The following is a 140,219-nucleotide window of genomic DNA, read 5'->3' on the forward strand; positions in this document are numbered from 1 at the left end:
TCCTCATTGAGGGAGCAGAATTCCCCCTGAGCTCGGGCCCTGCTGCCAGCACTGCTGGCTGCAAGGTCTCCTTCCTCTAACATCTGCTGCAAGCAGAGAAAACAACCTACATTTGGGATTGCCTGGAGACACAAACTCCAAGAGGAAACAAAACTTCGGAATTTTGCACCTCTTTCTGCAGTGAACAGCAAAACCCCTGTCAGATTCAGGGCACAGAAAAATTCCAAAGGAATGGGGGTTCCAGTCACTTTCAGAGCTCTCTCTTTCCTGACAGGAAAGTGATCTGAAGCAAGTGCACACTGCAGTGCAGATCCCATTGGTGTATCCCAGCCCCATATTCCCACAGCAGTGGAAATCCTCAATAGATGTGATTTCTGAACACTTATGAGCAATTCCTCTGCCACAAAAGGCTTTTGCTTTTGTCTCTGTAATACAAGACAAAAAAGTAAAGCCCCTCTCACGCAAGCAGCTGCTGGACAGGTTTAGGGTGGTGCTGGGGTCAGAAGCACAGAAAATGAGCCTTCATCTGTGGTGCCTGGCTCTGACAGCCAAGAGAGCTCTGAGTTTCACATAACACCATGGAGACAGCTTTTAAAGTAGAGAAACTGGGAATGTGGGTGTGTAGGTTAAATAGAGTTTTCTTAAGTCACTGGGTGAGAAAGTTAGAGTTTAAGGTTTAAGGTGTTTTAGAAAGTAAGAGACAAGATGGAGGATTTAGGGCATTGTCCCTTTCTCCTTCCTTCTTCATCTTCTTCTGAGGGTTTTTAGGTAATAATGAGTGATTGGACAAAGAAATCTGCAGTGCAGCACACAGGAGTCATTGGGTCACTAAGAAAAATAACTTACTTGGCATTTGTTAATTGGACAAAGAGACACATAAAGGAATTTGAAGTTCTTCGTTAGCCACTTTGCACCTCTCTATCTTAGTCTATGCAGCTCCCTGTACTCTGTATATATGTAATATAGATAAGGAAAGAATAAACAACCAAGCTTGAACAGGAGAAAACAGCCTCTGTCTCGTAACTCAGTCCTGGGAAAAAGAACCCAGCCACCAGTTTCACACCCCGACAGGGTGCCTCATCCTGCCCAGCCTCAGAGGTTGTGCCTGGGCCCGGAGGGAGGGCAGGGGCTGAGCTGCACCAACAGCAGCAAGCTCTGCCCCTGGGCAGTGCTGGGGCTGCAAAAAGGGCCAGTCAGCACATCACAGAATCCCCAGATTGTTTGGTTTTGGAGGAACCTTAAAGCTCCTCTTACTGCACCCCTGGCCATGGGCAGGGACACCTTCCACTGTCCCAGTCTGCCCCAAGGCCTGTCCAGCCTGGCCTGGAACACTTCCAAGGATGGAAGAGGAATGTCAGTGGAGGATGAAGCATCTGATACAGCCCTGCACACCCTGCCTGCTCCTCAGTGAGGAGGCCCCGGCACCCTGAGCCACTGTGACACAGCCTTGGGCCATCTGCTTGCTGAAGTTCTGTGCTGAACGTGTTCATCTCTGATGTGTTAATGAGAGGAGCAGGAATTTGTATCCCTGGTTTTAAACCCTGCTAATTTAGCAAACATTATCCTAAGCATTATCCCAGGTGGGATCAGCCAGCGCGGTGCTGCAGCCTCTGGGAAGCAGGGGAAGGTGATTTGGCAAAGAGCAGTTTGCTCAGCCTTAAAGTACTTTGTTCTGCTCAATCTGCTCCAGCAGCACTGAGCAAAGGACACAGGAACAGTCAGGAGTGCAGTTCAGCCCCTGTGAACCTGTTCAGGCACTGGAGTGACCCAGAGCTCACATGGGGAAGGAGATTAATGAGGGGAAGGAAGGCCAGTGCTCTGGAGAAGATCCAGACTAATCATCTCAGACATCAGAACTCCAAAATCATCTGTGTCCACAGAGATATCCACAGCCCTGGAAGTATCAGAGGCCAGGTAAGATGGGCTTGAAGCAGCCTTGGATACTGGAAGGTGTTGCTGCCACGGCAGGGGTGGAACTGGATGAGTTTAAAGTCTCTTCCAACCCAAACCATTCTGGGATTCTGTAATAAATGTGAATTCTACAATGGCAGCAAGGGGTTGAACAGTTTAGCAGCTGTTTCTAATCCTTGGTAGGATTTTGGGATGGGATTTTTCACTCTGGGCTGAAATGAAAGTTGGCAATTGAAGTGCAGCACGGTGTGATGGGGTGAACAGCTCAGTGTCACCAGAGCCAGCCAGGAGAATTAATTAAAGCCAGGAGAATGAAACCCAGGGCATTAAGAGAAAGAAAATCCAAGCAAGCCTGAGCAGAGTCAGACACAGGAGCTGCAAATGCCAAGTGCCAGCCCATCCACAAAGGCCAGCAGAACCAGCCAAAGATGGTCTGGGGGAGCTGGGAGTGCTGGGACACAGCCAGGCAGCATCTGGCAAAGAGAAAAAAAAAGCCCCTTCAAGAGCTCCTCACCGTTCCTCTGCTGGCTGCAGGGGAGGCAGAGAGAGGCACTCGGGCACCCAGGACAACCAGAGCACCCAGAGCACCCAGGGCATTCAGGGCACAAAGAGCACCCAGAACAACCAGAGCACTCGTCACTCAGAGCACTCAGAGCACCCACAGAGCGCTGCAGAGCTGGGGCTGGACCTGCAGTGGTTCAGGTGTAACTCACCTGTTCCACCATGCAGGGAGCAGAGCAGCAGTGAGTGCAGCTGTTCTCTGTTTTAGGGGAACAGAAGCTCCAGTGAAGCTCACTGAAGCTTTTCCTAGAACACAGCTCTCATCAAGGAGCCTCTGTGACACTCAGCCACCACAGGCACTTAAGGAATAAACAAAGAGGATGAGAAAAATTTGGGTTTGTTATGAGCCTGAAGGGAGCTACTGGTAGGGAACAGACCTGCCTGGATCAGAACCTTCACCTGGGGTTTGGGAGTTCAGACACCCCCAGGCTTGGAGGCATTCCAGGTTCCCAGAGCTCTCCCTCACTGGCTGCAGAGAAATTATTCCAAGGGAATTTTAGCTGAGGTGCAAACTCACTCCCCTTCCTTCTCTCAGGTCTGTGCTCAGCTGGGCACTGCAGGAGCTGCAGCCATTCCACGAGTCCAAAACCTGCCAGACAAGTCCCTGCAGAGCTGGGACTTGCTGGGCCACAGCCCAAGATCTGCAGAGCTCAGTTCTGCCTCTGCCTTCCCAAGCAGGAAATTCAGGACACTGCTCCAAAAATGGGATTTACCAGTGGTGGGGAGCAGTGCAGCCACCGAACTGCAGCCCCAGGCTGAGGGAACAAACAGAATTCCAGGTCTGCAGCTTTTTCATTGCATGCAAAAGGTCCAGAGACCTCCAAACTCTCATGTTTCATGTAGCAAAGGACAAGGGACAGTCAGGTGTAGATAAATATGACAAATAATTTTCTGCAGCCTCAGCTGGGCTCACCTGTGCTCCTGCAGCCTAAATTTCACCCCACTTCCACACTGCAGGTGTTGTCAGGAAAAGTCTTTTGACAGGCATGAATCCATATCTGATGATGTGCAAGAAAGAAACTCAAATTGAAAGAATGATTTTTCTAATTTAATAGAAATAACCAACCAAAATGAGTTCCAAACAATGCTTTAAACTGAGCTAATACAACTTCTACAGCACATTCCAGAGCACTTAACAAGAAATATTTACAGGCAGCTAAAGTATTAAATAACCAGGGAAAGAAAATTTCCTGTTTTTTAATTACACACCAGCAAAAGAACACAAGAACAGAACAATTAGAAATGATAACTTTAAAAAAAAAGTAAAATAGGATGATTCAGATAATACAATATCACAGAAACAGCACTTGGGTTTTTTTGAAGAATCATATTAAAAGATGAGGCCAATTTATTATGTGCAAAATGAGCCAGCTCTAGTACTGGAAGCAGGAAATAATTGAAGAACCAAAGAATGCCATGATTTAACCCTGCCAGGAGAATGTTTACATGTAAAACAAGCTTAGCACTGCACAAATCTGTATAGGATTATTTACATCTCCCCTGGTGTTCTGAGCCTAAAAATCCCCCACTGCAGGTGAGCACAGATGTGCCAGGGGAGCTCGCTCCAGACTGAATCCTGCCAAAATCCAGCTTGCAAAATATTCCAGTACCTCTCTTTGTAGAAATCCCATAAATTCTAAAGCCAGCAGCCTCGAGCTGTGATTTCACTCAACAGAAAAGGCCCAAACTGCATTTTGTACATTTTATAGTCCACTTATAATAAAGATTCCCAAATTAACTGCAATTTTGGAAAGCTGATTCGATCCTGACACATTAGAAAGCACAGAAAAAAGGATCCCCATAAGCCAAGTGGAAGTAGATGGAAGAGTTACTGCACACATGCTTTGAGAGACAAAACAAATCACCACACCCAAAGGTACAATCCATATGTGCCATCTGTGTAACTGTGGCATGCACATTTTTATTTTAAAAAAAGTACCTCCATTATTTGCTCAGCTACTTCTTAAAAAAATATGGAACTTTCCCCAGTTTTTTAAAATAGAATGCCACAATCTATATTGTCAGGAGCTGCTGCACACTTTGTTTTTAGAAGCTAGGCTTGGTGATTTACATACAAACTTCCCTATAAATTCATTATCCAAAGGAAAGGATTCCTGTCATGCTGACAGGCAGCTGATAAAGCAGTTTTATTGCTTTTTTTTCAGAGGAAGAGAGTGAGAAAAACAAGAAGCCAACTGGGAAATGCCAATTCCCAGTACACCACACACACAGCTTCAAAATACTGTTGCAATAACCTAAAGTTTTCCTGGTAAGCCAAAATCAGGTGAAAAAAACCAAAATTTGGGCTCACTTTAAGGACTTTTCCAGTAGCTTGAAATGTTTGATACAGATAGAGTGTCACAGTGAAATGTCAGATCCCACACAGAGGAACAACCTCTCCACACTTAACTGAGCATTTCTGTTTGCAGAAATTGGGAAAAGCCCCTATTTTAGGATAATAACTCTGCCTTACTGTGCTCTAGGTCATTTAATTCCAGGGCACAGCTAAATAAAAGGCCTGAGCCCATTTAGCTGTTGAATTCCCACTCATCACCAGGAATTCCATGGCAGGACATGCTGAGGTCATGGAGCAGCTCACACTGGGAATTCTGCACTCTCATTTCAAAAGCAAATTGCCTTTTCCTTCTTTGGATTAACTTAAAATTTCAGGGGCAACAAAAAGTTCTCAGCCAAAATGGAGACACAAATTTTTGGGGGTATTTTAAGTGAGAGCAGAGCTGCACGAAGTGCCAGATTCCTCCTGCCACCCCTCGGGATCAGAGTTTTACAGGAATTCCTGATGTCAGCTGTGCCCAGGTAAAATCCTCACACATTGCACACGAGGTGCCCAGAGAATTAGTGGCTCATTAATACAAACCCAGTAATTTGCTCCTGAATGAGCTCCAAAGAGCTCCAAAAAATTGTTTCCACTGAACAAACACTTTCCAGTTCTGTGATGAACACCCAGACTACAAGATCAGAGATTAGCAGAGTTTATCTACCCTTTGAAATAATTTCAAATAGAACTTTGCTGCTTTCCAAACAATCACTGAATTACTGCTTTGGGAATTCAAAAACAAAGGGGAAGATGAAGAAGAGAATGTTTTGTTTTCTTGTATAAAAGAAACACTTGAGATTTCTTGCACACATTCAAAATTCCACATATTCCTACTGAGCACTGGGGAACGGATGGGAGGAGCAGTTCTGGAGGCTCAGTGGGGTCTGTGCAAGGGAAGAAGTTGGCCTCAGCAGGGTCCAGCCCAGCTCACTCCTGGTATGCAGAAGATGCTGAGCATGAGCTGGACAAGTTCTGCACCTGGAGTGAAGAGTTGGAGAGGCTATCTCAAAGGAAAGGCTGTCCCAAAACACTGGGAACTGCTCTGGGGTCTGGGTGCGGAGCAGGGGGTCCTGTTCCTGCAGCAGGGGGGGGCATGAGCCTCCCTGGAGGGTTTGGGGTGAGTCCTTCCCACTGAGCTGCGATCCCCTGAGCTCCATCTGGGATCCCCTGAGCTCTGCTGGGATCCCCCCCATGCCCATCCCATGCTCTAGCTCATCCCCAAGGATCTGCAGGATCCAATCCCCACCTGCTACCCAGGGAACAGCTCAACAGGCGAGGCCTGAAGGTACCAACAGTGCCATAAAAACAGGAGCCCCGAGTGAAGAGAGTTCACAGAATCTTATTTTCATGATAATTTTAATAATATTCCTTTTGCAAAATGAAGCTGAGAAACTAGAAATGCATAAATAGGCAATACACAGAGCCATGAAATGATCCCTTGTCACTACCAGTGTCCTATTCACATGTCAGCCTTTCCACAGGCAAAGTTGTTGCTCTTTGTCAACTGAATGTGTTGAAGTGGAATTCATTTTCCTTTCACATACAAACTGGCAAAAAATAAACTTAAAACAGCACTGTTAATGTCTGAGAAATTAAAAAAAAGAAAAAGCCAACCAGTTTGGAGTTTGAAGTGTAACATTTGAGTAAAGAAGTGAGCTGGAAGTTACAAACATCTTCAGTCCCCTCATTTATTGCAAGAGGGAGAATCCCAAGGTACACAGACCTGGTTCTTATAAAAGAAACCAAATCTGCAGTGATTTGCATAAAAACTGCTGAGAGCATTTCTCAATTTGAAATTGTGCTAAAACAGTTCTCTTTACCAGGATGGTAAAGCGTGTACAGTGTCACAGGAATTGCTATGCTGAGTACACCAAACCCCCAGGGATCTCTCCCAGAATTGCTGGATCCACACAAATTGGCAAATTGAGATTCTGCCATCTCGACTTCATTGATTACATGAATCCTTCAACTTCCTTTAACAAGATCAATATGAAGGCCAGAAATTCTATTTATTTCTAGTACTGACTTGTGTCAGTAAAGAAAACAACTCCTCGAGCTGTAACTCCTTGTGATTCCATGATTTCTAACCTGGAATGCTGGGATGGAACAGTGCAAGGGAAGACACTGCAGAGGTGCCTCAGGGGGTAGAGGGAACTGGGCAATTGTTCTGTTCTCACTCTTTGAGCAGAAACCACTCAAGGCCAAACCCTGTGCAAGTGCTTTGTTCAATGGATGGACAGGCAACCCAAACTCAGACTGATTCCAATCTTCCTGCACATTTCCCTCACAAGCTGCTTCTGAAGAAAGTTCTGAGAAGTACTCTAAGAAAAATAAGACAGAACCTCAAAATGAATGCAATGTTAGAAATAGCATATATTACAAATCTTTTCTTGATAGGAACAATCAATAAGAATACATATTAGCTTAAAAACAGTTCAGCAAATGTTGCTGACCTGCAAGAAATCTCAATTCACTATTTACAAATAAGACAAAGTGAATACAGGAAATTTTACACATTTGGTAGTTAATACGTTATTGTTTGCCGAGTGGTCTATTAGAAACTGATATTTAGGAAGACTGGAAAAACACCCCAACCAGTTATTACCTCTTCAGTCTATATTTTAAGTACAGAAAACTAGAGAATGAATACTGGAGAGAACATTCTGCCTCGTCAGGGGGTCAGGGATAGATGACAACGCTGAGACTTCTGCCATGGATGCCATTAAAATGTTCTGGGTACAGGACTTTAATGAATACACCTTGTCCTACTGAAAGGGATTGGAACCACCAGCTTAGCCTTTCATCTGCCAAAACCTCACACTCCTGCACTTGCCCATTCAGAACAGTTTAATGATATTTCTTTCTTTTTCCTTTCGCTCTACATAAAATGGAGTAAAGAAAGCAAAATGGCAACAGTTGGATCAACACAGAAGATCAGTTATTCACAATCCTGCTTCAGTGAGATGATCAAAGCAATGACCAACACACACTTGGGTGGACACAGAGGGGATTTCAGGAGCTCTGCTCACAGTTTACACTGCAGTGTAATACAAGATACAGTCACTGAGTGGGTCCAGTCCTGCAGATCATGTCACTACACAGTCTTATCTGTGCATGGAACATCTCCTACCAAATCTGCTTCCCTTCAACATTCCTCCACCTCTGTCTGTGAGACCAGGATGAGTGTGTCCTCTCCATCAGGAAAAGAAAGAATATAGCAAGAAATTGAGGGAAAAAAAAAATACAAACCACCAAAAATTTACAATACAGGTTTTTTTTCCCCTTTTGATGCGAATGTTTTTCTGTACAAGTGTTGTTTGTTATCTAATACTGTTTAAAAAGCTACCAGCTTCTTCAAGATGGCCACTGTAGGCATGATAATATTCCAGAAACACTTAAATAACAGTTTTTACAATAAATTTTAGGTCCATATCATTAGATTACTTTATATGCACTGGTCTCTCATCTGATTTTAGGCGTTTTCTACGTGGTTGTATAAAATCTTCATCGGAGTCCTCAGTTATTTCACCATCATCCTCTTCCTGCTCAAATTCAGGCAAAGGCTGGAAGGTCCTGTCTGAGTAGATCTCTGTAAGTTTATCTTCAAAGTACAATGCAACTGCCTTCCCTGCCTGTGCTACTTCTGAATCAGCCTGTGGATGAAAGAAGACAGGAATATTCACCTGTTGGAAATGCACATCCCTTCACCAAGTGTGCATGGTCTGAAACGCTTACCTTCAAATTAATCTCTTGTGTTTCTGCATAAACTTGAACAACTTTCATCATCTAAAAAGGATACCAGAGTCAAAAAAAATGAAATTATAATCCTTTCTAAAGTTACGAGATTGCATAGGATTGGATGACTAAAGTCAGCCATAACAACAACACAGTTTGTTATGGTTTGTTAGCTTTAGTTCCCAAACTTAAGCAGCAGGTTTAAAACAGTCTTAGGTGGTAAATAAACCTTCAACAGAACACACAACTTTTGTACAAGTGGCTCCCTGCCGTTTGTTACTCATCACTGCTTTCTTCAGGATAAATTGGAGTTGCCTGGACATGTTTGTGGGAAAGTCTCCTTTGGAGGGAAGAGCTCCAGGAGATCGCTTTCCTGGGGATTACCCCACTTGGATTTCTGCTTTGGAAAAGCATTTGGCTTAGAGGCACTCGACATGATGCTGCTGTGAGAGGTCAGAGTGACTCAACTTTTGCCATGAGCCAGGCAAGCTGAAACACGTTTTATTTCTTTTTTTAAAAAATAAGAAAAAAATCACCACATCCCTCAGTCTTTCCTCCCTTGTTCTACTCTGGTCTCTAAGAGCTGCAGCATGCTTTCCTCTACAGTGGATGCTTCATTAATTCCCTTGATTGAGAAGTTCACATAATTACCTCATGAACTTCCCTTAATGCAGGGACATGAAGGAGTCGGGGCTGTCAAAGTCCCAAATGCTTCTGAGCAGCTCCAGCACCACATCACCGACCCTGATTTTATCTAGTTCAGTTTTAATTGTAGCTTTGTGCAGTTCCTTCAGTTTCCTTCCGCACAGGACCAGAAATGCAGCCCAAAAACTGCAAGTTCAGGTTACATTTTAAGAAATAAGAAATATTGGCTGCATTTCTAAGGTCAGAAGAAAGCCATTCCCTGTCATGCCTTTTGTCATCCTTGCTTTAAAGCATTTCAAAGACCAGGAACCCTCTTAGCTCCTTACTCGGTTTCAGCACAGTATCACCTTTTTTTTTGATATTTAGATAATTTTTTCCATTGCTCCACAAACAGTAACATTCAGGTCATTTACCTCCCCAAGTCGCATTTCAAGTGTACGGGATATCAGATGGGATCATTGTAGAATTAGTAAAAAATATGACCCCATACCCAAGTTATCCACTGAAAACTGATTTTTGTGAGAGCCCAGCTACCAAGGAGTTCAAGCAGGAAGGTTAAAAGCCATAACTGCCACAAAGCTTTGTTGGATTCAGCCTGTGTGAGGAACTAAAACCAGAATAACTTCAAAAAGACAGATTTCTCCTCAGTAGAGGAAATTTCTCAACAGATTCCACCATGTTCCACAAGGGTAAAACAATTACCTGGGCAGCTTGAGACACTTTTAAGTACTCTTGGTTGTCTTTATGGCACTTCCTGAGAACTTCTGCAATCAATCTGATGCACAGTAACCAGGTCACCCTGCTCTTCACTCACAGACACCACTGAATGCATTTTACAAGTTCCCTCTGCTCTCCCAATTTAGCTAAAAATGAGAAGTAATTCTGCAATTGCCTTGAGTTTTGTTTGGTTTTTAAGTGTCTGATTCAGCATCTGCTCCAAAAGCAGAAGTTACAGCTGAAAGCAGAGCCGTTCCTGGGAGAAGCTGCACAACCAGGTTGAAATAAATCTTCATCTAAAATTACAAATGGTGTTTAGATTGGAAGTTAACATACTTCATTAAACCTTTCACAGTTCTTGAAGATCAACCGGACATCAGCCACGAAGTCCTCTGGGGTCTGGTAGTGTTGGGAATGCTTCTTCTGCAGTTTCTTCTTCACCGTGGATAAATCCATTGGTTTCTTTATGATTTTATAGTAGTTTGGTATCTGTAAAAACCCAACAGTGATTTATCACTGAATGGCTATAGACTTCACAGCTGAATTTCTACACTGAAGGTATCAATCCCTTAATCTCATCACATACTTCAGGTATGTTCAGCAAAGCAGAGAAATTTCCTTTCCTCAAACTGTTTAAAAAGTTATTTGTAAGAATATGGTGTGACAGGACAAGAACGATTTGCTTTAAATTGAAGGAGGGTAGATTTAGATTGGATACTGGGGAGAAATTCTTCCCTGTCAGGGTGGGGATGCCCTGCACAGGTGCCCAGAGAAGCTGTGGCTGCCCCTGGATCCCTGGAAGTGCCCAAGGCCAGGTTTGACGGGGCTTGGAGCAGCCTGGGACAGTGGAAGGTGTCCCTGTCCATGGCAGGGGTGGCACTGGATGAGCTTTAAGGTCCTTTCCAACCCAAACCATTCAGGGATTCTTTCTAACCTTCAGTGTCTCTCATGGCACAGCAAAGCTTTGCATTACAGTTACTCCTCTTACAGCTGAAAACACAAGAGGCAAAGCAGCTTCTTCCCTCCTCTCATTCAAAAGTTTGTCCGAAAAGAAACAAAAAGCTCTCCTAAAGCATTTTGAGTTTCATGGGTATCCTGAGACATCTTGTTCCAATTCAATAACTGCTAATTGGAATTATTTTTAAATATCTTTTTTTGACACTGGGAGTGAAGCATCTGCCTGGAGCAGCTCCAGAATCAGATGCTCTCCCTCTCAGACCCATGAAATGCTGGATGACTGCCAGAACTTTTAGACTCATCAAGGGAGACAAGCTCCTGTGAAAGCAGTCAGTTACTTCCCAAATTCAACTCCAGACTCTCAGGGTTATACCAAATATAAACCACAAGCTGTTTTGCAGGAGACTCACCGAGGCTGGGACTGGCTCTTGGAACTCAATGCTCAGCTCGTGGCAGTACAGGTAAAGCAGGAGGCGTTCACATTTCTTATAAAGAAATAAACAGGGTCAGATTAATATTCTTAATTAAACCCTGTCCCAGAAATTCATACCACTTTACTTTAAATAGGTTTGTACTTTAACAGCTTAGTACTAGAAAATTATAATGCAACCCCCTCAACTTAATTAAAAAAAGGTAAAGTTCTTGGGAGGGCAGAGTTGAGAGGCAGAACCCCATTTACTGTTCACAAATTTCCTCTGTTTTATCCCTCCTAACCAAAAGCCTAGAGCTGAAGTCAAGCATGGAGAGACATGCTAATATACTGCAAATTAAAAAATTAAATACCAACTACAACCACTTTTACTGCTTTTTTCCAAAAACAACCACATGTAAGAGAAAGGGACTGAGCTGCAGACTTCTCTCTTCCCCACAAGACAAAATTGAACAATCTGAAAGCAGAGCCAGAGTGTTTCTATAAATTCCCCTGTTGAAATATTTTTCCTTGCTTTGCTTGTAATTCCTTTGGAGGAATTTGATTTGATAATGCTCTTAACACTACACAGTGTTAAAAATAAAAATAGAGCTAAAACTTAAAACTAATTTTGATTGTCAAGGTCACTGAAATTCCCCAAGAATACACCTGAATACTCCCTCTCACAGAACACCCATCAACACACCAAGCTCACACAAATATTTTATGAGGGTGACACCAATGCTAAATGCAAAGGACTTTTCATTAAGTGCATGTTAAATGATGCATTTAAATACAGAATTTGTGTTAATGCTAAATTTTAGCTCCTAAGTGATTACAGTCCCAATGAACCAGGGCACCAACACCTGGAGATGTGGTCACAGCAGGAAAAATCTCATTAATCATCTCGAATTGTTTTGCAAAGCCATAACCACATTTAACTTGCTTCAGCCAAAAGAAAACCATCTCCAGTCAGTGTGGGTTAGCTGATGTAAGAAAGCACTTTTTCCTGGGAAGCAAATTCCTGCAAGTTGGAGACCCACCCTTTGGTCCACAGGACTCAGGCCTTGTGCTGTCTTCCCCTTCTTGCTGTGCTGGGAATTGTCACAATCATACTCCACTTCAGGTTTGCTCAGGTCTCTGCAGAATGTACATATCCACTCTCCACTAAAGAGAAAAACACAATTATTCCAGACATCCAGGGATAAATTCTCATCAGTGATGACTATAAGTAGTTTTTATTCACTCTTAAAGATTCACATTCTACTGCAGTAAAAACTTGGATACCCAAAGCTAAAGAATGACCCTTAATGCTCACAAGAATTCTCTCAGTCAAGGCCATTTTTCCTGCCCTCTTATGATACCTTAATATCTCATAACACCTTTCTCACCTTGCCTTAAAATTAATTTCACACAAGAGAATCGCATTGGGAGACCTTACACAAACTACAGATGAACACAACAGGATTCTGTTATCAGATAAACACAGATCAGCTACACACAAACAACTTAGGCAAGGCCTTGGGAATGTCATATTTCTGTAGTATAAGAAACCACCCAGAACAAACTGATTTTGGAAGAAACAGTTTAAGTTCTGTGCACAATCTCAGCCCACACAGCGACGCTGCTGCCGGTACCTGGGGAAGCTGAGGAGTGTGGGGACGTGGCAGGTGAGGTGGAACACCTTGGGGCACTTCTCACAGCACAGCAGGTCCCCCCCGTTCTGGCACACAGCACACCAGTCCTCATTGGGGTCGTCATCCTTGTTATTCCCTTCTCCTGCCACTCGGGCCGAGCGGTGCATGAGGCTCCGCACCGGCGATTTCCCGTTCACCAGACTGTGCCCAGACTGTTTGCAGCTCTCACTCAGATCTGCTGGCTCTGTCTTCACATGGTTTTCCAGGCTTCCCAAAGCTTCCAGTTCACTCTCCAGGTGTAAGTTAGTGGACAGTGGTGGTGTCAAGCTGCTCTCGGGGCTGCTGAGCTGGAATGAAAGTAGCACACTGAAAATCAGAGTTGATTTTATGGCGGCATCTTTCTGCCTGTGGTGGAATTCAAAAGCCTCCCACCATTCAAAGGTACCATGTTCATATCCCAAAAAAAACCACTGGAAAACATGAGGAAGAGCTGAGTTGCACATAGTAAAGAAAACTGCTTTTTCACATGTCCTTTCTTAGAAGAACACACTCATTTCTTCTGATATAGAACATGAGAAATGCTACAAGCCAAACACACTAAGTCATTAAAAGCTGTTAATGGCAACTTCGTTGTCATTAGGAAAAATCCTCAACTCCAGCACCCTCCTCCGTGCACACAATCCTGGTCAATCAAGCATCATTGGGAAACACTGAAAAATAGTAATTTGCTAATTATTTAATTTATACTTTGGTCTAAGAACTTCTGACTGACTGGAGGTTTTCTGAATGCAATTACCTATGTGGAAATGTCCACTATCAATGGGTGAATCACAGCTTTTATTAATTAGGGACTAAAAGCAGAAAATACACTCTATTACACTTCACTTTAATAGGTAAAGATAAAATTTACATTACAGACCACCCTGTGCCTGGCAGAGCATTACCAGGAAGACAATATGTCTTAGAATGAAGCCTTAGAGTAAAAATACTTTTTTTTTCTTTTCTTTTCGAAATTCTTAAACATGCAGCCAGGAAAACCACAACACACTGGGCACAAACTAACTTTACCATGCAAGCACTTCTTCTGCCATCCTCTGTTTTTTCCTGCTTTACTGTTCCTGAGAAACTGCAGATCTCTTCCTCTGTGCCTGGCTCTTGCTTTACTTTCACTTGGTCAGCCTTGAAGCCGATGCCAGTTTTGTCAGCAGTCCTGCCTGAGGAGCCACAGCTGCAAAGACAACAGCATATCATGAGATAGATAAGAGGATAAATTAACAGGGCAAAGAAATTCAGGTAACTGTTTCTCAAGAGAAAGGCAAAGGGTGTTAGAACATTTACAACAGCTCCAGTTTACAAGATACAGAAGAATCATAGCACAGGGAAAAAAAAATTAAAAATATAAATCTTCACGTAAGCATTCTTCCATTCCGCCATCACAGTTATGGCAAAGCACAATTTTCCAACTGCCAATTCCTTTTTGGAATTCTTCATGTCTGACTTTTTTTAGCCTGACAGTGTTAATGTGACACTCACCTTCCTCTGCTGCCTGTGCTGGAGGTGCTGGGGGGCCTCACGGGAGTGTGGGAGTTGGATAAACCTGCAAAGAAGCAGCAGAGAAGCTGATTTTGTACAAGTTTACATTCACTGACTAATGCTGAGTAACCCCAGAAGTGCTGCAGGAATATCCTAATTTACTAAGTCACCTAAGGCAGCTGTTCTTTCAGTCTTTTGATCATAACAAATCTAGCACATCACATTAAATAAAAAAGAGACAACAGTTCTTAGAGTCCAAATAATTATTTCACCTAATCCAAACAGTGCTAAAGCCTTCAGACCACTACATCCTCAAATTTTATGCACTGAGAGCCACCAATAAAGTCAAAACAGCAGCCTCTGCATGGTTTGCAGGCAGGTTTTGAGAAACACAGGAAGCCCCACTGCTGCACCCATTCATTTACAGGATCTTACAAGTCTTGTAGAGAAACCAAGAGAAACATCAAGTCCCAGAATGGTTTGGGTTGGAAGGGACCTTAAAAATCACCCAGTGCCAGCATCTGCCATGGCAGGGATACCTCCCATCATCCCAGGCTGATCCAAGCCCTGTCCAGCCTGGCCTTGGACACTTAAATGAATCCAGGGGCAGTCCCAGCTCCTCTGGGCACTTGTGCCAGGGCATCTCCACCCTCACAGGGAAGGATTTCTTCTTACTAACTGAAATAATCTCTTTACTCATAGAAATAGAGATTTTCAATGTTTAAATAGCTCAGAATTAGGTACTGGTGACTTTGTTCACGTGCATAAGAAAAGCTCTACCATTAGTTATATTCAGAATGACCTTGCCAGTGCCTCTATATGGATCTGCAACACTGCATCCATGTGCTGGCAGTTTGTGTCTATAAAGACATTTCTGAAGGAGGGTAAAATTTAAATTTCCAGAAGAATCTATTTCTGAGCAAAACAAACTTTAAATAAAACATCACTTCCCTTCTGGCAGGAAGGGAAGGCAATTATTTTCAACTTAAATACCAGAAATACCCATCACTTTCTGGATCTCTAGAAGAACCCATGAGATTTACCTGATGACCCTGGAGACAGAGCTGAAGGTCCTGGGGAGGGATTCATGGTGCTTGTAGGCTGTGGGGGGAGGTGGCTGCCTGTAATGTATCTACTTAGCAGATTATCTAAACTGCTGGAACCAGCATCTTCCAGCTAAGGAGGAAAACAAAAATCTGAATCAGAGAGGTCTAATTCAACTTTCATACCAGTTCCATCCCTTTAAACTGTGATCAGTGTCTTTACTAGAATTCCCTCTTCCTTCAAGGATTCAGGACATCAGCAAATACTTGTATCAGTTTCATGCAGAGATCAGGCTTTCAAATCAGAAGCTTCAAGGAATGTTTTTTCACAAGATCCTAAATCTGAGTTTTTCCAGTATGATCCTGAGCTGACTCACACAAGGTCACTGCAAACTTTCTGGTTCCCAGCTGCTCGGTGTGTTGGTCACACTGGTGTTGTGTTAGTCATGAACTACAAGATAACTGAGGCTGTGAAGGTTATTCCATAATTATGACATTAAGGGAAGCCATAATCTTGTCTTTCCTTAACGAGATGGGAAATCTCCCACTCACTTTTCAAACAGATTTTAGTACCTGTTAAAGCCAAAGAAACAGGGACCCTGTTGCTATAACTGCTGAAATGTGTTAAATGCAATAATGTGTTTGAAACACTCTGCATTCCAAGTAGGTTTTAATGACCGAGCCAGCAGCCTGAAGGACTAACACTTCCTATCCACTAAAAATCCAACTAAAATCCATAACAGCTATTACATGAACAGGTATAAAAAGAAAAGCATCTTAGCAGAATTCTGCATTTTCAGTACACCTGGAAGTTGCATGGTAATGCTTTGGACTATCCCACAATTTCTAATCTGGTATCTGATGAGCTTCACACACTCAGCTGAACCAGCCACAACCACTCACACTGGTGTTTGGTTATAAAGCCTCAGCACTGCCAATTGCTCACACTGAGATGGGATTCCTCCTTCCCCACCATTGTCACATTAGCAAATGAGCTGCAGCCTCCTGAGGAGGCTCAACATTTAAGAACTGCAAAGATTCCAAAGATATTCTAGCAGATCATCTTGGACGAAATTTATTTTTGTTTCCTGTATTGTGACCACACCTCCTGGGTTTTACACAAGCATTTCAATGGAAAGGTGCTGTTCTCAGGATGAAGCCATCATCCTCCTTCCCTCCTAAACACTCCTGCAGAAAACACATTACTTTTACTTCCTTTGCCTCCACATGAACATCACATTGTGCTTGTCCCCTCTCCAAATGAGCTCGACTTACATATCTACCTCAGCCTGTGTCCCCTCTGTGGGACAATGGGACATGTCCCCTCTGTGCTTCCTGTTCCTTCTAGGAATATTGAAGAGAAACTCCAGGCAGCTTTAACCCTGCATAAATCACCCTTCAGGGCACTCAAAATAATACATCACTATTAATTATTCTACTGATATCTTCCCACAAGACGGTGTTGCAGAAGAAAAGAAGTAAACACAGTTCTTGAGATTAATTAAGGGTTAATTTTAAGGGCTTAATTTTTATTTAAGTCTTAATTTTACTACAGGACACATTAAATATTGATTAATCTAAAGAGCGGGTCAGCCCTATATGGATAAACCAGCTACATGCCTATTTTAATTCTATGTTGGAGTCAGAGGCACAGAGAGTGTGCCCTTATCTCTAATACCTGGCTCTGACATCCAAGAAAGCACTGAATTTCATATAACATTCTGAAAACAACTGTTAAAGTTAAATAGAAAAACTAAGAGTGTAAGTGTGTAGATTAGAAAGTTTTCTTAAGTCACTGGGTGAAAAAGTTAGAGTTTAAACTGGTTTAAAAAACCAAAGACAAGATGGAGGATTCAGGGTGTTGCCTCTTGTCCTTCTTTCTTCTTCTAGAGGTTTTTTGGTAGTAGTAAGTGATTGGATAGAGAATGCCGCAGTGCAGCACACAGGTGTTGGATCATTGAGTCACTAAGAAAAATCATTTACTTGGCATTTGTTAATTCGGTAAATAGACATAAAAAACCTTGAAGAAGTTCTTTGTTAGCCATTTTGCACCTTTCTATCTTAGTGCATATAGCTCCTTGTAGCTTGTATGTATGTAATATAGATAAAAGAAGAATAAACAACGAAGTCTGAACAAGAGAAAACTGCCTCTTTCTCATCAATCTCAGTCCAAGGGGAAAAAGAACCCAACCACGAATGTCCTATCAAGACAATTCTCCAACTTGGAATGATAACATCACAATTCCATGGGCGAGTGCTGGTGACCAGCTACAAAAGCAGAGAGAGAGGGGAGCTGCACTGACCTGGATGGGAGGGATGTCCGGCAGGGAGGGCAGGTTCTCCGGGTTGGTGACGGATGGGATGAGCTCGATGGCCGACACGGACGGGCTGGTGGGGCCGCGGTTGGCGCTGGCCATGGTGGCTGTGGTGGGGCTGGTGGGGTTGATGGTGGTGTTGTGCACGGAGACCACCGGGAAGGGCCCCGCGTGGCCAGGGTTGGAGTGCTGGGGAGACACAGACAGCGGGCTGGGTCACGGGGGCCTGGGGAGAGACCTCAACCCAAGTGGGGCAAAACTCACAGCTAGCACAGCACCTGCCAGCACTGAGGGCAGAGCAACTGCTATTCTTCTTCACTTGGAAAGGAAAAAATACTTCATGTGGCTGGATTTTAAACAGACAGCACTTCTTCTACCAAATTATTTCCTATATAGTTGTGTTTTCTTAAAGCAGTTACTTCCTCCAAAGATAGCTTTAGAGTTTACATGTCTAATTCTTTTTTCTAAGATAAAATTAACTGTTTCAAGTAATATAAAGTCACTTTTGGTATTTCAGTCACATTAACATTCACTGTCAAGGATTTTTATTCTTAATGGCATGCAGAGCTCTGCATCAATGATTCAGGTGTGAATTTGAAAACACTTCAGCAGCTGATTTAATCAAAACCCCTCAACTACATCACTTTGAACTTCACTACTCCTCACTATTCTCTAATAAACCTCTGAATATTCTTTTTCAGCTGAATGCCACTGAAAAGTGCAAAAGGAAACATTTTCCTTCCCAGAACTAAACTGCAATACAAACACTGGCTTTCATTTCCACCCCTAAGGTTTGAATTTCCTTACGTTCAGCAAAACTGTCACAGCACAGTAATGCAACATGGAATAGAAGCATATAAATGTGTGTAGCTGTGAGCTACAGAGGGACAGATAAACACATTTACAGCTGGAGGTACCATCTACTGGAATGAAAGTCTGGCACAATGGCACAAATGAAGCGTGTACACAGGATATACTTGTCTTTGAAGGTGAGGTTGCATCATGGAGTATTGAGGTCCATTGTGGCGTGGGATTCCTGGTATACGAGCAGCATTCTGAGCCATTCTCATCTGATGTGCTTGGAAAGCCCCACAGTTCATGTTACCCCTCTGCATGGTCTGCATGCTGATCAACCTGGGAGGCTGCAAGGGTTTGGGTTTTTTAAAATTTGTGCTTTCAACATGGAGAAAAGAAGCCCATCTCTTTCCACAGCAGTAGTAACATAACATCAAGCAATTAAAGTATCTCAAATCTCAAAAAGATTTTAGTTTATAAATTTCTTTGTAAGTTTAGATTTGACAGGGCAACTTTAAATCTCAGTGTTATGGTGAAAGAATGTGAAATAAGAAGACACAAGGGACTCACCTGCTGCTGCAGGACTTGGGGGCTGCTCTGCCTGGGAACGGATGCAGATGGCTGGGCCATTCTCATCTGCTGCAGCTGCTGGTGTTTTTGGGCATACACTTGCTGCTGCATGTGCTGCAGTCGAAGCTGAGCCAGATTGATTTGTCCTGGAGTTTTGCTGACGTGATTTGTTCCTGAAGGAGTTTGCCCAACCACTACATTGGGAGTGTAACTAGGGGTTGGTTTATTTTCAATGACCAGGTTACCTAAAAAAAACCCAAAAGCAGCAGTCAACAGTTACATCTCAGCATCCTCCAAAGGTTGGCATATGTGGAATATTCAGATGTTTCTAATACAGTTTTCTCAGCACAATTTAAGCTTGAAATTACCTCTTTATGTCTTCAGTAACCATACACGATAAAAGCAAAAAGAGAACTCAGACTACAAGAACTAACTGCAAAATTAAAAACATGATCTGTGAGGGAAGAGTGAAAGAACTGGAACTGCACAGCCTGAAAGCCACAGCAGACAGAAATGACTTCTCTGTGTTCACAAGAAATGGACAAGATGAGAAATAAACAGAAAACAAACATGTTGATCATGAAGTTTCTATGTCTAAAGACACAAAGCCTGGGAAGAGATATTCGAGTGTCCCACCACGGAATGACTTCAGACAGGTTCTACAAACATGACACAAAACACTGCTACAAGCAAGTCCTGTCTTGCTCCAAAGTCATGGACCATACTGCCTCTCCCTGTCCCATTTTTATACAGAAAAGGCAAAATGTTGATTTTTGACTGTGAATGTGTACTCAGTGGAATCTGCAAGTTCCTTTTTATTAAGATTGACAACTTCCTTTCTGTTTCCTGTCTGCCCCAGAGAATAAACATCCTTGACTGAAGACAGGAATACCCCAACCTGGATGGTGGACTCAGAGCAAGAAGTGAGTGCACACAGAAGTTGGTATTTTTATCAGATTTTCTATGAGATTTTTATCCAACAGAGAAGTTCACAAGCAGGTGCCAACAGGTACCCATGTCTCACTGTATTCTGCCCTCTTCTCTCATTCAAAACCTGTGCTTTGCAAACTCTAAGTGATTATATTTAATATACTAGAAATGACACAGGTCTAATGTCCAGTCCAGAGAAGCTGTGGTTGCCCCAGCCCTGGAAGTCCAACCAAGGCCAGGTTGGACAGGGCTTGGAGCAATCTGGGGTAGTGGAAAGTGTCCCTGCCCACGGCAGGGGGTGGAATGAGATGACTTTTAAGATCGCTTTCAATCCAAACCATTCTGTGATTAGGGCCTTTCCCAGAACCATTCCCACTGGAAAACAATATCCATTTAGAAAAAGCTTTGCTAATAGAAAGAACAGAGCAGATGAGGAGAATCTGGACTGGATGGGTTACGTCAAGAGAATTTTGTCTCCTACATTAAGAGATGTATTGTACTGCACTCACTCCTGCTGGATGAACACCCCCAATTCAAGAGTTTTCCCAGTATCACAGAATAAAAAAACCCCAGTTTTCTCACCCAAATTGACAACATTCTTAGCCCAGAAGGTGGGGTCACAATGGAAGCGGATGGCTCCATTGGCAGCTGGGACGGGATCGCACCGGGCCTTCAGGATATGCCGCAGCTGGAACGTTATCTGAGAGAAAACAAAAGCACTCTGCTGCTGACAAAGAAATCAATAATGAGAAACAACAACTATGTGTTTGCCCTGAGAGTTTAGGCCATGAAACACCAGCAAGGACTAGCAGCAGCAAATTTGGTTCATAGTCTGGAAAATTCTCAGTTCATTGGGAAAATCCCACATTGCACAACTTCTTTACTTTGAGGATTGCAGAGCAGCACTTCCACCACAACACTACTGCAATGACTCCAGTGAAACACTGAGGTGCCTTCACAGAGCTGACCCCATTCCTTCTACACTAACACTCCCTAAACCATTATGGTAAAGAGTGAATTTGCTTTGCTCTGTTTGAAGATACAGTACCATGAAGGCCCATGATGGACCCACATGGCAGAACTGGGTGTATCCTTTGGATTACCAACATTTGACCTCATTTGTGTCTTAATCTCACTATGGATACATTTGATTCCCCTGCCCCTCTGTGTTTGTGGCTCAGGACATGTTCCCAGACTCTGAAAGTTGGTGTGAGAATGATGGTCTACAGTACCAGTGGTGAGCACACCTCTGGGGGTACAGGTGAACGCCCTGCCCATGCAGAACTGGGTGTATCCATGTCAGGAAAAGTGAATTACTCTTTTGGTTACCAACACTTGACTTTGTGTCTTATCTTGCTCCAGCTATACTGGAATTTTTCCCCTCTCTGGACAAAGGGATTGAGACAGAACTGCACAGCCAGGTATGTGCAGCCACACGAGGAGTGGCTGAGAGCACTTTGTTCTGCTGGAGAAGAGGGGCCTGAGGTCAGACCTCACTGAGGGCTGCAGCTTCTTCCTGAGGAGCAGCAGAGGGACAGCTCTGATCTCTGTGAGCAGGGACAGGAGCCAGGAATGGCTGGAGCTGGGTCAGAAGAGGGTTAGGTTAGATCTCAGGGAAGTTTCTTCCCCCAGGAAGAAAAAAAGTACTGCCCAGGCTCCCCAGGGAATGGGCACAGCCTGGAGGCTGCCAGAGCTCCAGGAGCGTTTGGACACAGCTCCAGGGATGCCAAGGGTGGGGTTTGGGGTGTCTGTGCAGGGCCAGGGGTTGGACTGAACGACCCCTGTGAGTGAGTCCCTTCCAGCTCAGGGGATTCTCTGGCTCCCAGCCCCAGGGTGCCCTCACCAGGCGCTTGCTGTAGAGCAGGGCAGTGCTGCTGCCGCTTGCGATCGCCCAATTAGTGAAGTTCATCACGTGCTTCACTTGTCGTGACAGACCAGTGATGTCATTCTGCTGCTGTATCAACTTCATCTGTCTCTCCTTTGTTACATTCTGCAAAGAAACAAACTTTATTACAACTGGGCTTTCAGATGTAGAAGGAAAATGTAAATTGCTGTCAGGTTTTGTATCTAAAGGAAAACAGCCCACGAAAATTTTAAACAAATGTTTCTTTAAACAAAAAAAGCTAAAATTCATGTAATTTTACATTATTTCTTTTACTAATGATCAAGTTACTCTATTTTTCCAGGAACATTTGATTTCCTTGCCATATAATTGTTCCTTAAACAGGAAAAATCTATTGTGATTTATCTGATCTTAAATTTTTCATGGCAGCCTGGCCATATGCACTGAACCAACTTCATACAATGGATTTCCTCTTTTCAGATAAAACAAGTAATAATAAGTTAAATTTTCATGGATTTTAATAAAAGTCAGAATGCAGTTATTCATAATGTGCCATCTGGAAAGGATGCTTGAACTCATGGTCTCCTTTATTATGCTCTATTACACAACTTTAAATACCAGCATTACACCTTCATGTACAAATGAAACTGCTGTCTGTTCTTACGTGAACCTTAAAAAGCTATCTGAGGAAATAATTAAATTATACACACCTTAGAATTATGTTATAATACAGAAATATGGCAAATAGAACATGAAAAGGAGATTTTCAGACACTTCTTTACAATGAGTCCAATTTTGAATATGAGGCATAGACACCAAACTGAAGGAGCTATGGGCTTTAATGAGAGGAGAAACAAGAGATTTAATTGCACCATGCCACTCAGAGGCAGTTTCAGTACCACAGCACCTGCAGTCACACCAAACCAACCATTTTCAAATGTGAGTCCTCAATAAAGGACTGGAAACTCAACACCACCATTCCTTTTTATTTCAAGTGTACCTCAAGGTGCTGTAGGAGAGATTTTCCCTTTTTATTGATTTCATTGATGAGGGTGAATATAGCCACTTTGATTTCCTGTTCTACTCGTTTGTTGGTTTCATTTACTTCTTTTATCCTAAAAAACAATAACAAAAAAAGCAGTGGATTGTCAGTCACTTTACACTTCACTGCCAAATACAAATTCACAACTAGTTTCACTTCAAGTAATATGAAAGTCCTTGTAGTTTACACACTTGATATAGAGAAATATAGAGAAATAACCAGCCACAACCACATGTGTCTGTATGTACATTTATACATTTATATCCAAATTCTGTCACTCACTATGAAAAATTTATATCTGATGCTTTAAACTTTTAAGATAATTTATATTAACCAGAAAAGAAATCAACCTTGAATTTCAAATTAATTCCTCCCTTGTAACAAAAAAGTTATTACAGACCTGTAATTAATACACAATAAAGACATAAACACTTCACTAATGATGTGCCTGGTATTAGTCTAGATTATTCTCTTGTGCTTTACTACTACTGGCTGTCAGATTTTTGTACCCACTTCATCACTGCCAATCTTCCTCAGTTTTAGTGCATTTGCAGCTTCTTCAGATTCAAGCAAATCATCTTGAGCTCTGTCCACAGAATTTGAAATAGTGTTTCTTAAAGTCATGGAAATTCTGGATTATTTGATCCTTAATCTAATGAGATCACGTTGCTGCAGAACCTTAGCCATGAGCCAATGGAAGATGTAAGTTGTCCTTTTTTTAAGAGGATTTTTGCTGCCAGATGAAGGATCTGATGTCACTCAGCCACAGCACCAACACTCACTGTCTGATGATGAACATGCTGGGGTCAAAGCCCTTTAAGGCACTGTCTTGCAGGATGTAACCAAAAGTCTGTATTCTATTACCATTTCAAAACCAGGTGGGACAGTGTTCTTTATCTCTTCCATGACCCATCCTCCCTGCAGGGGGATCTCTTCTGTTAATGGGCCATTGAGCCCATTAACAGAATGATGCATGACTGATAGAATTCCATCTTCCCATTGTGAGATGCTCCACCCAGTGGGAGGAGCCAAGCATTCCTACCTGGATATAATCTGGGATTTAGAGCACCAGAGTCAGCCTTTCTCCATTGGACTCCCAGAGGAGACTGAACCCATTTCACCACCACTGAACCTTCAGAAGAAAACTACACCCATCTACAAGATCACTGTTCCAACAGAACCACATCTGTCACCCCAGGAGAATTGTAGCCACCATTTAATGGGACTGCTCCCAATACCCTGCCCAACAGGGTGTCAGGCTGTATTCTGACTGTTGTTTTCCTTTTGTTTGTTTTTTTCTTGTACTACTGCATTTTAATTTTAATTTTCCTAGTAAAGCACTGTTATTCCTATTCCTATATCTTTGCCTGAGAGCCCCTTGATTTCAAGATTATAATAATTCAGAAGGAGGGGTGGGAATGGAATTTTTCCATTTCAAGGGATATCCCTGCCTTCCTTAGCAGTGTTTTCAAACCAAGACAGGCACCTGGGACACATGTGGTTTTTCATGACAACCTGGTCTCCCACTCCAAAAAACACCCAACCAACCCTTCATTAAGTCCATGGCATCCACCTTGGCTTTGGTACCCAACAGTTATTCCAGCAGAGCCATTCCTTCAACACTTCCAAGTTCCACCATCACAGATGATGGTGACTTTGTACCATCTGCCAACACTGGCAACAAGATTGTAATACCTTTCTTTTTCCCATTCCCTGAAGTTTTTATGATGATGGATTTTGTGTCCTACACGCCAGCAAAGCAGTGTAATGAATTGCCTCACCTGCACCAGCCATTTGGCTCAGCAGAAAACTGAGATCTTGACACAACTCAATCCCACGCTGCAGAAATTCACTGAAGCCAGAAACTCTTGGGCAAAAAACCTCCCCCATTACAATTTGTTACTCATATGTGCATCACCCATTCCTGGCCTGGAATTCCTATCAGAGAATGCTTTGTGATATTTCTTGAGCTTTTAGTTTAATTACTGCCTATGTGACTGCACTTCTGTCTCTTCAAGTGTGTAAAAAAACACAACAGTGTTGTATTTGGGGACCTTTCAAAGACTGCCATGGAAAATCAGCACATAAAAATACCAATTTTTATTACTTCCCTCTTCACACATTTGCCTCTGTCGTGCTGTATGTTCTTCCTCCCTTACACTGCTTTTTTTCTAAATGTAGATGGCACCACAAGGAGTTAAAAATTTGCAGAACTTCTCTTTCTATCCGCGGTACACATCCTCCTCCTGCCCTTGTACTTTCCACCCCCAACTGATGTGTCAGTTTGCAAATGACCTAAAAGCTGCGAAGGCTCACAAAACCACTGAGAATCATGGTGGAATTCCCTGAGCTGCAGCACAACCACGTCACCCAAGTGGGTGCAAAGCCACCAGAGATCACGTGCTCCCTCTGCTTCTATATTCAGTATTTAAATGACGTTGAATTTCAAATAACCCTGGAAATCTTAAGTGAAGCTACCTAAAAAAAAAAACCCTATCAAAACCCCACAACCAACCACAATTTCCTATTCAAATTCACACCAAGTTTTTGTTACACAGTTGTCAGAGGCGTTCATAAGGAACATAAAAATATTTTAACATTTCAACCTTTTTGTCACCTAGAGCTAACTTAGAAGAAACCATAGGATGGGTTTTCTTGCCTTTTTTTATTTCTTATTTTTCTCCCCCATCCCCAAAATGTAAGAAATATGGCATGCCTTTGGTTCTATTCAAAGTTGTCACTAAAGACAACCTTTAACATTTGTTGTAACAACTTCCAAGACATGCAGTCTTGTAGGTGGGAAAATAATCATTATGAATAATAATTAAGATACAGAATTAACTCCAATGTATTATTCCAGTCCCATCATTCATCTTACTGTGATTCATTAAAAAGCCAGTGAAATAGCTGATCATTTTGGGCAACTCACCTATTTTGAACTTGGGCAGCTGCAAAATTTACATAATTCTTCTTCTCAAGAAGTTTGGCCAACAGGTTCTCAATTGCACCCTTCTGGTTCTGAAAAGCTTCTTCCAGGAACTGGTACCTTTTCAACAGGCAAGAGAAGACACCGATTACCAAGGGGCAGTGGGCTGGAACTCAGGGTTCCCAGTTTAGGTACAAAGCCATGAAATTTTGAAAAAAATATGACAAAACACTGAGAAAAACCAGACTCTGCATAGTCTGACCAGTGTGCAAAATGTTTAAATGTTGATAAAGTCCTTTGCTACTGGCCAGGAGACTGAACTTCTGTGGGATTACCAATTCCAACCACACAGAGATGCACTGCCTTGTTTCCCAGCATAGCAGGCTATGGAACAGGAACCTCAGAGTTTGATGAGGAAAATGCACCAATAGCTTAAACACACAATAAAGGATTCCCAAAAAAAACCCAAAAAAACCCTAAACTATCCAAAATTGCCCAGTTTTTCAGCTGAGATGACACTGTTCATATTTGACTGCATTCGTTTAATCTTAAGAAAATTTCCCTATTAAAAAACTTCCAAGTTTTTTCCACCTCTAATACTTCCAAGTGAAGAACACAGTACTTTCCATTACTTCATCTGAAAAGAGAGTAAGTACCAACACTGAGGGAAAATAACAGGATTAGGTGCCTTTTCCTAAAATACTGGAATTAAGAATGCCACAGAAGCAAAATGCCTCTGCTGAAAATGGAAAAGGGGAATTAAAGCAGCTCCATGAATTTCCATGTTTTCTGATCAACTGCTGAAGATCCAGGATTCCTAACAGTCACTTGCTAAGCCTTGTCTTTGCAATAAATAAACTTCATGCTTCTGAAATGTAATTTGTTAAGAACAGGGAAAACTTAAGGTCCCAGAACACCTTGACAATGTTTTCCCAATATTCAGATTGGCAGAAAATTCCTGCAATTAATGAAGCATTCTATAAAGTGCATTAGAAACAACTTACACCATCTCCCAAAGAAAAGGAAGAAGACAGTAGTGTTGTTTTCTGTCAAAATCCAGAACATTACAATCCAACAGGAAAAGACCGTCTGGATTGTCATCAAACTCACAGCAAGACAGTTTTATTATTTAAATGACTCACAACCATGATAACAGGGACTCAGATAAAGAACATCATTCACACCATAAACAACTCTGCTCCTGTTAATTCAGTTTGTACCAGAAACAGACAAGTCTGAACTCTAAGAATCCAGATTCTTCAGTTTCAATGCTGGAATTTTGCTCTTTCTAAGAACAGTCTAAAGTTCTTACGGACAGACAGCAGCATGAGATTTTAGATAGTATAATACTAAAAAGTAGCATTCCTAAGGCCCAAAGACAGCAAAATTTGAATGTTTGGGAACTGCTGATTTTCTGAAATTATTTTCATTAAGTTCAAACTCATATTTCCACTTGAAGGAGAAATGAAAAATGTACATTCAGCTCGTGCTGCTAAAATTTTGCTGTAGCTCTTCTTGCTACAGCTGAAATACTTTTCTTTTTTCAGTATTGTACTTCCAGCTTCCCAAGTGTGTGGACTGGAAACTACCCAAATTAGAGGAATCACACAGGCTGCTAAAAGAATTGTCAGCTTTCTACAGAATCCCCAGCAATCCCTCCCCATTACAAGGGTGAAACTGGATGATCTTTAAGGTCCCTTCCAACCCCAAACCATTCTGGAATTCTATGACTGAAACTCTGAACACTGGACCATGGAGCTACTGAAATGCTGATTCCCCTGCTTTGGTGTAAACTGTTAGGATTTCAGGTATGAAGAAAACAGGGGATTAAAATCAATTCTTTTTCCACTTGGTATGATTCTCCACAAAATCTCAGCTGTACTTCAGGCAGACAAAGCAGTGCCTTAATCATCTGTAATTCACACCTGCACACAGAACCATATGGAAATAATATTCTGAAAAAAAAAAAGCACATTAATAACAATGAATTCTCTTTCTGGAAGAGCACAGGTAGGTAAGACAAGATCCATCTGTTAATCTATTAGCAACATGCATAAAACAGATGCAAAGAAACCAAGTTAGCAAATATATCAAGGAGAGCACCCTTTGTGATCAGGGAGTCATCCAGGATGTTTATGATCAAGCCTATGAAAGAACAGAGCAGGAATATTTGAGGGTGTTAATGTTTTAATAAGAATAATTTCAAAAGTAAAAGTTCTCCACAGGCTGCTGTAGCAGTCTGAGAATAATCACTGTTCTGAAAAAAACACCTCTAAATTCAATATTATACCTTTACAGAGAAGAGTTAAGGAAAAGCAGTGGTGCAGTGGTTGATAAATGTGCTATCTCCAGATTCTCTCTTATAACACTGAAAAATATTTGTTCAGACATTCAAACAACTACATGACAGAGCTGCTAAAGAGCAGGAACTCAGAATGTGTCTTAAAGGAGTTCCAACTCTTTTTCTAGAGCAGGCAAATCCAACATTTCTTTTTACTTGGAATGAGGCAACTTTTAACCAACTAAGCCCAAACAATTTTTCCTCTCTGCACTAGAAGAATATACCAATGTAAGAGGCAAAATTTAGACTTTCCTTTACAAAATTCCCTTAAAGACTGTTGCACAATCAAATAAGCCCTTTCAGAAAATTACCTCACCCATGACTCACTCCATCACTTTTGCTTCTTTTACAGCACCAGGTGTTCAGGGCTGCAGGAATTTCCATTCAAATCCCAAACACAGTGACAGCCCTGGGAACTGCCAAGCAAATTAACACCTGAATCACACCAAACCTTCTCAGCCCATCTTTGTTTGGTTCTGATTTTAAGAGACTTGACAAAGCTCAACCAACTGACCAAATTTTCATCACTCCACTCAAGTTCTCCTTTGAAAGGGATGGTTTCAGTCCAACAAGGACTGAACACAGCAGAATTTCCAACACAAGCAGCTCACATCAATGCCACTTCATCCTCTGAGACAGCACACCACAGGAGTTAAGACATGGGAATATCTGTACCTGTGTTCTTTGTGTTCCAGTAACTGACAGTCTCTGCATGTCAGCCTGTCACAGGTTTCACAGAAAAGTTTTAACTGCTCTTGTTTGTGGACAGGGCAGAAAACAGGACGTTGACCAGATGCTCCCACGGCCTCTGTTTTTAAAAACAAACCATTTGTGCATTTTAAAATAAAATTTAGACAATCTGAAGAGCAAAACAACTAACTTCCAGTAACAACCAAGAACTTGCAAAAGCACCTCCAGATCTGTTCTCATGCTGAAGTTACTGTGAGTACATCAGGTCAGGGGTTGGACTTGATGATCTCAGAGGTCTTTTGCAACCTTCACAACTCTGATTTACTGTGCCAGTGGTTAATAGCTGTTTTCACTTTATTCATTCAAGGAGGAGGAGAAATTCCTCTTTTCTCATGAGCACCCAAAAGGCCCTGTAAGACTGCACACAAACACCAGCACCATGTGTATGTGCTCATAGAGATTTAATTCCATACAATCTCACCTCTGACACGCTGAAGGATGGGTCAAATCTTCAAACCTTTTTATTTTTGACCCCATGGAGTTTTCTAGGTTATCCCTTCAAACACCTCATTTAGTCAAACACAACTGAAGTGGGAACTGCAAAGCAAATGCTGCCTGTGTTAAGAGTTACTTAAACCCCCAAATAACAAGTCATGGCAAAAAAGTAGTTCTGGGTTTACTAAAAAAGTGCTGCACAGTGTTCTGAAGATATTTTGAGTTTAGCAAAGAGGAAAGCAGCCTTTGGAAGGTACAGCAGGTAAGGTTTAAAACATGAACATTTCCCTCACTCTAACATTTCTGAAGCTGGTTATATCATGCAAGTTATTATAAAGAAAGAGCTGATGAACCTACAGCTGCCACTCACTGAGAGAAATTTAAAGTCTTCAGGGCACATCTTTGAGTTTAGGAAGAAAAAAACAATGACCAGCCCTTCCCCACAATCACAATGAACAACGTTTCTGATAGAAAGTTTACTTTATTGGAACAGTCACTTTCCAGCCCCTTCCCAGCAGGTATCAAAGGGAAAGCTGAGCTGTAATATCACATTGAGAGTCACAATTTAGCATTCCTTGTAAAAACAGCAGTAATTCTTTCTAAATCCCTATAATCTGATTGAATTTAAGGGTTTCTCATCTATGAGGCTTAATGCATTTAATCTTAAATGGATAATATTTCTTATTAAAGATATTCATTAAAACATAAAGAGAAGCCTCTCCAAAATGAAGTTTATTTGATAGAGCAAATGAAATAAGATCCGTGTCTGAAAGAACTAAGCTCAAACAGCAAACTTTTTAACTATTAAACCATTTTCAGAAAGAAAAGTACTGTTTGTTCCTTTGAAATGATACAACAAAACAACTATGAAGATTTTAATTAATTTTAAATTAATTTAAATGAAGAGAACAAAGTGTCAAGATTTCTCTTCCTCAGTATGATCATTCTTCAGACACATCCAGACTGTGGAGAACCTACAAGTCTTTAAATAAGAACTTTTAACCCATTTACAAATAGAATTTTCTAAGCTAAAATCAGATATCCTGGACCTTTTTGGAGAACATTTCCCACATTACCTCAACAGGCTATACATGAGAAAATCCAGATAGCCTGGACCTATTCTGAGATGATTTTCCACATTACCTCAATAGGCTACAAATGTTATATGATCAAACAACAGTTTAAGAGTTTACTTCTAATAAGGCTGCACACCTAAACAAACCCTACACACACACACTTCATGTATCAAATTTCGCTCACTGAGAGATCTAAACCTAAAATGGATTAAAATTCTACATTTACTCAACAATATCAATACAAAGTAACACCATATATTGATGGTAACTAAAAACTTCTATACATTTCTACAGAGAGAACAGTAATTGCTTCTTAGAACAAAATGCAGCAAAATGTGTAATTTTCTTGGACAATGGATAAGACTATCAATATGCCACTGCTCTCCAGATTCCAACCCCTCCATTTAGTTACTTTTTCTACTAAACAGAAAGATAATTAAGAATTAATCTAAATGCTTTCCAAAGGCACTGGACATCAAACTACACAAAGCATCATTATATATATATATATAGCTATAACTGTCATAAATTCAGTTCTTCTATTATTACAGCTACTAATTTTGAACTGGTAACTTTTTACTGTGTTTTTTCCCAAATCCTGGGAGAAAGACACAGAGTTGATTGTTATCTCTATCATCTTCCCCCTCTCTTTTAACGTATAATGAGAAAAGGCTCTTGGAACAGGCAGGACAAAATGACACCCAACACTCACCTGACGACACATCCTCTTTTTTCCTGATCATGTGATCTTTAGTAAACTTTACTCGCTGGTGAGCTTCTATGCAGGTCTTACACAGCCATTCCCCACACTCCACACAGAAACCCACGGCACTGGCGTTGTCCTCGCAGCTGGTACACACCTGCAGGTGAAAAGCCACCAGAATGGTCCTGGGGAGCACTGACAGTGCCAGAGAGCAGAAAGGGCTGGGGAAAGAGCACCAGGATTGTTCTGGGGAGCACTGACAGGACCAGAGAGCAGAGCAGGGCTGGGGAAAGGGCACCAGAATGTTCTGGGGAGCACTGATGTCCCAGAAATCAGAGGAGGGTTGGGGAAAAGGCACCAGAATTGTTCTGGGGAGCACTGACAGCCCCAGAAATCAAGAGGCTGGGCAGGCAGGAAGGTCCCTCCCTACCTGTTCTGACTTCTCGTCGGAGCTGCTGGGGCTCTCTGAGGTGTCCTTCACGAAGTAGTTGTCCACCAGGTCAATCTGCCGGCACTCCTGGCGGCAGATTGGGCACCGGATCACCCCCACTGCAAAACACAGCAGCCCAAAGACCTTTAGGGCAACAAAACTCACAAATCAACGTACCCAGGAGCACAGAACACAAAGCACACTCCTCGTTTCACCTGGGTAAAGGATTCCACAGTTGACACTGTCATTAAAAGCCAGCCATTGCAGGTGTAGAACAGGTTTCACCCCAAAATATACTCCCTCAACTAATCCCAAAAAACCCCCACAAATCTCTACAGAAAAGGATCCCCCACCTAGGTGAGATAATTTCTACATCATACTGTTTTTCCTACTTATTTCTTCCTCAAAAATCCTATTTTTTTGGCCAAGTAATTTGTTCTCCCCAAGCGAATATTTAATTTTTTCTTCTGTTCATTTTAGATTACGAAACTCAAGACACTTTGTTTTTAATTATTTTTTAGAACAATTGGTCCAGCCTGTCCCAAGACAAGCATTAAGAGGCTGTGCCCAGGTAGCTGGGGTGACTTTAGTGATGTTCCTGAAAACACCATGGCAGTACCATGTCTCGGTGCTCTCCCAGGCAGGCCAGGAAGATTTCTAATATAATCTATTTCCATGAGATCAGATGAAACAATACAATACCAACATCCTGTTTTGTTATCCATTTTAATCACTAAATTAGTTTTAAATCCTCAGCAGAGCTGCAAAGAAGTTACTACATGAACCAAACTGACATTGAAAGATGTCTGTGAACAACCCCCATAAAGGTTTGAAAAGCTATTTATAACTTAGGTAGTGGCTCACACTTCAAAGAAGTATCATTTGATCTTAAATCAAATTCCTATACAATTTATTGAGAATAAAATCTTCAAGAAGCTTTCCAAGTCATTGGGTATTTTTATACACTAAAACAACTTTGAGGAGTGTAATTAAATGATGCTCAGCTCCTTTGTGGATATTCAATTAGGACAGCAGGCCTTATTTCAGGGAAATTAATTACATTAGTAGTGGAGTAGTATTAATTTTTTCAAGTGCTAAAATTAATGATGGCTTCAGAACACAGGAGATTCACAGCAGAGCAACAATAATCCAACTAAAAATTCCCTGTCTCACCAAATCAAACAGATCTCAAGAGCAGGATATGAAAAATAACCAGTACTGCAGCAGCTACACGTACAAGAGCTTTCACACACAGTGAAACCTTCTTCATATGCTGAACTTTGAGGTTTTCTTGCAACTGAGAGACAAAATTCTTTATATACAGCTGAAGTGTATATACTCACAGAACAAAAATTTCAGGTATTTACCATTAAAACTACTCCATCCAAACCAAACCTAACCTAACCTCAATTTTTAGTCCTGCCTTGGGTCAAACCCACAAAATATTTCAGGAGAACTACAAAACAGAAGAAGTTCAAGGTTTGTAATTTCTAGACAACAGCAAGTCAAATCCTATAGATTAAAACACCTTCCTGCAAGGCAACTTTTGTGTTGGTTTTAAAGTAGCCAAACCAATGAAAGCTTCAATAAAATCAAGCTTTTTGATCCAAGTGAGAGCCCACAGGCTGGATTCTGGCCAGGGGTAATTCCACCTTGTGCACTGCCCCCGTCAGAGGACACAGGGGATGGGCAGGTCCTGCTCTCACAGTCCAAAACCAAATTTTTGCACTTCCACATTCAAATAAAACCCGCACACACCTCAAGAGATCAAAACCCAAAGACAAGGCCTTGTAATTCTCATTTAGCACATTACACACCTTTTCCGCATCTCAACACCCTTTATTTGCAGCAGTAGCTTTCCAATAATATATGAGCCACTAAACATCTAATATCCTGGTCTTTTAATCTAATAAAAAATAAATTACTGCAGCACTATTTGTATTAGAAACTGAAAATATACAGATGTGGCTAATTTTGTGAGGCAGGAGAGAAAAGTAGAGAAAATCACACTGAAACAGCATTTACATAGAAAAAAGAAATTATTAGCTGTCAAAACTTGAGATGATTTGTGAACTAACAAAGTTTATAGCAAAACCTTAGTGAGACTGTATTTTAGCACAAACTAATCTCTGAGAAAAACAAATTTTCACTGTCAGTTTCAATGTTTAAAAAACCTATATAAGAAAATAAAAGTAAATATAAAAGTATCATCCCATTTACACTCCAGCAGAACTTACTACATTGTTTTTCTGCATCAAACAAATCAAACTCATTAGCCCTGGTACAAACATTCCCACTGTAACTCTGCTTTCCAAAAGCATTAGCACATAGTCAAAATTACTGTTTAAAGATCAAACCTATTTTGCAAATCACAGCTGAACCAGAATTAGACACATTCATACAAATTATGAAGGTCCGACTGGTTTATGATCTCCCTCAAGCCCAATTATTACCATCAAGGTTTCCTGTGTCCTCAGAGATGGCTTCATATTATTTTTGAGCTGTAAGTCGTTGCTCCAGAGGACAAGAGCAGCACTGAAGCAAAAAGAGGAGAAAGGGGAAGTTTCTCTCAAGAAGTTCTGACCACACCACATGAAACCCTGCACGGAGGGTCTGAAACACTTTGTGCAGCAGTTCCTTTGTGCCTTCCAGAATGCTGTCACCAAAATCCTGCCCTCAGCATTAACTGCAGGAACACAGTAATGCTTCAGGTCCTGAAAAAAGAACAATTCAGCACCCTACAAACTTCAGCCACCCACAGATGCTTCTGTGGATATCAATACTTCCATGAAGAAATTCAGGGAGAATCATCTTTTGGACCTGAAAGGCCAGAGGAAATGATGAACTATTTTATAAGAGCTGTAGATAACAGGAGTGGGCTTCCAAGCTTCTTTAGTTGTACATTAGAGGATCCACACCGCCCATTTTCCCACTTGTTTCTACCACACACCTCAAGTGTGTAAGACCTGTAACAACCATGAGCACAAATACTCATTACTCCTCTTCCACAGCACTCTAAAAACACAGTCCTCTGCACTGCATTTCCCCTTCATGTCCTATTCCAAATTAATGATGAAGTTTGGATCAGAAACTGCTTTTGCTCCCACGCTTCTGCAGAACAGCAAAAATTTCCAATCATACACAATTCCTTGTCCCCCATCTGTTGCAACACACAACGCTCAGCCCAAATGGAGTTCTGTTTTTCCTTTCACCCTGCCTAAAGCTGACTGAAGGGAGAAGCAGGAACAGTTTCCTGTCTGGAAATTTGGACTGCGAGTCTCCAGTCCAGCAGGCAGGAAAAGTCTGCCTGGCACTGCCAAGCCTGCTCAAAGGGAGAGGGGTTTCATCTTCTCACCTGAGCCATTCCTCCCTGTCAGAGGCCCCAGCCCACGATTCAGGGAGGAACGAGGCTCCCAGATTCCTTGTGCCACACTCCCATGGAGTCTCCTGAGACAGACAGAGACTTTCTGGAGCTGAGGACCAACACAAAGCACCGACAGAAACACAGGAATGCGGTCAGGGATGGATCCGTAAGAACTACAGAAACCTACCCCTGGGAGCAGCTCTCCCCAGCACATTGATGGGAGCTGGGACAGAGCCCACACCCATGGAAATGAGAATTCTGGCATATCCCAAGAAAGATCCGTGTCCTGGGAAGGACTGCTCCTGCCCCAGTGGGAGCCCAGATCACCGTGACAGTGAAACCAAGGACACAACAAGAACCTCCCTGGAGGCTCCAGCTCTGCTGGCAGCTCCTGCTGAGGCCAGGACCTGCTGTCACCAGCAGCCCAGAAGGTCCTGGCCGAGCAGGGAGATGCCAGCACACAGATTTCCCTGTCAGTTATACAACTGCAGTACATCTTACACTGCACATCAGACCTCCTGATTTGCCAAAGACAGTAAGAACACTAATGAGAGCAGCATCTCTGTAATCCTTTTAAGTGCTTATGGTGTAGATAAAGTACACTGAACTACACCAGACATCAAAGCATGGCAGAAAGCACAAAACCAAAGTAAACTGAGGAGGAAAGTTGATTTTGTTTTCCTAAAAACAGAAAGGCTGCTAAAAACCCTGCATCATAATCCAGCAGCAAATCACTATGGAACACTGCAAAAACCTCCAGATTTCAAGAGGAAGATGCTTTTTAATCTGCCGCTCCCAACTCACACCTAAAGCTGCAACACAAGTATTTTTCTTAATTGTAACTCAGAACTCTTCTATATTTAAACTCATATATTTAACACTTCCCAGTGAAGTTCCTCTGAATGCATATCAAAACTGGTAATTTTTTCAACAGGTTTCATTTTGAACTAGTTTCAATAAAACAAATATTAAAAATCTGCTTAGAATTGCTTTCTCCAGGCTGACATATCAATTCCAAGGATACTAAAATACTGCCAAATTTCAAGGATGCTTGAGAGCTACAGCGAAGGAAGGGAAAAGGTGGATTTCTCTGCCTTTACAGTCTTGTAGGATCAAAACAGAGACACTCCAGTGAAAGCTCATGCCAACTCTTTGGCTACTGTCCCCACTCCAGCTTCATATTCAGGAATCAGTGTGTTCAACTCCTACCCATTGCTTTTGCACAAGAAAAAAACCTGCAATTTTCTGCATCTTCTTTGCTCCCTACCCACCCTTCTGGGCATTTTTTTCTGGAATTCCCTCAGATGTTTCAGAGACCAGCTCTACAACAACAAGGCTTCCTGAGCCAGTAAGAATGAACCTGTTCCCCCACCAAACGCACCTACAACCATCCTCTGTTTTCTTAGGTTTTGTTTACCAACACTACAGAAGCCTCCAGCCCTGGGAGACAAGGGGGATGTGGGGTGAAAGGGGAACATACAAGAAACCATGGAAACTTATCTACTGCCTAAAACCACCAAAGGAGCTAAAGCAAAATAAGGAACTTTTATAAGAAGCACCACACTGAGGGCTCCACATTCACTTGTTGGCTTCAAGTCTAAGCTGACTTTAATCAGCTTAAAATAAACACATAACAGCCCAACCCAATCTCACTGAAATCTCACACAGAACAAAAAGCAATAATGGAATAATTAAGAGAGTTATTGATCTGAATGAGGATAGCATGGATCTGATGAGCTCATGGACACAAACAAGGGAGAGCAGAGCATGCACATGATGTGCGAGATCAAAAAATCACTTTGCACCTCAGTAGCACCCAACAGATCCTCTCCATCATGACACTGTAGTTCAAATTTATAAATTCAAAGTTTAATCACAGATTGACCCCAACCACTTGTGCTCCTAAACACCTCTACTTACATACTAAAATTCCTGTTTTTCTACGATCCAGCTCCTTTAAGAGCAGCTCTGATGTGTAGCACAAAAATCTTTATCAATTTTTCAGTTGTTTTGTAACATTCTGAGTACTGAAACCATGAAAACACGAGGATAAAGAAGTAACTTTGACCCCACTTAATTCCCTAATATAAATGTTTAAAGTGTGTTACGGATACCAAGTTGAACAGGAGCCAACAGCACGTCTTTCATGAGAGGGCAGTGTGTCCAGGCTGCACCAGCAGGACAAGGATAGCCATCCCTCTTCCTCCTCAGCACTCCAGGAGACCCACTGGACCAGCACAGGGCTCCCAGTACAGGACAGACTCCCAAAGTGGGGCAAACGCAGCAGTGTGAGCCAAGGGCAGGACAGCAAAACCATGGACAGGGCAACCAGGAGTAAAGGATTAAAGCAATAAAGGAATAAAGGAATTGCTATCCCCATGACCCAAGGAGCGTGGGACAACACTGCTCATCCCACAGCCAGCACACACCTGGACCAGGCTCTGAGGAAGCTCCTGTCACCTCTCACCAGACCGGCTCTGGGCCAGGGGTGGGGCCGGACACACCTGGCCCTGCCACCCCGCCTGATGCACCACTCCAACCACATTTGTGCCAAGGAATGGCTTCAAATTCTGCTGATACATGGGAGACATCAGTGAGCACAAACCTAAAACCCTATCACATCATCCCCTGACAATCAACCTCCCAAAACCCAATTTCTGTCGAGCAAGCAGCATCACTGGAGAAATCTGGCTCCACAGCAGGCTTGGGTTGGGTGGCAGTATCAGCCTGATTCCCCCCCAGAAGTACTGAGTGACTGTAAGATAATTAAAGTCCTGTCAGATGTTTACACTGTTAAAATGACAAGGAAGCTTCCCAGTTCAGGAAATATTTGCAAGCACTTGTGCAATCCAGTAACTCCAGCTTCCGTTCTGGGTTCAGGCTTGGCAGGGAATCAGCCCTCTCAGGAATGAATCTCTGCCAGGTCCCATTTATTGGGTGAGAACTCCAATAGTAGTTATTCCTTGTGCATAATATTTATTTCTCTCAGCACTGCAAGGGTCCAAGCATATTTCTGCACAGACATACATCAAAACCCTGCTCTAATTTCAGTGATTAGACCTTGAAACAAACCCTCACAGGTCAAGGGAGCAACACTATCAGATTGAAATCTGTCAGAATAAAAATACATTAAAAAAAAATAACTCTTTTCAAGGTCCACCCTTAACTCAGCTTTTTGTTTATTGAACAATCCTTGATTATATTGCAATTATCACACACTGAACTGACAATACATTATATTTAGTAAGAAAAAAAATTTACAGCTGCCACAGATATTCTTATAAAAATAACATGTGCCTTAATGTTCTCAGATGGAAATATTTTACAATACAGTATTAATTTAGACTGAAATTTAAGGTTTTTTTAAGTAAAATTTTTAATAAGTCCAGAATATGAATTGAACATTTTCCAGGACTCATGCTGGGTTCCAACATATATTCATGAGCCTCACTTATTAACACTGGAGAAAAGTAAAGAATCAAGTGAGTTCAGGTGATGTTTACTCGCACCCACTTTGATAAAACTTAAGATGCTGCATTTACACAGCTTAAACAGCCTTATTTGATGCAGGAATTTTCATTCTTCTAGACTGAAAATACAGTAACTACGGCCAAACTCATGTAACATGTAAGGGACATGTCACATCCTCACACACATCACACCTTTTACGTCCTCCTTTCACAGCAAATTAAAAAAACATAAACTTTAAGTGTGATTAATACAACACTGGGTACAGGAGCTGAATTCAGCATATCAAACCTATTTATGATACCAAATATCAGAGCTCTGGGTACTAAATGTGTTGTTCCTCAGTTTACACACACAACCAACTGCGGAAGCTTTTCAGCTTGTTTTTCAGCCTAATTGTAATTATGACATTCCCAAGGAGCTGGGAGAGCCCCATGCTCGCTCTATTGAGATAATCTTCTTAAGAGAGATTGTAAATATCTCATCCAGGCAGTGAAACCACAAAAAAAACTCTCCTCCAGGAGCAGGAGCAGCCATGGGTGCAGGAAAAGTTGTTTTACAGAATCTGTTACAGTCTGAAATCTCTAACTTAGAAATCAGCTGGTTTTTTTCAGAATACTGTGATACAAATGCAGGCATTTTCTTGTATCCTATTCACTCTGAAAGGAGGAGCTGGACAGCTGAAACACCACTACGAAATCATCTATCCACCAAATAAAATGCACATTCCCATAACCAATTAAGACATTAAACTGAATATGAGATGCTACTTTTCATGTTAAATGTTTAATTTATTTATTTATTATTAATTTGTTTCATGTTAAATATATAAAACAAGAATCTTCTATTTTTTTTCCCCATATAAATGTAACCAACAGCAAAATAAACATCTTTCACCAACAAAACAAGTATGAACCTACCAAGTACGTGTTTTTCATACAGCAAACCACAACTTCAGATCATTCTTTTAAGCTTTAGTCAGGGGTTCTCTAACTTTTAGGAATAGAGACGATTCTTCTGCTTTCTTTAGGAGTGGTTCTGAAGGGAGTGGGAGCCTGGCAGGAGCAGAGATGCTGATCCAGACCCAACACCACTGTCTCCAGCATCCTCACTGCTGTCTCCAGGAAAGGAGCTGTCACTCAGAGAACTGCTCTGCAAGCACCAAGCTCACATTCCATTTCCAGTTTTTACCCAATAAATACACGTATCTACTGTTTTAAGTCCTGACAGTTCTCACTGAGCAAACTCTGAAACTAAGAAAGCAACAAGGAAAATATCACTTGTACTTCTCTGGTCTATGTGAAGAGATGCTGAAAGATAGCAGGCACAACACCCAGAAGTGTAAAACTGTAATAAAGTGTAACCCGCCTGAGGTACAGCTACAGGTACCACTTCTGTTTAATTCTTCCTTCGTGAAAAACCACCTGCTCGTCATGAAGGAGACTTGAGAATCAGAAGAAGTGGAAGTAACACTTCACACTTTGTGACTACCAAAACAGGGAAGGAACCTGTGTGACTAAGCACTGCGCTGCTCCTCAGGAGGCTCAGAATGTCCATTTTCTATCTGATTTACTGGTTACCATCTCCTGTGCCACACAGCTGATTCTACTCTCAAGGTACAGAGAGCTGCCCACAAAAATGCTTCTGCATGGCCCATCCTCAGCTGAGCTGCTGCCAGTTCCTGTCCTCGTGCAGGCTGAGGTACCACCACAGCTGGATCCACAGCTGGATCACACAGCCCTCCAGGACACTCCCACAACAGCTAGGGTTGGAAGGCACCTCCAGTCCAACCCCTGCTGAGGCAGGGTCACCTGGAGCAGGTGACACAGGAATGTGTCCAGGTGGGTTTGGAATGTGTCCAGAGAGGGAGACTCCACCCTCACCCTGGGCAGCTGCCACCCTCCACAGAAAAAATTTCCTTCTCATTCAGGTGGAACTTCTTGTGTTATAATTTATGGCCATCGCTCCTTGTCCTGCCCTGGGCACCACTGAATAGTCTCACACCATCCTCTGACTCACCCTGGATATATTCATATGGATTGATGGGATCCCCTCTCAGTCTTCCCTTCTCCAGACAAACCAGGCCCAGCCCCACAGTCTCTCCTCACAAGAAAGATGCTCCAGTCCCCTGTACCTTGCTCACTACATCTAAAACTTTTTTACTGCAACAGTCCAAATATGAACTCTTTCTATATCAAAGCACACCAACAAGCAGTCTTAAAACGTGTACAACAGGAAGTGATATTCCAGCTTGTATGCAGTGGTTCTCACACCTGTATCCTACAGACACAGCAGGACTCAGATAATCCTGCTAATTGCTAATAAAATAAACCTTGCTTCCTGGGTTCTGTGTATATCACTGCCCTGTGAGGGTGGGAGGCCCCAGCACAGGGTGCCCAGAGCAGCTGTGGCTGCCCCTGGATCCCTGGAAGTGCCCAAGGCCAGGTTGGATGGGGCTTGGAGCAGCCTGGGACAGTGGAAGGTGTCCCTGCCCAGGGCAGGGGTGGCACTGGATGAGCTTTAAAGTCCCCTCCAAACCAAACCACTCTGACACTCTATGGTATTACACAAAACGTAGAACATGGAATTTAAAAGCACGGATCACAAGACCATCTGAGTGCTTTACTGAGTGCATTATCAAACTGTATTTAATACATCATCTTCTTAAAACCGATGAACTTTCTAAGAGCACATCCCAGATGAACTTCTGAACAGTCTGGATGAAAAAATCTCTACCATGACAGGTTAATTCCTTCACTGGGGAACACAGGGAAGGTCTGAGTGCAAAGGTGTTACCAAACAAGGTCTCCCTGACCATAGAGCCCATTTAGGACCTGCAAAACCACTTAACAGGGCCCTACTTTGGTCTGTACACCACAGCACATGAGTCACCCCATCTAAAGCTCCAGAAGCTTTTCAATTCCATCCCTGAACACATATTAGAAATGAAAAATTAACCCCAAGCTGTGATTCTGATAAGAACACATGGAAGGAGCAGCATACTCCTGTTCCCTAGCACAAGTTCTGTCCAGGCAGAGCCCCGGGGCACAGGTGACAAACAGCACTGCAAGGCTTTATCTCAGTGCACAGGACAGCAGGTGCAGTGCACACAGCGTTCCCACCTGGGCAGGCAATACTGCAACAACAGAACATCTGAATTTAATTAGACATGTTTTACCCCAGAACTGTGGAACCGAGCTGCCCACCCCCTTCCTGACTCGCCTTCGCTGTGCCACCCCTGAAAGCCGAAACAAAACAGACAGGAGAGAATGACAGAATATTTGGGGTTAGAAAGAGCCTTTAAAGATCATTAGTCCAATCCACCTGCCACAAGCAGGGACATCTTAGACTGCTTAGATGCTCAGAGCCTGGTCCAGCCTGACACTGAATGTTTCCACTACTTCCCTGAGCAACTTGTTCCGGTGTTTTAACACCCTCACGGTAAACATTTTTTGTTTATACTTAATCTAAACCGATCCAGCTCCAGTTTAAAACCATTATCTCCAGTCCAACAGGTGCTGCTAAAAAGTCTGTCCCCAATTTTTATTACAGACTGTCTTTAGACACCGGAAGCGGCTTTAGAGTCTCCCTAGAGCTTCTCCAGGCTGAACAATCCCAGTCCCCTCAGCCTTCCTCACAGCACAGTTGCTCCATCCCTCTGACCAACTCGACGCCCGCTCCAGCAGGTCCGCGTCCCTCCTTCCTGCGACGGGCACCCTCAGGCCTCCGTCCGCACTCATCCCAACTGCCCCGGCCCCGGCCGCCCGTGCCCTCCCGCAGCACCGCGGCTCGGGCCCGCAGCGGCCCCGCGCTCCCGAGAGAGGCCGAGCGGGCCCGGGCGAGCCCCGCGCTGCGGGGCGGGCGGGCCGCTCCCGGCGGGACGTTCCGGAAAGCCCCGCGCTCGCCGCGCTCACCTTGCTGAACGTCGCCGTTGGCGCCGCCGGGCACGGGCACGCTGAGCTGGCGCTCGGGCTCGGGCAGGCAGCGGCGGCAGAAGGAGTGAAGGCAGGGCAGCAGCTTGGGCTCGGCCTCCCGCCGGCTCTGCAGGCTCTGCGCGCACACCGCGCACGTGTCCAGCAGCGAGAACGGCCCCGGCGCCGCGGGCGTTAGCGGCGGCACCGGGCTGGGGCCGGGCCCCGCCGCCGCACCGGGCCCCGACGCCGCCTCGGCCTCGGCCTCGGCCTCGACGCCGCCGCCGCGCTCCGCCGCCGCCGCCCCGGGGCTCTCGCGCTCCTCGGGCGGCGCGGCAGTGGACGGCGAGCCGGCGGGAGGCTCCGGGCCGCCGCCGCTGCCCGGCGCGGCCTCGGCGGCCGCGTCCCCACCGCCGCCGCCTCCTTTGTTTTCCGCCATGTTTCCTCCTTTGAACCCGACCCCGCTCCGCGCACGCTCCGCGTCACCGCGTCACCGGGCGGGACCGGCGCCGCGCGCGCGCGCGCGCTCCCGCGGCAACGGTAGGGCCGGGAGGGCGGGCCGTGACGTCATGGGGAGGCGGGGCTCCGGGCGGTCACTGGGCCAAGGGCTGAGAGTCTATTGGGCGGTGCTGGCGGCCGCCCAGCCAATGGACGGTAGCGGTTGGGGCGTGGCCACGCCCCCCGGGAACGCGCCGGGAACGGGAATGGGGATGGAGAACAGAGCACCGGGAACAGAGCACCGAGCTGGGGAATAACGCACCGGAAACAGGGAACAGCACACCGGGCTCAGGAATTACGCACCGGGAATAGGGAGTAGCGCACCAGGCTGGGAAATTACGCACCGGGAATAGGGAGTAGCGCACCAGGCTGGGGAATTACGCACTGGCCTGGGGAATATCCCATCGGGAGGGGGAATAACGCACCGGGGTGGGGAATAACCCTTCCTAACGGGAAATGACTCACACAGCCTGGGAAATAACCCATGGGGGAGGGGAAAAACGCATCAGGAAGGGGAATAACCCACCGGGGAATAACGCATGAAGACGGGGGAAATCCATTGGGATGGGGAATACCCATTGGGCTGGGGAATAACGGCCTGGGAAGGGGAATAACCCATCGGGACAGGGACTAATGCGCCAATGGGGGCGGAATAGGGCACCGGGCTAGGGAATAACCCATTGGGATAGGGAATACCCATGGGGAAGGGGAATAGGGCACCAGGATGGGGAATAATGCACTGGGATAGGGATGATGAACCAGCATGGAAAACAGGGCACCAAGAGAGGAAATAGCAGACCTGGACTGGGAACAACACAGCGAGATGGTGAACAGAGCAGCGAAATGGGAAATGGCCCACTGGCACAGGGAAAAGGGCACTGGGGCGCAGAGCAGTGCATGGGGATGGGAGTCAGTCCATGAGGACAGGGAACAGGGCAGGAGCAAGATCAGGAATAATGCCCTGGGATGAGGAACAGTGCAGGAGGTGGCAGCAGAGCCCCCTCTGGGAACTGCAGACTTCCCCACCCCAAAGTCCAGTTTCCCCACACTGCCCCTGCAGGGAATTCTGGGGGTCCACCTGGCCCAGCCACCTCCTCCACAGCTCCCAGGCTTTGGACATGAAGCAGAAAGCAGACAAATAGCAAAACAGGGTTTATTAAAGGCATAGGGGGAAACACAACAACACAAGCTCCTGCTTTAAGTATATAAAAAGTGAAACAATTCACATTACATTTAATGGTGCCTGTAATACATTTAAACAGGATGTTTTGAGTCCACTCTACCTCCTCCTAGAATTTAAAACAAGGAAAAGAAATGATGGAAATATCCTTTTACCACCTCACACAACTGCAACTAGAGGTGTCTACAGACACAGCATCTCCTAAGTGTCTGGTTTGTAGTTTTTAACACATGCTGCATTAAGACAAGTCAGGATTAAGTCACTGAAAGTCTTGCTGGATATTCTCCTTGTTTGCTTCCCCATGCTGCTGCTTGATTTGTGAAATTTCATTTTCCAGCTGCACTATAGTTCGTTCAATCTCATAATTTTTACTGACAAGAGAGACCCACCTGGAAGGGAAAAGAAATAAAAAGAGCCTTTATGAGTTATTTAACAGTCCTCTGGTTTAAAATCAAAGTCAACCATTGCTCCAAAGCAAGTATAAATGCCAAATAATGATATCCTCGGTTGACATCAATGGTCATTTGAACAACCAAAGTGACAATGAGAAATTTTTAACCCTCTTAAACCTGAAAACACAAAAGATATAATGATTAGACTCATCCACTAACTGCCAATATTGAGATAAAGAAGTGTTTTAAGACAATTTAAGAAATTTGAAGCAGCTAATAAATATACCCTGTTCCCATCTGTTGATCACTCAACCTCAATAAATATAATATGGAACCAAACTATAAATACTTTAAAACACTTTCTGCAAAGCAACAGTATCCTACGGCAGCACCAAAGGATCACTCAATTTCCAGTGGAAGAAGAATTTCAAGTAAATTTCAAACAATGGAGAAACCTGTGAAGGGGTTAATAGAGAATGCCAATACTCACGTGGATTCCATTTCTCGCAGCTTAGCCCCAGCTGTGAGCTGCATGTTCTTCCTCTGCCAGTTAAGGTCTTGAATGTTTTTCCTGGGGAGAAAAAGATGTATTTTTATTTCCTCGTTTTTTTAGCATCTGCAGTACCTGTTGCTAATTTCCAAGTACACTCAATCCCTAGAAGTACTGCCAGAAAACATTTGTGTAGCCAGGACTGTAATGACAACATCCAGATGGACAAATCCCAGTACAGGGCTCACAGAGAACCCTGAGATAAATAAAAGGCCAAACCCAACTTCAGGGACAATGTCCCAACAGACACAACTGCACATTAAATTATCAGCAGTGAAAAGAAAGCACTACTACATTTCAGGGAGGATTCCACAAATCCAGAGCAGAAGTTCGAACAAACCAAACACAGAATTTTGAGAAGAACAGACACAATGAGTGTAACTGCTTGGGAAGGGCAAGGTCATATTTCTTAATTATTGTTTTAACTGGATCTTTTTCCCTGTGACCATGGCAGCAGCCAGCACATACATCTTCCTTTGTACAGCTTGGGGGGAGAGAAAGGTTCACTTCCAATTTCAGTACAAAAATATAAATAAGAATGACCCACCTCAATTTCTGAAGCTCTTTCTGGGCTTGTTCTATCATATGAACCAGGTGCCTGATGACAAAATGCAAGCAAAGCATTAAAAACACACAAGTGCTAAATCAGCCTAATCAGCTAAATCATTTCACCTGACATTTAACTTCACAGAGTTAAGGATTCAACAAGCCCCTGCAACCCAAACACCTTGTCCCAGCCAGTAGATCCTTTACCTGCTTCCCTTCTCCTGAGCTCAGGAACCCTCTGCCTTCTCTCTGAGCTACGTTTGGCATTCCTTTGGCCTACTCTTTTATCTAAGGCTCAGCTAACCCTTCTCAAAAGTGGACATTAACATTCTCTGTCTGAATTAGCCCCAGTGCTTCCTGCAGTCATACTCTACAAACTTTTCTTGGCTTTTGCAGCAGCTTTATTACGACTCCAGCCTAAACCCAGGATCTGTAGTAACTCATCCTCATTTCCACCACTGAGTTATTCTTTTACAGGCTATCACTAGTCTTAATTAACACTCACTGTCATCAACAATAACCAAGAACATTCAAGACTGAGATGTATTAAAACACATGCTGTCCTTGGTCAGCTTTGAGATCAGCCTCCTCTTTCACTCACAGCTCTCTCACAGGGGTTAATCTATTCCAGGCTACATTCTAAAGATTCCCCACTGGATTTACACACAATAAATACACAGAAATTCAACAGAGAACTTGGTGTTGAGCAGAGCAGCTGAGGCCTTACTCATTGTACACCTTCCAGGCGTTGCAGCCGTGCTGGGACATGAGCTCCAGGTTCTCGATGCGCACAGCCTGGTGCTCCAGCTGTGCCATGGAATTGTTCACACACTCCTGCCACGCCGTGATGTCGTTCTTCTGCCCGGAAGAGGGGGCGGGCAGCTCGTACCTGCAAAGGGCAGGGCTCACTTAGGGCACAGCTCACCTGGGCACCGGGCATGGCTCACCTGGGCCAGGCACTGCCCGGGCCAGCCCCACTCACCTCTTCATGCTGAGTAGCTCCAAGGGCTGCCGGGCCGCCAGGCGCTCAAACTCGTTCCGCATGATCTCAGTCTGCGGAAAGGCAGCGGTGAGAGCCAGGTGGGGAACAGGGGGTGATACAAGCGGGGTTTGCTGGGGAGGACGGGGACGAGGCACAAACGGGTAACGGGGGAGAGACAGCCGGGGCACGGGCAGAGACACAGCGGGATGCGGAGGGTAGGCAGCAACTAACAGAACGAGACGATACAGCCTTAAGCTACGCCAAGGGAAATTTAGGTTGGACGTTAGGGAAAAGTTCTTCACGGAAAGAGTGATAAAATACTGGAATGGTCTGCCTGGGGAGGTGGTGGAGTGACCATCCCTGCATGCGTTTTAAAAAAGACTGGATATGGCACTCGGTCCCATGGTTTAGTTGAGGTATTAGGGCATGGGTTGGACTCGATGATCTTGAAGGTCTCTTCCAGCCTGGTGATTCTGTGGGTACAGCGGCGGGCACAGCAGATGGGTGTGCGGGGAAGGCCGGGCACAGGCCGGGACTGTCACAGCCAGGTTACGGACTAGGGACAAGCGGGCTACGGGGGCGTGGGAGCCCGCTCGGGGTACGGGGAGGCGCTAGGCTGGGCTCTGGGAGCTGCTAGGCCGCCTCAGCTCACCTCGAAGGCGCTGTAGTCGTGTGCGGGCAGGTAGCTGAGGTAGTTCTTGGTCGGCCGGTACCGCCGCGTCTCCTCCTCCACCAGCGCCGCGGCCTAACGCACACGGGGCGTCAGGCGAGCGGCCCGCCCGCCGCCCCGGCCCCTCCCCACAGCCACCCCGGCCCCGCACGCACCGCCTCCCGCACGCCCGGGGCCTCGTAGCCCTGGTCGAAGTAGGGCAGCGCATCCACCACCACGTCCCCGGCCACCAGCCCCGGGCCCGACATCTTGGCCGCGGTCGCGCGCACTGCGCGTGCGCACTCGCGTCACGCCCGGCCAGACCGCACACGGCTCGGGCACAGACCCCGCCCCCCTGGCTCAGACCCCGCCCACTCCTGCCTGCCCCCAGCCCCTCCCCTCAGCCCGGGCCACGCCCCTCCCGGTTTGACTCCGGTTCCGGTCCCGCCACTCCCGGTGCGATTCCGACCCCGGCCCTGCCCCTCCTGCCCAGTCCCGCCACTCCCAGAGCGCTTCTAGGCCTAGCCCCGCCCCTCCCGGTGCGATTCCAGCCCCGCTCCCCCCTCCCGGCCCCGCTCCTCCCGTTGCGGCCGCGCCCCCTTAAGGAACAGAGACACGTGAAGGGTTGGATCGATGTTATTGATCCATGAGCTGTTATCGATCCATGGAGCTGGTTATCGATCCGTGAGGTGTTATCGATCCGCGCTGGTTGTTACCGCAGCACACGCGGAGCCCCCGGCCTGGCCCGGCCCTCCCAGGGCACAGCTCAGCCCGGCCCGGGGTTCCCCTCCCGCCGCTGTCCCGCAGCAGCGCCCGGTCACTTCTTCTGGAGGAATTTCATTTTACTGCCTGCAGAGAAAAAACAGCATTAGGAGCTTTAGGCGAGGGAGGGAGACCCTGGCACAGGGTGCCCAGAGCAGCTGTGGCTGCCCCCGGATCCCTGGGAGTGTCCAAGGCCAGGCTGGACACGGCTTGCAGCAGCCTGGGATGGTGGGAGAACCAGAACTGGTCCTTTCCCCCCAAATCACTGCGGGGAATGGGACCCTGTGGGATTCTGTGAGCTGGAGACACTCCAGGACTCATCAGGCTGAGGTGAACAGCCACACATGGCCACCTCTGCCAGCAGACACAACTTCTGTCCCCTGGGCAATTCCTCAGCCAGGACCAAAGTTAAGGAACAAATACTCAGAGCAGCAACTCCCACCAACTTTATCTAAAGATACAAAAGCTTAAAAATAAAAGAAAAATCTTAGATGGTGTTCAATATCCCCTGAAGCAGTAAATGTAAACAAGGGAATACAAGTGCAGAAGCCTTCCTCTCCTTTGTAACAAATTAATTATTCAATATATACAATTAATTAAAAAAAAACTAACAATGAACAAAAGTAAGGGGTCTTCCTTTACCAAGACTGCGAAGGATTTTGTTCATTCCAGTTCGTTCTGTCTCTGGAATACTCTCCAAATACTCCAAGGCACGAACCTCAAAAAGGCCTAAAGAGAAAAAAAAAATTAAAAAATTAAAAATCAATCACCAAATGAGCTACTCCATCTTTTAGCATGTGGCATCATGATTAACAAGGCTACAAAAGGAAATCCTGCATGTAGTGTGTGCAAGCTGCAGGATCAAGGAGAAAGGAGACAGATGCAGAAGTTCTTTGCTTTATCAACACAATTCTTTTGAGTAATTAGAAGGGCACAGGGCTGTTCCATGTGACAGAATTCCAACAGCAGAGGCAGATGGCATCATACTTCAAAAGGGAGTCTGTGAAGCACACTTGAAACAGGAAGGTGATGCCACAGCTACCTTTGACCAGGTTCTTGCTGAGCTCCCGGTCCTGGATGAAGCCTGCGAACATCTGGGTCTCCATGAAGCAGTGCAGGAAGTGGCGCACGGTGCGGGAGCCGTGGGATTTGCGGAAGGGCTCCCGCTGGAACACGCGCTCCCCCTTCTCCGTCACACTCATGTGCAGGGAGTAGTGCCCCACAATCTCCACGAAGAACTGCACAAAAGCCTCTGAGACCAGGGAGTTCAGGGTCATGTCACCTGTAGGGAGGACATTTGTCACTTGGGTCATTCCTCTCCTAAAGAAGGAGTGGCTTTTTTAGAGAGCTCAGTCACTTTTTGTACTGGCTGTCTCAGACTAGGAACTTCCAGGTGATTGATATCAAAGAAGTCTCAGCTCAAATATTCAATTTCCCAATGTCAACTTTCTGCTGCATTTGGGACACATTCGGTTCTAAAGCTTTCCAAGAATTTAAAACACCCATAATTTCATTTTCCCTGTCAAACATCTGGTGCGTAATGAGCTGCCAGCTCGTAACAGGCTAAGTTTAATCTCTTCAAGAATTAGGCAAACTACAGAAGACAAACTCTCTGGAAAACAAACTTTGTTTTTATGGAATTATATAATTTGCTGGTGCCATTCTCTCAAGCCACTCAGGGCTTTTTAAGTTTCTCACACTTCCTTATCTGATGAATCATGTATAAAACAGTTCAACTTTGAAAATGATCGGCCAGATTACCCTCTAAAATACAGAAATTTTCTACATTCTCTGAGAAAAACATTGTCTCTGCCACTTGGAAAAATATCATAAAATTCAAAGTGCAGGAATTGATGCTGTTGGCCCAAAGGAAACTACAGTTCTGCACACATAAATTGTGAAAAGATGAACTGTCAGCACACATTCACAAGATGTTCTCAGCAAGATCACAGGGAAACAGCTAAAATGCCACTTCTTAGCATTTATTTCAATTCTCTCATTTTTATCAACTCCATGGTAGAGATCTGCTAATGGCATAACACTTTTCCATAGAAACTTTTTCACAGAAAGTACCTTGTGTGTCACTCTGCCCATGTGACAATATTTCACTCCGTTCTTCCAGGATTTGTACAAGTGCAGCCTGGAGTTTATAGGGCAGGATCTCATCCTCATCTGATACCTACAGACAGAAACAGGACAGCCAAGGAAGGACTTTTGTTTTACTCCCATCAGCAGGAGAACCAGGGGGTAGATTAGAAATATTCATAACATGCCTAAAGCAGTTAGAGGGGAGTTATTCTGTGATATATCTTAAGGGGGACAATATATTTATCTTGCAGCCACAGAAATTAAACACATTTGCTCAGCATGCCCCAAGTACATTTTATTAGAGTCACACACACATCTGGCCACCACACATATTCAGGCTTATTTCACCAGTAAAACAACAAAAACCATCAAAGTCTGTTGAGGAAATAATAAAGGGTCTCAATAATATGGTTTAAAAAATCCCCCAATCCTTTAATACCTTTCTCCAGTTGCAGGCTGCAATGCAAAACAGAACAGTGAGGCAAGGAAAAGAAGAAGCAAATATCTTGAACTAGTAACAAAATCCCCAGTATTTTTATAGCTACTTGTCTGGGGATGCAGAAGTACTTTTGAGGAAGTTCAGCAGAGAGCCCCAAGTGTACTGTGATAATTTTTTTTCCTAAACTGTCACTCCTGGGAAAAACAACAACCCAAACCAACAAACACCCCCCAGCTGGATGAGAGAGGAGAAAGTACTGTACAGAACAGGGAGAAACAGACAGAAAGCAGCAGAGAATCTTAGGGATTCCCCCTCTGTGGATGCTGAATGTGAGAGATCAGGCAGGTATAAAACTGTGAAACTAAGTCACAGAACCTTCTCACACTAGCCTGAGGGCCTGAGAAATTATGAGGAGGAACTCAAACAGTCCTTGGAGAAGGAAAATAACCTTTGCAGGTGTTGTTTGTCTCCTTTTTGTTTACTTGCAAGAAATGCCCGAGGGGTGTTGTTCCCAACTGTCCAAGGATCGTGATGTGTTGGTTTGATGGCCAATGAAAGTTTTACCCTTTCAGACCTTTTCAGAACTGTCTATAAAATAGGATCTTGAAGAATAAAACATGCTCTCTTTGGCAACTAAGCTTGAGAGTTTGTGTCATCACTATCACTGTTCCTAATACAGTGCAACACCCTTCACCTAAGAAACCAATAGTCTGTAAACTCAGCTCAGACAAGCAGCATCTGTGACTTTGCAGAGCTCTCCACCTCGTGCAACCTCAACCTTGCAGCAAAGATTTGTAAGCCTGTTCCCTTCTCTGTCAGTTCCAAAGGATTACAAGGTATTCCTTCAGGCACTGGAGTCTCCATATGAACACCAGCTTCTCCTGATTTATTAGTTTCTTTCATTGATGCCTTTTCCTGGTATAAACTCATGAGTTACTGGTACTGTTATTTCACTCACCTCTTGCAAGAACTTATCAGCACAAAGATCAACAATCAGAACCTGGGGAGACATAGAAAACACACTGACTCATAACCATTATGTTACTATATAGATAATAAACGACGTTTTTGTTTTTTAAATGTGGGATGTTTTTTAAATAGGGCTATCACACACAAATCACAGGCTGCATAAATGCAGCCTATCTCTGAGAACAGTGACTATTATTTATTTTTGATAATGCTGGAACATCCTGACATTTATCTGGCAAATTCACCAAGTGGCTCAGAGAAGTTTGAGAGTTTATACTCAGACAGAATCTAGATATTATTCCAGACAGGTCAACCTCATCCCACTGACACTGTCTGTGTCTCAGATATCCTCACCTCTTCTATGGGCAGGTCCTGGAGCTGTGGCAGAGAGCAGGAGAGGATGCCAATGAGGAATGGGGTCGGAGAGCACACGATGTCGATCATGGAAGCTGGCAGGACGGGGATGTAGGTGTGCTGCCAGGTGAAGGGGTAAAGTGTTGCCACTGCAGCATGCCCACATTTAGACAGAGTGCTGGAGAGGTGTGAGAAGCACAGGGAGGGTGGTTAGTGTCACCTTCAGGCTGGAAATGCTCAGGGCAGGTGTCACTCGTGTACAGTCTGTGCATCAGCAGAGGCCCCATGCAGCCACTTCTGAACTCAGTTATGGGGAGCTAAAACCACCATCAACCCCAGATAAAGAGGCAAAAAGGAAACATTCCCTTATCTCCTCTTGTGTAAATAGCATACTCCAAATTCTAGGCATGCACACTCCTGTGTGGGGAGTGCAGAAGGTTTTCAAATGGAACTAATTGCAAAACTAGACAAGCTTGGACATGGGACAGGTCCAAAGGCAGAAGAAACAATAATATCCAGTGATAGCATTCCTCAGAAAGAACCACTCAGACTCATCTCTTACCTTAAGTTGTCAGCCACAAAGATGACCCTCCTTTCCAGCAGGAGAGAGGCAAAGACCCGGATGGTGTGGGAGACACTCAGACACTGCAAGAGGCACTCAAAGTCAACATGTTCCAGCCGGGAGTCCAAGGGGCGGCACAGCTCCATCACCTGAGAGGACACAGCCACAGGGAGAGCTGGAGGAGTAGCCCAGAGCAGGGACCCTCATCCTGCAGCACGGGGCCTGAGGTCAGAGCTCACCACAGGCTGCAGCTCCTCCTGAGGGGCAGGACCAGGGACAGGATCCAGGGAAGGGCTGGAGCTGGGCCAGGGGAATTTAGGCTGGATCTCAGGAAAAGTTTTCTCCCTCAGAAGGTGCTGGGCACTGCCCAGACTCCCCAGGGAATGGGCACAGTCCTGAGGCTGCCAGAGCTCCATGAGCCTTTGGACACTGCTCCAGGGATGCACAGGGTGGGACTGTTGGGGTGTCTGTGCAGAGCCAGGGGTTGGACTCAATGATCCTTATGGGTCCCTTCCAGTTCAGGATATTCTCTGAATCCATGATTCTACACAGAATCTCAGACAGTTGGCATGGGGCAGCACAAAAGAGTGCTCCTGAAGCTCTTCATTAAGAAGCAGGGAATCACTTCCACAGTAGATGATTCCACAGCTGTCCCCACGTTTCTGGGACAGCCTCCCTTCCAACTCCAGGATGTTTTCTTCAGACTAATCATATCCAGGCAGCACTGTGCAGTTTGCAAAGAGCATCTGTGCTCCAGAGACCCCAGAGAGAACAGGCAGCTCACCCTGACCTGCATTACCTCATCTCCTGCTCCTGGCAGGAAGCTCCTGACGGTGATGGTGCGTCCCGGGGCGGGGAACGGGGCCTCCATCACGCTGCGCATGAAGGGATGCACCAGGGCTGGGGACATCTCCCGCCTCTTCTCCACCTCATCCAGGATCTGCAGGGAAACACAGGTGGCCTTGGGTCACTGCTGCTGCTGACCAGAGGGGAGAGCCCAGCAGAGCATTCTCACGGAGAAGGCTCCAGCATAGATCCACAGCCCTCTCCCACCTCGCTTGGGACCCCTGTGAAATTCATCTCAAATGTCTGAACAATCAAACAGGCATAGCTTCCTGTGAGCAAAACTCTCCAGTCTCCTGCTACTGGAAGGAAATGTCTTGTATGTAATAATCCAATTCTCATTATTTAGAGAAGTTAAGAGGAGCAACACCCCATCCCCCTCACCAAGAAACCTCCCTGAAATGCTGTTCTAGAAACGCTGCTCCAACAATCAGAACCATCTTTCATCAAAGCTTGTCCCTGTGCTCTTCTGCAATAACTGCCCTTTATGTGCAGCAGCTTTTCCCAGTCTTCACCTCTTTATTTGCCCTCCTCACGGTGCTACAAAAAAACAGGGGAGATCCAACCCTGTCCCAAAATGATTTTCCATTTCCACGTCACAGAAGAAGAGGATGAAGGGGCACCCTCAGTAACACCAGGTATCAGAAGGCCCTTCCTTGCAGTAATTGCTGAAGGACTTGTGTATTGGCTGACAAGGCTCAGCACCAGTATATTATTTCCTGCTCAAAGCAATGACAGAGAGGAAGCACCACTCTCCTGGGATGAGCTGCAATCACTAAGCCTGACAGAAGCATCCAGTTACTCTGAGGAGCCTGCAGACTGTCAGGGCTCAAGGAACAGGCTGTGCCAGCTCACCTTGGAGAAGAGGTTGAAGCAGCCCAGGCGGCTCACGATGCAGTACACCTCAGGCAGGCGTTTCCCTTTCCCTTCTGGCTGAAAGGCAAAGCAACAGCTCTGCTGAGAACAGTGGGGCAAGAACAACCCAGCACCCACACTGCAGCTGATCTGCAGAATTCCTTCTGCTGCAGCCTCCCCTACACTTATAACTATGAAGACTCTCAAGGAACACCCAGTTCCAGGAGCTGGTTCATGCCCAGAGCCCATTTCACTGTTTCTGGGCAACATCACGACCCTTCTCTCTGCATCCCAAGGGCTGCCACCACCACAGCAGCACAGGATGAGTAACCCACGTGGGAAAGCAGCCCTGAGTCATGTCCTGACAGTGCCCAGACAGTGCTCTCTGTACGCCCCTCCCTCCCAGAGATGCTCACCAGGAGCTTCCTGCAGTACCCGAACCAGCGGCTGCCGTCCTCCCCCGTCAGCACAAAGGAAAAGGTTTCACTGGGGAACCAAAGCAGAGTCAGGGTTAAATCCACCACAGAGCTCAGGGGAGAGACTGACAAAGCACAAAAAGTCCTTCTGGTCATGCTGACAAGGGCCAAGGCACGATTACAATCATTACAAGGACTTTGGGATCTGTTCAGGATAAAAACTTGCACCCCATGAGCTTTTCCATCTCTCCTCCTTCCCAGCTGCTTCCCCACTCAGCCAAGGAGCAGCAGAAGCACTTCCAGCCCCAGGAGCTGGCCTTGGACAAATTCTTCCTCCTTACAAGAAAGGCAGCAGCAGCCCTCTACCCCAGCTCCATACCTCACCTTTCCTCCTACCACAGAGATTTCCTGGATCCTTTCCCCTTCCCCCCTGCTCTGGCTGCAGCTCCTCAGGCACACTCCAAAGCTTTCAGCATTGCCTGTCTCAGCCCCAAGTATTCAAAACCAAGTCTTTACCTTTTAAGGTCTGATGATGGGAACCAGTCTTTGGGATCTGGAAAGCAGAATTTGGGAATGACCTTTAGCCTCTCTTCAGTATCCTTTGATGGTCTGAAGGGATGTTCAGGCTGGAGGGGTAACAGATGCATTTGAAGTCACTGAAGTTGGTGCACAGCTGCAGCATTTAAAATACAGAAAGCATCTTCCTGACACTTCCAAAGGCTGATCCATTACATAGCTAATGCACAGGTACAGAAGAACACGTTCTGACTGTTAGCAGATTCCCAGTTCCCCCTTGCATTTTTCCTGCTGATTGCACCTTTGTAAAATGACACAGCTTTGTAAGGATGGAGTAAGGATCTACAAGCATGGCTATGTTTATTGGAAAATGAATGTAGAAATGACCCCTCAAATGATGGCTGGGTCAGCCTGCCTTGGTTCTACCCCTGGGAGATTTGAAAACACTAATAGGAACAGGAATGTGTTCAGCTTTTGATGTGCAGATCACTCATAACTGAAGTGCAAAACTGTCCCTGAACCACATGTTCCAGCCACACTACATGTGGGTTGAAATCAAATCCCTCAAGGACTCCAAAACACTTTCCATGCTCAAAGCTGACCAGAAAGGGCAAAAGAAAGATGTTCAGATAAGAGGCTCTGTAAGAAATGTAAGGAAATTTTACACATTTAAGTAGGAAATGCCCCCAAGAAGTGGAAAGTTTATTACGTAAAGTTGATTTTAGGCACTCAGCACATCCAGGCTATTCCAGTGTCCCAAGCTGTGACAGCACAAAGTGTTAGGAAAATAGAACAGCATTTTCACAGAGTAACAGTTGTACAAAAGCTTAGATGTCCCTAGGCACACAGCCCAAAGCAGAGGGTGACAGCAGATTACTCGGAAGCAAAGCTAATATTAGAAGGGAGATACCCAATCTGACACACTGTCCCATCTAAAGTCACTCACCAAAACACTTCTATTTGAGCAGAGGATAAATAAATACTGAGAAAATATTTTTTTGTGTCAGTGCCTTTATAAAAGCCAGTAAAGAGCGGTAGGGGAGCCCTGCAGTGCCCTTCCCAAAGGCAATGGACAGATTGGGAGGCTGCACCAGAGAAAAGCCAAATCTACTGCATTCCTTTCTTCCTCCCAACACCCTAAAGTTTGCACTTTTAGCAGATATTATTTCTGAGTAATCAGTTTTACCCACTAAATTAACACTGTGCACTCCTTCTGGCTGTAGTTCCTTATCCATCTTGTGAACCCAAGGTATTTACACACTTAAAACACTGTAGTTATTTGCACACAAATTCTTTAGGCAGCAGGAACTGGGACACTGTGGGACCTGCTGGGGTCCCACACAACCTCCCCTGAATGGATCTGACATCTCTATGTGGATGACATGCAGATTCCTCAATAATCCCTGGCTTTCTCCTGATGGCACAGCCAGAATTCCTGGCTCTGTTTTCAGTGGAAGGCAGCAGGTATAAACCCAGACAGTGACAACTGAATATTCTTCTCAATTTGGTACCACAGAAACACCAAGGCTCCATCTCAGCTTCCCAGCTTAGGACACTGAGCTATAACTCTGTCACACACTGGTTTTGTCACCCATTTGGGCTGAACAGCTTATTTCAAAGGGCTTGGTTTAGCTACAGCCCTTTAACTTCCACAGCTCTCCTGGTTTTTGGGGCTTGTACAAACAGCTTTGTCATTTTATTATTATTTTTTTTCAAAACAGTATAAATAAGCACAAAAGCCCTGGGATTCCAGTTCCTGTGCACCATCAGTGCTTCACTCCTTGTTTATAAAGGACAGACTGCCAGGATGACATTCCTGCCAGCTTTGGGACAGAACTCTCCTTCCTCTCCTTCAGCTGGTATCAAATACCTCATGGCTTCATGAAATTTGAATTACGTAGGAGTCTTCCTAGTTCAAAAAGGTCAATAAACTCATTACCAAGACACACATTCAAGAACTGTTGTAATGCAGCTAGGAAAAATGGTATGACCCAAAAAATGTACCCCCGAAAATGTAGAATTGTAAGTTTCTTTCCCTTATCTTGTTCTCTCCAGTTCCCCTTACTGGTTGTGTGAATTCCCTCCACCCCTTTCCCCCTGTCTTCAAAAAGGGGTGCTTATCGATACCTCTTCCTCTTTCCCTCCTGCGACCTCACTCCGTAGGATCCCAAGAAATAAAGCTGTAACTGCCATCTCAGCAAGGGAAGAAGCCTCATTTTTAGGTTCTTCTTTGATAAGCTAATCTATCTCCCCTGTCTCCCTGGCTGCTGCAGGGCAGACAGTGGTGGCAGAGAGGCAGGGGTCATTAGAAATTATAGCAAAGAACCTCCTGACACTACACACTAGGTGTGTAACAGAGCAAGGTGCTTCACATTCCAAGCCCAGATCCTGACCAGTGTAGTTTAGGAGGGGAAACACAGAGCTGAGCAGTTCCCTGAGCAGATTTTCACACAGCTCTTACCTTGCTGGGGAACTGCTGGATGATGTGTGGTGTGTAGGTGACCTCAGATGCCTTCTTATGCAGGGACACCACCACAAAGAGCTCAAACAGCCGCTGCTCCTGGAGCTCGATGAGATCCCTCTCCAAGGTCTGGTAGTGCGGGTTCCTCTTGGAGGCCGAGTGCCTCGGGCACCTGTGGTGACCTGGGGAGAGGAATAAATCCCAAACCAGCCTGTGGCTGGCACTGCCACACACCTACAGGGCACAGAAGAGGATTCAGCATTGCCATCAGAGAGGGAAAAGGCAGGGGTGGATTTCCCCACCTCCATGGGATATGGGGTGCCTGTGTCAGCTCCTCATGCACAAAGCGGATCTTCCCCAAGGGAACAAGTGACAGGAGAAGAGGAAATAATCTCAGATTCCACTGGAGGAGGTTTAGATTGGATATTAGGGACAATTTCTTCACTGGAATGGTTGTTAAGCATTGGAGAAGGCTCTCCATGGCAGTGGCGGAGTCACCATCTCTGGAGGTGTTTAAAACATGTGTGGATATGGCACTTGAGGATGTCGTTTAGTGGTGAGCATGGTGGTGGTGCTCGGTTGATGACCGGACTTGATGACCTTAGAGGTCTTTCCCAACCTAAACAATTCCAGGATTCTGTGATTCAGACAGGGAGCACTGACTTGGCAGCAGCTCTGTAAATCCCCCCTGACAGATACTGAAATTTCTCCTGCTGCCCTCATGTTCTTACATATCTCAGAGTGACACAACGGGGTACCAGGGAGTGAAGCCCAGCTGCACCAGGTCAGGAGCTGCCAGGACTCGGGGAGTCACTCCAAACACCACTGGGCACTCAGAGGCAGCTCCCTGGCCAAGACACCCTCAGGCTGGGCTCTCCTGACAGTCAGCACAGGCTCACAAGCACAGGCACAGCCCTCTGATGTCAGGAATTCCTGTGGCCCAGGCACCGTGACACATTCTAGACACTCTCAAACAACTTTTCCATCAGGCAGTGACTCAATTTCTGTTGAGATTCTTCACTCTCCACTACTCTCCTTAACATAAAGAAATGGAACTTCACTTTTCATTCCAAGTTAAAGCCTTTTGAATGTTTCCCTCCAAGTAAATGAAACACGTAAAATAGTTCATAGAATCCTTGAAAGATTTGGGTTGAAGGGACCTTAAAGCCCACCCAGTGCCACCCCCTGCCATGGACAGGGACACCTTCCACTAGCCCAGGCTGCTCCAAGCCCCATCCAAGCTGGCCTTTGACACTTCCAGGAATCCAGAGGCAGCCACAGCTGCTCTGGGAACCCTGTGTCAGATCTTTGTGTTTAATCTGTCTACAGATGGAAGCTAAAACCAGCTAAAACCAAGTAGGTGTTTCAGGTCTGGAGTTTGGGTCTATGATCAAACTCAGGACATTGGAACCACACAAATACCCAGGCTAATTCTCCCCAGAGGGAAGGACACTGCACAGCATTACATGGTAGGAATCAGGAGTGGAATAACCTCACTCAGCAGCAGCAGAGGTGATCAGGAACAATCTGCCACAACCCACACTACCAGCCCAGAAATGAATCTGCTTCTGGTGACTGGCAGATTAATGGCATTAAACCTCAAGGGCTCAGGGGAAAGGGCAGAAACAGAGGTTGGCTTGTCACAGTAACAGACAACAGGCTTGGCCATGTGGCCTCTGAGAGGCTCCCTGTCCCTGTCTCAGCAGATCCCCACACGTCAGCGTGCTCATCCCACCAGGGCCTCAGCCAAGGGTGCTGTGGGGACAGAACCAGCCCCTGTGATTCACTCACTTTTGGGCTGATTTTCCGTATCGCTTTCATTCCCACTGGTTTCACCTGAAACACACATAGTTTTCACTAGTTAGCCACGCAGAAGGAAGATGGGCAACACCCAAAGTTGGGAAAGAGAGAGAACCTGAGACTCATCAGATCAACATCCCTTAGGGCTGCCCACCAATCCTGCCCAAAGCATCAGCCAAAGGCAGCTGGAAAATGTGTTACAACAGATTTCAAAAATGTCATTACATCACATTACAGCAAATTTCAAAAAGCAGAGCTGATATCAAGCCAGTGCTGCCAGTGAATGACCTGCAGGTCAACTGAACACAGGCAAAGAACACAAACCAGCTGGTTGGTTGGAGCTGCTATAAAACTGAACCGAGCTGCTGAACATAGTAACTATAAAGACCCTACTGTGGCTACACAATCGGAACAAGGCACATAGACAATGACTGCAGTAGTCAGAGGTGGTTCTGATGCCAAGTGGTTTTCTAAGGAATTTTTGCTTTAATCTTTTTTTTTTTTTTAAAAAAAGTACTTTTAACCAGCAGCCCAGCTCTCCAGGCTCAGAATCCTCCACTTGTGACTGTTAAATCTGGGTTAGGTAAGTGTTCCTTGAGCTGAAAGTTCAATTCCAGCCATGAGTCACTGTTGTGTCAGCATGAGGCGGTGGTACCAGGCCAGGGACAGAGGAATTGTGCCACTCAAGGTGTTTAGAGCACAGACAGTGGTGCTGGAGAGCCCAATACCTTTCACTGGAGCTGCTTCTCTCCCAGAAGGACTGAGCAGCTTCACCTTCTTCTTTCCCCGCTTGGAATCAAAGATCTCCTGTATTTTTAGCACCAGCTGAAATCCAAAGCAGAAGCAGAAGTTAATGTGGGGGTCCAGAGAAGGGTTCAGGTGCCAACAGGAGGGCAGCCCAGCAGCCACCATCCAGGACCTGGGGAAAGCTGCACAAATCCTGCAAGAACCCTGGCTCAGAGGCTGGAGTCCTTCTAACCCAGCTCACTGGATAAAGAATGAGCACAGATTTCTGCTGCAAGAGAAGGATCCCTGTCAGCACAGCTTAAAGCTGACACCAGACTGTACAAGCATTCTGGAAATTGTCACACTTGCCTTCCCAAATAGAAGTGACAAACTGTCTAGCATCAGATCTCCATTTTCTATGCAAAGGCACTTGCAAGAGCATCTTATAAACCCTCCAGCACAGAGGACTCAGAATATGCTCCCCAGCATCCCAACTCCTTCCAAGCCCAGAAAAAGCAGCAGAGCTCTCTCACTGTAGCTTGGGGGTTGGTTTTTGGAGTTTGCTGCTATAGTTGGGTATCAGCTCAAGTCTCCTTAGCACAAGTGAGGCTGCTCTAAGCACAGGCCCTGTCCCAGGTGTTTTCTGGAATGAAAGGATGATGTACTCACCAAAGGAGTAACCTGCTCTAGCGGAAGGTGTCCCTGCCCATGGTGGAATTTAAGGGCCTTTCCACCCAAACCATTCTGTGATTTTGAAATGAAGACAGAACAATGGGTCTGTGGTGCAGGACCACACACCTGGTCCACTGGAAGAAAAAAGTTGGGAAAAAGCACAGCCCAGTGCAGACTAAGCCACAGACATGAAAGAAGGGTCAGCATTTTGACACTCTGCATTGCTGCTGGCAATCCTCCTTCCACTGGTCACAACAGCCTTAAAGCCAAAGTCCTGACACTTTCTGTGTCCCTGGCACAGCCTGCTCTGTGCTTTCCCCTCACCTTCCAGTGCCCCAGGGGCTCCTGACTCCCCACATCAAAGGCGGCTTTCACTTCATGTGAAGAGGGATTTACCCTAAATGCAGAGAGCAGGTCAAGTTCATTCCTGCCTCAAGAATTCATTAAACTGAACACAGGAGGGTGGGGCCCAGCCATTTGTCATCACAAATACAGCATAAAAAGAAATATATTAAAGAGAACCTGTTTGTTCAGCTCAAGTGTTTAACCCCCACATCAGCAAACCAGGCTTAGGCTCTCCGTTTTCAATCGATTTCTCCCCATTTTCGGATCAGACAGCCCTCCCAGCACGAGGAGGCTGCAGGGAACAAACAGCCCACAGCAGAGAGCAGTGCTCCTCCTGCCAAACCTGCCTTCTTTCCCTTTTTATCCAGCCTTAGCTAGAAGATCTTCATTTCTGTCCTGATTTTTGTGCAGCTGAGTCACCACCCTGGGCGTGTTTAAGGCAGCCATGTGTTTCTTAGGCAAAAGGTTTTGTCTTTTTAGACCCCAGTCCTTTTCTCAACCTCTCAAGCAATCTTGGCTCAATTCCTCATGAGCAAAGGGAGTAAAGTGCTCTTCCTGCATGTAAATTGTTACCAGATTTTTGGAATAGGTTTGCTTTTGGAGAACATTTTATTTTCCCTCTCCAAATGAGAGATACTCTCCATCAAAGCATTTTTATAATCTTGCCATCTCCTTCCTGATTTTCCAGACCTAGGGTTTGTTTAAAAACACAGACAGAAGTTACTTGATACTCCAAAGCACTTTAAAAGGTTTGAAAAGTCCTTTGCAGCTGTCCAACTCTACCTCATGGTCTTGTGCAATCTGAGCAAATACACGTGATTTTCAGATGAAATAAAGATCTGCTGAAGTGAAATGATTTTACCACAGCAAAAATAAGTATTTGCCACTACCACAACTGGAATTTGAGTCCCGTGCACAAAGTGCCACCACAGTGCACTGCAGCTGCCCTTCTACAGCATGTGGTGCCTTTTATCCCTGAGGGGTGTGAGCTGGTAACCAACATGAGGATCTAGAAACCTTCCCAAGGCACCAAAGGAGGGTCAGAACAGTCCTCTGTGTGAAGGTGGATTAAAAGTCTTCCTCACCCCTCTGGCCTCAGCAGCATAATTGTCTTTGCAGCCAGGCAGGAGGGAGAGGCCAGAAGGGACAGGAGGCTTTGTGAAATGCTCTTAGCCCTGAGACTTCCTCTGCACCTTTAAACTACGGAACAGCAATTCCTGATGCCAGTCCAGAATTCCAGGCCAACATTCCAAGTAACCAAGGGCCCCACAACTATCCCAGAGCTCAAGGCCTGCAGTGGAACACCAGAACCAGTCTGGAAAGTCATTGGGAGCAGGGGACACATCCACACAGTGTTACAGAGCTGCCCCTGTAGCTGTCCAAGAGCACAAGCCCAGCACCATCACACTTCCATGGAAACACTGGGAACAAAGCTTAGGTGACCAAGCACAAGGAAGGGCTTGTGTTCACACACAGCCCTGACCTCCAGGTCAACACTGAGCACTTTGTCTGCCGACTCTTGGCCAACAAAAACACCACTGTCCCAGCTAGGACTGGCACCCAGATCCCCAAACACCAGCCCTGCCACTTGGAGAGGGAATGGCTGGAGCAGCAGTGCCAAGCAGCAATCACCTGCCTGGCCCACAGCTCTGTGGCCACTTACAAAGCACTTGCAAAGCAGCAAGAGCTTGAAATGCCAGGCAAGAAGTGAAGTTTCACACTTGAATCTCACCCAGGGCAGGTTCTTTCTCCTGCTAGCAGCCTCCACTGCTCGGAACAGCTTCCACTCAGACAGAGTGACAGGCAGGGAGGTCTCCTTCCCCATCTTCCCTTGGAAACTTGTCTGGGAGGGCTTCAGCTCCAGTGACTTGCGACTGAGGAAGGGAGGCTTTGGGGGAGGCTGGAAAACAGAAGCAGAAGAGACAGTGAAGTGTGAGATCGAGCTTTGGACCAAGGTCACAGGAAGAGGAGTCAGATTACAGCTGGTAAATCTGCTCTACCGAGCTCTCCATCCCACCTTCCCACCCAAGCATGTCACCAAGTCTCTCTTGCTCCTACTCTTTTGCTCCCTAGCAGCTTAACCAGCTGCCATGGCTGTTCATTATTTACATTATACATTATTTACATTAATAACAAGCAATAAAACAATAAGGAAAACCAATGACTTGCAGTGTGGAATGTGAGGCTGGGGGTGAGCACAAACGAGGACCCTTGTGAGAATGATTCTGCAAACACCTGACCCTTTAATCCCCCCACCCTACCTTGGGAGCCCTGCTGATGCTCCGGGGAGGGGGCAGCTTCCAGACAGATGGGACCTTCCACAGGGGCAAGGGCAGTGCTCTGATATCTTCATAAGGATCTTCTTTTGTAGGACCTGGAAAAAGCATTGGATGGAGGGGTTTATGAAAGGAGATAAAGCCCTGTATTTTTTCCAGGGATATAAGTAGGGAGAGTGTGCAGCTGTCTGCCAAGCTTTAACAGGGTCTGAGAGACCTGTTTAGAGTTGGATGAGGTTCCCATGGACATCCTAACCCACTGCCATCAACTTGGAAAACTGTACATGGACTCAGCAGAACAAAACACTTCTTCCCCTGCAGAGCAAGCAGCTCTACTGCGAAGCAGATCATTTTGGCAGTGTTCACACTGATCTCTGTGCAACACTCAAGCAAAGCAATCCAAGAGCTAATAAAGAAATCAGTTTAACACAGGCCAACTCCAGTGACCTCCCATGACATCTGAAATCAGGCTGTTCATGTGCACGTCAACACCAACAAAGAACCCCAGATGGGGAAGACCTTAAAAATCCCAGAGCTGGGAAGGGCCTGAATGCACCCTCACCTTCACTCCTCCCTCCCCAGCACAACTGCCACCCTTAAACACAGTAAGGGCACCCCCAGAAGCACAGACACATACAGATAATGTCCTCGTAGATGTTGTCTTCAGACTGAGTGTAGACCAGCCTGGATCCTGCAGTGCCATTTGTCTCTTCCCGAGGTCTGTGGGAGCCGCTGGCTGCCGGCTGCTTGCGGAAGCCCTGGATGTCCTCAAACTCAAAAGATTTCCTAGAGGAAAACCAGTGTAACTTCTTCTAAAGGCACCTGCTTGAGTTGCTGTCTGCAGTCCACACGCAAGTGTGGCCCTCCTTGGGACCATCCAGCACATGGGTGCTCCACTCTGGGCTCACATTTCCAAGGGTTGAGGTCTAACCCCAAGCAGCAGCTCAGCCCCTCACTCCCACCCCGTGGGATGGGGGAGGGAATCAGAGGGTAAGAGAGAGAAAATGCATGCATGGGTCAAGATAAAGACAGTTTGGAAGGTAAAGCAAAAGCTCCACAAGCAAGGAAAGCAAAACAAGGGATTAATTCTCTATTTCCCTTGGCAGGCAGGTGTTCAGCCATGTCCAGGGGCTCTGTAATGTGCAACGATGACTTGGGAACACAAACTCCAGATGTCCCCCTCTTTCTGTTTCTACCCCAATTCTTACTGCTGAACAGAACACCACAGGGTCTGGAACATCCCTGGGGTCAGCTGTCCCCTCTGTGTCCCCTCCCAGCTCTGTGTGAGCACAATGTTACCAATACTTCCATCACAACTCCAAAACTCAGCATCACACAAGATGCCAAGAAGAAAATTATCCAAATCAACACAAGCACACCAAGAGAGTCCTGCTCACTTAATCTGTGAAATTTGTTAAGTAATAAAGGGAGCAGGAGGCTCCATGGCCAAGCACATTCTAAGCAGGTATGGCCAGATCCATCCTGCCACAAGCAAGAACCCAAACCATGTTTTGCAGACTTGAAGCAGCTCAGAACTAGGGCACTGCTTCCTACTGGCCTCTCCTACTCGTGCTCAGGGTGTTCATGCATTTGTGGGTTGCCATTTCCATCCACTTAGCCACTATTTTGAAATTAAGGCACTGAGGTCACAGAGGAGCTGGCAGGGATTTAGCCCATCATCATCATAAAATGTGAGTTGTTGCTGCACACTTTGCCACAGTGGAAGGTTTCAGAACCTCAAGCCACATCTCTGCTGGTACTGCGCACACCAGCCTAGCACAGGCAGCTCACCTGGAAGCAGGATTTGCATCAAGCCACCTCAGAAGGGTATGGGAAAGAGGGAGAACCAGCCACACCTACTACAACAGCAGTACCCACAGCCTCCAGCCTTAAGCAACAAGAGAATCCTCTCCCAGGAAAGCCAAACACGCAGCAGCCACAGTGCCTCAAGAGAAAGCTACACTGCCATCCCCAAATTGCAGCTGAGGGCAATCAGCAGGCAGGGAGCAGGCAAGTCTCTCCCTGGGGCCAGCATATTGTCACTCCACTCTATTCTAAGGTGTGGGCTGACTTCTGTTTGGAACCTGGAGCCTTCTTTGCAAGAATGTCAGCAGCAAAAGCAGGAACATTTCACCCAGGAACATCCTTTCCCCATGAAAAGAGGCACCATCACTAGCAGCACCTCCACAAGGACATCATGCCAAGCAAGCTGCTCAAACCCATCTAGAATGTGATTTAAGGAAATGTTTCAGACATGAGAGATGAATTATGTACCTCTGGGCTCTCCCTCTGATCCTCCTGCTGGCTATTTTCTTCTCAGGGCTGTTGGAGGATGACACCAAGTCACTTCCACTCTGCTTTTGCAGGGCAGCTTCCCTACTGGCACTGGGATCTCTACGAGCACCAGCACCCTTCTCTGCCAGGTAGCGGAAAGTCCTGCGGGGTTTGGGTGGTGGATCAGGAGCTGGCTCCTCCTCTTGCCCCTCAACCTCAGAGTAAATGTTTCTCAAGCTTCTCTCTGCCCCGCAGAAAGTGTCCACTCCTTTGATTTGCAGTTCTCTTTCCGTGCAGCCAGAGCTGCCTCGCTTCCTCTGGAGGTCCGAGGAAACAGGAGGGGCTCTGTCAGGCAGGAGGGGATCTGCTCTCCTCCACAGAGCTTGTGAGGTATAGAAGTTCCCTGGGGGCAGTGCCACCCCCAGGGCCAGGAATCCTGTTTGCCCCTCTCCTTTCTGCTTGGCTCGAGAAGCTGGGCCACCACAGTCCTCAGTCTGCCAGCAGCTCCGTGCATCTTCCCTGAAATCCAGCCCCAGGCTCTTTGGATCTTTGGACCCAGCCTTTCTGCCATTCCCTGTGCATTCTGGCTTCACTTTGGGTAGTGCATTGCAGTTGGGATCATACTTTACTCCAAAGTCCTTTGGCTGCTGCTTCTCCTTGCTGGGGCAGCCCCGTGTCCTGCCCTCCCACTGGGAGATCTTCTGCTTGATGTTGCGGCAGTGGCTGCGGGACAGGGTCTGCATGGCCGCACGGGAGAAGCTGCTGTCCCCAGCCGCCGTGGGGTGCATGGCAGGGGCCAGAGTGCTCACAAACAGTCCATGTCCGGCCCTGGCCACGTCCTCCCGTGTCCTGAGCACATCAAAGCTGGCACCACACTCGGAAGTGCCCAGCGCTGTCACCGAATCCGGGCTGGCTGCTCCAACCTGCGGGCAAAAACAAGAGCTGTCAGCTACACCCCAGCAGTGCTCCCCACCCCAAACCCCCAGCTGCTCCCTGGAAACTGCTGCAGAACATTCCTCCCCAAATCACATCCATCACCTGCTCAGGACAGGCTTCCAGAGCTCATTCCCCACAAGGGCTGTTTGTGCACACATCTGGGAGGGCAAGCAAGAGGGAGCTGACACTTCACTGGCTTAAAAAACGCAGCAGGCACAAAACACCCTGGGGGAACCCAAGCATCCAGATTCAAGGAAATTATTTAATGGCAGAGGAACACAGCAGCATGGATCTCAGCCAGCCCTTCTGCAGGAGTGCAGCTCCTCCTGATGCTCAGGGATCAGACAAATCCCTGTGGCACCTGAGCTCCCTACTCAGCAGAGACATAGCAGGACAGGAGGCACCAGGGCAGCTCTAGAAGGAACCACATCTGCTTCTTGAGAGAGGAGCTGCTGCTTCACAGGACGAGAAGAGCTGTGGTGGCTGGGAAAGAGCCTGACTCTGGCAATGCATCCTCCTCCCAGAAGTGCTCTCTTGCTCCACAACACAAGTGAAAACCTGCCTGGTGTTCTGTTTGTCAACACCTGACCTAAATTTGCCATCCAAGAGATGGGAGGGCAGTGGTGCCCAGCCTGTGGCCTGCAGCCAGGGGAGTTTCAAAAGGCAGAAGAAACAGGTGAGTTCTCATCTTCAAGTGAAAAATTGTGCCGTGTTTAGATCAGCAGAGAAGGAATGCTAAAGAAACACTCTGGCTTCTCCTACCCAGGCAGAGCCTGCACAAACAGGAGCTGTGTCCTTTGAGACTTCCCACACATGTGATCCAGGAGATGCAGCACACATCCTCCAGATAATCCAGCAAGGAATGCAGGTGAAACCACCAGGGAGAACTGGGGTGGCTGTACAGATCCAGCACCTGCAGGTCCAGCATGGCCTCAGTACAGACTGAATCCTGAGCCTTGGAGCTCTTTGGCTCTCCCTGTAGCTCACAAGGCATCCCCAGTATTCCCAGATATGCCAGCACAGGTGAAAATTCATCTTGGACAGAAGACAGCAGCTCATAGGCTCTAATGAGCCCCGTTCCTCCCTTTCTCTGGGCAATTATCCCATTTCAGAAATTCCAGCCCTCCAGCTGTATTTAACAATCTCCATTTGCAGTAGAGACAAGTGCTCAGCTCAGGGGTCACACTGGCTCTGGTAACATTGCCCTGGCACCAAGAAGTCTTCCTGCAAAAGGCAGGGACACAGCAGAATTCCACACATGCATAAAAGCAGAGGATCCCTGCAGAAAGCAGCCAGACCTGCTCCAGGTGGGACCAGGGGCCAGCATCACAGTAAGCCGTGCTCGGGTTCCAGCTGACAGAGCCTGGCAGCTGCCACTGCCACCCTGGGCACATGTCCTCCACAGCCAGAGCCACCACACCCGGCGAGCACTGAGTCACCACAGCCTGGCAGAGCGGGCAGAGCCAGGGATGGGCAACAAACCAAGCTGGGAGACAGAGGAGCTTAAACCTGCCTGGCAAGGGGTCATGTCCCACTCTCCAGGCTGGGTGTGGAGAGCCCCCACCACAGCAGACCCACACCCTGCCCATTGCTGGTGCCACACCTCAAATTCCACACCTCGGGGCTATCCCTGGAGCTGCTGATCTGCTTGGCAGAGGCATCTGCAGTGCAATTAAAAGCAAAGCACTGGCCTTGGCAGATCTAGCGCATGACAGCACTAGTGAGAAAGCTCACTGGTCAAGGACATCCCAGGGCTCCCAGGCTGTTCAGGGATGGTTTGGGCATACGTGGCATCAAGCCTTGGCTCTGCTGCACTCACCCCCTCTGCCAAAGTAGCACTGTTGCTGTGGGAAGAAGCTCCCTGTCTCCACAGCGTGAGTTCCTGCAGGCTGGATCTGCTCAGCCCATTGTCCCAGAGAGCTGCTAGTAACTCTCCCACTCAGCAGTGAATGGGATAAACTTGGACAATCTGCGTAAGCCCCGAGCTGGGGATATTTGCTCCATCATCAGCTCTCTGTCCCTCATCAGCATTCCAGCCTGTCCTCAGTGCTTCCATAGCCGCTGGAGACCCTCTTCCCACACCAGCGAGAGGCCCCTGCCCTCTCCTATAAATAGGCATTGTTGCCAAAACATCCTGAGCCAGAGCAGAGCCATCCTTCCTCGATGTGTGTCTGCATAGCCCTGATTAGCAGACAGGAAAGCAGCTTTCCCTCTGCTGTGCCACTGAACTGCTGTTCCAGCGCTCCAGGACACTCCCCAGGACCCAGCTGGCAAAGGACAGGCTCTGCTGGGGACAGCCAGGGCAGGACAGGGCTCAAACAGCCTCCTCAGCAGCCCAGCTTCACACCAGGATCCTCCAGTGCCTGCCAGGCCCTCAAACACAGTACTTCTGGATGCAGGACTGGCACAGGGAGAGGAAGCCAAAGCACCCCGCAGTGTGAAGCAAGGCTTTATCCACAGCACTGAGCAAGTCCAGCACTCCCACAGCACACACAGTCCATGCCCACAGCTGCTTTCATTCCCAACAGCACTGGCTGCTTTCTCCTCCAAACACTCCAGCTGTGAGCTCCTCTGGGAGCAGCCTGGCAAAACATCCACAGAGAACCATGGAATATGCTTGGAAAGGAACCACAAGGATCATCTGGTCCAACTCCTGGCCCTGCACAGCACTCTCCTGGGGCTCTGGCAGCCTTGGGGCTGGGCCTGGGGAACCTGTTCAGTGTCCCAGCACCCTCAGGGGGAAGAAGAACCTTTTCCTGACATCCAACACCATCCATGAGGACAAATGACTGCACACTGAGTAGCCCTGCACAGTTTTCCTGCTGGGTCCATCCTTGCTGTGCCCAAGCTGGGCAGCTCTGCTGGCTGCCAGCCCGCCCCACATCCTTCCTGCCACAGCTCACGTTGGGAAGGCTGCAACAAAAACTGCCTGTGCTGCAGCTTCCTCAGCCAGCCAGCCAGATCCATTTCTGCTTCCTCATCTCAAGCCATGGTCGAAATCAAGGCCTAATGCTCCTGCCCTGTCCCACTGCCCAGGACCCTGTTCCCATAGTAAGGCACAGCCAGGAGCTGAGAAACGTGGAGGAGAAGCTAAGCCTTGGCCAGCACATGGAATTCCAGCATCCCAGAATGGTTTAGGTTGGACCTTAAAGCTCATCTCCTTCCACCCCCTACCATTGGCAGGGACACCTTCCACTGTCCCATGTTGCTCCAAGCCCTGTCCAACCTGGCCTTGGACATGCAGGAATGGGATCCACAGACAACCAAGCACAAGCTTAAAGTTCTCCCTGCTCAGTGATGCTCCCTGGACTGTCTCTTCCAAAATACCAATCCAAGGAGGAGAGGAATGCAGTTTTCACCTGCCCAGGCTTGCTACCAAGAACCAGGTGTTTAATCTCAGCTCATCACGTGAGCCCAGGCAAGGGTAGAGACTGATCTCTGGTGAAGAAAGAGCACAGTGGAGTGGTATGATCCAAGTTAAGTAATCCTTAAATGCAGTCCAGGACACGCTAAAACACAGTTCAGGGACACAGAGCTGGCAGAGACCACCTGGGTCAGGCAGCCAGCACTTGTATCAAACACTATACAAATCATTCCTGTCACAGAATAACCAGACTTGTGACTGCTTTCATCCTGACCTCCCTTTCCAAATTCCTTCAGTGGCTCCAGTGTGCTTCCCAGTATTTCCAGAGAGGTCAAATTTATCATCCTTACTGCATCAGGATTTAGAGGAGATCAGTGTAGTTAAGAATACTGAATCATTTCACTGGAAGCAGCAGTTTGGGGGAAAATAATTTCTAGACAAAACATCATCCATTTCTGCCAAAAGACTGCTCTCTGATCCACACTGTTTGGAAGCTTCCAAAGCAGAAGAATAAGTCACGTTCACAGCACATGACAGGTAGCCCTGACTCTTTTTCCAGCCCTGAAAGCCAGAGAGAACACAACCCATTTTCCATGCAAAGCCTTGAGACACTTCCATTTCCTGAAACCACATTCCCAAGGAGAGAAAGCTGCCAGTGCTGTTCCAGAATAAATCCCTGTCTAGTGCTGAGGTCATGGCCCCCCACCAGCCATGCTGCTGGAACCCCCAGCACCCAGAGCACCCTGCAGCAGAGGCACTGACACCTTACCTTGTCCTGCTCCTGGGAGCACAAACACCGCCTGGACCAGCCCGTGCAGCTCTGAGGCAATCTCAGTCCTTTTGTGAAAGCTGTGCAGTCCTAAACCACCCCAGAGTCCTTGTCGCCAAGCCTCCTGTGTCGGTAGCCAAATAAAAAGCAGTTTCTGGTCTTCTGCAGCTTAGGGAAGCTGGCAGCTCATTCCTGCAGGGAAAGGACCGCTTCCAGAACTCTCAGCTACTCCCATTCTGTTCCTGTCCAGAACAACCCTAAAGCTCCTCTGAACAATTCTGCCACGCTGATGCCTCAAAGACATGGGCAGTACCAAACAAGCAGATTTTATATCAAAATCTGTAACTCTTCAGGAATGCAGTGTGCTTAGTCATTTCCATCTCGATACAAAGCTACTCTAACCACGAGGTATTAACTCCTTCCATGCTGCTGCATCTCCTGCTGAGGAGCAGTTCTGCCTCATTAGATCCACGGCCACAGCCCCTGGACACAGAAAATGTGCTGCTAATCCAAATTACACAGCAAAAGGAGGTTAGGTCTGGCCTCTGCCAGTCTAAAACTTTTCTACTGGCTGCCTTTTTCTAAAGTGATGAAATTCAACTTCTTGAAAGCAAGTTCTTCCTCAGGATATCAAAAAACCTCAAACCAGACCACTTCCAACATGTAAGCCCTGAAGGCTGCTACACCAGTGGACACATGGACAGAAACCCACAGTGTACTATTTTTAAAGTCGTGGCTTTTTAACCTGACTCACAGCATCTGAATGCCCAGGGTAGCAATACTGACAACAGCAGTTGACTCAGCCCCTACACCCCGGGCTGGCTGCCAGCCCCAGGAATGCTGCAGCTGCACACAAGAACTGAGACACAGGCTGGACATGGAGTTAAAAATCAAACACAACTTATCCTGGAGCAGTTCCTTGGTGCCACCATCAGAAGTGAGATTCCAAAGGAAAGTCACAAAGCCTGTGTGGCTTTACATGAGCCACCCCAGACAGGCTGTGTGGGGCCACAATCAGCCACTCATTCCTTTGGGAATGTCTCAGCAGCACCGAGGCAGCTGCCCCAGGAAGTTCAAAGCATGCAGACCAAGGCATCAGCAGAAAACCTCTCAGACACCATTCAGATAATGTGTTCCAGAGCTGCCCACTGAGTCATATCCATATTATATTATTACAAGCGGAAGACTGAGATAAAAATTTGCCAAGTATGAATGGACAGCACTAGGACTCAAGGTCACTCAGATCCTCCAGCCACCAGTGCTCAAATACACTTATACAAATATACATTTTCAGGGACTGGTTTTCCTGTAACTTCTCTTCTGCTTTCCTTCCATCCCTCGCTGCTACCAGTCCCGGCTGCCAGGAGGAATTGCTCCTGGACTAAAAAGAGGAGTGTCTGGTCTCTGTCACAGCCAGGTACCCTCTCAGCTAGGCCGTGTCCAGCCACGGTCACTGGAACAGAAGGTGTGTGTATGCAGTGAACTGGGGAAGGCAAGCGGAGACTGCTCCAGGGTGCCCAAGGAGCTCTGTAACCACCCGGCCCCACGCACAACACAGTCCAAATATCCAGTGAGACCTAAACCACCAGAGTCCAGCACTGCGTAAAACTGTATAGACTCAGAGTGGCGGGGGTGGCAGAGACCCTCTGGAGGAGTGACCTGCTCTGCTCAGCCAGGGGCACCTACAGCAGGAAGGCTTTTGGATCTCCCTGCGGGAGACACCGCAGCAGCCCTGGGCAGCCCAGGCTCCATCGCCCTCAGCGGGAGAAGCGTTCCCCGAGCTCAGAGGGGCCCTCCCGTGTGTGCGGCTGTGCCCACCACCGGACACCCCCGGCTGCCTCCGCCCGGCGACCTCCCTGCAGGCATCTGGACGAGAAGGAGAGACGAACCCACCCCAACCCCGGCTCCCCTTGCGAGCTGGGTCTCCTCCCGGGCAGCTGGAGCAAGCACCTGCTTCCTCCGGCCCGTCAGACTCGGGGAAGATGCTGCACCGGCCGCTGCCCGCCTGCCCGCAGCCGGGACACGGGGACCCCTCGGAGCCCGCAGCCCCGAGACCGGCCGCGCCTGCGGGAAGCCCCAAACCCCCGGGGCACCCGCTCGCCTTTCCGGAGCAGCCCCCGCCCGGTCCCGCCGCCCCCCGCCCCGTCTCACCGCGGCCTCGGCCCGTTCCCGGCCCCGCTCCCGCAGGACGCCCACGGCGCGCACGGAACCACCTCTCATTGGCTGCTGTGGCCATCACTCAAGTCGTGGTCCCGCCTTCTCTCCGCCCCGGAGAGCCAGAAGCCGCTTTTCATTGGTTAATGCGGCCGTCACTCAGGAGGAGGCCCCGCCCCGCCGCGCCCCGTCCTGTCTCTCCGCGGCCTCGGCCCGCTCCCGCAGGACGCTCACGGAGCCACCGTCCATTGGCTGCTGTGGCTGTCACACAGTTCGAGAGCCCACCCTCACCCCGCCCCAGGGCACATAGAGCCACCTCCCATTGGCTGGCGTGGCTGTCACTCAGACGATGGTCACGCCCTTTTCTCTCAGGGCACTTGGAGCCGCTTCACAGACGGGATTTTACTGCGCTGCCCCGGTGCCCTCACATTGCGGCACGGCCCCGGCCCCCTCCCAGTCCGGCACTGCCCCGGCCCCGCGGTCCGGCCCCCGCCTATTCGTTCTTCAGCCCTTCGACGATGAGGTTGAGCTCGTAGCACCAGGTCTCGTAGCGATACGCCACGCGGATCTGGGCCACGTTCGTCTTCCGTATGTCATTGCCATCGGGCCCCTCTTCCTGGTAGTTTTCACCCAGGAACCTCAGTTTCTCCTGCCAGAGGCAAAGACTCCGGTAGCGACCTCAGAACCCCCGCTGGCAGCGCCCGAGGGAAGCCCTGAGCCACGAGCCGAGCTGGTCGCCATTCTCAGGCCGTGGGCAGGACCGCCCCACAATGACACTGCGGGACACCCCCTGTGTGGGACAGAACACACTGCGGGACACCCCCTGCGTGGGACAGGACACTGCGGGACACCCCCTGCGTGGGACAGGACACTGCGGGACACCCCCTGCGTGGGACAGGACACACTGCGGGACACCCCCTGTGTGGGACAGGACACTGCAGGACACCCCCTGCGTGGGACAGAACACACTGCGGGACACCCCCTGCGTGGGACAGGACACTGCGGGACACCCCCTGCGAGGGACAGGATACACTGCGGGACACCCCCTGCGTGGGACAGAACACACTGCGGGACACCCCCTGCGAGGGACAGGACACCCACGTTATGGGAGAGGACACACCTCATGGGACAGGACACACTGCAGGACACCACTTCATGGAACAGGACACACCTCACGAGATATGAGACACTGCAGAACACCCACCTCGTGGGACAGGACACACTGCAGGACACATCCCTCATGGGACAAGACACCCCTCATGAGACAGGACACCCCTCATGGGACAGGACACCCACCTCGTGGGACAGGCCACACTGCAGGATGCTGTTCCTGGCGATCTCACACATGTCACAGGTGCTGAGCTTGAACACCTGGGCAGCAATGGCGTACTCCTCCATGAGGGGCTCCTGCAGCACAGGGTTAGGGGTCAGCAGCCTCTGCCAGCACAGCCCGTGTTCTGCAGGGGCTATTCCAGAGCTCACAGAACCACTGAATCATTGGGGCTGGAAAAGTTCTCCAGAGTCAAGTCCAACCTTCAACCAATACCCCCATGCCGACAAAACCATATCACAAAGTGCAGCGTGTTCTCATTTGTTTTAAACTTCCAGGAACCACTGCCCTGGGCAGCCTGTTTGGTTGCTTGACCCTGTTTCAGTGAAGAAGTTTTTCCTAATATCCTGCCTGAACATCTGCTGGTGGAGGGGGAGATGACTGGACCCTCTGCAAGTGCCACTGGCTTCCAGGAAAACCAAGCCCCACACGGTGCCAGCCCCACAGTCCCAGCCCCAGTGCTCAGCTCACACTGTACCTTGGTGTAGTGAAACTGCATGGGGTCATCTGTAGAAAGGGACACCATGAGCCCTTTCTGGTGGAAGTCAAGCAAGGGATTCTTGGCGTACTCCAGGAAGAGGCTGTTGTTGCTGAGTGGAGACATGGCAATGGGAATTTGGGCAAGGAAGTACAGATACTGCAGCACCGGGCTCTGCAAAGACATGCAGAAGTACCACATTAGGGATAAAATTGTGCACCTACCACCTCTCCAGGGTCGATCCTCAGATTAGGCCAGGTCCCAGCCAGGGAATTGTGTGCAAGGAGAGAATTGGGCCAGACAGTGATCACTGCTTTAGGCCAAGGAGCACAAGAGGCCAAGGAGCTGTCTGATACCAATCTCAGCTGGCTCCAGTGATAAGAACCATATTCTGTGATGGGTCTGGGAGGCTAAACCCTCAAAATCTAATCCATTGCACAGCCACATCCCCAAACATGCTTGGAGAAACCCAGAACACCACTTAACATCTGCCTAAAGCCAGGCTGTGTCAGTGTAAAGCAGAGGCACAGGTAACTGCCATCTACATGAGGCAGCTGTGAGCATTTCTGCTCTGCCGTGCCTGGGCTGCTCCTGGCAGCCTGCTCCACGTACCTTCTTGAGGTTGAGCCCGTGGGAGATGTTATCAGCTGTCATGAAGGCTGCCAGCAGGTGTGTGATGGCCCCGGCCTCGCCGCAGTGCGGGCGGAACAGGAACGTGTTCATCCCACGCTGCCTGGGCACAGGGAAGGAGCACTCAGAGCAGCCAAACAGCAGAGTTGGGTGGCTGGATCCGACTTCAGGCCCAGCTCTGCCCCTACCATGAGTCCCCAGGAGTCCAGCTTGACCTGGGAGCACATTACTCCTTCTCTTTTCTCCTCTCTGTGTGCAATACATGCATCTCTGCAATCTCTAAACTTTCACCCCAGGCCATCACACCTCATACCGAGGGCTGTTTGGATTGCTCTGGGATGTGATGCTCCAAAGACAGAGTGAGGAGAGCCCCACTTCTTCCACACTAACAATCAAAGAACTGAGGCAGCCCTTTGGCAGATCCCAGGCCTCACCTGCGCAGGTTGTTCAGCACCAGGATGTTGGCATACATGTAGTAGATGTAGTAGGTGTAGGATGGGTTCTTCTGCGAAGTCCACTCCTCTGGCTTTGGGCTTTTAAGGCTGAACATGTGTCCACTGTGCTTGGATTCATCATCCACACTGTCAAAGCCTGTGATCTGCTTGGCAAGGGAACAAAAAAGGTGCATCTCACACTCTCCACCTCATCATGCCCAGGCAGGCTCGCTCTGCCCCACCACGGCTCATCAGAGCCCAGGTCAGGCAAGACTGCAGACCTCACTCCTCACACCCCCCAAGCGCTGTCCAGGACTAGAAATAAAGCTCAAACCTCCTCAGGAGATGAGTGGACAGCAATTCACAGCCCCACAGCAGCCAGCCCAAGGAGTCTGACCCCTCCCCGCACTTCTGGCCACACCCCCCCTTCCCCAGATCTGAGGCAGAGCCCACTGATGCCATTTTCCATGTCAGGGCAAATACCCCATTTCTTGTGCACAAACAGGAATGTGAGTTCTTCCCACACCTGACAACATCACCAGGTGACACTCACGTGGCGTAGAAAGACACTCAGCTCTTTGTGGGCTTGGGGATTGACAGTTGCCTCAAACACAGGAACAAAGATATATTCCAGCATTTTCCCAAAGTGGGGGAGGAAATTCTTAGACCTGAACACATCACTGTGGACAGAGAGAGGGATTAGTTGCTTCCAGAGGGACAACCCAGTCCTCTGTCCCCACAACCCTTTCAGGGATTGAGAGGTCTATAATGCACAGTGCTCCCTCATCTCCACAGCCCGTACTAAATCCTGGGGACTTGGATCATCCACTTCATGTTGGGGGAATAGACCCGGTGGGTGTTGAACCACTTGGCCAGCTTGGCCCACTCCTCAGGCGACCGCCCGTAGATCGAGAGCCGGGGCTCCGTGTGCTGGTACTTGGCATCCTCCAGGTCAGAGCCAACCTCCTGCAAACCAGAGCACACCATGGCAAGGGAAGCCACAGCAACAGCACAATGTCACCCTGTTCTCCTCCTCTCTCTCCATACCTTGATGATGGTAGCAAAGTACTCGCCATTGATGGCATTCTCTGTCTTCAGGTAGAGGTCACGCAGCTCGCTGGCCCCCACGGGGTTGTACTTGTCGTTGAACTTGTCAAAGCGCTGGAATGTCTGCCGGCCCTGGAGTGGGGAGATCAGGCTCAAATACTGCCCTCACAGCTTGGCAGGGAGCAGGGACTGAGCCAAACCACCCAAAATGGCAAAACCAGGAGCTGACACAAATAGGAATGCACACAACAAGTGTGGGTGCACAGGGAAGGGAAAAGCCATGGGGGCAAGAGTGGCCCAAGAGTGATCTTAGAGTAAATGTTCTACCACTTACAGCATGGACATCCAGGGAATCCACTGTCAGGTCATATGGGTGCAGTTTGAGGCTCTGGAAAAGCTGTTTCAGGGTGAGCTGTTTACCCTTGGCGTCATAGACCACACGGTCAGCATCCACACGGTAGGATTTCTTGATGAAACGCAGAAGGTGCTTCTGGTTCATGCAGGCTGCAGCATGGATGTGCGTGTCCACCTGGGAAAACAGGGACAGCTTCAAGCTGGGATGCTCAGGTACCATCCCAGGGAGGTGAGCAAACCCCTCAGGTGAGCACAGGTGTGGGGAGCAGGGCTCAGCCCAGTGGGTGAATGCAGCCAGAGGACACAACTTAGCCAAGAGCATTGAAGGCAACACGTTCCCATTCACTGCTGCTGCTACAGACATGGACTCTAACATCTAGTTCCCAGGGAGGGGCAGGCACCATGACAGCTCCTTTCCAGGGTCCCTGGGGGTCTAAGCCTTGCCTTTTACCTTCCTGCAGTTGTAGAAGTCACGGTGGGGATTGTTCTTCAGCTCCCTCATCTCCTCCATCTCATTGAGCATTTCATGCACTTGGAACTTGGACGAGAGGAACTTGAGGCGCCGGTGAGTGTAGGTCTTCCTGGTGAGGGCAAAGGGCAGAACAGTCACTGGGCTCCTCATCCCTCTGCACAGGGACACAGATTCCAGCTGGGAGCCTACCTGCAGGTCCTGTCTCCAGCCCCTGAGTGCAGCTTTGCTTAAGACCCAAGTCAGAAGGGCTGACAAGGGCTGAGGACACTTGGGCAGCCAGGTGTGTGTGGGAACTCACACTGGTCAAATAAGAGGTTTTCAGGCTTCAGACACTAGCCTGAGCCTGTGGGAAAGTCAAGTACACAACTTTCTCTGGCCTGGGAAATCATAAGGAGAAATCCAAACAATCCTTGGAAGGTGAAAAACTATTAGCAGGTTGTGTTTATCTAACTTGTTATTTACTTGGAAATAACGGTCAAGGGGTGTTGTTCTAAATGACCAGTCATATTCACTGTACCCAAGTTCTGTATGAAAAGAGTGTGTTTCTAACAAAACTTCACTCTATGCCCTCCCATGAAGGCTCCGAGTCTCGTATCATCATTTTGCCATCCCGAATCATAACGATAGGTGTGTCAGCAGCAGGTTCCTCCCTCTTCCCAGGAAGGGGAGGGGGCTGCCCTGACCTCCCTCTGAGGCAGGGCCTGGTGGGTTGTGCACTTACACAGGCCCCTGTGCAACTAGGACCAGGAGGAAGTTCATGTCATCGATGAAGTGCTCGAGGCTGGGGTAGGGCAGGTCCTTTGGCTCATTTCTCTCAGCCGCTGCCTTGTCTGCATAGACATAAACTATCCCATCCTTCATCTGCACATGGTATCCCAGGTCCTCAGGGAGGTTCCCAGTGTCAAAGGGATCCTGTCCATCCTTCACTGGTGGGGTGAACACTGCAGCAAAAGGAGAATTCCATAAGGCTGCCAGCCCAAACCCCCCAGGCCTGCCTTGCTCCCCCCACCCCATGCAGCGGGCAGGGACACCCCACCACTGTGGGACCAAGGAGGGGGCTTGGGCAAGTGCCTTGCACAGCCCTTTCCTGAGCCCTGCCCATGCTGGAGCCACAGGAAGCCCCTGGGGTGCCTGGATGTACCTGGGCCAGCGTCACTTGGTTTCCAGGGCTTGCCCTCAGTCATGCGCAGGTACTGCGAGGGCGTCTTGGGGAACCTCTGCAGCGACTGCTGCATGTTCTTCTCCCGGATGCACAGCGCCCGGTACAGGCCACTGCATACCACCTCAAAGTCTTCCACTGTTACCTGCAAGGGAGGTGATGCTGAGGGCAGCTGAAACACGAGTGTGTCCAAGAGACACCCTGGTGCACCCAGGTGGAGGCAGATTTTGGTCACAGCAAGATAAATGTCAAAAAATGATTTGGGCTGGAAGGGATCCTAAATTGCATCTTGTTCCAGCCCCTGCTGTGGGCAAGGACACATTTCATTATCCCAGGCTGCTCCCAGCCCTACCCAACCTGGCCTTGGATGCTTCCAGGGATCCAGAGGCAGCCACAGCTTCTCTGGACACCCTGTGCCAGGGCAGCCTCACAGGGAAGAACTCCTTCCCAATATCCCATCTAACTCTGCCCTCTGGCAGTGGGAAGCCATTCCCCTTGTCCTGTCACTACATGGTATTGTAAAAAGTCCCTCTCCAACTTTCTTGTCACATATAATCATATCATATCTCATATATCTCATCATATCCTGTATCAAATCATGTCATATCAATTCCTGAGCAGGGCAAGGAGGGGATGATAAGCAGAGTCCCAGGCATGACAAAGGGAAGCTCCTGATTCCAAAACCAGGGAATTCCGATGTCACCCCCTCTTACACTCCTTATTGAAATCAGTAATTGGTCCTGAAATGGAAGCCAGGCCTGAGCAAAACATTAAAGTTATTTTTGGAGTTATTTTGGGCTGAAATTTAAGCAGGAACAACAACATGCACTTACCCTGTATGTCAGTGATTTTTTATTTACTGCCAGACAAATGTTTTAGGCAGTCGGAAGAGGCTGGAGTGGAGCAGGCTGGGAAACCAGTACTCCCAGCTAGGACAGTCATGGCAAGAGGAATATGCTTAGTGCCTGAGCAGGGAGGGACTTCCAGATCCCCTCTGCTATGCAGCCCCAGGGTGAGCAGCCCTCCAGCAGGTTCTTAGAAGCAGCACAAATTTAATAGGAGGCAGAGGAGAGGAAGGCAGGATTAGCACAGGATGTGATTAGAGTCCTGGACAGCTGGGTCTAGGTGACCCTGCCTGTACCAAGCGCCTGGTGACTTCCCTCAGCTGTTCTGGGGTCCCTGCATATACACAGACCTCAGACAGAGCTGTGTGCAAGCAGAGAGGATGTGACAGAGTGAGCACAGCCCGCCCTGCCAGCCCCTTCCTGGAGAATCCCATGGAAATATGCAGCACCCCACAGCTGCTGCTGAGGAACTCAGCTCTGGATCCCCAGGGATGCAGCAGGGCACCCCCAGCTGCTTGTGAGTACTGACTGAACTGGAAGACACCCTCTCCTTAGCAGCTGGTCCAGGCTCCTGTGTCACTGGCACTGCTGAGGGACAGGCAGGGACCAGGGGGGTGGCCAGCATGAAAAGGGAGCAGCCATGGAAGTACCTACCCCAGAGGCATAATCCCCAGTGATCTGCACCCGCTGGAAGTCGGGCACAGTCTGCTTCTGGGGGCAGGTGGAGTTGGCTCCATCAGTGACAGCCTGGCTGGGTACAGATGAGGGGGCTAACACAGTTGTCTTCATGCGGATCAGCTTCTTCCTGCTGTGGAGGAAAGGCTCAGGCAAACAGCCCCATTCCATGGTCACACACCAGGAGCCAGGGGCACTTCCCACAGCCACATTCCAGCTGTGTACAGCATGATCCAGCTCACTGGGGATCTCTGATCACAAACCAGATCACTGGTGGTCCCTGAGCACCTTAAACAGGCGCTGCCAGAAGCACAGGCCACAGGACACGGGGTGGCCACAGACTTTGGAAGTTGCATCTTTCCAGAGTCCCCAAAGTCTCCCTCCCCGGCAGTTCTGTGGCCATTGCTGTGCTGACACCCAGGGAACAGGCCAAGGGTGTCTTTCTGTCCAACAGTGGAAACAGTTGGAGAGGAAATCCTGGAGTACCTGAGAGATGCCCTGGGATTATCAAGGATTTATTCCACAGGTGTGGTGAGCTGTGCCCAAGGGCCTTGATTTATATCCCCCCGCATTTGCTCTGGCCAGGAGCTGCAGGCTGTGCTCTCTCCTTGCCCAGGCTCCTGGGAACTCACCGCTTTTCCACTGTGGCACTGGTCTCCTGGAGCATCATGTGCAGTGTATTCTCCTGGCGGGAGATGGGGCAGATCTCTTCCACATCAAAATGAGAGATTTCCCCCCTGACCTCCTCATCCCTCACCTCAGAGGCAAAGATCTTCTCAGCAAAAGAGCGCAGGGACTCGTCCATCTCTGCAAAGAGGAGTTCAGTGTCCCACAGGGAAGGGATTCCCAGCCACTGGAACAGGCAGGTGCCCCTTGCAGGCAGCTCCGTGCTCAGCTGCCATTTCCTCATGGCCTCTAGAGAAGACTCTGAGCCACCTCCCAAATTTGGAGCAAGGCTGGGCCACACCTGGTGGGCTGGAGACATACCTTGATGCCCTCAGTACAGCAGGAAAAGTAAATACAGTCCAAGAATGCTGCCAAAAGGCCCAGAGAGAAGCAGGTCCTTGGGAAGGGCAGTTATGGGAGCATGCACTGGGTAGAAGAGGGGAAAGTTGGCAAAGCCCTTACAGCTCCAGGGAGCCTGAAATCCACTTGCTGCAGCAGTCAGGGGGACAGAGGTATGGATGGGGGCGGAGCTGGCAGCCTGAGCACTCAGCTCCCACCATCCAGGGCAGCCAGGGAGCCCCAGCTAGGCACTTCAGCATGTGCATTGGCTGCAGAGGTGCCAGAGCCAACTGGCACAGGGCTGGCTGGAGCTTTATGGAGGACAAGGAAGATTAAAAGCCCTTCCACTGCCAGCAAAACACCATAAAACAAGAGCCCAAGGGTTCTGCTGGGAGGCAGCAGCTCCCAGAAGCAGATGTTTGTATGGCAGCACAGGGACATTGACAGCAGGTTTTGGCAGCTCAACACAAAGCAAGGAGAGATGCCCAAGGATGGACCTCACCATCGAGTGTCACACAGGACATGGTCACACGTGGGGACCAAAGCAAAACAGACAGAGGGTTCTCAGCAGCACTCAGGGTGCCAGAATGATATTTAACAAGCTGCATATTTTGGTGCTGTATCAAAGAACCAAAAGGTGGGACCATTCCGTGTAACACTGATGGACAGAGCTGGCACTGCCAGGAAATAGCATGATCTTCATTATCATGTAACTGTTGCTTGGTTCCAGAGATCATGTCTAGGCAGTAACACACAGAGCACAGAGAAACCCAGCAGTACTCACGTTTCTGTTCTGCTGTTTGAGAGAAAACAGAGACAAAATAAAAGCTGTTGTGATCAGCCCTTGAAAATCTGAGCCTTTTTGCCTTATCACCTCACCAGTCTTTTAAAAGGGATTAGAAAGTACAAGTTTAGCCAAAACCTTCCATATCTTCCAGTTATAAAAGAATCATAGAATCTTAGAATGATTTGGGTTGGATGAGACCTCAAAGCTCACCTGATGGGCAGAGACACCTCCCACTATCCCAGGTTGCTCCCAGCCCCATTCAACCCAGTCTTGGACACTTCCAGGGATCCAGGGGCAGCTTCTCTTGGCAGCCTGTGCCAGGGCCTCCCCACCCTGGCAGGGAGGAATTCCTTCCCAATATCCCATCTAAACCCACCCTCCTTTGGCTTAAAACCATTCCCCCTTGTCCTGTCATTCCCTGCCTTGTGAGAAGTCCCTCCAGCATTCTTGTAGCCCCTTTAGGTACTGGAAGGAAAAGGCAGAGAAGTTGTTGCTTTGAGGAACATGAAGAGGGAAGTTCTGCATTGCCTCGGTGATGCCCCAGCATGGAACCAAACCCTACCGCAGGTCCATCCCACCCATCCACCCCAGTGTGGCTCTGGCACAGATTCTGCCTGGCACCATCCCTGCTTTCCCTTCAGTGTCCAAGGTGGAGCATTCTGTAGAACCCAGATCCCGTCCCCCCACACCACCAGAGCCTGACAGGTAACAGTCCTGTGCTGAGGCTGAGCTGGCCTGGGAGGGCTCTCCTTGCACCTGCAGCAGGGACACAGGGCACGGCTTTCTCCTGCTGACCAGGAGAGCAGATATTCCAGAGACTCAGAGCACTAGGCTTTGCTGGTTTTTGCCCTTGACCCACCCTCCTTTGTGGCCCTCAGGATGGGTGCTCATTTCAGAGATGCTGAGTTCCATCCCCCTGTGGTCACAGCTCCCCTTATTCCCAACAGGAATAAATAACAGCTGAGACACTGCACTGCCACAGAGGCTCACTGCTGCTCAGACAGGGTGGCAGCAGCATTCTGAGGGTGCAGCCTTTGCCCTTTCCACCTGCCCCAGCAGTTCAGGCTGCAGCTCTGGCATCACAGCTGCTGACTCCCCAAAGCACAGCCTGAGCAACACACGCTCTGGAATCCTGACTCCACTAATTCATTTGCCAACAAGGTATCCCAGAAATGTTTAGTTTGACCTTTCATCTCTTTAGTGGATGAAAATTACACTCAGGAAGGTTTACAACCTCCCACTGATGGTGCAGGGCCAGGCTTTAACACCAGCTTCATGTGCTAGGACAGCGTGCCTCACACCACAGCAATCCCAAACATGTTGCTATCGGGGCTGTTTGGTGCTGTTATCACTCAGGGCTCTGCACTCACCTGTCACATGTCCCTCTGCACTGTCCTGCAGAGCCTGGCTGGCCCTGCTCCTCCTGCCCAGCTCCTGCTCCCATCCCTGCAGGGCTCCCCACATCTGAGCCTCACCAGGCTGAGCATAGATTCCTGAAATCCCTCTGAGCCTTTCCACAGGGATTTAATGGTGTCATTACAGGACACATTACATCACAGGAGAAATGATATTTTCCTTCAGTACAAGCAGAGCATGATTTAAACAGTAACACAATTTCTTTACTGCACTATCCAAAAGTGTCTCCAAGGGGGAAGAAAAATGCCCAAAGACCCCAGTGAGGTCCCCTGGACACCACACATCAAAATCTCCAGGGCTGTGGGCCTGGAACCTGCCCCATGGCTCCTTGGGCTTTCAGACCTACCTGGAATTCTCACCCGGGACATTGCAGCAGCGTTTGCAGAGCCTCAGGAACACCCCAGAGTCCCCAGGCACAAGGGACCAAGTGACTACCCGTCAGCCCAACACTAATTTTACTGCTTTCCCTTCCTGTAATAGGACTCTCCCACTCTAAAAGGACAGTGCAGGTCAACTGTGGAACTATTTAAAGGGCAGCCACAAGCACTTGCACTGAAACAGGTGAAAGCAGGGCTCAAATTTAATTAATCTTCAAGTCAAGTTTGCATTTTACACTTTGTGGAGTGTCACTTGGTGTCTGGCCAGATTTCCGCTTTCCAGGGTAGCTGCACCTTTCTAATGTGATCTGTGGGATTCAGTCTTTTAAGAGAGACTAAACCTGATGCCTTCTGTGCTGAAACAAAGGTTTAAAGGAAATTCCCAATCAGAACAGGGACTGTGGATAGGTTCAAACCATGTGCTCTCACCTGAGCTGTTCAGAGATTTTTCCTGAGGGGGGGATCTCTTTGAAAGCCTGGACTTTACCAACAGGGTTGCCCAGATGTCCTCACTTCTTCCCAGCTGAATCCAACAAATAAAAGGAAAGTGCAAGGAGTCAGAGTTTGTTCCTGAGCTTTTCAGGAACTGCCTTTTTCAAATTTTGTGTCATAATGTTGATAATTAGTTCTGTATGTGGAGAGCCACAGCCAAGGTGTATCTGACAGAGAGCAGCTGTCAGTCAAGCCCAAGGTGGGTCAGGGAACTCCTGCCTTAAGCTTGGGGCTGGCAGAGCAGCTCTTAGGTTGGGAGGCACCTCCTGGCTTCATTTGAAGCAGGTTGTTTCCAGCATGTTTGCTTTGAGGGTTGTACTCTCCTGTAGGGTGTCCTCAAACCTTCTTCAGATCTCACCTGCAGCTGGAAAACACCTCCTGTGGGAAGAGAAAGGCCAGAATTTGTTGTGTCCTGTGTGTGGCCAGGATAACTCTGAGCTTCTGATTCAGATTCCTGGTGGGGAGTGGTGGAACTGAACAGGCCAGGAGGATGAAATAGTTCTGATGTGAAGCAGAGTCTTTCCCTGTCTGTTTGTGCTTCGATTCTTGATGGTGTTGAAAAACCGCTCAGGAATAGGACAAAGCATTTGGGCACGGTCTGGCTCTGGTTTAAAGGGTGGCTTTAGTCAGAGCATTGAAAGGAACAGAAAAACCACCTGGAACAGACACCATTATTTGGAATTATATGGGATCCATTTTGCAGGAACAGCTATGGAAAGGTCGTATCCAAGAAGAAAGCTGGAAGAGGTGACTGAGTCTCCTGCAGAAGTAAAATAAAATACAGAGCTGGAAATAACAAGCCATGGATTTTGTCCTTAGGAGCACAGGAAACTTGTGGCCCAGCCAATGAAGTGAGCTGAGACCTGGTGCAGCTTCTCCAGCTGAGATAATTTCCACAGCATCCAGAAACTCTCTGGAAGAGATGTGCCCACTATTTGATGGGCACAACTTCAAAACAAGCTGGGTGACAACTGAGAAATTCTCCAGAATTTAGGGAATTTTACCCCCTCTTGCCTGTTATTCCCCAAGAATAAAAATTTCCCTCCCTCCAACCTGCAGAGGTGCAGCACCAGGGCAAAGCTGGGATGCTGGTATAGCTTTGGTTTCCCTCTCATGCTGATAAAATCTTCAGGTTCTAAATTCTCTTGCTCTCACCCATTTTCCAAATTTGAGAGTCTCCACACCACATTATTGTTGAATTGTTTCATTCAAGGTCCATTAAATCTGTCTCCTGCTTGTTTGCTCTCTCACAGGGGCTGTATCTGCCCTTGGGATCTTGGGATTCACATCTGAAACCAAAAATAACCTTTAGGATACAGAGGTCATCTTTCTCAAAAGAAGGAATCTTGATCATCTCTTGATCCCTCAGCTTTTTTAATCACACGGTCAGCTTGAGTGGGTTCATGGTGGAAATCTGAGTAAAGCCTGGGCACACTGTGCTAAAGTTAGATCCAGGGCCTGTGCAAAGTCAAGGATTGACACAGACAGCCTGTCTTCCCACTCTTTTTCAGCTGGAAAGTGAGTGATTCACACTCAAAGGCTTTGGGGTGGCTCTGAACCCCACACCTTCACCTCTGCGCTGCCCTCCTTCTGCCCAGCCCCAGCCAAGGGAAAATGGTTGGACATGGCAGAAATTTGGCAGCTGGGGCTACTGAGCAGGATCTTCCTCCTGGCCTTGCATCCACAGCACAGACAGAGGCCATGGGGCAAGCTTTGCCAGAAAATGGCTTAAATTCCTCAAGAGGAGGAGTATGAACAGAGCAGGGCACTCCTGGCTGGGCTGGGCCTCTCATCAACAGCATTGGGGAAACCCTCAGCAAATGGGGTCAGCCTCTGGTCCTGGGCACAGCCAGGATCAGTTCCCTAGCAGGAAACTGGTCTGCAGGACCAGGTGCAGGGAACAAACTCATTGCAGGGATACCTTCCCCCAAATCCCCAGGTCCTTAGCACCCACCCGAACTCAGGGTGTGAATCCTCCAGGCACAGGCAGTGCCTGCTGGAGCTCTGTGCCCCTGGTCCTGGGGGTCTGTTTTTAAATTCCTGGCACAAAACCCACGTTGGACTCCAGGTTTCAGATGCCTGACACAAGGTCTGAGGAGAAATACCCTTGAAGCACTTTTACTGACTGTGTGGTCTGATACAATTTGCCTTCTTGCAGGAGGGAAGGCAATAGGGAAGTGCTTTAGGAGACTGAATCAAGCAATTTAAAAGCCTAACAGAGCATGATTCGGGCACAGCAGTAACTTAATAGCTGGTTTTGCCATTGGAATATCAAATAAAGAAGCTTCCCTCTTCATTTTTTTATGTAAGTCAGCATGAGGGAGCCCACTGCAAAGAGAGATTCAGCAGCAGCAAGATGCAGATTGGTGAAGTCATTAAAACTGGACTCTGGATCAAGGTCTCAGGCCACCCTCACTGCTCACTGATACTCTAGGGCACACCTGTGACAGAGCTGACCCTGCCCCGTGACAGACTGGAGTAAATCCCACCCCACACACAGAGCAGAGGGCACTGTGATAAACTCTCTGTAACCCACTCGTGGGTTCTATGCCCAGAACCCAAAGAAAAAAAACAAAGAATTCCAAGTTTATTCTTTAAAAAAGTTATTTAAGAAGCAAAATAATTTACTTCAATTCAAACCAAATGAGATGCATTATTGAAAGCAAATAATTAAACAAAGTAACAACAAATTAGCCCTTGGGTTAAAAATCCAGATCCCAACATTTCTCCATCATCCTGAGGGTCACACACAGGCAGACACTCAAGATTTGGGCTTTTTGAGGAGCACAGACAGGTCAGAATGAAATTCAAACTTCCACTGCTCTCCTTCCCCCACAGATCTGAGGCAGCTTGAAATCCAATTCTAAGTCTGAGCTGCACTAAAAATGATGGCAGCTTAAACATCCTGGTTAAAATCCAAAGTCCTAGCAAGGACAAGGACAGAATTCTGTTGCAGAGCCATGCAGAAATGTTTGTTACAGACATTGGCACTTGGAAGTTCTGAACAAGAGCTTCACTCTTTTTTAGTATTTTACCTCAAAAGTTGTTCATGTCTGTTCTGCCCAGTCAGGGCACTGAAATCAGCTTGGCACTAGTGCAGAGTTGTGCTGTTCTAAATAACAATATTTGGACCAAATCTACTAAACTGCCTTTTCCAGGGACCTGTCTTGTGAAAAACCTTCTGTGCTTACCTTCTAAATAATTTTCCCAAAAGTTCACAGAGTTTTGTCCTTCCAGTTCTTGGCTGCCACCAAACCCAGAGTTCTCTGTGAGACAGCTGGAAACAAATTACAGCCATTCAGTCCACACTCCTGACTAGTACAACATTCTGATTTGGGGTTTTTTTTTGCTGGATTTGGAACTACAGTGATGGAGTTGGGAGTATCACCTGTGCAGGTCAGCTCTACAGCATCCTAAAAACTGAAAAAAAATCCTAAAAACCCTTCTAAAGGTTCCAAAGGTGACACTAATACAGACCAAGGCTTCTCCCTTTTCAGGTTTTACAGAGCCCAAGAGAAAGGGAACAGCAGAGAGAAGTTGCATTTTCCAGTCAGTTCCCACATTTCTGAGAATTCCCAGCTTTTGGAGCTACAGCTGGTACATTTTAATGCCAAGCAGAGCATGCAGAGCAGTGTGGAGTGTTGCTGTGATGAACCTCCATGCGAATAACTCTCCAGGCTGACATCAATCAAATGCCAGAGGCTCCCCATAGCCACAGGCAGCCGTGCTCTGAGCAATCCTGCTGGCCAGGAAACAAATTCCTGCATTTCCCAAGAAATCAAACCCCACCCATGGATCTGGATGACAGAATGTCATCAGTTCAGTGTCCTCACAAACTCCACACTGCCCCTTCCTGCTGGCTCTGTGTGACCAGATGTGCATCCCAACAGCTTGTCCTCATTTCCCAGGGGTGTTTTCATTAACTGGCCACCCCTGTGCCACTAACCTCCTTAAGAGCAGACCCTCATCTCCTGCCACAGGGAAAGCTTTCACAGAAAACTCTTCCTGACAAAGCTTTCTCAACCCTGGCTGTGCAGTGGTGGCAGCTCTGTCACGTTTAACCTGCAGCACAAGATCAGTCAAGGAATGGTTTGGGCTGGAAGGGGCCTTAAAGGTCATCCCATAGGTCACACCTTCCACTGCCCCAGGTTGCTCCATCCTGGCCTTGAACACTTCCAGGGATGGGGCAGCCACAGATTCTCTGGGCAACAAGAAACTGAACTTGAGCCACAGGCAATTCTGCCCCACCACTGTGTGTATATTGCTGGAAAATAATATTTTACGTTAAATTTTTTGTGGGTTTAATTCTTATCAGTCATGTCAGTCAAAGTTAAAATAAATTGAAAAAAAGTATTTATAAGGATTATCACAGATAAAGAAAATATGGTGCAGATTGATCCTCTTCATTGCCAGAAGAGAATTAAGACTGTAAGTAGTGAAGGAAGCAATATTAAAAGGAAAAAATTCCTCTCTCTCTGTTTACTGATTTCTAATCTCCATTTGAAATTGAGCACTCCAAATTAAGATGTGTGACTGACACCAACAACCTGAAACTGAGCCTCCTGCAATTCACCTGCTCTGCTGGCCTGGCACTGCCCAAATGCTCCCTCTGTTGGCTGAGGGCTCCTTCCTGCTCCCCCTGGGAGCTGGGGATTCAGCTCTGCTGCCTGGGCAGTCCCAGCAGCACAAGGGCCAGGGGAGGAGGACACGGCACTCCAAGGATGGTGCTGGAGGTTCTGCAGCACTGACCACACCTGTGCAGCCAGCTAAGGAGGGGAGGGTGTTTTGTTCTGGGAAGAACTCACTCAGCTCACAATTTCCTCAGCTGGAGGCTGTCAGAGAGAGCCCAGAATTCCCCCCAGTCTGTCCCACACCTTCCCTGAGCAATCACTGGACTCATTTCCCTCCTCACTTTGCAAGGATGCTGTGATCAGAAGCTGGCTCAGGTGTCTGGGGCAGGTCCTTCTCCCCTCCATCACACAATCCCAGACTGGTTTGGGTTGGAAGGGACCTTAAAGCTCGGTTCATTCCACCCCTGGCATGGCAGGGACACCTCCCCCTATCCCAGGCTGCTCCAAGTCCCGTCCAACCTGGCCTTGGGCACCTCCAGGGATGGAGCAGCCACTTTCTGCACCCCTGACAGAGTCAACCCCAACCACCCACACTCCCTCCCTGACAAGGAAACTCCAGCTCCATTTTACAGTCTAAAGACATTTTGAAGAGACTCTTTACAGTCTGTGGTAAGAAAATAATTCAGAATAAAACGATCTGCAAGTTACAGAGAGAGCTGAATAGCAGCTGTCCAAAGCAACCTCCAGTTACCAGATTAATTAGTGAGAAGCTGCCCAGAAATGTTGGCAGTTCATGTTAAAAACGAACAGCTGACATGTTTGGTCCAACTTGGAAGAGATCTGAATGCTGCAGGAAAACAATACAGAATATAAACTGTTCCACCCACAAAGAAAGTAAAACACAGATGCAGTGTGTTCCCTTGTTTAAAAGTCTCACAAGTGCCTGCTGGACCTTCCAGCCTCCAAATTCCTGCTGGAGGATCCTGTCAGGCACAGATCACCCACACCACACTTGCCTGCTTGAGACCATGAGCTCCCAAGAAATTCCAGTCCTTGGGGTTTTCCTCAACCCAAGGGACAACTTCAAATCTTCTTAGCAAACAGGCACTTAGTTAGGAAAGGTTTTCCTTTTTATTACAGAAATGGAGGATCAGGGAGGTGGCACTCCTGGCACTGGAGATGTTGCACTTTTGCTGTACAGGTGCACAGAGAGCAGACACCCAGCTGAGAGGGGACAGGGGCACTCCTGGTGGCACAACCCCGTGTGACATCACTCTGTGCCACTCCTCTGACAGCACTGCACGGAATCCAACAGACAGGGGACACACAGCACTTCTAGCTTTTACTCTAGAGGTAAAGTGTCATCTTTTTTCACAGCATTTAGTCTCTATAGTTCACTTTTGTGTCTGGTTTTCTTCTTGAACAAACCCAGGTAACACAGTGAGAAAAGAATCCCAGCACATCCAGAGATGCTGCTGCTCCGTGAGCTGAGCAGGGAGGTAGATGCCACGGGTGTTCTCTTCAGATGGAGCACGGAGAAGGACCTTGTGCTAATTAACTCTGGTGCCCAGAATCTGTCACTGGCACCGAAACACTGCAGGGATCAGCAGGAGAGGCAGCACAGGAGATCGAGGCTCATCCAGCAGCTGCACCTGAACCACGTTTGCTTGGCATCTGGAACAGAAAGGCACCTCCAATTAGCACTAATTAGCTCTGTCCCGCTCTGGGGTGGATGTGCAGTGCAGCAGTGCAAGTCCTGAGCTGGTCTGTCAGTTTTCATAGTCATGAGCAACATCTTTCAGGGAACTGCTGAAAGGAATTTCCCTCAGTTGGGAACTCAGATTTCATTATCTGCACCTTTTTATTTGTTTAATCCTAGAATCAGCACATTCCAGAGGAACACAGCTCGAGGGAAGCTGTGCAGGAGTCAATCACTCAGGAGCATGCTGCTCTGTCAAGGTGCTTCTTCAGAAATTACATGTTCTCCAAACAGTCCAAATGGTTTCCCAAAGGAAGCAGAGGAAAAGGAGACAGAAAGGAATGACACAGAAAATCACACAATTGAAATTGGTGGAAATCATGGAATGTTTTGGGCTGGAAGCAGCCTTAAAGATCATCTTGTTCCATCCACCCATCAGCCAAAAGGGTGACGTGAATGAAAATTCCTTTCCTTAAGCTCTGTCACCAACTTAAGAAGGGAATTTTTCTTTTTTGAGCATTAAAACAGTGTAGGATCCAAATCTCTGGGAATCCATAGGTTGTTTAATAGGGGAAAACCCCACCTACAGCAACCAGCATTTCTAAGCCACACCTATCAACTGCTGAAAGGCAAAGAGACAAGAAGCCAGCGGAGGAGTGGAGTTCCAGCTCACCTTTTCACATGACAAGGCAGGACAATCCCATGCAGCCCTGGTTCCCATCCTCGCTGCTGTTGAGCTTCTTCATCCGGTACTGCCGGATCTCTCTCACCAAGGTGTAAAAAGCATCTTCCACACCCTGAGTGCAAACACAAGACCAGGTATTTTATTCCCTGAAGCTTTTGAAATCACTGAGCTGTCCATCCCAGAGCCCCTTACTGGACTTGAAAGACACAATTCTACAGGAAGAGCAGCACCCAACTGTTGGGGACAGAAGCAGAAAATGTGCCCTTACCTGTGGTGCCTGGCTCTGACAGCAAAGAGAGCTCTGAGCTTCACATAACACCATGGAGACAACTTTTAAAGTAGAGAAACTGGGAATGAGGGTGTGTAGGTTAAATAGAGTTTTCTTGAGTCACTGGGTGAGAGAGTTAGAGTTTAGGGTTTAAGCTATATTAGAGAATAAGAGAAAATATGGAGGATTTAGGGCATTGTCCCTTTCTCCTTCTTTCTTCATCTTCTTCTAAGGGTTTTTGGGTAATAATGAGTGACTGGATAAAGAAATCTGCAGTGCAGCACACAGGTGTCATTGGGTCACTAAGAAAAATAACTTACTTGGCATTTAATTATTGGACAAAGAGACACATAAAATACCTTGGAGAGATTCTTTACTGTCCGTTTTGCACCTCTCTAACTTAGTGTGAAGAGCTATAATATATATATATATTATATATATATATATATAATATATATATAATATAGATAAGGAAAGAATAAACAACCAAGCCCAAACATGAGAAAACAGCCTCTGTCTCATCAATCTCAGTCCTGGGAAAAGGAACCCAGCCACCAGTGTCACCATGACACACAATTATCCCATGGTTACTAAGGGGAAGAAACCCATATGGATGTCCCAAACCATCTCCTTACACTCCTGCCTCCTCCTGGGGGAACAACCACTAAAATAAACATGGAATACTGTATTTCAGGGAGGTTCCATGCAGGAAACAAGCTGCTCCTTGCCTAATTTTAGGATTCTTAGAGTTTAACTCTTTAGGATTTTCTGTCTGCTGCTCAATAGTTGCACTTTCCCTGCTCCATTCCCGTGCTGCAGGCAGAGCAGGGCTGGCTGGACAGGCCCACATGGCCAAGGAGGCTTTGGAGAAGCCCATTAGTCCAGTCTGGGGAATTCTGTGTGCAATCATAATCTGCTAATTGGCTTTCATTAATGAGCCAAGAGAACCAAGCAGGTCTGGGGCGAGCGAGCTCAGCCTCTGACACTCCCCAGGGAGAGCAGCTGAGACTCTGCTGCTCTTCCTGCAGCTGAAATTGGCTGGAATCAAATTTTTAACAAAAGCTGAAGCAGTAGAAAGTAGCTGGGTTCCTTTTTTCTTCTGTGTGTTTTGTGAGACTTTATAAGAAGGGTATTGATTTATTAAAATTAAAATGTGGTTTTTATTTAAGAGATAAGTATTGTTTTTTAGGAATTATTCTGTGGGCATTTGTTTCTTATTGGGAGGTTTTTTATGGTTTTGGAGGTTTATTAAGAGGGGTTTTGGGTGGTTGTATTTATTGAATGTTTCAATAGTAAATGTGAATTTTTTTATCTTTTTTTTGGGCACGTGCTATTTTTTTTCTTGTTACGTAATTTTCCACAAAACCACTGTAGGTCTCTTTATCTCTACATTTACCGGTTTTAGTTAATTATTCTGAGTATTTATTTTTTCCCTAGTTAGTTTTGAAGTTTTATTTAGTAACTTCAGAGGAGTTGCAATTATTTTATTCTCTATGTTATTTACCAATATGACCCACTTGAAAGGAAGTCAGGATGAGTCTAAAGTGATTCCTGCACTGGCCCAGCCCAGAACTCTTTCAAGCTAAGAGTGAGTGGGGAGAAATAAAAGCTAAAAATTGCAAAGGGATTGAAAAATGCTTCTCTTGTAAATAAGGCACACGGGAAAACGCCATTCCTGCATTTCCCACAAAGCAGTCAGCCCCTGGGGGAGCCCCTCACCTGTCTCGTTTTTGCAGAGGTCTCTATGAAGGGGATTCCGTAGCTTTTTGCCAATTCTTGGGCCTGTTTTGTGTCCACTGTTCTTGTGGGCAGATCACATTTGTTCCCCACCAGCACCATGGGCACATCATCTGAGTCCTTCACTCTCTTGATCTGTTCTCTTTAGGAAGACAAATTAAAAAAAAAAAAATAGGAACTATTTTCTAAGTATAAAAACTGGTTTAGTTCATATTCAAACAACCTCGTACCACAAAAACATATTAAAGGTGAGCTGGGCCTCAGGGGTCAGCAGGATGGCCGAGCACTTTATGAGCTTTGTTTTGTGTCCGTGGATAACTCCACCCTGGATTTCTCACCCATTTTCTGTAGGTGTAAATGGCTTCTGATTCACAGAATCCCAGAACAGCTGGGGCTGGAAGGGCTCTCTGGAGATCACCCAGTCCAACCCCTTTGCCAAGAGAAGATCTCCTGAAGCAGGTGACCACATCCTGCTGGGTTACAGATGTGTCCAGAGAGGAGACTCCACAACTCCCTGGGCAGCTGCTCCAGGGCTCTGCTGCCCTCAGAGAAAGAGGTTTTTCCTCATGTTGAGGTAGAACTTCTTGGGGTTTAGTTTATGGCCACTGCTCTTTGTCCTGTCCCTGGGCACCACGGAAAAGAGTCTGACACTTGGCATCCCTTGGAGATGTTTATAGAGACTGATGATTAACACAAAAAAAAACCCTAAAAATCATCCCAGTCTTAACTGACTGAAGGTGGTGATGAGGCCCTGGCACAGGGTGCCCAGAGCAGCTGTGGCTGCCCCTGGACCCCTGGAAGTGTCCAAGGTCAGGCTGGACATTGGGGCTGGAGCACCCTGGGACAGTGGAAGGTGTCCCTGCCATGGCAGGGCTGGCACTGGATGGGCTTTAAGAGTCTCTTCCAACCCACCACTGTCTGTGATTCTGTGCATTGGCACAGAACAGCAACAAAACTTTCTGAAAGAAGTGAGAGATTTAACATTTGTCTGTTACTGAGCCTCCACTGAGGCACTTGAGTGCTTCATTTGCCAGCGTCCCTGCCCTGCCCCATGCTCGCTGCTCATGGGGCAGCCCCAGCTGTACCTGTAGAGGTTGATATCAGCGAAGGATTTGCTGTTGTTGATGGCAAAGACGCAGAGGAAGCCCTCTCCTGTCCTCATGTACTGGTCCCTCATGGCGCTGTACTCCTCCTGCCCCGCCGTGTCCAGGATGTCCAGCAGGCACGTCTCGCCATCGATCACCACCTGCTTGCGGTACGAGTCCTGCAACACACGGCACCCGGGAGTGAGCCCTGCGCTGCTCCTGCCCGCCCCGGGGATACGGAAGAAAAATGAAAATAATAATAAAAACACAGGAGGAGCTGCTCCAGCTGTTCTACAGAAGCTGTGGCTGCCCCTGGATCGCTGGAAGTGCCCAAGGCCAGGCTGGGTGGGGCTTGGAGCAGCCTGGGATGGCGGGAGGTGTCCCTGCCATGGCAGGGGTGGAACGAGATGAACTTTAAGATCCCTTCCACCCCAAACCTGTCTGGATTTTGTGATTCTCATCCATCTCTGACGAAAAAGTACTTGTATCTAAAACTATATTATTTTAAATATTACGCAAACGATCCCATTTTAAATGAGACTCTAAGCCCTCTCATCCTTTGTTACAAAACACAGAACTCCTGCTGCTTTAAAGAAATTCCTCAACAGGAGAAGGAAAAAAAAACCCCACAAACACCTTCCCTGTGAGCAGAACCCACGCCCTGCACAGACCCGTGGGGGCCTTTTGGGTTGCCTGTGGCTGCTTCAGGAAGGCCGAGGCAGAAGGGGGCAGGAACCGCTCCCAGAGCCCCGGGCCGGGCAGGGCCCTCGGGCTTCCCCCGCGCTCCCCATCCCGTGGCTCCGAGCCCGCACCGGCTCCCGCGGCCCCGCGCACCTCGATGGTGGGGTCGTACTCGTCCACGAAGTGGTTCTGGATCAGCTGGATGGTCAGCGCGCTCTTGCCCACGCCGCCGGCGCCCACCACGACCAGCTTGTACTCGGTCATGGCCCCGCGGCCTCGCCGGGCCCGGCCCGGCCCCGCCGCCGCCGCCGCCCCGCGATCGCCCCGCGCCGCTTCCGCCTCCCGCCCGCGCGTCACCGCCCGCGCCGCTTCCGCACACGCGACACGGGCGCGACACGGGGGACACGGCGGGACACGGGAGGGACAGGGACACGGGATACAGGAGGGACAGGGACAAGAGACACGGGAGGGACAGGGACACGGGATACAGGAGGGACAGGGACAAGAGACACGGGAGGGACAGGGACACGGGATACGGGGAGACAGGGACACGGGATACAGGAGGGACAGGGACAAGAGACACGGGAGGGACAGGGACACGGGATACAGGAGGGACAGGAACAAGACACGGGAGGGACAGGGACACGGGATACGGATGGAAACAGGAGGGACACGGCGCCACCAGCACCGCGGCTCCGAACCGGCAACAGCAGCGAGGCCGAAGCACGGGGATCCAAACGGGGAACGGCACCGAGCACGAGGCTTTAGAGGGGGAACGACACCGAGCCCACAGCCAGTGGTTTCTAAATCAGGAATGACACCGAGCCTCTCTCGCGGTTTGAAAAGGGGTTTAAGTCAAACTTTGTGCTTTTTAAAAGGCTGGTTGGTAACGAGGAGCTGGAGCTGGGCAGTTCCAGGTAAGCAGCTGCGGTGGGAGCATCGTGCACTTGTCTCATCTTTTAAGGATAATAGAGCACAGTTCCAAGAGGAAGGGAGCAGGAACTGGGACAGGCAATTCCAGCAGTGGGGATCCATCACAAACACCCAGCACTAAGCCCCTGCTGCCATCAGACCCCACCGCAAATGCAGAGAACTCGCCTGGGGCTGAGCAGCAGGGGAGGGAGAGATCTCATAAACAGGGACTGGGGTCCTAAATAGAAGTGATGGAATTTGTAACCAGTAAGTGTTGCTGTTTGTTATAATAGACGTAATAATATATTTGTAGAAATAGTGCTGCATTGATGATGGGGCCTTTCAGAGAAAGCTCCCTGCTTTGTGCAAACTGGAATAAAACACAGAAATTCCTCAGGGAGATGTGAGAACTGGAGGCAACAGGACTGAAACCTGTGATGGGGACAACACAGCCCCTACTGAAGAAAGAAGAGACTGAGCACAGTGAGGCTTTTTTCAAAATCAGTAAAACTTTATTCTATTTCCATTCTTTGCCATTAACAGAAAAAAAAAATTGGAGAAAGCAATGTTTTGTTTTACAAAGATAATGCATCTCCCAGAGAAGAAAACCCTAAATTGAGAATAGAGGTAACATGAAAAAAAATACCAAACCAAACCTCGGGGAAAAACAAACAAACAAAAAAAAAACCAAAAAAAAAAAAAAAAGAAAAAAAAACCAAACTAAAACAAAAAAATCCCAAACCAAACCACAGTACTGCCCTCTATTCCAAAAAGTAACTCCTGATCTTTTTGGTTAAAGTAATACTCAGACCAATCATTCCGTTTTCTTGCTTGATAAAGTGTGACTGGGGAAATGGAGGGAGGGGGCAGGGGAGGGAAAAAAAGAAACCAAACCAAACAAAACAAACGAACAAAAAAAAAAAAAAAAAAAAAAAAGCAAAAAAAAAAAAAAAGCACACAGACATCAACTATTCACCTTGATGAAAGTCTCAATACAGCTATGGAAAGCCTAAGTATTTATTCTCTTACAGTACACTGGGTGCCGGCTGCAAAAAGAACAAAAAAAATGTATCCACTTCAGGCACAACTTCTTTCTTTTTAAATTTAAATCAGTAAAAGAAACTGGGTTTAGAAGCTGCAGTGTTCTAAGCAGCAGCAGATTTGTGCATTGTTTTAAATATATTTAAATTACCACACTGATGGCACACCTCAGCCTTATGAAATTCTGCACTGTCTGTTCCAGAACACTACAAAATCCACCGACCCTGGGAGAGACTTGCACTGAGCTCTAAGGGCTGGCTAAAGGAGTCAAGTTAAATGAACTAGGAAAACACTGTAACATTTGGCCATCAACTCAAGGTATCTGAATGTTTGTGGAGATCTGACAGAAACCGAACTTATTCCACCCTCACATGGTCCTCAGAATTTGAGCAGAGTGAGCTGAAGTGAGTCTTCCCTTCCACTTGGGAGGGAAGGTAATGCAACTGAGCACTAAGGCATAATAAACCTTGGCCAAAAACAAGGGTAAAGCATAATAACTGTAGTGCAGAATTCCACAAGGTCTGCCTGAGCAGAGCTGTCTATGTTTACTCACAGAGGCAATGGAGATTGCAGTTACCAGTTGCGTTAAATGCACCATTCAAAACAAGCTTCTAAAATGTGATACTATAAGGCGCCACCTTAAAGTTCTCCAGAATGCAACTGTGCAGAAATTTAAAATGGTTTCGTAAATTTAATTTTAAACATAACATGAGAAGGTGTTAAAACTGGTGGAATAGCTTCTGAGAATTTGGAGGAAGGGGTGAACAGGGAGATATTCAGTACCCTTCACCAGCCCCACCGCGCGGCCCAACGTCGCCGTGGGGTTGGGATCAGTCTATAACACCAGCCTGGCGGATCTTTCTCTCTGCACCAAATCCCTGCAAGGAAAACAGAACAAACTTTTAGCTCCAGCATCACAAAATCATGACATCATTTAGACTGGAAAAGGTCTTCAAAATCATCAAGTCCAACTGCAAACCTGGCACTGCCACTGGGCTTTGAGGCAGAGCCTGGTCTGTTCCACCCAAGCAGCACCTTTCTAATTAGTCATGTTTGTCTTCAGAAACAGAGATACCAACAAAACAGGTTCTGTGGGGTGTTCTTTGTAGTCCAAAACACCTCAGAGATTCGACACTTTTTTTCCGCTTATCAAGAAGTGACAGAATGTTGGGTGAAAGCCACGTCTAGGTAAATGGACTTCAGTTGCTACCTCTGAGGCTAATAAATGAAGTGCAACCTAAGACAGCCAAGACAAACCACAACAGAAAGGCTCCAACACAGGCAGCAGTGGGTTACTTCTCTCCTGTGTGCTCCTCTGAAAGCACAGCACACCTGGCACAGGCGAGCTCACCACAGAACAGCAGCAGACACCAGCTGCTGACAGAGGCAGCAGTGTTGTGTCCCCTGGCACCTGTTGCCCTGGTGTCTGTACCTTTGAGTTGTCGGGGCCCCGGGGCTGGCGGAGCACCGTGAGCCGCGGGGCGTTGGCATCGTCCAGGTTGATGCTCTTTAAACGGTTCACGAGTCTATCGGGACGCGGAGCAGCCACGGCCTTGGCGCCTTCGCTGCAAGAGAGCACACACGGGACAGGGTCACCCCAGGCTGCCACAGGCCTTGAGCACAGTCATTTCCAGCGCTTAAAGGCTGCGGGATTGATGCTGTGCGACAGCCTGGCCCAAACCTTGCTGTGCACTCTGCATTAGCAGCAGCTCAGTGCTCTCCAGAGGGTGTTCTTTAGGGAGCAGAGGTCTTTCACGCACACCTAACCAGTGCTTCCTACATTTCTATTGCCCAGAGAAGCTGGGGCTGCCCCATCCCTGGCCAGGCTGGATGGGGCTTGGAGCTATCTGGAATAGCGGCAGGTGTCCCTGCCCACAGCAGGGGTGGAACAAGACAGATTTAAAGCTCCTTTCCAACCCAACCCATTCTGTGATTTAACTGCAATAATAAAGGCTTGCAAGTTAGCAGCATATCATGGCAGAGAATTAACATCTCTGAAGATAATGGAAACACAGAATTTTGAGACAAAAACATTAGCTTTCTGTTACTGCTGAAGTGCTACCTCAATAATTATCTCATAATACAAATTATGCAGATTTCTTCAAATGTGTATATAGTTAAAAAAACCCCAAATCCATCACTTTAGAAGAGTGTGTAAAACATGAGTTTTCTATTTAAAAATTAAAGCTGCTCTTCAAGAAAAAGGTGGCAGCACTATGGAGTGTGCTGGCCCACACAGGAAAGCCATCAGTTTCCTTTTCATTAACTTCCACTTGCAAGGCTGTATTCAAATTCCTGCTATAGAGGAAGTTTAAGAATAGGTTAAAAAGAGAACAAGCCATCTGTACTTAGGAAGAGCTGGGAGTGCTGCTGCTGCCTACACTGGATCCCCTCTAAGAGCTGGGAACTCTCAGGTGTGGCTCCCCCTGGAGTCAGCTGGAACCCAGAGCACCTGTTCCAGGACCGTCGAGCTCAGGAGGACCCAGCCTGCAGGGATGCAGACACTGTGCCAGGTTTAATCCCTTCAATCCCAGAGCCTCACCAGACACGCCACACGTTACAGGCACTGCATTTTCCTGTGCGCTGGTTCAGGATTACGGAGAACTCCACTTCATCCCCAGCCTGGAGCTCCACACCATCCTGGACTTCTTTGACATGGAAGAAGAGCTTTTTGCTGTCACCAACTTCATAGTTAATGAAACCAAACTGAAAAGCAACACATCACAATGTTATTGATTTGCTCTGCATCCAGACACATGCATTAACTTACTCATCACTATAGTTTAACTACTTTTAAATAAAACTTCAAAACCATGGTGCCTAACAGAAGTAGAAATACAATTTCTGCAGTGATCAGAACATTCTGTCCAGAAACAACACTTCTGGAAATCCAGGCACTCTTCCTGGCATTGTAAAGTCATATTTAAATCCTAAAGTCTGTAGAACAAGTTCTGAGAACTGCCCCCAAGTCTTGGCAGCTGTATTAAACAGAGAAGAGCAGTGCCCCAAGCTCTCAGACTCTACCCTGAAGTTACACAGCCGCAACCACTCCATTTTTTGCCCTGACACTGGGATAAGAAGCCATTTACTTCTATATTCCATTCTGCTCATGTCTAAGTCAGGAATATTCATCCAGCCTCTCCAAAAATGACTGGAGAGTAGTGCTGCACCATATCTCTAAAAACACAAAGCATTTGCAGCATTTAACTTTTTAATCATTACAAGATGCAATGAGGGCAAAGATCAGCCTTTGCATTTCAGGTGAGCTCTAATCACCTACTGCTTAATGCTGTGAAGAAGTTTCTTCCAGAAGCGAAGTATGTGCATGTTTTGTTTGCTTTTCTGAACACTTTTTAAATACTCTGTGCAGCAGAAACCAGTTAAAGCAATTTCTAGGATATCTCAAATCCAAATCTTCACAATTATCTGCTGCCCAGCAGTTCTGATGTTTCAGCACCAAACCAGCCTCTGAGCTCACCTTTACTCAAGTCACACCAGAGTCTGGCATAGCCTGGGTTATCACACCTGTTCCCTAGAGCTGGAGTCCAGAGCAATGTGTTCGGGCACAACCCCCTGAATTCCAGTGCTGAAGTGGTTCTCAGTTGCTCTGTGCCAGCTGGAGCAATTATTTCCCATCACCAAGGCCCTGGTGCTCACAGGCACTCACCTGGTCCTTGACGCACTCCACGGTGGCCCTGCGGAACGGGGTGATGTTCACTGCCATCGTCTGCCCATTCTGACCCAGCACACACAGCTGGAACTTTACTGTCTCCCCCTTCTGCAGACAGTCACCTTTGTTTGCCATGCCAACAATTCCAAAAGGATAGACCTCTCCTTTCATCTCACCTAGGGGGAAAGTATGAGACAGAACTGAGAGGCCTTTGCCACATGATTTCAGATTTCCAGTATTACAAATGCTGCTTTTACAATCAGGTTAGCAGCATGGATACAGTTTGTAGTGTGAATAAAATCTTCAACAGCTGTATTTACAGTGCCTTCAACTTGTGCACTTGTGAAAAGAACAATTAAAAGGAACCAATCTTACCATCCTCCATGACTTCAATCATGCCCTGGTACTCTGTCTGTGTGGGATCTACACTCCTCAAGGGACGAATTACTTTACCAGAGTAAACAGTTGGATCAGCTTCTTCAGTGATACCGTTCACTGAAAAGAGACCAAGAACAGAAGAACAGGATGTTTTAATCATAGTTTATTTTAAAATTGATTTAAGTAAGTGATTCAGATTCACCAGGAGTCAACATTCTGCACTGCATGACACTGAATCAAAATCACACTGACATACCATACATGGAAGTAGAAAATTTTTTCTCAAGAAACTTAAGGTCAGAAAGCTTGAAAAGCAAATCAAAGTGTTTCCTTTCTTTCTCTTCCACTACATTCCCCATTCAAGTTAATAATCCAATAATTTTTACGTATGAATTCCCCCCACCTTCAAGTCCTTAATATCCTCCACCACCTGCCCTGCTCCTGCAATCTTTTCCCTGTGAGGAACAGCACAATTAGTGCAGGTACTGATCAGGCCGGTTCTGCCACTCTGCCTCTCTTGTCTGTTCTCTGCAAACACAGGCAGCAGCTTTCAGGGAACCAAAGAACAACCCACACTGAGCATCTTCTTGCTCTCAGCTCCAATTGTAAATGGATCATTAACAAACTTTACTCCTCAGCATGTGCCAAGAGCCCTGCAGGCAGAAAACACCAGGTACAGCCTTACCTGCATGTGTTTTGTTTACTTTCTCTGCACTAACTTTATTTCCTTTGCCTTTTGACAAGCTGTATTCCACAGTGTCTCCAAGTTCCAGGCTATCGATATCACCACAATATTCACTACAGGAACAGAATGATAAAGAGTTTTCCTTTATTTATATGACAATTGTGATGCTCACACAACATCTATATTAGTTATCAGAAATTATTTAAATCCCTCATCACTTCACAAGCAATCTCCATTCAGGAAAGTGAAGCATTTCAATACATAAGACAACTGAATTTCTTGGCCTGGGAATTAGAGGCACTGAACTGCAGGACTGCTGACTAACAGAAAAGCCTGAACCAGTCCAGCAGAGATGATAAATAAAACTGTAGATATCTAAGCATATATATAAATATACATTTATATATATTTATATATAAAATATATAAATAGTTATATAATAAATATATTTTGTATATTATAAATATATATATATTATAATATTTTATATATATATATATATATATATATATACACACATATATTGTGTGTGTGTTTAACACTCAACCCAACAAACTCCACACCCTCCCATTCCCCCCAAACAGACACACAATCAAATAATAAAGCTGCCATTCACCTGTAGTGGAAGAAGATCTCCTTATCATGATTGGCTGTTTCAATAAACCCAAAGTTATCTTTCAGGGCTGCCACATATCCCAAGAGCCTCTTGGAGCTGTAGTTGCGTCCCAGCATCCTGACAGAAACAGCCGTCTGCAGCCCGGTTCTCTTCACTTCACACACACAGAACTCAACCTGGTGGAGAGATGGGAATCAACACCAGACAGAAGAATGCAAAGAAAACCATCACCACCACCAAAAAATCTTCAAACTCATTTTGAAGCTGTGTAGCTCTGCAGCAGCACCTGGGCTCTCCCAGAAAGTCATTTCCTAGTCACTACTATCCCATAACCAGGTCATTCATGGATGTTTCCTACATTCCAGGGAGCACCACCAAACCTGGGATACCTGCAAGGCAAGCCAGCCTCCAGCACTCAGCTTTTCAGCCCTTAAACATGAGAATCTTTCTGTCCATGAGGATCATCTCCTTTCCCTACACTGCTCACCAGTGGTCCACAGTGGGAAGTGCCTCATTTCACTCCTTGTTTCAGTTTTTAGAGAAAATAAGCAGTAACTAGAATGGCTCCTGAGGGTTTTGTTGCTCTTCCCATCTCTAAGCTTTTTCCCTTTCCACTGTCTCTCAGGCAAATAAGCTCATGAGGGAACATTCTCCCTCTTCAATATCCATCTTAGTCTCTATGCTAACTAATTTCCTCTTGACAAGCAGTGTCCACTTAGTGATAAAAATTATTTGTTTAAAAAGCATCATTTACACAGTGAAACACTATTCCCATCTATGTAACACCAAGTTGGAGGGCATTTTTTTACTTACAGAAGACTGACTCATTTAAACACAACATTCCAGGTGATACCACATAGATGCCTTGTCCTCCATGTGTTCCAAGTAAAGGCAAAGAGAAGCTCACACCCCACAATGCCCAGAACTGCGTTTCCCAATAGTACATTTAATTCTCATACCTTATCTCCTATCTGGGGATTAGTAGATCCTTCCACATCCTTGGCCTGGTAAGGAATGGTCAGTTTTACTCCACAGTCATCATACACAATTATTCCATCCTCAGCTTCCTGAAAACAAGAGGTCAGAATTCAGCAATTATTGTCTCTTTAGGAACAGTTTCCTAAACACAGTTCAAGCACTGCTCATTGGAGTCTCAGTGGTTTTACAGTAACACAACCAAACTCTGGGTAAGCAGCTTTAAATCGCACCATACAGTATTTTAAAAGGCAATGAAAGGTATTGCCACCAGTTCCAGGAAGCATTTATTGGAACTTTCAAGTATTCTGGCATTGTTTTAAAACAGCAGAACAGAACAATAAGAGATTACCCCCCATTAAACTTGAATCTTAAAATTCTATCTAAAATATTCTGTAGTGGGAGGTAGAAAACCTCCACATCAAGTTCCTGGAAATTATCCTCAACAACAATATGATCATTAATGACTATTAATAATACTTTTATTATCTTGTTCAGAGCAGTTAGGTTTCACTGACTGCTGTCATCAGCTGTAGTTCACATTTATACAGAAAGACCAGTGCTTCAAACCCAGCTGAATTAGAGATTTTAAGGAAGCAGACTCAGTCTGCAATGGCAGGAATGCAGAAGAGAGATGCACAAGCAGAAGAGCAGCATTACCTTCTCTTTGCCTTTATTTGGGCTAGTGGCTTTGGCTGGAGTGGCTTCTTTGTCTATAGTGCCCACAAAGCGATGTTCTGACTGGGTGTGGAAGGAAACCGTGCCCTTGGGAAGCTTTTTAATCCTTATGGCATGGTTCCTTTGGGCAGACAGCATATCCTGGAAAAGAAATCCACCAGATTATAGGAAGACTGTGCATAATTTCTTTAAATGCTGAGATTTCATAGGAGTTTTAAATCCACTCACAGGAACGACGGTGAACTCTACTTCATCAGAAATATGGAGTTGATTTCCATCCATGATCTCACTGAAGTGGAAGAACATCCGAGCATCCCTGTCCACACACTTAATGAAGCCAAAGCCATCCCTCATTGCTGCAATCACACCCTGGAACAGCCAAACCAATAATTACAGTTTAATCCCTGGTATGTGACATCTGTGTGCAGCTGCTCCATGCGTCAGGAGCTGGCAGGAAAGCCTGAATCCTGGGAAAACACTTGGTTTAAGCAATGTACTTCCTTGCAAACCCTGGTGCTCATGGCCCTGGTCAACCTGAAATGCAGACAAGTTCTTCCCACCACATTCCTGAAGTTAACTCGTGATGAAGAGTGACGTGGAGAATATTAACTTAAGCCACTACCAAGGACTGAAGTTAAAGAACCTGCCAGTACCACCACACAGGGAACACAAGGGGCAGCCCTACAAACACTGTATCATCTATAGGAGCATATAAAACATACACACACTAAACACACAACTATCTATAAAAACAGGAAATAAAATCAGTGTTCAGAGGAAAGTTCAAGAGAAAAACCATCAGCTTTCCAGTCAAATGAAGGAATTATAAAGAAACTGTTAAACAAGACTCCCATACCCATGGCTCTGTGTTATGGGAACACACTCCCATGTGACACAGGTGTTTAGTGGCCTTCCTGATAACCACCAGAAATGGAATGCTGAGTGATAAACAGAATATACCGACATAAACCCAAACCCTAGATCCTGCCAGAATTAAGGTAGAATTCACTAACATACTGCCTTCAACCCAGTTAATGCAGAGTTTAACAAGTCTCAGGACAAGCTCAGAGGATCTGAATGACAGTGCAAAGGTACCTTCCACCCTTAGGAATACTCTTCTCTCAAACAGCTTTCACAAACTCCCGCAAACCAACAAACCCTCCTAGAAGCTGCCAGCACTTGGCACCCCCATGACAGCTCAACTCAGGCAGGCAGGTGGACGTAGCCAGAGCAGAAATACAAGAAGTCATTAGGACAGGAACACAGAATCTTAAAGGATGAAATCAAAACTCAGGGTTTTTTTAAAGCCAAGAGACAATAATTCACAGCACATTGATGTGACAACACTTTAACTGAACTCCAAATTGCAAAGGAAAGCCAAGTTACAGTCTAGTTGGAACAGAACCAACATTCCAAGTTCCAGGAATTAAAGATATTCTGTAATACTCATTAGCACATCCATCTCAGTCCCTGTTATCCACAAGGAGTTTCTTGTACCAGGAGAACTCTGCTCTTTACCATCCTTCTGCTTGACCCCCAGATAGAGACTGGCCAAAAAACGTGAAATACAAAAGCTGCTCACAGTCCCTCCTCCAATTATTTACACTTTTCACTACCTGAAGCAGGGTAGTCCCAGGGTCTTCCAGTTTTCCTAGGATGAGTAGTTACCTCCTTAGACTCAAGTATGTGAATTTTACACTGTCAGTTCAAGGTTACATTACTTCTGTCTGCTACAACCAGCCAGCAATTCTATCCAAGAGGCCAGTTAAGATCTAATTGCCTAATATAATTTCATTTAAATATTAAAAAATAGTTAGGATTTTATTAAGGCAGAGATGCAGAGCATTAATTCTGATTTTTTTATTTTGCTTGCACTGCAGGTTGGTGAGCTGGATTTCAGAGCAGGCAATGGAAAACATGAGGGATTTCTGTATCTACTGTAGAAGAGAGCCCTCAACTCATGTTTTACTTTCACTTCCCCTCAAGAATCAGAAATGTTTAGAGATGGATACTTGCCATTTCTCTGGTTTCATTAGTAAACTGGAAAGTGTTGGGGAGAACCTCAATGTTGGTGGCTCGTTCCAGTTTGTCGCGCCTGTCCGTGGAAATGTTGAACCGAACGTGGTCACTCTCCAGCAAGGTCACCTTGGATTTTGTATCCTTGTCTCCAAAGGGAAGCTCTTTAGGAATCACAAAGTCCACTTTGATGCGGCCGGGTAATGGATCGCTCTGGGGACAGAAAACCAAAGGGAAAGCTGAGTTCACCCGCAAGGCTCAGCACAGGTGCCAACAGCACAAGAGTTCCTGCCAAATCCTGCTGGACTCAAGCTCTGCTCCATTCCCACCACTCCTCATCTGGAACTTGCCCAATGCAAGGTGGCTTTTGGAGCTGTTGGTTGGCCTGGGGGTTTTTTAAGCCCCAGCCATATCCTGCAGAAGGAATTCTCTCTATTTCAAGAATGAAGTTTCTAACCATACTCCCAACACTTCTAAAAGGCTGGTTTCTTTCTTAAAAAGTCTTCCAAACACTCCAAACCTTCTCACACTAACAGAGACTCACCTAAAACCTTAGTCAAGTGCTCATGAACACTCCTCCAAGTCAAACATTACAGCCCAAAAGCCTCATTAACTGTTAACGCTCACAGGAGTCCATAGATCTGGCTGATCCCAGCAAATATTTTTCCCTTTTTCCCTAGAGTCTTTTGTTTTAAGGATATGTCCTAACCCCACAAAAATTTATAGCAAGTATTTGAACCATTAAAGAAAGCACACACTCCCATCATGTATCACTATATTAATTCTCCCTCTTTGGATTTGAAATTAAGAAAAAGAGTAAATCTTTACTCTGACATGATGCTTTCGCAGCAAACAGGTATTGGGAAATGGGAACCACTGTTTGACTGGAATTCAATACAATCAAACCAGCATTACACAGATTTATTTAACGACTGAAATTCACCTGGTTTTTGCTGGGTACTTTTGGAATTACTTTGGTTACAGTTCCTTCAAAATGTTCAATGCTGATATCTTCAAAAATGACAGTTCCTTGAGGCAGAAGTCTAACATCTGTTGCAACTTCTTTACCCTAAGAGCACAAAATCAGTCAAACACCCAAAGAAAAGAGAGAAAGTAACAGACATTTCACAATGAACCTCCTCCCCCCTTTTTTAAAGCTGGGGAAAGCAGAGAACTGTGCGGTTATTCCCCAGGACCTTGGCTTCCGTTTTACTGGATTTCGTCTTACATTTCTGTCTTTGATTGTAAACTCCACATCATCACCAGGCTGTAAGGTTTCTAGGTCACCTTTAAATTCACTATAATGAAAGAATATCTCCTTCACGACATCACCTCTCTCAATAAATCCAAAGGCTTCCTGTGAACAGAAAATTCAGTGTTAAATTGTCTATTATCAGAGCATACCAATAAATCATTTGACAAGTTCTGTTAAATACAAAATGGAATCTGAATCCCAGCACAGCACTTACAGGTGTACACAGCTGACTGCCACAAAAAAATATATAAATAGAAATAAATGGAACTTTCTTTGTTAAGAAGAACATCAGTATCAAAGATGACCTGTTTAAACCATTTCAAACAATTTACAACCACAGACCAAGTTGTTAACAGCTCTTAACAACTTAAATATTACTTTGAACACCACACTTCAAAACAGCATTTAGTTTTCAAATGAAACTTAAAATCACTTACTTTCATGGCACAGACTACTCCTTGACAGCGGGCTTGTTTCTTTTTTAATAGCATAATGTTACGAGCACTTACAGCACCAGTACTAGAGAAAAATGAAAAAAACCCAACTATAAATTCCAAATTGAAGCAAAAATTAAGATTGCAGTTCATATAATAGTTCTTGGAATAGGTATAAATTCTGCCTAACTACTAAATCAAAATACGAAGCTAGAAAAGGAGTACCAACTTACTGTTTATTTGTATCAATTATAAAGTTTATTTTATCTCCTGTTTCCAGCTGTACGTTTCCTTCAACATCCTCTGGGGTGTAAGTCAGGTAAAATACTTCCTGTAAATTAACATTAACTAAAGTTACTCTATTTGCAGAACAAAGTTGTTTCAAAGAAAGAGTAAAACAATTTTAATAACAATATCTGCTTAATTTAGTGAGAAAATCAATAATAATAAACATGGCATGCAAAACATTCTTTTTCCATTGTGCTGTTTTGGTGAGTATGTAACAAGCAGCTTAAGTTGAAAGGTTTTGTACATGACTATCTTTAAAGGCCAATTTCTAAGCATTCAAATTCAAGATAAAGATACATGAACTTCATCAAGCTTAAGACAGAACAACTATTTGGCTCTAGGAAGTTCTCCACAGATATAAGCAAGCAAACTGTCTAAATAACATTATTTTTTGTAGTAATTACCAAAGCATGCTTCTTTTTTTTGGTCAAAAACTGTCAAGCTGCACAGCTCAGTGCAGTGCAGTGTCAATTGTCTACATTAAACTGCTGGTTTTTTGTTTTTTTTCTCATAGACCACAGTGATGGATCAGTGAAGAGTTTAAGTAAAATACGCAAGCTTTACCCCATTACGTTCGTAGCAAACACTCCCTGTTGGACTTTGACCCGGGGCAGCTGGAGATTTACTCTCTAAATTGTGAGGAACAGCACACACAACCTACCAGTCAAAAAAAAAAAAAAAAATCCATTGCTAGTCATTTCAGGAGTGGCATTGCTGTACACAAAATGAATCTCAGTATCCTCCACTACACACTCAGCAGGGAAAGCCACACCGCAACTTTTCAATCTCACAGAACCCCTCTTGGCTCTAAGAAGTGTTTGGAGCCAAGTAAGAGCTCAAACTGAACCTCTGAATTTTTACCAGAGCACACTGAAATATATTTCAGTGTAACTATACTGAAGGCAATTAATATCCATGCTAAATTAACCCAGTTTTCTGTATCAAAGGAAAGGATGGAAATGATGCAGGTATAGAAAATAGGCACTAACTTGTCCGTTTATTCGTTCTTCGGGTAATATTTCTGGCTTTATCTTCACCAATTTAATAGCAATGGGTTTTCCAGTTCGGCGATCAGAAGACACTTCAAATTCAACATCGTCTGCAAGACAATCAAACATTGCAATGCTGTCAGAGTTCTGTCTGGGATTGGGGTTTTTTACAAAAATCATTCAATGGCTGAGTTTAATTTACTGCTTGTAGACAAACACAATCAAATAGAACTCAGGTCATTTTGTTACCAAGGAAGGACACATGATTTGCAAAAATTTTCTATTTATTCTCCTTATTATCTCCTGTTGTCAATGAACTATTCTGGTGTAATTTCACAGCAATTCCCTCCCCCTACTTTGCTTGCTGTACAGCAGACTCCACATTGAAGTCAGACAACACAACAAAGGCCATGAAACAGCTCAGAATCTTCACTCTCACAGTAATTATCAGCATGAAGTTGCATCCTCCTCCTGCTGAAAAACACTTGGCCATCCTCAAAATAATTCTAAACAACGAAACAGGGAGCACAAGAGGTAAATTCTCCCACAGTCTGAGTACTTGCTCCCATCTCAGCTAGACAAGTTTGATCTAACACCGCACATTTTCCTTTCCCACAACAAGTGTGCACCATAAGCTGCACAAGCGCTGGGAAGGGCTCCTGCCAGGAGCAGTGAGTTATTCACTGGTGGTGTAGCCCCAGAAGCAGCAGAGGGTATTTTCTGACAAGTGAGAGACTGGGCTGATCCCAAAGCTCAGGTACCTCCTACTTTGAGCTCCTGCAGGTTGCCGTTGTACTGGGAGCAGTGAAAGAAGAGCCGGGCCTGCCGCTCCGAGCACTGGATGAAGCCGTACGAGGTCAGCAGCTTCTCGATGACCCCAGTCTCGCGCAGCGCTGCCGAAGTACCATTGGGGTACCCGTTGTGTCCATTGTTGTGGAGCAGGTTTGGATCAAAGCTCATCTGGGCCAAAAAAAGCACAGACAAAGAACAATACTCAACATTAGCTTCCTTCCTTCACACCCCCACCGCACAGTTAACACAAAGAGCTTGTGGAAGTTACTGACACATTCCTGAAACGTGGTTTAAGTTTTATTCTGTTCTTAAAACAGTAACACCACCAAAAGACTTGAGGTTTTTTTAGCACAGTAATCCTTGAAATTTATACAAGGCAACATATTTATAAAACAAGCCAGAACTGTAATACCAAAACAAAGCTTGCTTAGAACAAAACAGACTTCTGGCATTTTTCAAGTATTACACCTCAAACTACTCCCACATTCACTGTTTCACACCAGAGCCTGAAAATATCTGAAGTATCTGCTCTTCCAAACTAAACAGGTGATTAGGAAAATGCAACAGTTCTGAATCAACACCATTAGGTCCAAATCCCTATATAGCTTATCCCCCTTCATGTGTTCAATCTTTCATACTAGAAAACAGTATTAAGTGATTAAATAGTTTTGCATAGTTATGGAATTAATAACCGGAATTTAACATTCCTCCAGCATAGAAGCTCAAGTGCTAGAAAGACACAGAAAATAGCACTAAAGGTGTAATGAACTGCTAAATTAAGTGACATCTATTAAAACATTTTATTTTGTTGGGTGTTTTTTCTTTTCAAGTCACAGATTCACCCCTGAAACATTCAGCCCATTGGCTTTTTTGATGTACAAGTCTCCTTTTTAAAGCAGGGCACTTGGACTTACAGGTTATTAGCAATTACATCAGATGAAATGTATTACAACTCAGTAAACTGCAATTCAAGAGAGACAAGTGAAGCAACCCTCTTCCCTCCAAACAGTCAATAAGCATCTTAAAATATACAGGATTATTTATTAGTTTCCAGAGGTTTTAATTTGGAAACAGTGAGATCGTATCAGTTCTCTTGTTTCTTGCTGCAACAAGCGGATAGCTTAAAAATTACTCAGCAATGTGTTTAGTGGAGATAAAAGAGCACCTGAGCAACTTGTAAAAGGGTCATGTTTCTCACTCTAACACAGCCAGTGAGTTACTCAATGTACTAGAAGGCACAGCTCTCTTATTCTGCTGTTTGGAAATCAGTTCAAAAGTGATCAAAGAGCACCAAAAAACACCTGCTGTGAAGTCTCTGAGCTGCAATCTTTGGTCTTGGAGACTGACATTAGAAAAATAAATTGGAAACAAGCACACAAAATGAAGATTGACAGTATTTGGACCTCTAAGAAGAGGAGGCCTTCTCCCCTCTTCTGGTTCAGACCCACATGGGGCAGATGCAAATGAAGAAAAACACAAACAACAGAAGCTGGGGGAATGATCTGAGGGGGCAAAAGGATCCCAGGACACTGTGCAACAGTCTCCATCCCACAGCACTGGTCAGCACTTCCACAGCATAGTATTACCACCCAAGGCTCTTCAAGAATTCACTAAGCTGCTAAATCTGCTGTGATATCATTTCTGTAACATGCACTGCTTATTTCCTTGCTCTACATCTCACTTGTCCTTAAAAATTAGTAACAACCTCTTAAGTTCATTCAATGCTCCCTCTTATTCTTAGCCAATCAACCTGCAGAAAGTGGTATAAATCAATACCCTTAACATATTCAAGTCATGAAATATTGCCATGCCAGAAAATAGCAAGACCCTGTTAGAGACACACAGAGAACTCCATCCTCAAAGGCCTCTTGCCAGCAAAGGCAGCCATGGCTTTGTCCAGCTGAGCCCTGGAAACCCCCAAGGACAGAGGTTCCACCACCTTTCTGGGGTAACTGTTGCCTCAGCAAAGGTCACTTTCCCCTCCTGTCCAGCCTAAGCTGCTCAAAGGACAAAAGCCACAACAGCTACATCTTTTTTCTGCACTGGATTATGTTTAAAGGACACATTTTCTCTGAGTATTTAACAAAAAGCACTTGATAAAGCTGCCAAGACTTACTGACTACTTCCTGTCAGCTTCATCTCAAGGTAACAATCCTCACCTTTTGAGGAAGGCGACCTCAGGACACTCCACATAAGAAAATGTCCTTGTGGGAACACAACAGCTGAAGTGTTTTAAGCTATCCTAGAGTTTGAAATACTTTTCAAAAATAAACTGGTCCTGCAAGTAGGGTGGCTGGGGGAAGAGAAAATGATATGCTATTATACCTTCTCCCAGGAGAATTACAGGCCAGAGCATTAACCCATTCTGGAAGTTAGAAAGAGCCTGCCAAAGGCTTCTGTGAGTCACCAAATGGCCACCTCACCTCTGATATAAGGGAAGCAACAAACAGACACCCTGCCTCACACATGAACTAAAGGGACATCAGAGAGAGAAAATGACAAAAACCTAGCTTAAAATTTAGCTCAGAATAACCTCTCTTAGGGTTAGAGAGCCACAGTGCTTCACCTCCTGCTCAGACTACAACTGCATGACATCATTTGAACAGTCTGAGTTTAGAGGAGCATTAGCAGCACAGCACTATCAGTCCTATAAAGCCTGACAACTTCAGTTCAAACAAAGATTCCTCAGGTGGCACTAAAATTTGCTGTCCAAAGATACTATAAAGTATCAGCAACTTTTCCAGATAATTGTCAAATTCCTACGTCTTGTAACAGGAATATGAACTATTAACCCCACCAAAAGAACTATTCAGAGAAAGAAAAAAAAATATACCTGTGATGTAAGATTAAAAGACTGAAGAGAAATTATTTGAGAAAAGGGATCGGAACCACAAACCTATTGCTACTAGAAGAGAGAAACACCAATAATCAGCTCTCAAGGGTTTTAAGTATTGTTAAATAGGACCACATTGCAGGTACTATGAATTCACCTTACTAAATGAACATAGAAGCAAAGAGTCATGGAACCACTGAATGGTTTGGGTGGGAAGGGGCCTTAAAGATCATCCTTTTCCACCCCTGCCATAGGCAAGAACAGCTTCCACTATCCCAGGTTGCTTCAAGCCCCATCCAACCTGGCCTTGGACTTCCAGGGGCAGCCACAGTTTCTCTGGGCACTCTGTGCCAGGGCCTCTATTAAATGGATTTATTATCAAGATCTATTTAAAAAAACGAACCAACCCCACCCCCTTCTGTTAAAAACTTATTAAGAACAAAGTTCAAAAGTATATAATATATATACACACATACACACATATATTTAACATATAATTATCTCTTTCCCCACCACGTGCACCAACCTCGCAGTGATATTCAAATATTGCACTTTCAGTAGTATTTGCCGATTCTTCTGTTTCAGCACAAGTTTCTAAGGATGAAGACTGCTATTATTTTAAAAAAGGGAACAAAAGGAAAAGAGACAAAAAGAGAAGGAAAAAGATAGCAAAAGAAGGTGATCTATCAAGCTCTAGAGAATACAAGTGCTGCTGCCCTGGGCAGTTTCACTACAGCACTGGAGAAAACAAAGACTACTATAGCAGCGTCGGGACGTGCTCTTTTGAAGCTGTTGAGTAGGCACAAACTTCTTGTTTCAGATCAAGCCTTGTATCTTCTTCAGTGTAAGTTGCCTCTTCTTTGGTCTTGAGTTGTTACGATGTGGTATACTTATATTCTTTTCCTGATCTGAACTTGAAGCAGCAGTTTCAGGTGGTAAATTCTGTTCTGTTCCACTTCATACTGGAGAAAGGAGAAAGACACACATGCTAAGTATCACTTTGAAGTAAATCTCATCAAATCATAGGATGGATTAATTTGCAAGGGACCCTAAAGACAATCTACTTCCAAACCTCCTTGCACATCAGTTATAGGTCTTACTAATAACAGATGCATTTTCTCTACCTTAATACAGTAGGTTTAATCCACATTAGGAAAAGCTGTTTTACAGACATATTTGGCATTCCCACTTCGTTTTGTTTTCCAAAAGACTGGCAGACTCCAAGCCAGTGAGATAGTATTTCCAATTTTGAACTCTTCAGACACACTCAGGCATCTCAGGGAAGGCTCCAGTGTGTACCATTAAAATGGCAACTTCATTTTGATCATTAGTATTTGACCCATCAGCAAGCCTTAGTCCTCCTATCAGTAACTTTATATGGGTGCTTATTAAATTATGCCATAATTTATGTAAGTGCTTGCAGAGATCCTCAGAGGAGCAATAGGATGTATATATATATGGGAATTAAAATTTCAGGATTACTTCCAAAGGTTAAGGACTAGTACTTGAAGCACATTGAGAACTGTATAAAAATTAACAAACTTCTCAATTATGTATACAGACACTGCCTGTAAAATAAGAAGTCCAGAGAATGGCTCTGTTAAACAGTTTTTGTAAAATGTTGATTACATGTGATGATATTTGCGCAGCTAACACCAGGGAGAAGCCTTTCTGCAGCAGTAACTAGTTAGCAATTAATTCCGTCCTAAAGTTTTCCAATGCCACTTTGTCCTTTAATGAGAAAAACAGTTTCAGCAAACTGCCACCTACCATACAAAACACAACCCCACAGAAACAGAAGCCTTCCTTGAGAAGAAATCAAGTTTTGAGTTCGTTGTTTACTCAGTAGATAGGGGAAAAAAAAGGGAGGATATTTTTTGTGGACAAAAGCAGGTGGAAAGCAACACAGCTCTGAGCTCAGAGATACACTGGCAGTTCTGCAGTAATCTGAAGGTATGAAGCATCAGAGCACAACTCTTCCCCAAATCTTAAGTCCCACCAAAAGAGAAAAATTATGTACAAAGCCTATTTCTCCAGTGTAGCAGGAAAGTGACTTTCACAACTTATACTGAGCTTTGAATTCCCTCTGGTGATTTGAGTCAGTTTAAATGACTGAAACCTGAATGCAAAGACACTTCAAACTCTCACCCTCATCCCAGGGAAAATGCTGCATGAGGGCAGCTGTTGCAAGAACCCTAAATGTCAAACTCATCTCCAGTTTTACAGATGTTTGTATTTCAGTGATTTCCCACAGCTGAAGCATCTCCTTCAGCCACCACTGAGAATTTCCAGTTGAAATGAGCTTTCCAGTCAAACCATTAAACACACATGAAAAAGATTAAATAAACTGGGTGAGGGATGTTCAAATCTGGTGTGAAAGGTTTGCACTGAAAGATCTGATTATAAAATACTATAAATCACAAGACACAAAACTATTCCAAAGATAACACTACCACTATTTTTCCCTCACCTCAGCATTACACTGGGGCAATGGTTACCACAATGTCTTTCAGGACAGTGTTATTTTGGGGCAGCATTTCAGCTCTCAAATGAGCACACTGCATCCCAGGAACTGCACAGACACACTTGGAATCTTCTCACGTACTTCTCTCTCATTTAATTAGACCGATATTATTAGAGCTCTCCTAGAGATGTAGCTTGTATCGTATATCATTTATCATTTTTTTGGCCATAAAAGAGATCACTTTTTCGTTTAATAATAAAAATACATCATCTATTCAAGTAATATTAAAGCTAATTTTATCAGTCCTGGAGTAAAGGCATAAACCTTTCCATTAAAACCCAGTCTGAATTGATAGCAAGATGGGTTTACTACACTTAAGTTATAAAAATAAATAAACCTCAAGCAAGCATAACTCAAGCAAAAAGAAATCTCACTGCGCTCATCTGCCTCAAATTCTTTACTTTTTAATTCAGCTACTATAAATACTCCTCCAAATGGTAAACACCCTGAGCAGCTGCCCAGCCCCCAAGTCTCACTGCCTCCTGCATTTGTGCATTTACAGCTGAAAGGTTTAATGCAAAGACAGGGAAGAGCTGGGCCCTGCTCTTGAGGTCTTTCATGTGCAGATCCTGCTAAATGACAGCAGGTCACATGAAGCTGTTCACAGCCAGAAAACACCTCCAGAGCCCCACATGCAACCTGCCCGATGACAACATTGTTCTGCTTCCCATTTTCTTCACAAAAAGAGGCAACTGCAAGGACATGCATTCTGTGGGTCAGAACACGTGCTTCCAGAAACAGCCCTCTATGATGTGACCAAGGTACAATTTAGTGAAGACGAAACTTCGTCTTTTCAGTGTGCACATACAACACAGATCCGTGGAGATGAGGCTCCTCCATCTCCTTTCAGATGGATACTGGAAAGCAGCACTGACCACTGGCTCTTGGGCACCCCAGCCAGTACATGACAGCTATGAGATGAGCTACCGCCACCGCAGTGAAGTCCTTTTCGTGTCAGAAAAAATACATATATGGGAGAAAAAAAGAATTAAAGAACTGCCAAGGACATCCGTAAAGAATGCGTGGAGAAAAAACCCAAAAAATAATTAAAATAAGTAGCCGCGTTTCTTAAGGGTTGTGCGGTGCGGAGACGAGCCCCGCGCTGGGTATCGGTGCGGACAGCAGAGAACCGACCTCGGACCGGCGGAGCCGCCCAGGCCCGGTCCCTCCCGCGGCCCCGCTCGCTGCGCTGCACCAAGATGGAGGCGGCGGAGCGAGGGGCGGCCGCGCCGAGGGGCGGCGCCGGGGCCGCCGCCAGCGGGGCCGCCGTGCACGGGGGCGGGCGGCTCCAGCCGGTGACAGCGCCAGGACCGTGCGGGCAGGACGGGCCGGGGGGAGCGCCAGCCCCGCACACAAAGGGGGGCGATGGCGGCCGCTCCCCGCACACAAAGGGCCGCGGCCGCGCTGCGCCGGGCGGGGCCGCGCGCGGCACGCCGGGAGCCGCCGCCGCCCCTCCGCCCGCACGGCCCCGCCGCCCGCCGCGGCCCGGAGCCCCCGCGGCGCCGCCCCCTCCCGGCGCGGCCCGCGAGCCCCGGCGGCTCTCGGGACGGCCGGTCCCAGGGCGGCCTCGGCGCCGCGGCCCCCGGAGCCCCGCGAAGCGCAGCGCGCACCCCGTGCCCCGCGGCCGCCGCTCCATCCCCGCACCGCCGGCCTAGTAGGCCGCACCCCCCAACTACCCCCCCCCACCCCCACCCCGCGCGCAACCCCGGCGAGGCTCCCGGCGGGCTGCCCCGGTGCGGGCGGAGATGCGCGGGCGAGGGTCCCGCGGCGCCCGGAGCCCGCCGGGGTGGGCAGGGGTGGCGGCGGCGTCCGGCCCGCACTCACCCCAACAGCTCAGCGCCCCCGCTCCAGCGCCGCCATGAGCAGCACGGCACGGCACGTAGGAGAGAAATCACGGCGCTCTCGCGAGAGCCGCCCGCGGACGGGGGGGGAAGGGGCGGGGCCGCGCGTGCGCGCCCGGAGCCCGGCGGGTGGCGCTCGCGGGCACGCGCCAGAGGGGATGGGGGGAGGATTGGGGGGGGGAAGGTGGCGGGGCAGTGCCCCCTTGCGGCCTGAGGAGGGAGAAACGGCTGAGGGGAGACAAAACCCCGACAAGAGAGAGAAAACCTCAATAAAGGGAGAGAAACGCAGTGAGGCGAAGGAGAACCCCGGCTGATGGCACAGAGCCCCGGCTGAGGGGAGAGAGAGAGAAAGAAAAAACCGCGGCTGAGGGAAGAGAGAAAACCCCGGCTGAGAGGGGACAGAGCCCCGGCTGAAGGGCAGGCGGAAAGAGGGAGAGCTCGGCCCGGGCCAGGGCAGCGGGCACGCTCCAGGGTGTGCCCTGTGCGGGGACACAAGCCGGTGTGTCGGTGTTGGGCAGGCAGAGCTCGAGGGAGGGACACGAGCCTTGCGCTCGCTGAAGCTCCCACACAGCTAAAGGATCAGAGGGAGACACATTGCCGACAAGGCAGAGCATTTCCAGCCCTGAAGCTCCAGTCCAGTTTCCAGCACAAGTGGAGCAAGTTCTGAAAATGCCCAGCAGCCCTCGGGAGCCGCGTACAACGGTCCATTCACAGTCAGATTCCAGTTACAGATCCAGAACGAGACAGGAGAAAATGGAACATGGAGCTGTAGCGGGGCTGTATAGGATAGATGTCACGGAAGTTTCTTTCCCCAGAGGGTGCTGGCACTGCCCAGGCTCCTCAGGGAATGGGCACGGCCCTGCCAGAGCTCCAGGGGAGTATGGACACCGTTCCAGGGATGCCCAGGGTGGGATTTGGGGTGTTTATGCAGGGCAGAGGTTGGACTCGATCCTTGTGGATCCCTTCCAGCTCAGGCTATTCTGTGAACGTATTTCAACTTCCCTTGCCAATTTTCACCTGCTACTAATTAACAATAAACTCAAAACAACTGCTGTTTAGTTTCTGTTTTTTTTCTGGCTGCACAGCAAAGTCCCTATTTCTTGGGTTTGTCCATATTTTTTTTCTTTTGGTGTAGGACTTGTGGAGTGATTTGGGGAAGAGTTGTGCTCTGATGTTACTCTACACAGAGAGTGAAGATAAAAATGAATCACAGGTATTCTGGATGATGTTAATTTAAAAAAAGAAAATTCAACATTTTGGTCATTGTAGTATTTCACTTAGGTGCAAAAGGCTTGGGAATAAGCAGAATACATGGAATTATCCCAGGACTCATAAAACAGAAAACACTTGAGTATTTCTCACTGGGTTCTTTTATTCCCTCCTGACCAATTTCTAATAGAAAAGGATTGGATACAAGAGCACTCCTGTACAGAAATCCCTTATATCTACTAGTCTTGCTGGGAATTCCAAATGTTCACAACATCTCCAGTGTTCACTGTCTCTCAGTAAGCACAGGAATGAGTTACCTTCTGTATCTATCAAAAGTCTCACTTGGGAAAAAGTGGCATTAAAAATTTAAGCTAATAGTGGAAATGAGATGTTTACCATTCTTGGAAGATTATTCTTAGATGACAGGTAGGACAGAAATCTTTTATATAAAAAGTGTCATTAAAAATACCACCCTACTGAGAAGCTCCTATAACACTCTAATTCCACTCAATACAGGACCTGCAGTAACTGTGGAACACTTGTCACCACACTCACCTGTGACGTGACATTAAAATTCTGTGTATGGGGGTGGTTTGGTTTGCTTTTAAGGCAGATCTGAACTCCCTCTGCCTAAAGCCAAATTTGTGGGAGGCCAAAGAGCTTTGATCTGCAGGTGAGGTGCTGTGCTCTGGCAGGCTCTGAGCACACCAACAGAGCAGGGCTGGCTGATAATTGGGAGCACTGGGAAGGCTGGGACAGGTCTATCAAAAAAGATTAATCCCTCAAATATGCATGTGTCAGGAAGGGTTGTTAACTCCAATCTTCACCCCTAAAACAAGGTAAAGTTTGCTCTGAATAGGAGTGACTCCTTCAAGTGCTCTGCTGGCATATCTGCTGTTCTCTCAGCAGTGGCCAGGTGACAAAGTCAGGCCGGCCAGACACCGAGGGTCACTCAATCTGCAGAGCCCAGCTGCCCTGTGCAGCCAGAGCAAACCACATCCCTGCCTCTCACACTGTGGTTTCTCAGTCATCTCCTATTCCTTCTATCAAGCACAATAATCACAACCTGCATTAGGTTCTCTAGCTACCGACAAGGTGGATTTAAGAGCCACCTGCACAGCTGGAATTATTAACTAAAGCTCATAAAAAATAACAAAGGGAAAGGAAATGAACCATCACAAGGGAGGACACATCAAATACTTCAGTGTTAAGCATCCGAGTGCTGCAGGGTGCAAGCTTTTGCCATCAGCACTTCAGAAAAATGCAGAAAAAACAGCCCACACACCTTAAAGATAAAACAAATATACAAGGAAACACCTGAAACAACAAATCCTTGTCAGGTAGTTTCATAACAGTCTCTGAAGGCTTGGAGATAAGGTTTTTGTGGCCTAAGCTTCACAGTCTGGCAGATCTTCTCTCCCCACCTCGAAGGATTCTTGGCTGATCGACAGCAGCTCACGCAGCTCTTTGTTTTCAAGCTGCAAAATCAACATTTTTGCTGAAGTAGAAATGAGCTAATTCACAACTAAAGGACTATCACACAAAGGTGCTAATTTGTAGTTAAAAGATGCTAATCTTTAGAGTCCCTCTCCTTCACAGACACATAAAGTTTGGACATTACAGTTTGTAATGCAAGCATTAGTACAGTGCTGGCACACTAGAACCACGTAATTTAAACCTTATCTTCTTCTGGCTTTATTTATTTATATAAAGAGATACATAAAAAGGATATGAACATTAAGAACTTGAAAATAAACAAACATGTTCTTCATTTCCTAACCCCATCCCCAAACTTTTAGTGTTGTAAAATGCTAAAACTAAAATAACTGTTTTGTTGACACAAACACAGAAAATACAGAGAAAGTCCAGAGACACCCAAAGCTCAATTTATCTTCAGCAACTGGCTCTGTTCTTACCTCCAACTGAGCCAGTTTCTCCTGAACTTTAAAGAACTGCTTGTCATCCACCTGAACAGCTTTTCTCATCACCTCTCCCATCTCACATATTCTGTCTATTTGACTTTCAATTTCCTGAAAGACATAAAATTAATACATTCAGTAAGTTCAGGCAAAAGCAACAGTCATAATTTATCCCTTCTAAATCACTTACTTCCATTTTCCTGACTTTGGATTCTTTCTGTTTCAAATTTTAATCCTTTCCTCCCAAGCACCTGCAAGCCTTTCTACCTTGTATACTTAAGGATAAGATCTTGTACCTTATTGTCCTTTATCAGCAGTCCTGTATCAGTGAAAACAGTGAATAGAGACACAGAACCAGCAAGATAAGGCGCCCTGACTTAAAGGGAAATAATTTAAAGCGTGCCAAGGTCTGAGACAGCAGATTCAGGCTCATGTGAACATGATTAGTAGGCAGTAAATTTTATATTGCTTTATTAGAAAAGCCTGATTGAATTTATAAAGACACCAAAAATAAAACCAAAGAAGATTTCAAGTGTGGAGTAAACAGCCCTATCTCAGCAGGACATCAAGCAATAAAACTAAATCAAGTAAGACCAAATCTCCTGAGGCAGATTTTTACAGAATCTGTCTAGATACAGCAATAATCCTCTGGAAGATGCATTTTGCTGAAGCTCAGAAATGCACATGGAACAAACACTGACAAATTCCAGTATGGAGCAAGAGCTCCTGCTTGAAGAGCAATCAAGCACATAATCTGAGAAGGTCGAGTTTAAGTGCCCATAGTTCTCTACTGCCTCTGGAAGATAAATTTATCACAGATTCAGTTTGAAACTCCATTATTCAGAAAGTATGTAAACAAATTAGAGCATCCAGAAGAGAGGTGGAAAACACAAAGACTTCTGGGAAGAAAGATTATTATTTTTCTAAACAGGAAGATGGTTATACTAAGAATGTAGTTCTTTTAAAGACATCATGAGTTTCTTACTGCTTTCAAAATGGGGGGGAAGAAAAAACTCAAGGACTTAATCTGAAGTACAGAAGGCTTTGCCTAGACATTGAGTTAGTCAAGGGATATCCCATAAAGGGTTCCTTCAAAACCTTTTCAGCTCTGCATTGTCAAGTTTGTTTCAAATGTAAAACCTTGATAAACAGCAATTTGTGCACTCAGGGAGGCACTGGTAGCTACACCACTTACCTTCAGAGGAGTTAAGCAACTCAGAAAAGAGAACCAGTGAGTTGCCACATATCAGTGCAAAGAAATACATGGGAAGAGTTAGGCTGGCTCCAGTACTGATGAAAAAACTACAAGATATGAGATGTCACTGGGTTGAACCAACCTGCTGCTCTCTAATCAGATAAAAATGCATTTTAAAAAATGCCTATCACAATTCCTAAGTTTTAAATAGAATTTTAACATTATTTTATTATTACTAGATACCTAAATATGAAACAGGCAGCAGTTATCAGCAGCCACATCTCAGAGTTCTGAAATCACTGAGCCCAGTGTGTACAAAGGTACACTTCAGGCCACTGCACAGAGTATCTGGATTTAAAAACACTAGGGAGTGAAATCTCTTAAGAACTAAACATACAGCTCACAGAGTTCAGGAGGTTATTTTGCCCTCTGTTACAGCTACTGAACAGGAATGATAACAACTTGGACATCTTTGACTTTACTGCAGAGGATCAGGTACATTAAGCTTAACCCAGGGAAGTCACCACCTGGTTGAAAGAAAAAGCCTCCACTTGGGCTGTGAAGGGGTTTGTGCCTTTTAGTGTCCTCTGGGACAGCTGTTACAACCTGTATGCTCTGAAAGGAACAGAAGGAAAAATACTAGCAAAGAGAGTCAAGATTTGGAGAAAATGCACTTTGGAGCACAGAGATTGCAGGAATGGAAACAAAGATTGCACGACAGCGAGCAGGAGACAGGGGTCTTGAGCACTCTCCAGCCCCCATCCCACCTTACCCCGGAATTAGCCTGATGGACTTTCAAGACTGGTTCTGCCTCTTCACGTTTTCTCCCTTCCAGCAGCTGTAACATCTGCTTCCTGTACTTGCTCATGATGAGTTCTAGGGCGTCCTGGTGCTCCTCCAGTGAGACCCAGAGCTCTGCAGAACACAGCCCGTCACGGCCCCGAGCGGCAGCCACAGCAGGAGCCCCGAGACGCTCGCTGGGTACCAGCTGCGGGCGGGGCCGCCGCTGCCCCATCGCTCCCCAGCCCGGCACTGCCCGGATCCCCTCGGCCGAGGAGACTCCGTGACCCGCGACCCAGCGGGGCATCCAGCCATTCTGCCACAGGCGACACAAGACACACTTCTGCTCTCCTCAACAAGTCCCTCCCGCCGGGACAACCCCGCACGCCGGGTGCACATCACCCGCCAGGATCCGCGCTCGGCCCCGCTCACCCCTGTTCTCCTGCTGCAGGTCGCGGATCTGCGTGTTCTCCTGAGCCAGCACCACGTGCGGCCGCAGCCGGGACGGGTCGGGTCGCTCCGCCGCGGGGCCCGGGCCCTGCCGAGGAGACACAGGGGGTCGGTGCGGCCGCCTCGGGCCTACCGAGACGCGAGGGTCGGTCCGGCCGCGCTCACCTGGTCGGCGCAGCCCGCGCCCGCCTCCCGCATGGCGGCCACGCGCCGGTGCAGCACGGCCGACTGGTCGATGAGCGACTCGGCCGCCGTGTCGTGCTCCTTCAACCGCTCCAGCAGCGTCCGCGCGTCCGTCAGGATCTTATCGATGCTGCAGCTCATGGCGGGCGGCGCTACTCAGCCCCGCGGCGGGCCCATGTCCCTCACGGCCCCGCCGCCGCTCTGCCCCCGCAGCCGCTCTCGGTCCCGCTCCGGCCCCGCCGCCGGGCGCGGGCGGACGCGAACCCGCGGGGCCGGGACGCCGCTTCCGCCCGCGGCCACAGCGCCGCCAGTGCGCAGGCGCGGCCGGCGCGAGCCCGCCGATCCGCCGAGAGCTCGCCTGGCGGCGCCAGAGCGCCGCGGCAGGGCAGGGGGGCGGGGCCGGGGCCGGTCGAGGGGCGGAGCCAACCTGCGGAGCCGGGGTTGCCCTCGCCGTGCCCGGGGGAAGCTCGAAGCCTTGCAGCGTTCGCTGATTTTGGGGCGTTTTGGCGTGAGGGGACACCGCGCTACCCTGGCACACGGCGTCCCAAAGCCTCCTGCCCCAAGTGGAGGTACCCCCTACCACGAGCCGCCCACGCCGCGGTCCCGCGTGTCCGAGCCCCGCGTGCCCCGAGAGCCCGGCCCCGGCACGGCCGGGGGAGCCCGGGACAAGGGCGGCTCCGAGCGGGCGCTGTTCGGCACAGGCTGTTTGCGGAGGGCCGGCGGCCCTGACCCCGGGTCCCGCTTATCTCTGCGGCTGCTCCCTCACAGCGCGATCAATCCCGGCTGGGAGCTGCGGGGCTCCCATCTTATCTGATGCCGCTGTTTGTCCCTTCCAACAGTAAACATCCGCCACTCAAAATAACAAGCTCTGCAATGCTGACTCGCTGCTTTGATTCTTATTTGCTAACTGAAGCTACTGTTGGTGATCCGGGGTGTCCTTGAGGCTTTGTGCCGAAAGGTTTTGTTCAATAGCACCGACTTCATTAAAAATGTTTTCAACAATAATATTTTAGCAGGACTGCCTTTGATTTGAATAATCTTTCGAGTTTAAATTCCTAATCACACAGACACATGAGAAAACTCCAGGATGCTTTATCAGATGAAGGTTCTTGATAATCTCAGAGATAATCAAGCCTGGTGTAGAAGTGCTGAATGAGATAATTTCATAAAAGCAACAATCTTAAAGCATGCACACAATGCAAAAGAGAACAGGGAAAGCAGCTGCAGTTGGAATATTTCATCAGAATCAGATTAATTAGTAAAGTATGAGAGCTATTCTGCAAATCTGGGAAATGTAATCCTTCTACTAGTTTGGACATAAAGTCCAGACCATGGTTATAGCATATTTCACCTCCTGGTCCTTCCCTATTTTGCATCTTGTTAGAGAATACTATAAAGTTAAGACAGTTTATCAGAATTCTTTTTTCCTAATAGCCAAGTCACGAACACTTGGAAAACTGACAAATATTGCTGTGTGGACCATCCTGGTTATGGAACAAGTTGGATAACAATTGTCCTGTCCTAAAATGGACACATCATCCCTAAGCCCTAGCCAGTGCTGGTCTCCCCAGTCCCACTCTTACATCCTCACATGACCTCCCGTGTGCAGTTCAGCACCTGCTTCTGCCTCCCTCTTCTCCTATTCCCAGCTCCGTGCCTACCTCCAGAGCCTCCAGAGCACCCATTTCCACAGAATCCTCTGGGCAGGCTCACAGAGCAGGCCTGGCACAGCTCCATGGAACGAGCTCTGTGTGCTTGAGCCATCTTTCCCTTTTTCACTTTATCCAGCACAGGGATTTCTGTGAAACCAAACTTGCGGTCCCTGAAGTTCTCTTAATTCAGGCACTCACTGAGCCATTTAGAGATGTGGCACTGGGAATTCCAGTTCTTATCCATAGGAAATCAGCTGAAGGAGCCCATGGTCTGGGCAGTGTGAAGGATCATTTCACCTCCACAGGAGCTGCACCAGGATGTGTCTGAGCTGCTGGCCTGTTCTGCTCTTGTGTTTATAATTCTGATTTAACACTCACTTCTCCCTGGTGTCAGAGGTGCCATCCTGGCCTTCCCTGCCAACAGGGACAAGCAGAGGTAGCTGTGGGCCAGCACTGTCATTTCAGGATCAGTTTATTTCCTGTTATTCTGGCTTCTAGAAATAAAATTCCAGCATGAGGGAGATGAGAGTCTATGACACCACTGGCACACTGCACTGAGCCCTTGCTCCCACTCGGGGCTGGGGCTCAGCCCCTCTCCAGCAGATCTGGACATGGAATCATTTGTCCAAGGGACAGCAGAGTGAGTTTCTGTGGCGCCAGGACACAGAGAGGATCCCAGTAGGACAAAGCTCCTTGCTTTAAATGCTGGGAATGCTTGTCACCAAAACTTCAAGTGTGTAGCAACAGAGCTTAAACAAATCAACAGATGAGCATTTCTGAGTAGGGGTGCCTTGTAACTCCTTTGGCTTATCACATCAATTCTGTGTAAACTAAATAGAATGTATAAATTTGGCTTCTCAAACTTTTTAGTGTTTAACTTCGATTTGATTAAACACTTATGTGTGTGTACAAAGTGAAAAATGGGGTTACAAGAGGTTAATGTTTTAATGCTTTTAATAACTCTTAACCACATGGCTGTATTTTGTCAAACAGAGCACGGGGTTGTTGTAGCAGGAGAAGTGGAGGCTGGATAGCAGAGTACTGGGACACTCAGAACAACAAGGCTGCTGCAGAGCCCAAACTGCTTCCAGGCCATCTTTGGAAAATCAAAAATAGTATTTGTATGGTGGGACAAATACATAACAGTTCTGAGTACAGCTGAGGAGGCTCTTGCTAACAGTAGGAAAATCACAAAGAAATCTAGATGGATCAAAACTGAACAAAATTGCTGAGGGGACAGGAGCACCTCCCCTGTGGAGACAGGCTGAGAGAGCTGGGGCTGTTCAGCCAGGAGAGAAGGCTGTGTGCAGACTTCACAGAACCTTCCAGAGTCTGAAGTGACTACAGGGAAGCTGGAGAAGGACCCCTCATCAGGAACTGCAGGGACAAGACAAGGGGAAATGGGTTCAAGCTGAAAGAGCAGAAATTCAAGTTATATATTTGGAAGAAATTCTTCCCTGTGAGGGTGGGGAGGCCCTGGCACAGGGTGCCCAGAGCAGCTGGGGCTGCCCCTGGATCCCTGGGAGTGCCCAAGACCAGGCTGGATAGGGCTTGCAGCAACCTGGGCAAGTGGAAGGTGCCCATGGCAGGGGGCTGGAATAAGATGGGATTTAAGTCCCTTCCCATCCAATATATTCTGGGATTCTATGAACAGACTAGTATCAAATGGCAACCTCTGTGACAGATGGAGTGACATCTAGATATTGGAAGTAGAGAAAAGAATAAAGGGCAAATTTCTAGGATACTTCTTGTATTTTCAGTAAAATTATATTAATTATAAGTGTGGTCAGAACAGGTAGGAACATTGCGGCTAAGTGTCTGAAAGCACAAGTCTCCCATGGTGATGCAGCAGGGTACAAGCTTTTAAAAATTAAATACAATTTTCATTTCCATTACAAGTCTTTCCTTCAAAACCTATTTCAGCAGCTACAGCTGTTTAAAAAGCAAACCAGCCCACTCTCACACCACACACCCCAATACATTCTGACTGCTTGCTTTTAAAATTAAATGGTAGTGTTAAGACAGCTCTCAGCTACTGTGACAATTTCAGTGGTATTTTGCCATCAACAAAAGTGTAGCACAGACACTCGTGGGCCAGGAGCCCAAAGGAATTCTCCTCCTGTTCTTCCCAACCCATACTTCAAGGCAGATTAACGTGGTATAATGCAGAGTTGTCCTGTGACAAAAGTTATTACCAAGGAACTCAGTCTTATTGTTCATCCTAATTATCTTGCTTTGATAAATCTTGAGGAGTCACCCACTGCACCACAGCACTCACATTTATGAGTCTAATATTCTTTCTACTGTTAAAACAAATGTCTTCAAGATGGAATCCAGGCTGGAAAAAAGGAAAAACATTATCATTGATAAATGGATACATCCAGTTAGTTCAGTCTCTCAGCAGCAAGACCACTGCTGATAAAATGCTGAGCAAGGGATTCCACAATAATTATTTTGTAATGCTTAATACAGTGTCAAGATCTGCTTTATGGAAATGAGGTCTTGGCTTCCCTTTGCTGCACCTAAAAAGTACAGTCACTGCCTGTAGTTATGAGTATTCTCTATGAACTACCAACTCTTGAGATTGTAATTAAACTTAATTCATAGCTTTCCTTTCTTCCACCTTGTGCCTTGCTGGAGCATTTTAGTAACAAATCTTGGTCTTCCAGCCAAGGGGAAACAGATTTGGCAGAGGGTACTGAAAGGGGGAGGTGTCAGGGTACCCAGGAACATTGAGAAGGTTGAATGGATTAATTTCTTGTACCTACTCTGCCTTCAGGCACTGCAGATTGAGTTTCAGAGAGTAAACAGGAAAAACAGTAACATTTTGTGGGCTGTCCTGAGATTTTCAGATGAGTTTAAGGCAGTCTGGCTCTTGGACTGAAATTTGACATAATGATCAGCTGTTCAAGGTTTGACTTACAAGCCTGTAAGAAAATGCAAGGTGAAACTATCCAACAAATTCATGATTAAGAAAAAATCAGTCTTAAAATGATCAAAATTGTTCCTCTCTGGTCTGATATTTCATCATTTAATCCCAAAAAAGCATTTAAGAACTTAACAAGAAGTTCCATCTTCTGAGTTATTTCTCATCCATTTTGATTGTGATGATTTATCTGATACATTTGATGCAAAACAACGAGTATTTCTATTATCTCACACTAATGAACACTTCTCTGCAGTGCTAAATGGGAACTGTTCACCACGCAAGGTAACGCCAACAGGCAAAATCACTACTCACAAAGCTTTGTGCTGCTTCTTACCCAGGACTGAGAGGTTCATTCACACCCAGGAAGAACAATCCCAAGAGTGTCAGCATTCCTGAACCTTTGGAAGATCTAAAAAAATAGAAGAGAGGGGGAACAGAAAACTGGTGTTTTTTTCATGAGTTTCTCAACAGATTGGAAAGGAAATACAAAGGTCTTGGATCACAAAACTTTTGGCATGGATGTGTCTGCCAGTGTATTTTATGCCACTGAACCATTTTATTTCTCTGACACAAAAATAGGTAAAGATTAGGTGAGATCATTTTGATATGTGATCTGTATTGTTAATACTCAGCTTTCTTTAATATTGCTCAGAACAGTTTACCAACAGGAGGGATTTAATCCTATAATGAAATAATTATTTTAATATAACCTTTAACTCACATAGAACAACAATTACTGTAATTAGCAATTAGTTTTCTGAGGGCTTTAGTCATTTAGTATTTGACTCTTGCTTTCATCATTTAATGATTTACAGTAATGAGCTGGAACATCAGTATTTTGTACTGAAATAGCCAAAATAGTTGTCCAGGCATCCTTGCCCTCATGTGACAGATCTCAGATGGCTTGGGGAGAAGTTAGCCAAGAGCAATAGACAATGCCATCGCTTCTGCTTCAGTTCTACCGAAAAACAACAACAAAGTGACTGCTGTGCCTTGCAGTCAGGGCTCAGTAGCTCTTGGAGGGCTGTTACTCTGCTGAGATCCTGCTCTTTGTTTGAATTTTGTTTGACAAATGCTTTACAAATGAGCAGAAGAGGTGGTTTATGTTTCATTAATGAGGCTGATAGTGGTTAATTACTGAAGTTACGTAAACAATCCAATACCAGATCAAGCTAAACGGGTCATTTATGTAGAGAAGATCCAGCTGGAGTAGATGCAATTTCCTTTAACTATTCAGATACCAAATGAATCACAGACATCTGGAATCTCCAGTCCAGATGAACAAAGACTTGTGCTGACCTTGAAAGTGGATTCTCTCAGCAGGTATGGATCCAGGGAAGTTCTTCTTTCATCTCCAGCTCCCTTACCCATCAGACCTTTGGAACCAGCTGCCCAAGCTCCACGGGGATTTGACTGCCCAGAGCTCCCAGTTTGCAGTGGTGACAGTGAGGCTGCACAAGTGCTGCAGCAGTGTCCAGGTCAGGCTGCTGTCACCAGATTGGTTTGTTTTCCACAGAAAACCTGTGTGTCCCTTATTCCCCACTTCAGTGCCACTTCTGGATGTCGGCTCATGGCATGGACTCATTCAGCTCCTGTTTTCAGGCCCTATCTATGAGTGACACTTTGTTTACTTACTGCTAGTAAAGCAAGCTTTGAGTCTGGTATTATTTCCTTTGCCTCTGAAGTGGCTCTGGGCATGTTACTGACCAGAGACTTCAGCAGTGTTTTACAGAATTGATGTATGTATAGAAAAATAACAGACAACAGAGGTGGAAGAGAGCTTAAAAGTCCTTTACAAAAAGTCCTCTTTACAAACCAAAACAGCTCAGAGCAAACAATTCCTGACTTCAATCTGGTTGCCCAAACTGATCTTCAAAACAGCCGGTGGAGAATATTGTACAAGGAACTCACTCCAGTGCTATTTTTACCACAGTAATTGCTTTCTCTACTTTGTAATTTAAATCTCCCTTACTCCTAAATAACCTTTCTGGGTTTTGATTATTTACAAGCATGGAAAAGAGTTTATTTTCATCTTCTTTGCAGCAGTATTTTAGGTGACTCAAGTGTGCCCTCAAGTCTCCCATTTTTGTCATGCTAAGCTTTGAATAGGAACAGTGATTTGTTAAAATAATGTAAATATCTGTATTTACATAAATATATGTATTTAGCCAGTCACCTGGTCTGAATCACTTCATGATTATGCAAAATAGTTTAATTACTACAGCGTGGGAGTAAATTAACCTTGGGCTAACAATTACTGCAATTCATTTCTACTACAACTAAGTTTTATATAGTTATTTTATAAACTTATTAATAAACTGATTTTAGAAACTGAATTTACCTTGAATCCAGCAGGCTTTATAAACTGAGTAGAATGAGGATTTGATGCCTTTTAAAAACCTGGGCTTCAGGCTTAAGTTCCCTGGAGTCAACAGGTTCTAAATACCCACATCCTACAGCTAATTTGAACAGCTTATCAGTAAGGTTCCTTCTATCAGAAAAAGTGCTAAAAATAAAAGTCAGTAGCATTTAAAATCTAACCACAATATTTCACAAACTTCTGCTTGTTTTTCCAACTTTCATGAGAAAGGCTGGATGAAAAAGTCAATGGGATATTGTGAAAGAGATACTTCTGTAAAAAAAAAATATTTGTTTTATCAATTGTAAAACCTTCCGTTTTAGTATTGAAGTCTTTTTGATAACTTGGCAAGTTCCTGTATGAGGCAGCTTTTACCAGAAAGACAAGTGCTGATCATAATTAAGCTTAGAACATCAATATCTTCATCTCTGCTGCATAATCACTGAGTTCCAGCCCCCCATCACTACACGTGATCAATGTAGGACATCTGAAAACTCAGAAAACCCCATAATATGCTCAAATAACATTTATCAGTCAATGCTATTTATTCTTGAAAGACTCAACTATTTCACTCCACAGACAGATTCCTAAATGGCACATGGAAATAAGCAGCCTTAGCTGCTGCTCTTCTCTGGAGCCCATGGAATATAAATATGTCCCTGCTTTGAAGGGTGATGGCAATTAATCCATGAAAACCTACTGTCCCAAAAGAGTATTTTAAGTGACTTCGCTGTAGGTTACCCAACAGGAAATTATATTTTCCTTTTCCCATCTAATTTCATGCAGTTTCCAACAAAAGCAGATTTTCCCGAGGTGAATGGGGAACTGATCTTACACAGAAGGCAGGTGAGCTCCTCCTGGATGAGGTTTGCAACCTGCTGGGAGCACTGGAAGAGCATGATACCTAGCAAGAAAATTCTCCGTCCAAAAGGTCACATCTACCTAGGAAACAATGAAATCATCTAATTGCAATATTAGTTTATTAGATGTTACTAATAATGGAAATACTGGGGGGTTTAAAAATGAAATTTTACTGAGTTAATGGCAACACAAACTTAAGTTCATTGAGGTTGCCAACAAACTGAGTGTGAGCCTGGTGTGTGCTGCATCACCACAGGGGTGTCTGGATCAGAACACAGAGGACAAGGTAAGTGTTTGATGTTTGGAGGTCCTGACCTGATCCAGCCTTTCCAAATTAAATTACTATGTCATGTAAAAATCTCCAGATAATACTACTGCAATATTTTCCCCGCATGAGAATTGAACTTTTTCCATCACCACCCCGACATGTCAACGTGAAGCAATCGAAATGGGAGAATTTTGAATTCTAGCAAGAAAGCAGAATCTTTGTGCTGGGCAGGGAGGACTCTGGGAAGCGGTGACGTGAGGGTCCCCATGGCCTCTGTCCCTGATGACCCAGTTCTGATGTGATTTATGTGGGCTCGCAGCTGCCCTTGCTCCGACCCCAGAGGAGCTGTGTGGGAAGTTGGTGTCTCGGAGCCGCAGCGTGGCTCTGCCGAGTGTCTGGAGCCCGGGGTGTGCACACAAACTGATAAATAGGGAAAGGCCTGCTTGGCTCCAGCTGGAGCAGAGCTGGGACCGGCACTGCAGCCCCACGGACCCCGCGGCAGGAGAGGAGTTCCCTGCAACCACCGTGAGTATTTCATTCCCTTCTCTGCATGCTCTGAGGTTAGAAATTTCTACTCGAGCCATACAGCCAATTTGCTGTGTGAGAATATTCCAGGCACTGGGCTTTTTTCTTCTTTACCTCCTCTTTTCTTTCTTTTTAAACATCTGACTAAATGAAAACAGCAAACATGAGCTTTTAAATCTGGTATTCTACTGCCAAGGGTTTGTTCCAACAGTACTTTGTTTGACACACAGAGTGAAGAAAAACAACTTTTAAATTCAATTATTTGTTTCCCTTCCCAAAAGTACCCGGAAAACTGTGAGTTTCAAAAAATCTCTGACCTCTTATTTACAATGTATAAAAAGTATGCCTTTGAAATGATTATTCATGGAATAATAATTCCAAAGGAAAATTTCAAGATAATTGCAATGCAGTCCACTGGTGAAAGAAGCCAGTTCCTATTATGGTTATTATATGACCAGGAAGGAACACATTTAATAAGAAGAAAAGTGGAATTTCTTCAAAGAGCAGCTCTGGGGAGCTTCTTGGCACATTAAAACCAGGAGGAACAGAAAACCGTTTAATAATGCATGTAAAGCTGCATACAGGATCAATCAAGTGATCCTAGAATTTCCCTTGCAAAATCATTCTTTAATTAAGCAGTGATTACTGAATTGCTTGAGTGAAATTGAATAGATCAGCTGGCATCACACCTACTTGGCACTTATTATGCTCAGTTCCTTTTTTTTTTTTCAGTGTTTGGCTTAAATTTTCACAAATAAAAAAAAAAACAGCTTTGCCTTCCAGCTGCAAGTGAAGTACAGTGATTAAACCCAAGCCTGAAACGTGCTCTGAGCTCCACTACATGACCACTAACGTGCCCCGAGGTGTGTTAAATAGATGGTGAAGACATTCAGCTCAAGTTCCTAAAATTCCCTGTAAACAAGAAATTTCCCCATGACTCAACTGTCAAAATATTTACGATAGCAGCTAAAGCACTGTCAGTACCAAGCTCTGAAAGGGCTCCCTGTGGCCCTACTCCATGAAGGATGTTTTGTATCCCAATAAATTTGATAAGCTGGTGATATGTTGCTTTATGATATGGGGTTTTATAGCAATAAAAATTATAAACCCCACATCTTTCACCATAAATAGAAATAAATAGATGTACAGTTCAGATTCTAGTCTGAATGTGTATATTCTATTTATGGTTCTACTTTACTTTTATCAATCAATGGCCTTTTTTTTTCTTCAGTGGATTCCATTTTTGATAAATTGTCAAGTCTTTCAGTTGGGACTAAAAACTAAATTTCTGCATGAGATGGATAACCAAGTCCTTGAATCAACATGCTCTGGTTTGTACTGAGCGTTTGTAGTTCAGAAGATGAGCACTGGCAAAACTAAACCTGTAAAAGCACATTTTCAAATGTGCTTAAGCCACCTTGAGTGTAGGTCACCTCTTCCAAAAAACACCATTCCCCTCACCTGGTCAGGACTTCACTCGTGAAAATGCCCAGTAGAAGAAGGAAAAGCAGGAACAGCGTGTGCTTTATGCAGCTGACATCTTCTGTCAGCTCAACCCGTGTGACTGAGGACTGAAGGCTCCCACCCTATGTGTGTTACGGTTTGGGATGCTACAAAATAAGACATTAAAAAATTCATCTTTTGTTCCCAGTTATTTCCACTTTTTAGGCTAAAAACCTTTATGCATCCTCTCTGGGAATATATTTAGATTTTTGCTTCCTTTTAAAGCGCTCATGCACAAACAAATATTGGGAATACACAGAAAAGAGAAAAAGGGGCACAAAACATTTTGTTTTGGGAATGGCACAGCTGCAACTGCCCCAAACATCCAAACCCGTTGCTCCATTCTTATCTCAACTTTGTTCCAGTTACTGTTTTGGACATTACACCTGGGCATGTCTGGTACCTTTTGTCAGGAGCTTCACCGTGCTGGGCACGTGCAGAGGTCCCTTGCCTGGCAAAGGGTTAATGGGTGTCTGTGTGGGCTGGGGAAGTGTGCCGCAGGTCAGGCTCAGTCCCATGAGGTGTAGGGGGTTTGGGATGGCCACAGAGCCTTGGGTAGAGCAGCACATGGATCATGGAATCCCAGGGACTGCTGCAGTTTGGAGGAGGCCTCCCTGCTGCTGCCTCACTCAGCAGGGGGGAGGCAAAGGTTGGGAAACTCTACTCTCACAGTCACTCAAAAAAAATCAAAACTTGCCTGGCCTAGGAAATGAAGTTCCTTCCTTACATATCTTATTCTCTTCTTTCTGTCTTTTTTTCTTTCCTTTTCTGCTTTAAAAAGTCCAATGCTTTGTTTGATCAGAAGAACAAGCTTGTCAACACTAAATTCTCAAATGTCAGAAAATGAAACTCTTAATGTTTATGCATGTCTCGTTCTAAGACAGTAGAACATTCCTCAGATAACCATTAGATTTACTATTCCTACTGTTCTAACATCCTCTTAATTTAAGATTCAGTTTACAAAGTCTCAGTCTTAGCTGGAAATTTTGTAAGTGCAACTGGTTACTGTTATTAGCCATAAAAATCAGTAAGAAGGGCTGAATCCTTTCTTATATAATACCTAAGCTGAGGAAAGTTTGTCTAAGGAAAATCTACTTCCAAGACTTAGAACATTTAAGAAATCAACCACCTTACATTTGATACTTCATACTCCCAATATACTGTTTTTATTAGACTGGATCAGTGTAATTTTTTTAATCTACTATTCAATTATGACTTTTATTTAAAGAAACCACTGGAATTCAGAAACACATTTCTTCAGCAAACACACATTTTTGGGAAAAAATGTAGACTTTGCCCAGGCCAAATTGATCTAACTGATAAGACCTCATGATTCAGTGACTTATTTTGCTCTCAAACAAATATTTACTAGCAGAGATAACAAACCCCCAGCATTCCAGCCTCACTGCATCCTTTCACCTTCTGCTGACAGCACAAAGCGAAAGTGGTCAGCCCCAAAGCTCTCTCCAGTTTGGGGGAAGGGATGTGTGTTTTTTCAGATTCCCTGGGGTGATCCATTCATTGTCTCAGCTGCAGCAAGGTGCAGGTATAGCACAAACCCCTTCCTTCAAGGAAGGTCTTTGAATCCAACTTGCTGTAAATTCTGCAGAGAATCCCATTGCAGGAGTGGCTTTGCTGTATTTTCCAAATCCTTCCCTGCAATTTTCATCTTCTGTATCCTTCCTGTCTGCTCAGGGAAATCCTGTGAGTGGTTCATGGGCAAACTTTTTCTTACAGCCCTTGCTCAGTGGGCATCAGGCTCAGCAAAGGTAACACCCCATGCACCCCATGCAGAGGGACAAGGGGGCAAGGCAAATATTCCTACTTATTCCTCTAATGGAAACTCTGTTAGCTCTCAGTTCTAAGCAATACCAGGGGTTTGCTGTAGGTATATAAACTCAAACCTGGCTCATGCCACTGTCCATACAGACTTTTCTTTAAGAGTTTTTAGAGCACCCTTTTTCAGAACATCTCTCGTAATTTGAATTTATAAGTCAAATTAGTGAAAAATGAGGTCAATTTTGAACTCCAAGCACAGCAGCTCTTCTCACTATATCACTGTGAGCTCTCAGTGTGTTTTGTTATGGGGAATGTCAGTGAATCCAGCCAGGAGCCCAGGCTCATTCAATGACCAAGGGACAGTGGAAAGCTCTTTAGAGGCAGCACATCCTTTGGAAATCAGTATATTTGGTCTTCACTGAAAACTTTACACTGTTAAAGGAACATAGGAAGGGTAATTCAGGCAGTGCTTAAACAAGGCAAATTTGAGTTTTAATGCATAAATGAGTACTTATATGACAAAGATAACATGCTGGCCTTTCTATGCTATTTTCCTTGCTTCAACTCTGCATAAAAAGTAATGAAATAAACTCATTAAAAGCCCATCTTTGTGCACAAACAGGACAGCCCCACATCTACTCCAGAGCAAATGCTCCAATTCATGCTCAAAGTAAGTTCATTCTATCCAGTGAAGCTCCTTTTAACCTTCTCTGAACTAGAGAATTTACCAGTGATTATTCCTATTACCCCACATGGTTTTGTGTAAAACTCAGAGCAAAACATTTCTAACTATAACTTGGAAATTTAGGAAAGAGTTTTACCCTGAATGTGTAATATCAGGACACTCAAACATTCTGTAGCCTCACTGAGGGTGTTATGTGACTTCACACAGACATCTGATTTTCTTATGATCTGAAAACTCTGCCATATTCTGGAGTTTTCTAGGTCTGTGTCTAACCCTACCCAGCAATTCTTTCCCATGGGATGTTACTCTTCCTTTCCCCATTCCCTAGGTTGCTGTTTCAAGGCTGATCTCACAGCAGAGTGGATGAAGCAGTGCAGCTGGGAGCAGAGCATGGCCAACACGTTTGTCACCATCCCTGATGGGTACGGCCTTCCTGAGCCCATCCAATACTACGGTGAGTGAAGCAAGTTTTGTACTCTGCAAATAAGGCAAAATGAACTCCTGTGGGAATTTCTTTCTTTTTTTTTTTTTTTTTCCCTGATTTCAATTTATCTTTAAAGCACTTGAAAGCTCTTACTGAAAGTGTATTGAAATCTATTATTGTATGCTTATACAGACTTTTGAGAACAATGTGATTATTCTGACTGAGCATTCCATATACACTTCCCCAGTACTGTCTCCCATTGATCTGCATGGAGAAGACACAGGTTTTGTTACAGTATTCCAGATACATTATAAATAGATAATGCCTGTTCTCTATCTTATGTTATTGTAATTGCAATAACTAATTTGATTCTGGAAGACTAAACGCAGGACCCAAAGCCTTTTTCCCAAAAGAAAAAAACCCTCCAAACTGTTTTAAAAAATCTTTCCAATTTGTTTTTATAGAGATCTTAATAATCCCAGAGGAAGAATGAAATATGATGCACGTTGCACAGGCTTTCTTTGGTATAGCTGTGTGTATTTAAGGGAGGCTGGATAAAAAATAAAACTCAACACACAGAAAGGCAGGAAGAAACTCTCTTTGTAATTCTGTACCTACATTTTACTAAACTGAAATGTCATAATTGTAAAGACACATATATGGGAAAATACTAAATAAAACAAGTCTCTGCTTTTTACTCCTCTGAAGTTCAACTTTAATATGCCTGTCACGGTAATTTTTGTACGCTCTGATTTCTACACAATTTTTCTCAGACCCTCGTGCAACATTTTCAAAATGATGCCTGACACATATATCAGTAACAAACACTTCATTCATTAAAAAATTCACTTACGGAAGATATTTGATAAATAAAAAACAACCTTTAAGTGTAAGATCTGAAGGCAGCTGTGCCATCCGCTGGCAAGTGATTTTCAACTGTCTGCTAACACTAGTCCATACTCACATGATGCAGCCCAAACCATTACTGAGCCATTTTTGCTACATTTAAGATTTCACTTAAGAACATTACAGGTTTAAATTTAAATAGAATGTGTCAGATTGCCTCTCTGAAAATGTGTTCCTCTAATATTTATGCTACTAAATCTGTAAAACATTTTTAAACTTTGGAGCAGCTGATGCCGAGACACTCACCAGGCTGTTCCTCCACTTTTGCTTTCCCCCGGAACAGATGTTTTACCAGAGCACATCAATTACCAGCTGCCGGACCCAGATTTCCAGGCTGGCCCGTACTGCCAGTACTCAGCAGTGCCAGTGCCAGCCCTGCAGCCACCGCCAGCCCCGGCCCCATTCGGCCCCTACAGCCTGGAGCCCCCGTACGGTGACGGGCCCTGCGTGGGCAGCAGCTGCGAGCTCAACAAGGGCCCCTTCCTGGCTCCCCAGGTGGAGGACAGCGGGGAGCAGGGCCTAAAGAGGCCCAGGTTAAACCACTCGGCGAGGCTGAAGGGGCAGGAGGAGCTGTGCGTGGTGTGTGGGGACAAGGCTTCGGGGTATCACTACAACGCACTGACCTGCGAGGGCTGCAAAGGTGAGCGAGAACACTCAGGGCCACCTGCCACAGCTGGCATTGAGGCACACAGATTTGGCTGGGCTTTGAGCTGGCTTTTAATTTGTCTAATGAAGCCCCTACAAATTTAGGACATATTTTCACAGTCTGTATTTAATACGAGCACTTTAAGCATCTCATTTTTGCATTGATGACTCGATAGGATAGTGTCAGTGTAAGCAGGTGCTGGTTTTCTCATGAACATTTCTCATGATTTACTTCAGTGTTATTAATTTCACTATTAAAATTGAATAAAAGCAAGTAGTAATTAGTTGCTAATCATGTTCTAACTTAGTGGTAGAGGAGCTGTCTCACGAGGGCAGCTCTGCTCTCTGCTCTCTGTGACCAGGGACAGGACCTGAGAGAAGGGCTGGAGCTGTGCCAGGGGAGTTCAGGATGGATCTCAGGGAAGTTTCTTCCCTCAGAAGGTGCTAGCACTGCCCAGGCTCCCCAGGGAATGTGCACAGCCCCAAAGCTGCCAAAGCTCCAGGAGAGTTTGGACACCGCTCCAGGGATGCACAGGTTGGGACTGTTGGGGTGTCTGTGCAAGGCCAGGGGATGGACTGGATGATCCTTGTGGGTCCCTTCCAAATCAGCATATTCTATGATTCCATGTCTGGAAAGTGTCAATATCAGTCAGAAAGAACCAGACATAACTGTGTTTTTAAAAAGCAGATTTAAAATCAAGGTAATGTTTCCATTTAAAAAAACCAGCCATTCAAACCCAAAGGCCACTTTTAAATCCCTGTGAGAAAAAGCTCCTTAGATTGCTCCAGCCATCACCCAGTCCTCGTTCCCAGGTTTCTTCCGGCGCAGCATCACCAAGAACGCCGTGTACCGCTGCAAGAGTGGGGGGCACTGCGAGATGGACATGTACATGAGGAGGAAGTGCCAGGAGTGCCGCCTCAAGAAGTGCAGAGCTGTGGGAATGCTGGCAGAATGTAAGTGCTCCTTCATGCTGGATTATTTATTTATCACCACAGAAAAAACCTTCTCCAAAGTCAATCCCTTCCTGATGATACTGGTCTAAGCTTCATTTGGTAGTAGGAAACTTAACTTTGGGGAAGGTGGCACCTGTAGCATCTTGGTGTGCAGAAACCAGCAATGCTTGGGAAGTATCCCCTCACCTTAAGAGAATTGTTGTTCAAAGACAGTACAAGAAAAAATAAGGAAGTACTAACAAGAGAAACTAAATATCCCGAGCCTTCTCAGGACAGCAGTGAGCTGATCAGATGAACTTTAGGGTTTAAGGGAAAAAAATTAAATAAAAATGGCATGATGGGCTTTGATGGAAAATTCTGATGCCTATGTCACTGAGCCACAAGGACAAAGATGACTGCAGACCCTCAGGCCTTTGCTGATGCAGAACATCAGCTCACCTGATAAAGTAACACATGGATACATTCTCCAGGAAACAGTTCATTATAGGTGACAGCTGCTGTGATGCAAGACTGAAGTTATCTCTAATAAAAGTGATGACTTTAGACTGTAATTAATTGAAAATACAAGCATTGATGGCCACTCCACACCTCACAGGTTTGCTGACTGAAGTCCAGTGTAAGTCAAAGCGACTCAGGAAGAATTTCAAGCAGAAGAGCAGTTTCCTTTGCAACATAAAGCTGGAAGATGAGGGACTGAATAGTAAGCAAGTATCATCTACAACAAGATCTGGAAAAGTGGGATATTTTTCTATTTAAAATATCTCTTTTTATCACTTATTCTTATTCCAAGTCATTGTGACTTGATTGGTTTATTTTTTTAGCAGATCCCAGAGAAGATGGAACTTACTCCAGGAGAACATCAACTTCTTGACCACATTGTAGCAGCACACCAAAAATACACAATTCCCCTTGAGGAAGCCAAGAAGTTTGTAGGTATCCAGCACACCCAGCCTGCATTGCTAAGTCATTGTTGTCATGTATCTTGGCTATATCTAATGTCCAAATGCTCTTTTGTGCAGCTACAGGAAACTGCAAGTCCTGAGGAAAGTTTCCTCCACCTGTCTGAGACAGCCGTTGTCCATGTCCAGGTGTTGGTGGATTTCACAAAAAGACTCCCAGGTGAGTTTCTTCCTTTGGGGAAGAAGAAGAACCAAAATCAAACTGATGGCATGAACCAGAGAAAAATACAGGCTTTAAGAAAAGGCTTTTAATGGATTATTTGTACTTCAAACTTGCCATTTATGTGTCATGAGGAAAACCTGGACACTTTAAGTTCAAAACTTTGCTATGATTAGATTTCTTCTCCATTTCTGACATGGAGTAGAGACATTTTCTGGAAGCACAGGGACCCCAAAATACCACTTTGAGGGAGTTGCTATCTCACAACATTCTCTTAAATCCAGTTGAGTCTGCAATTTATCATAATCACCAAATGAAAAAGCAGATGTTTCTTCAAAGGAAAAGGCAGCACAGAAGGGACTAACCAGGTGTTCTTCTTCATATTTTCCTTCCATAAAGAACAAGGAAACAAGCAACTGAATTCACTCCATTTCATGTAAAGTTGACAAAGTAACATTTGACAGAGAGGTGATAACTTTTCATTGTAAAACTCACTGACAAAGGTCAATCACCATATCTGAAGAAGGTATTTGATGTAATTTAGCATCTCTCTGGGACAGAGCTGAAAGAAGGGGTGAGCTGTCTGTTTTCTTGTGTTACATATCCTGCTTTGATCAGGTTTAGGAAAAAAAATCACTAAAGTTCTTTTGCTCTTGAATTACAAGTGCAGACAATGAGCTTGTTAAAAGATGAACATGATTTCTAAGAGGAAAATAATATAACAATGAATGGAGTATCCATTCACTAAACAATGCAGCAAATTTATCAGGGGTTAGGCCATGTGATATTTATCAGATATTAGGAAGAATCTTTTGATAACACCTTGCTTAGTCCCAAAATTTTTGCTTGTATCTTCCTGTGAATCTTTTAACACTGAAAACTACCCCCTCCTTTTTTTTTTTTCCTTTTAAATTGTCTAACCTGCAATCTAGCAAGAAAGATCTCAAGTCTTTGGCA

The 140,219-nt window shown here is 46.1% G+C and overlaps 8 protein-coding genes across 19 annotated transcripts in view; 1 reads left to right on the top strand and 7 right to left on the bottom strand.

Moving 5' to 3' along the window:
- Window positions 1-6,150: 6,150 nt before the first annotated feature.
- On the bottom strand, window positions 6,151-42,824 carry TRIM33 (tripartite motif containing 33). Its single transcript, XM_058855827.1, has 20 exons — window positions 42,389-42,824; window positions 31,643-31,761; window positions 31,222-31,369; window positions 28,924-29,056; window positions 25,911-26,027; window positions 22,940-23,054; window positions 21,940-22,086; window positions 20,679-20,796; window positions 19,167-19,411; window positions 18,779-18,943; window positions 17,790-17,990; window positions 15,487-15,619; window positions 14,444-14,507; window positions 13,979-14,138; window positions 12,911-13,257; window positions 12,317-12,440; window positions 11,275-11,349; window positions 10,244-10,396; window positions 8,546-8,596; window positions 6,151-8,463 (listed from the first exon to the last, which is right to left on the bottom strand). Exons 1-20 carry the CDS (start codon window positions 42,822-42,824, stop codon window positions 8,251-8,253), a joined length of 3,264 nt encoding a protein of 1,087 aa, XP_058711810.1. The 3' UTR covers window positions 6,151-8,250.
- Window positions 42,825-44,022: 1,198 nt separating this feature from the next.
- BCAS2 (BCAS2 pre-mRNA processing factor) lies at window positions 44,023-47,515 on the bottom strand. Its single transcript, XM_058856119.1, has 7 exons — window positions 47,359-47,515; window positions 47,186-47,278; window positions 46,534-46,604; window positions 46,279-46,440; window positions 45,553-45,603; window positions 44,946-45,026; window positions 44,023-44,452 (listed from the first exon to the last, which is right to left on the bottom strand). Exons 1-7 carry the CDS (start codon window positions 47,449-47,451, stop codon window positions 44,323-44,325), a joined length of 681 nt encoding a protein of 226 aa, XP_058712102.1. The 5' UTR covers window positions 47,452-47,515; the 3' UTR covers window positions 44,023-44,322.
- A 243-nt stretch (window positions 47,516-47,758) lies between these two features.
- DENND2C (DENN domain containing 2C) lies at window positions 47,759-73,032 on the bottom strand. 8 transcript variants are annotated; one of them, XM_058855699.1, is made up of 19 exons: window positions 72,761-73,032; window positions 65,541-66,463; window positions 63,904-64,052; window positions 63,252-63,364; window positions 62,723-62,890; window positions 59,976-60,072; window positions 59,239-59,283; window positions 57,448-57,629; window positions 54,987-55,096; window positions 54,471-54,540; window positions 54,055-54,132; window positions 53,156-53,296; window positions 52,357-52,505; window positions 51,795-51,972; window positions 51,430-51,471; window positions 50,018-50,123; window positions 48,987-49,226; window positions 48,587-48,673; window positions 47,759-48,031 (listed from the first exon to the last, which is right to left on the bottom strand). In XM_058855699.1, exons 1-19 carry the CDS (start codon window positions 72,827-72,829, stop codon window positions 48,000-48,002), a joined length of 2,979 nt encoding a protein of 992 aa, XP_058711682.1. In that variant the 5' UTR covers window positions 72,830-73,032; the 3' UTR covers window positions 47,759-47,999. The 8 variants fall into 8 exon arrangements, 6 of the variants coding, with proteins under 6 accessions (XP_058711682.1, XP_058711684.1, XP_058711680.1 ...); XM_058855701.1 differs by lacking the exon at window positions 72,761-73,032 and adding an exon at window positions 70,610-72,691; XM_058855697.1 differs by lacking the exon at window positions 72,761-73,032 and adding an exon at window positions 67,775-68,269.
- A 93-nt stretch (window positions 73,033-73,125) lies between these two features.
- On the bottom strand, window positions 73,126-83,896 carry AMPD1 (adenosine monophosphate deaminase 1). 2 transcript variants are annotated; one of them, XM_058855706.1, is made up of 15 exons: window positions 83,742-83,896; window positions 80,820-80,994; window positions 80,167-80,317; window positions 78,650-78,812; window positions 78,230-78,449; window positions 77,488-77,617; window positions 77,017-77,211; window positions 76,683-76,814; window positions 76,438-76,601; window positions 76,189-76,315; window positions 75,636-75,799; window positions 75,184-75,304; window positions 74,572-74,745; window positions 74,060-74,170; window positions 73,126-73,412 (listed from the first exon to the last, which is right to left on the bottom strand). In XM_058855706.1, exons 1-15 carry the CDS (start codon window positions 83,761-83,763, stop codon window positions 73,257-73,259), a joined length of 2,205 nt encoding a protein of 734 aa, XP_058711689.1. In that variant the 5' UTR covers window positions 83,764-83,896; the 3' UTR covers window positions 73,126-73,256. The 2 variants fall into 2 exon arrangements, with proteins under 2 accessions (XP_058711689.1, XP_058711688.1); XM_058855705.1 differs by having other exon boundaries at window positions 73,127-73,412; window positions 80,167-80,320.
- A 5,567-nt stretch (window positions 83,897-89,463) lies between these two features.
- Window positions 89,464-95,341, bottom strand: NRAS (NRAS proto-oncogene, GTPase). Its single transcript, XM_058855718.1, has 5 exons — window positions 95,144-95,341; window positions 94,310-94,488; window positions 93,207-93,366; window positions 91,208-91,331; window positions 89,464-90,509 (listed from the first exon to the last, which is right to left on the bottom strand). Exons 1-4 carry the CDS (start codon window positions 95,252-95,254, stop codon window positions 91,212-91,214), a joined length of 570 nt encoding a protein of 189 aa, XP_058711701.1. The 5' UTR covers window positions 95,255-95,341; the 3' UTR covers window positions 89,464-90,509; window positions 91,208-91,211.
- A 1,049-nt stretch (window positions 95,342-96,390) lies between these two features.
- CSDE1 (cold shock domain containing E1) lies at window positions 96,391-117,007 on the bottom strand. 2 transcript variants are annotated; one of them, XM_058855703.1, is made up of 20 exons: window positions 116,901-117,007; window positions 113,079-113,514; window positions 109,689-109,887; window positions 108,928-109,037; window positions 108,503-108,595; window positions 107,884-107,981; window positions 107,654-107,735; window positions 107,190-107,318; window positions 106,905-107,030; window positions 105,962-106,174; window positions 104,174-104,314; window positions 103,928-104,086; window positions 103,252-103,359; window positions 102,293-102,468; window positions 101,677-101,789; window positions 100,989-101,108; window positions 100,611-100,789; window positions 99,486-99,649; window positions 98,376-98,508; window positions 96,391-97,821 (listed from the first exon to the last, which is right to left on the bottom strand). In XM_058855703.1, exons 3-20 carry the CDS (start codon window positions 109,885-109,887, stop codon window positions 97,774-97,776), a joined length of 2,391 nt encoding a protein of 796 aa, XP_058711686.1. In that variant the 5' UTR covers window positions 113,079-113,514; window positions 116,901-117,007; the 3' UTR covers window positions 96,391-97,773. The 2 variants fall into 2 exon arrangements, with proteins under 2 accessions (XP_058711686.1, XP_058711687.1); XM_058855704.1 differs by lacking the exon at window positions 108,503-108,595 and having other exon boundaries at window positions 116,901-116,956.
- Window positions 117,008-118,269: 1,262 nt separating this feature from the next.
- SIKE1 (suppressor of IKBKE 1) lies at window positions 118,270-122,965 on the bottom strand. The gene is made up of 5 exons (XM_058855717.1): window positions 122,636-122,965; window positions 122,453-122,558; window positions 122,013-122,155; window positions 120,043-120,156; window positions 118,270-119,604 (listed from the first exon to the last, which is right to left on the bottom strand). Exons 1-5 carry the CDS (start codon window positions 122,792-122,794, stop codon window positions 119,515-119,517), a joined length of 612 nt encoding a protein of 203 aa, XP_058711700.1. The 5' UTR covers window positions 122,795-122,965; the 3' UTR covers window positions 118,270-119,514.
- Window positions 122,966-131,014: 8,049 nt separating this feature from the next.
- Window positions 131,015-140,219, top strand: part of LOC131587634 (bile acid receptor-like) — a 13,436-nt gene continuing 4,231 nt past the window's right edge. Inside the window, exons 1-7 of one of the 3 annotated variants that reach the window (XM_058855710.1) lie at window positions 131,015-131,247; window positions 135,543-135,668; window positions 136,828-137,184; window positions 138,003-138,143; window positions 138,739-138,878; window positions 138,965-139,072; window positions 139,163-139,262. In XM_058855710.1, coding sequence (XP_058711693.1) covers window positions 135,578-135,668; window positions 136,828-137,184; window positions 138,003-138,143; window positions 138,739-138,878; window positions 138,965-139,072; window positions 139,163-139,262 — 937 coding nt within the window. In that variant the 5' untranslated portion in view covers window positions 131,015-131,247; window positions 135,543-135,577. The remainder of the gene's footprint in view (window positions 131,248-135,542; window positions 135,669-136,827; window positions 137,185-138,002; window positions 138,144-138,738; window positions 138,879-138,964; window positions 139,073-139,162; window positions 139,263-140,219) is intronic. The other 2 variants (XM_058855708.1, XM_058855709.1) reach the window with 2 other exon arrangements.

The sequence above is a fragment of the Poecile atricapillus genome, chromosome 23, assembly GCF_030490865.1.
Source record: "Poecile atricapillus isolate bPoeAtr1 chromosome 23, bPoeAtr1.hap1, whole genome shotgun sequence".
Taxonomy (NCBI): domain Eukaryota; kingdom Metazoa; phylum Chordata; class Aves; order Passeriformes; family Paridae; genus Poecile; species Poecile atricapillus.

Coding starts and splice junctions, on each gene's coding strand:
- TRIM33 (XM_058855827.1), bottom strand. CDS start 42,824: ATGGCGGAAAACAAAGGAGGCGGCGGCGGTGGGGACGCGGCCGCCGAG. Junction 31,370..31,642: donor CCGACGAGAAGTCAGAACAG/GTAGGGAGGGAC, acceptor TTTCACCTGCAG/GTGTGTACCAGCTGCGAGGA. Junction 29,057..31,221: donor AAAAGAGGATGTGTCGTCAG/GTGAGTGTTGGG, acceptor TTTTAAAAACAG/AGGCCGTGGGAGCATCTGGT.
- BCAS2 (XM_058856119.1), bottom strand. CDS start 47,451: ATGTCGGGCCCGGGGCTGGTGGCCGGGGACGTGGTGGTGGATGCGCTG. Junction 47,279..47,358: donor CCCCGGGCGTGCGGGAGGCG/GTGCGTGCGGGG, acceptor CGTGTGCGTTAG/GCCGCGGCGCTGGTGGAGGA. Junction 46,441..46,533: donor GAGCTACTCAGCATGAAGAG/GTGAGTGGGGCT, acceptor TGCCCTTTGCAG/GTACGAGCTGCCCGCCCCCT.
- DENND2C (XM_058855697.1), bottom strand. CDS start 68,065: ATGGGCAGGGTGTGGGTCTGCTGTGGTGGGGGCTCTCCACACCCAGCC. Junction 53,297..54,054: donor GCTTCAACCTCTTCTCCAAG/GTGAGCTGGCAC, acceptor GTTTCCCTGCAG/ATCCTGGATGAGGTGGAGAA. Junction 51,973..52,356: donor TTTGTGGCTGACAACTTAAG/GTAAGAGATGAG, acceptor ACACCTCTCCAG/CACTCTGTCTAAATGTGGGC.
- AMPD1 (XM_058855705.1), bottom strand. CDS start 83,763: ATGTCCCGGGTGAGAATTCCAG. Junction 80,321..80,819: donor AGTGCCACAGTGGAAAAGCG/GTGAGTTCCCAG, acceptor TTTCCTCCACAG/CAGGAAGAAGCTGATCCGCA. Junction 75,800..76,188: donor TGAGTGTCTTTCTACGCCAC/GTGAGTGTCACC, acceptor CTTGCCAAGCAG/ATCACAGGCTTTGACAGTGT.
- NRAS (XM_058855718.1), bottom strand. CDS start 95,254: ATGACCGAGTACAAGCTGGTCGTGGTGGGCGCCGGCGGCGTGGGCAAG. Junction 93,367..94,309: donor GCTGATATCAACCTCTACAG/GTACAGCTGGGG, acceptor GTCTTCCTAAAG/AGAACAGATCAAGAGAGTGA. Junction 91,332..93,206: donor CCTCTGCAAAAACGAGACAG/GTGAGGGGCTCC, acceptor GTTTGCACTCAG/GGTGTGGAAGATGCTTTTTA.
- CSDE1 (XM_058855703.1), bottom strand. CDS start 109,887: ATGAGCTTTGATCCAAACCTGCTCCACAACAATGGACACAACGGGTAC. Junction 106,175..106,904: donor AAGTACCCAGCAAAAACCAG/GTGAATTTCAGT, acceptor TTCTGTCCCCAG/AGCGATCCATTACCCGGCCG. Junction 99,650..100,610: donor TGGAGTGCGTCAAGGACCAG/GTGAGTGCCTGT, acceptor GTTGCTTTTCAG/TTTGGTTTCATTAACTATGA.
- SIKE1 (XM_058855717.1), bottom strand. CDS start 122,794: ATGAGCTGCAGCATCGATAAGATCCTGACGGACGCGCGGACGCTGCTG. Junction 122,156..122,452: donor CCTGCAGCAGGAGAACAGGG/GTGAGCGGGGCC, acceptor TGTGTTCTGCAG/AGCTCTGGGTCTCACTGGAG. Junction 120,157..122,012: donor TCCATCAGGCTAATTCCGGG/GTAAGGTGGGAT, acceptor TATGTCTTTCAG/GAAATTGAAAGTCAAATAGA.